This window comes from Aphelocoma coerulescens, chromosome 1A (assembly GCF_041296385.1).
Source record: "Aphelocoma coerulescens isolate FSJ_1873_10779 chromosome 1A, UR_Acoe_1.0, whole genome shotgun sequence".
NCBI classification, from domain to species: Eukaryota; Metazoa; Chordata; class Aves; order Passeriformes; family Corvidae; genus Aphelocoma; species Aphelocoma coerulescens.
Window position 1 is genome coordinate 14937902 of NC_091014.1, and position 121896 is coordinate 15059797.

Consider the following 121896-nt stretch of genomic DNA (forward strand, 5'->3'; position numbering starts at 1 on the left):
AATTACAGGAGCATTGCCATTTCCACTTTAAATGTTAGATCTGAGAATCTTCTGGCTGGGAAAAAAAGAGGAACCCTGAGGGCTCAGCAAACAGAAAGAGCATATATACTGTCACACTGGCTGTGTTTTATCCCATTCTTTTGAAATTTCTGCCACGAGTTTGTTGTTAGATGTATTTCTAACTGAGTGGGTCCAAGGATTGGTTTGCCTGACTCTATATCAACTTTCTGCCTTAAAATATATAGCCCCATAGTAGCTGATCTAAGTTTTGGGTACTGTAGTCTATTGCTGGCCAATATATTATCTGATTAGAGAATCTAATAGAGTGTACATGGAGGATATCCAGTTTACACCTTTTCTTTCTTTCTTCTTTTTTAAGTTGAACAGGCTTTCAGCATACACACGGTGAGAAAAAGCTCCAAACCCAGTCTGCCAGCAGCACATCCCTCACTCAGCACCAACTCCCCCCTGTGTGTTCAGGGCAGATATTTCATTTTGAGGGGGCCCCTTCCCAGGCAGGGAGCTGCTCAAGTGGCTCAGCACCCTGGGATGCTGCAGCCTAAGTCCCTTCAGGTGCTTCCTATTAAAGGATGCCTTTGCTTTGTCATCAAAACACCAGAGAGTCTGCTACATTTACGCAGTTCAGGAATACATTTCTTGTTCACTAGGTGATGACTGAGGGTGCTTCCCTTATCAAAATCCACATTTTGCACTGCAGGGTGAATTCCTTCCCACATTCCTTCCAGCTCTGATTTTCAAGGTTAGCCTTGTGCAGAAATGTGAGCTCCACCTTCCTATATGTGCAAAAATGCAAATCCCACAATCACTCATGTAACAGCTGCATTACAAATCTGTGCAGATGAGATTGCACCCAGCAGCCTCACAGTAAATATGGCTTATTAGAGATACCCCAGGATAGCCAGTCCCCTTGTGTAAACTCTGCCAAAGGATCCTAACTTTAAGGATGTTCAGCTGGAGTACTCTGCACACAGAGTCAGCCTGCTTTGGAAAGCTGGGAACACCCTTTCTATGTATGCTGGAGCAGGAAAAAGGGATGAACCCAGAGCTGCACAACGCAGTTTCCAACTTCATCAATTATGTTTTCTCTCTTGCCTATACATGTTTTTATCCAAGCCCATCTTTCTTCTTCCTTGATTCAAGGAACTTGAATATTCAGCCCTGTCTATGACCACGACTGAATATTCAGTCCTTGACCGTGCAGCCTGATTTGGGTTACTTTTAAGTTCAAGCATGTGAGAATTTGAAAATCTAACTCAGATCCATATCTGGTTAGAAACACTCCTAATATGAACAGATAGTAAAAAATATCTCAGTTCTTCTGATCTCCCTCCCAGAATAAATAATTATTCTGTGGGCAGATGGTCTTTTCCAGCGGCTGTGCCCAAACCACACTGAAAAGTCCTCCAGAGACCACCTCGAATAACACTCAACTCCCTAACAGGAACAAAAACTCCAGCAAATCAGGAAGCGTGAGCAATCAAAATTTCCCCCTCAACCCCACCAACCTGCAGCACCCTCAGTCCATGGTCCCCCTGAGAGCAGCATGCACAGCCTTAGCTGCAACATACTGCTCCTTAGCACAGTTCACATCCCTCAGACAGAGAACAAAGTTAGATCCAGCTCGAACCCATGCAAGGGATAAATTCGGATGTTGTTCTGTAAGGGCAAATTTACATCTGAATATATAGAATGGGGGACTAAAGTGGGCAGCTCAGGGACTGCTGGGTGCTGACCTTCTCCTTTGCTTCAGTGTTGCACCACCTGGTTGATAAGGATCGTATACTCTCAATTAAGCAATATGCTTTTTTTTTTTTTTCAGTTCTGGGGCCAAAGTCCTGGACACCAGCAAAAGAAACTACTCGAGGTTTTAGGAAGAATTAGTTTTTCTAACAGAACAATTTAACACTCAATGGCTATGAGGCCATCCAGCCCCGAAAGCTCTGTAAATTCATCAGGTACTTCCTGGACAATTTTCCTGCCTGCCCGCCCTGCTGAACTCAGCAGAGTGCCACAGCCCGTAATTACAGGGGGCAGGAGTCTCTGAGGTCAGACACTGGAGAAAGCCCAGCACAGCAGAGTCTGGGCTAGTGGTATGACCCATGTGTGTGGTTGAAGGCCACTCGACAGAGGGCATGCACAGAGAGCACAGATGTGCTTCTTTCAAGCACTTCCAGTTTTACATCATAACTTTAATAATGTTTTTAACCTGTTCCTAAGTTTTAAAATAAAAAACCCATCCTGAATTCCCATAAATATCATCATGGAGTTGGTATCAGATTGGCAGGGACAGCATCCATAGACAGTGCTTGCTGTCTACATGAGCCATCTAAACCCTTTAGAGCTTAGGTGGCTGTGCTGGGGGTTTTGTCCTCATTCAGTATTTCAGGGGTACAAATATGTTGACTTATTTTCACCGTGCTTTCCTTCAGGCTTGTCTCCTTCCAGCTCCTTCCTCTCTTCTGTCCCTTCCATACCACCTGTTTCTTTTCCTAGTCTGCATCTAGGAAACTCTATGTGCTTAAAATAAACCTCCACGATAAACCTAGGGTTTTACCTGCACCAAGTGTTTTAAAATAGACATGTCTGGCTGTTTTAAGTCTTGTGTATTGGCATAAGGTAAACAAAGCAATACTTACCCAACTGTAGTGGAGTTATATTGGATTTGGTCCAGTTAAATCCATATTATCATTTGCTCCTTTACCCTTAGTTTTGCAAGGCAATGCTGTCTCAGGAAACAATTGAAGCCAGCTGTGACGTTGGACAGCTGTTATCTCCCAGCCTTGAACTTGGACACTTTATATTTGGCATCTGTCCACACTCACAAGCTACATCCTAGTGCAATTTTCTCACTCTCCACACCAGTTCAGCTTCTAAAATGATTTAATAACACCTCACTGTGCACAGTTATAAACTGAGTTCAAAGTGGCTGGTATTGAGTCTGCTTTATATGAGAAGGTATGAACCAATGTGCTTCCTTATGAGAAAATTTTGTCGATTTACTGCAATCAATTTAGAAACTCAGCTTGTGTAATGGGTTGCACTTCTGTAGAGCTGTCCTCACACTGGAGAGGAAAAAATGTCACGTTTCAGGGAAGGATCAGCTGCTGGTCAGACTCACTCGTGCAAATGCAAGCAATCCCCAGCTGTGTTTCCATGCTCCAGCCTGGCTGGAAGCTGCTGAAGGGCTTCACCCTCCAATTTCTTCAAGACAAGGTGGCACATGTGTCTGTTGAGCCATGACTCAGCTGAAGCCTCTTAACACCCACATGGGGGAAGCAACTGGGTAAATTGGGCAAGGTCCTCTGGTGTCTGATTCAGTAGCTGCCAGGCCCTTCCACTGGGCTTACACCTTGCTGTTGTGGCCCACTGGCAAGGGACACAGCAGAATAAACTACTGTGCTTGAGGAAGTCTGGTCCTCCATGGTGGGAAGGGATCATTTCAGGGCCCTGGTTGCACTGTCCTGCACTGGGGCTTGTGTCTTGCTCCTATCAGTCCTGATAATCCTCAGAGCTTAAAAGCAGGGTGCCAGATATGTGAAGGAAATCCATGGGCAGCCTGTAGGAGCACATTCCTGCTTCCCATCAGAGCTGCTTCATAGGTTCACCACACATCTGCGTGTTAAGGTTTTGGCTAGTTTTACTTGTTCCTCCCTGTGAAATTTCATCACTTTGTTTAATTGTGGAAGTCAATCACTATATTCAAGAGATGAATTATTCTACTGCTGCAACAAAGTTTGACATTTAGTAGCTTAGAAGATATTTATGACCAAAGTAGTTGCTATTCTGAAATGCAACATCATTTGTAGGCATTCCCCATTGGGGAAAAAATAATCAATGACACATAGAAGGTGCTAAAGCTCCACCAAAATAACATTTTAACTGTTCCTTAAAGTGGTGACTTGTACACAAATCATGAAAAAGAACTCAGAAAGTTAACCAGTTTAGTCCTGGAGCAAAGTAAGCATTTAAAGACAGATTTACAGTGCACTGAAAATCTGATTATGTAAACTATCATAAATGGATTCAGTGTGTTAGAGGCCAACACTAAATCTTTGTCTGTTTACTGGAAAAAAAGGCAGTAGGGAGCTATACATTAAAATGAAGATTGATTTCAGAAAGCGTAGCAGAAATGAAATATGCTGACATAATGAGTAAGCAGAAAGAAAGAAAGCATAAAATTAACAATCGTCAGCTCTTGCTCCAGGATTACGACTATAAACTAGAGAACGACATTTATTGTACTGCTAGTCCTTGAGATGAACTGCAAAAGTTTTGATAAAGCTTGTCAAAACTTTTCAGGTTCCTGGTTCAAAATCTGTGCTGCAATTATGCCTGGTCATTAAAACTAATGGAGACATTCCTGAAAAATTCTATGCACAAGCTCCTGCCTTTCCTGTCAGGATGCAGCCCTGGAGGGCATCATTTCCGATGTCAGAAATAAAGATCTGAGGGCCTTCTGCACCACTCTGCTCTTACTTGACTCCTTGGTGTTTTTCTCTCACAGCCTTGGCCAGCTGAAGTACTTTGTCAGTCTCACCACATTGTAAAACATTATTTTGATGCTGTTGAACAGCGCATCATTAGCAGGCAGGGCTGCAGCTCTTGCGAGGCGCAGTGGAGTCAGGAGCAGGAAGGGCCTGGCACCAGCTGGAGCTGGCCCTAGGCACCAGCTGGAGCTGGGAACTTCCACTACCTTTGGGAGGCAAACTGCAGTTCATGGATGTCCTACTCTCTGGGACTGTATCAAAGAGTGAGGGAGACAAGAAGAAAGGTTTTCTTCCAGACCATGAAGGTGGATAACAATGTCGAGAAGGCTGGGTTATGGAAGGAACATCTTGTTCTGGATGTGGCTTTTAAAGGCCTAGAAGGAGTAAAGCCTACATAAATATGCTTGTGAAATGGTACTCAAAAAATTTCATCACAAGTATATATGATGTACAACCTCTTGCTCAAAACCAGCATGGCCATAAATTGGTGGGGTGGCACCTTTCAGAGGTGAAGGCCACTGAGTCTGAGTCTGGCTGTTCTCAGCACAACAGCATTGGGCTTCACCAAACTCAGGGCGCTTGTTCCCGAAATCGCATCACATGAGAGGCTTTTGGGTGTTCCTCAGTGAATATACCTATTGTTTGGTTTGGTCCAACGCTTCCCAGCAAAGTTACTGTGAATGCTGTGGAACTTTTAATCTCTCTTTTTTACATAACTATCTAGGCTGCACTTTTATAACTGTATTTAAGTTGCGATAATACTTCTTTAAATTTATTTTCACTGAAATTGATTATAATCCTGAAAAGGCTTATATGTGATTCCATAAATATTTGTTGTTAAAATTTTATGGCTTTTCAGTTGTTGCTAGGCTCTTCTTTTATTCTCTCTTCCTCCCAGAAGGATTGTCCAGCAAAGAGCTTAATGCTACAATTGTATTTAATAAGTAGCCAGTGGCATTAGAGTTGGGATTAGATACTATCCTTGTATTGGATGTATACATTAAAATATAGTGAAAAAAACCCCATGCAATGGTCCATTTCAGATCCTGAAAAGAATATATTATGCTGCCTCCTTTGAAACCAGGTCTCTTAAGCCATAGCTTGGTAAATCAGTAATTATTTTTTTGCAAGACCAAATCAGCGCTGGTGGGCACCCAGGTGCATTGCCTACAGTGCTGGGCTGTTGCACCAAAGTGGAAATCACAGCAAATCAAAAGGTCAGATTAGTCTCCAGTTGGTTTACAGGACAGTTTCTTAAGGTTTTCTGACACCTGAGTGTCAGTCTGAGTAGCTGGTGCTACCTCCTGCCACCACAGGGGACAGCAGACCCTGCCATCTGCAGAACGGATGTTCCACATCCCAGGGGAGTGCCAGGGTTTTATGTCCTTGGCACTCCTGGGATTTTCCCATTGCACACTGTAGTGGGAACCGCCTCGGCACTGGAGGACCGGCACAGCTGTATCAGTCCAGAGAGCCTTTCCAAGCTGACTTGAGGCTGAAGGGTGTCCCAGCTTATTCTGATACAAGTACAAAATTTTGGTTGTATATTACTTTAGACTAGAAGCCTGTTGATTCAAGGGTGGGGCAGAGGGAAAGGCCACCTAGGGCATTTTATCTCAACAGATGAGGTGTTCTTTTATATGGGCATAAAAGAACTTCATTTTGCCCCGTATTTGTCATGTCAATTAATCCAGTGGATCTGCCCAAATATTATCTATGCAACAAAAATATAATAAAAGAAAGAGCAATAAGTCATGTAGAGAGGGATGGGAGACAATGTCTGGATAACAGAGCAGGTTATTTTATCAGATCCCAAAATGCATGTTTCTGACTCACCTGGAGCAGGATGCATCACCATCACTGCAGATTTTCTGCAGCGTAGCCATCGATGCTAGAGCATGTCACACAGGCTGTCTCAGGAGTCAGCAAGGCAACCCACACTTTTACAACAGGAGTCATCTCATGCCAATGCTGATATTTAATCTAGTGAAGGTGAATCAGGCCTGATTTCCCTCCATTGGCTAAAGGGGAGCCCAGAGCAGCCAGCTCTGACACAAATGGGTGGACATTGGCACCTGCAGTGAGGTGAGACCCTCAACTGAGCCACTTAATCTGCCTTAAAATGTAATAATGGGATTGATTGTCTCAGATTTTCCTGTACATACAGAGCAAAATTCAAAGAGGAAGGAAACAAGAAGAAACAAGTGTGAAGAATCTGACCTGCTACCCCAGAGATGAGTCACTCCAGTCTTTCTCTGATAGCCAGGAGACAGGCAGATGGATAACTCACATCATTGTCAGCACACAGACACATCCATTATCTGAAGCAACAAAGTCATGAAACCTCCATTTCTGCTGTAGGTGTATAATTATAGTAAGAAAAAAATCTGAGTCACAGGTGTAATTCAGCCTCCCTTCAGGTATGTGATGAATAAGGCGTTAATCAGTTGAAGGACTGGAAAATACTGATCACTGTTCAGTACTGGTGAACCAGAAAAGGAAGTTTCCTGGATGTGGCATATACAGAATATGTGGTTTGAAAAGTGTGAGGGGCAGCATATTAGTGCTGGGTCTCTCACAGTGTCTTTTGCTGTAAGACAAGTGTGTCTTCTATTACATCCCTACACTTTTAACTGGATTCTTCCAGGCAATGTCTGCAGTTGTAGGTTTTCTTCTTTTAAATGTATATCAAAATATTTCAAGGTATGGAAGAATACATATATTATACCTGCACAACCTTTCCCAATCATATAATTACTTAGTGTACAAGTAGAGCACAGTTGTAATAAAGGAAATCTAATGTCTACATAAATCCAGTTTAGAATTAAACTGCTACTTAAAGATACTTTAAGGAGGGTACTTAATTTTCTTTCTTACTGTAGTGTAATTAGTGGAAAGATATTGGGTTTTTTTGTGGAAAAATGCAGGGGTTTTGGATACCTTATTTAAACATTTCTGTCTCCTCATACTGTGTTGTGATTTGAGTAAAACCCTTTTGGTGCTTATTGCAGTTGTGTAACAACTGATATTCTGCCAGTCAAGAACCAGGAGCAGTAAAATGACCCTTCATTTGCAAAAGGCTCATCAGAAAAGGTTACTGCTGACATGAATCAGTCAGCGCCAGGCAGAAGTTGCACCATCAAGCCACCTCATTTCCTAGGAAAGAGGGCTGCAATGAGGACCACCCAAGCACTGAGGTTGGTGACATCATCTCTGCATCTTTAGCAAATGCTGGAAAACACCCATAGCCAGGAGCAAGTCAAGCCACAGCCACAGGCAGGGCTGGATCAAAATGTAGAAATAAATTAACTTGTTTCAGTGTAACTTACGCTTGGCCGACCCCTGTGGGCTGCTACTTCGTATCTGAGTTTCTTCTCCCCATCACAGTGCAGCAGGCAATTTTTTATTCAGCCTTCTAATGCCTTTGATCTGACCCATACTAGGTCTTTTAATGTTTACCTCTTTTTCCAGTCTTCTGCAGCTTCACAAATCCTCCAAGATATCATCAGCTCCCCACTGGAGCGTCAGGAGTGCTGAGACAGTCTGGGTGATGGATACAAGGAACCATGCAGGTCTGTGAGAACACAGACCAGAGATGGTCCAAGGCTTTTTGCCAACAGCTTGGATCCAGTTAGACTTAGTTGGAACTCATGTTAGATGTGGCTTTTTAGATGGACCTAACAAGTCTGAAATTACCCAAACCACCTCTGTCACACTGTGCCTAAGCCTGTGATGAACTGTGATGATTCTTTAGGAGCTCAGCAGGTACAGGTGTACACAGTCAGCTCACATCCAGACGAGTTTTCAGAGAGAAGGTCTTAGCTTTGCCCTGAATGGAAGTGGTTGGACTATTTCCAGACCCAACCTGACTCTGGAATATGCAGCTCTTTATATATGTGGTGCTGGTGTTAATGAGCCATGTCAGACTCAGGCTAGCTCTTTATCTGTGGCACAGATAATCTACACACTGGGTAATTCAACCACAGATGCCTGAGAGCTGGTTTTAGCTGCAAACACCTCCATGATCATTTCAGTCATATCCCTAAATACTGTAGAGTGATTTCATTAGACCCAATCAAGCTGAAAAAATCTAATTGAAGGAGCATTCCCTAATATGTTCCTTCTCTTCTACTCTCAGTTCTTCCCCTTTCAAAAGTTCTGTTAATTGCATTAAATATCTGATAGCTGTTAATCTTTTTAGTGAAGGTGAATGGAGAAAAAAAAAAGCTACTAAGTAACCTGAGTGATCATTGAAGTCCTGATGGACTAGGGAGTTGCTTTCAAAGGGGTGGTTGCACTGGCCAGGTCTACCAATCTTATACAGGCAAAAGAAACTGATGTTGGCTGTGAAAACATCCTGCCTTCTGAGTGATTCCTTCTTGGAAAGAGGAAGCTTAAGCACTGCTTTGCCGAAAACAGTACAGGAGCATGGGACTATCTGCACAAACCATCACTGAAGAGAAGGAAGGAGAGCACAAAGAAAACAAACAATGGAACAGCTGTGAAAGCCTGAGCTCACTATCTCCTCAGATTATGCTTTCACCCACAGGTGGAGCAGGAAGCAAAAGCAGCAGGCTTTAGAAAGAGAGAGCAACTGTAAACTCAGTGCAAGCTCAATGTTTGCTACCTTCCGTACCTCCCATTCTCCATCTCTTGTGTCCTGTCTGCTGGTCTTCAGCCCATTCAGATGTGACAGCACAACAGTTTACAGGACTCTATTTTCAACTGGACTAGGGACCTGATACAATTAAAAAAAAAAAAAAAAATCCTGCCAAGAAATGTCAGCTATGTGATGGAAATGAGCAATTGTGAGAATAACTGAAATGAACATTGCCCCTGAACACGTTGTATTAAGAAACCACAGCCCAGCTCCATGGCCAGCCTGCTCCTCATTGTTTGGATTTACAAAAGGAGCTGCCATCAGAAGCAGGGAGTCATCTTTCCTAGGATTTGGGTTTTTTCAGTTTGTTTTGTTTTAAATAACTAAGCGCTGATGTCTTCCATCACAACAAATATTGTGGCTGTCTTATTCAGTGTTTATGTTTGCCATCTTTTGCCATGAAAATGAAATTCAAAGATGGAAAAGGGCTACGAGGTGAAAGTACATACATATCAGCAGTTGCAGAGTGCAGAACAATAAAGAAGCAAGTTACAGCAAAACAAAGCATTTCAAACCAAACAAAGTCATAGAAAAAGCTATACTTAGAAAAAAAATTTGGAAAAGCTGCTCTTTGGCAAAACGCGAAGCTATACTCCAGAGGAGGTGAGTGCCCACCCGTGGCATGAGGGCTGTGACTCCTGCCAGCAGGGCTTTCAGAGTAAAGTACACATCTTACAGGTCCTCATGCTCCCAACCAGGAACCTAAAAGGGTGGAGTTGCTCCTGTTCTTTCTAAGATTTTTCTTTTTGTCCATAACAGTGGTTGAAATTCTCAGGCTACCTCAATACCACCATATTTAACAGTACCAGGAACACCCTTCAGCACACCCTATCCTCCACACCACAGATTTTTAGCACAGATCTTGACACATTTTGACCAGTGCCAAATAGTTCTACCCCAACCAGTTCCTGGGTAGAGTTCAGTACCACCATGGGCCAGGGACTGCTTCCAGAACCAGTTTCCACGTGGCCACCCTGTTTTGGAGAGTAAGACAGTTTAATGTTATGGTTGCAGGCTTCTCCTTGCCAACTGGCCTCAGTGCCAGGGAATGGCCCCAGGCATGTTTAATTTGCTAGTGTAGACAGCTTCAGTTTCTTTGAGCTCTGGTTGCTCTCTCACTTACTTGTGTTTTAAGACCTTTTTGGTAATATTTTGCTTGTCAGCTGATAGGTATTTTAGACAGCAATTTCAAGGACTTTGCAGAATTCCTTGTTTAATTTTTCTAGAATTAGTCCATTGTAAATCTTCAGGTGTCCTGGGGCTTTGCAGGCACCTCCTGCAGAGCTGGAATAGCTGCTAGCAATGGGCACCCATGCTGAATATTTTGGTGATGGAAGAGACAAATCCTCTTTATTTTTTCACTTGCACGTGCTTGCAAATACTCTTTCTTTTTGTCATAGGTTAGCAGACTAAAAGTCCAGAGATTTACCTGAGCTGGCACGTTGAAGAAGAAACCAATCATTTCTTGGCAGCTCAAAGCACAGTGGCAAGCCATAATCCTAATTTGCTATTACTGTTCTGGTTTAGGGAGCTGCCCTTATGAAATTGTCATCTGGAGAGAAGCAGCAGTCAGCCCCTGGTGTCCTGTCATTTCTGTGCTTATGGGCTCTGCCTGCATTTTGTCCTCCATGTGTGTATAGCACAGTCAGACCCACTGTATGTTAGAGAGCCAGGCAAATACTAATGCCCAATTTAACATGCAGCTCATGTGCCTTTAAATAGCAGCGAGAGCCAAGCCAAGCCATCCACTGCAGCAATTTCTGGACATATGTGCAGAGCCCCCCTCCTCCCCTGAGCCCTCCCAGCCTGGAGCTGCAAGCACACACGAGCTGTGCAGAGGGGCCAGGGATTGGTGCTGCTGCCTGTCATTTCACAGTCACCCCACTGACGTCTCCTCCACGCTGTTGACTTGATCTCATTTCTAGCCAATATAATTACAACATGGAGAATCAACAACAGTTAACGATTTAGGTTAAATGTAATTTAATGCTCCAAGATTGCTGCACTTAGATGAGATTTTGCTTCACTTGAACCATGCAGAGAATGTGAAGAGCCTGCATACTTCTGCTAAAGTAATTCTGGACAAAGGAAAGATTGACACTGCCTTCTTCAGACTCTATTAAATGCTTGAGCGACTTTGGCAAGAGTTTCTAATCTGTCATTGCTCGTGGAATTCCACATGCGAGAATGGGACCTGTCAGAGAGCAGAGGTTCCAAATCCATCCTTCTTTGGGGGAGGGTGTCCATATATATGGATATATTTTCCTGAAAGAAGTAGAGCTCAAAATCCCTGATCATCTCTAAGGGTTTGCTTAGCCCCTTGAAGAGTGTATGCCTAATATTTTACTTACAGTGCCATTGTATCCATAAACCGTGGAAGATAGCGTGAAATGCTGCTGTTACAAGGTCTGAAAAATAGTCACACGAGCCGAGAAACTCAAAGAGCCCATCACAGAGTGCTCTTGTGCTACTGGGATGGCTGCCAAGCAAGGCATGCAGATTGCTGTCGCTGAGCTTTGAATGATGAGAAAATGAGGGGGACTGCTCAGCACAGCAGATGCTCCCCGGAGCACCCAGAGAGGTCAGCCGGCATGGCTGCTGCCTTCAGGAGCCAATGTCTAGGTGGATTGTGCTAGATCCTGGTCCCGGAAGTCAGGGCCAGATCCAGAACATACATTTTAATAGAGGTTTCCAGCTCTGTATATCAATCCAAGAGAAGGCTTCCTAAACAGGGATTATAGCTTTAGAGCTCATTTGCCTTCTCTGCAGATGCAGACCAGCCATCATTCTTCTAGGCTTCCAAGCTTCCACTGCCTGACTAGGAAGGCAAATATTTGTAAGTGAAATTGTCAGCTCTCCTCTAATTCCTAAGAAACTCAGCAAAAAATAGCCTCAGCAACCTTTTGTGATTTGGTGACAATGAGCTTTTGTTAATCTTTAGTACTGAAAGAAGAAGGTTATCATCTGACACGCTCATGTATTTTGATAAAGTTATTTATGAACTTGACTTTGTCAGGATCTATTAACTCATATCTCTGTGCTCCTGAGCAGCTGCTTTGATGACAGCATTTGGATTTACTGGCAGAAGTTTGTTGGCCTGTTGGTTCACAGCACATAACAAATGGAGAACCTTCCACATTCTCTTAGTGTCAAAAAGTCAATGCTTACCGTGGTCTTACTGACTTCTGTAGCTACACAAGGGCTTAGGGAGTAGGTGCATACTGTTCATAAAGCACTTGGCTCTTGGATGGCAGGAGACAACTGATTTCCAGGAGCCTGTTGCAAGGGCAGCAGCTCTCCACCATGCTCTCCAAGAGGCTTCAAGCCCACTTTGACTTGCACTAGCTGGGATCATTATGGCAATTTTCTTGATGGTGTCCTCACAGAAATCTCAGTCCTTGCATGGAGGTTTTCAGCAAAGGGCAGATGCCAACCTAAGAACAGCACCTGCAGCTGACAATCACAAAAAAGGGGTTCTGGCTATAAGTAAAAAGTAATGAACTAATCACACAAAGAAGAAAGCCATCATTATCCTGTGACTTGTGGTAAAGATCAGTTGTATAGAGTGCTTTCTAGCCTGCTCAAGCTTTTTTAGTTGTTTAGTATTTATAGTCTTCCAAAAGTGTCCACAGAAACTTCTCCCTCACTGTCAATACTTTTCATAGCTCATATAGTTTAATACCTATTAACACTGATCAGATAGGTTGTAGTGTTTTAATGTTAGTAAAACCAGAAATGAACATTCACTGGTACAAATGTCTATCACAGTAATACCACTTGTTTTATTCACAAAGGTATAAAATTGTATAAACTATATTGCTTGAATGGAGTTCCTGAGTTTGTATTTTACATGTATAACAGACATGTACTTCTGATGGTAGTTCACAAGCAAGAAGGCAAGGAAAAAGGTGACCTTTGATCAAGAGTCTTCTATGTGGCTCTCTGGAAGAATGAGAGTAGGAATACTTTTTACAATGTGAGCATTTCACATTTAGATCCATCTCTTTACTCTTTACTGCAGAATTTTTAGTGTAGTGACAGATTTAGTGATATGGTGTCATAGGCTATGGAAATGGGTCCTTTCCTGGTTAGAAGTGGTCACCCAGAGTCGACGGCTCAGTCATGCAGTAGGAAACATCACAGCAGTGTTGCCAACTTCTTCTCTTCAGATGAGATTTCTGTCTGGAAGGACTTGGAATTGCTTTTCAATCACATGGGCTGGACCTAGGGACCCATGAGAAGCGCATTCACAGATACAGCTGAGAATGTGTTGGGACTTTCCAAAGGAAGGAAGCAGCAGTGAATCACTGCGAGCACAAAACCACACAGGGCAATACAGGTTATTCCAACATGGATCAGGGACTACTTCTATTGTGTGCTAAATAGACCCCCAGCTGAAACAAGACTGAACCTGGCAATGTAAGTAAGGGAAAAGATCTGGATAATCACATGGATTACATAGGGTGAACTGGAAGCTTCCAGCAGCCAGCTACAGAGTTATAGACTGTCAACAAGAATAGGAAGTGTACATTCACTCTAACTGATATAAAGAATACAACTACAGCAGGGAACTAAAATTCGTCTCAAAGGAAAGGAAGAAATCTACCATGACAGGATTACATAAGAAATCAACTGGAGATAAATAATGCTCCTGCCCAATATGAGGCTTTGTACAATTATTCTGAAGACAAGGCACTAAGTAGAGCTAGCTGGTTTCCTTCCCAGTTCATTGTTCATGGACCATACTTTTACACTACATAATACTAATGAACAAAAAATTAGTAGCAAGTAGTACTCTTACACTTCAGAGATTGTAGGAAAGCATTTGACAACAATGCTGTTGTAGCACGACACTGAAAATTTACGGATTTCTTTGCAAAATCATTTCTATTTTGCAAAACCTTTCTCAGTACACAGGTAATTAAATCATTGCTTTGATGTCATTGCCAGCATAGGCAAAGCGACATCACCTCCCTGCAAAATCTCATACTGCTGTATAACAAATATCTGCACAGAGACTGGAGTCCCAGGGGTGTTCAGCAGTCTTGGTTTGCTGAGGATATCTATTCATCAGCAGATGAGATACAACAAAAGACAAACAGCTTAGTCAGAACAGCAAAACAAAAAGGTCTTATAATCAACAGGTCAGAAAACAAAGGCTATGAAAATAAATATGACCTTACGTGGCAGTGCTGTTCCAGAAGGAGTAACTGCAAGCATTGTTGTCACATTTATTTACCCAGGCAGTGTGTCTCACAGCCCCTGTGACTCTGTCTGTGGTGCAGGGCTCAGATGAGCAAGGGAAAGAGTCCTGGTGAGAATACAGTCTAACATAAAAAAAGTCTTCACTAAACTGTAGATGAGGGAGAGGCCAAAGGTTCTTCAAGCACTGTTTGAACAACTTTCAGTTGGAGATATGTATCAGATGTTCATAATAAAAGCATGAGATAAAGAACAATAACAATTTGAGGTGTTCACAATCACTGGTGGATGACCAAAAGTAGAGAAAAGAAGGTAGAATTTGTTGACTGTATCCTGACCATTATGAACAACAGACTTAGTGGTCTGAGGGCCAGAGAAGATTTTGACTTGAGGAATGCCTGCAGGATGAGAAAGACTGGAGAAGTGACCTTGAAGATTAGGAGATATTACCGCAGGCCTGGGCCCTAGGGTGTATCACTGTGTCCCACAGCCATAGGGAGGAGGAGGAGAGAAGATCCAACAGGCAGGAATTGTGCAGCAAGATTGATTTATTTAATTATTTTACAAACTCTTTTGTAGACTTTTTTCTTCATAGTCTAATTGGACAAAGGACCAGCCACCCCTTGGGGTGATTGGCTAAAATCCGAAAACATCCATTGTCAAAATATTTTTCTACTATACCATAAACAAGACTTTTCAAGGTTGCAGGTGGCTTGGTTGTTTACATACTCTGCTACCTCTTCTGTGAGAGACAAAAGTCTCTCACGGACTTAGAAAATAGCAAAAAAATCCTTGCTAGCAGCATTTTTGTATCTACAAGGAGATGGATAAAATTAAAAGTATTGCTCTACAATAGGATTCTTTAGGGGCAACTGACATCTGTGAGGGTTGGATTGCTTTGAAGCATCCTTGTATGCTGAAGTTTTCTTCATATAGAGACCAAGCATACAGTCTTCCCACATTGCCAAGACAATGGTTATATTCATGCTGTCTACTGTAGGCAGCCTGGAGTTTGCTGTCATGACCAGTTTTTCCTACTTTACACACTACAAGCCTGTAAACCTGACAGTGTTTACTTTGGATATCTCACTTCCAACACAACCATGGGTGGTGGTGGGCTGACTCTGGCTGGGTGCCAGGTGCCCACCAAACCAATCAATTACTCTCCTCCTCATCTGGGCAGGGGAGAGAAAATATAATGAAAGGTTTGGGGGTTGAGATAATGACAGGGAAAAATCTGTGACCAGTTACTGTCACAGTCAAAACAGACTCAACTTGGGAAATTATTACCAATGAAATCAGAGTAGGATAATGGGAAATAAAACCAGATCTTAAAACACCTTTCCTCTCAATCCCTTCCTTCTTCCTGGGCTTGACTTCTTTCCCAATTTCTCTATTTCCTCCTCCTCTCAGAAGTGCAGGGACTTGGGAAATGGGGGTTGGAGTCACTCCATCGTGTTCTCTCTGTTTTGTTCCTCATGCTCTTTCCCTGCTCCAGCATGGGGTCCATCCCATGAGACAATGAGGCACAGTCCTCCAACACAGGTCTTTCCCATGGGCTGCAGTTCTTCATGTAGTGCTCCAGCACTGCATCCCGTATGGGTCCCTCGTATGGGATGCAGTCCTTCAGGAACAGACTGCTCCAGCAGTTCATGTTTTAGCAACATAAAAAAATTTATTCCCCAAACATTTCAAGGAATTTTTGTCTCGTAGTACTGTAAACCAATGGAACCAATTTCCAACAAACAAGAAAGCTCTTTCTTAACTCATCAATTGTTTACATCGAACTATGTTAAAAGAGTGTTCATCATACAGGAATACAGTCATAGGACAGTAATAATTACACCAAGAAGTTTTGCAAGTTCAAGCATGGTTGTTTACATACCTATTTTTAAAAACAAATACCTACTGAAGGTGTGTACATGTTGAGGTATTTATTCCTTCATCTCCCAAGGAATATTAATGTATGCTTTTCTATAGGTACATTGAAGACCACAGGCAATTTTTGAAGAGCACATCACTCAAATATCTTCCACAACTCAGTAGATAGACACGTAAAGATAAGTCAAAAGGAAGGAAGAAGGATTAGATGGATTCAGGGAGATAGAGGAGAGAAATTTTCTCTTGTTTTGAGTCTAAAAGGGCATCCTTCACTGAAAGTTTTTAGCCACAGTGGAGAAAAGGTCTATCTTGGGTGAAGAGCAAAGACAACTTAATTGCCTTAGTACAGAAGTTTGGACTGGCCAATTTTTTAAATCCCTCCCATAAAACTTAGAACAATTTGGGATTCTGTCCTCTTTCTGATCACTTGACCCTGAGAAATTAATGTCCCCAACAGGAGGGAGAGCAAGAGCAGGCTGCCACCACCTCATCCAGGGTTTTGTTGTCAGTGGCTCACCCCAAAAGGCAGTGCTGAGAGGGCTTGGGGCCAGTTCTTTCTGGAGAAAAAATGGTTTGTTTCAAGCCAGATGAATTCCCAGAGCCGATTTATTGCCTGGCCACACAAGTGTGTGTGTTGGCAAAAGGGAGGAGGGGTGGCATGTGTGCAGGAGCTGGGGGAAGCAGGACATATCTCCACTAGGATGTGAATTTTCTCATGGATGTGACCATAAAACAAGAGCCTAAGTTGTCATTAAGGAAATGGAGTCATTGTAATTAAAGGTTTGTGTTTTCTTTGCAAATCTGGTTTGTCACTGGACTTCAGCACATAGTAACAATTATGTAGATGTCCCATTCAATTCAGTTTCAGAGGTAAATCATGGGTCTGGACCAAAGGGCAATGTACCAAATTTTGTCAGCCTGAGTTGAGTGTGTATTTGCACTACACCTTCCAGATACCTATTTCTTTCATTTCCCCAAGAAGAAACATTGCCATTTACATTCCCTCCTACAGCATTTTGGGTCTCTTCTGTTCACTTTGAGCCATGAAAGCAGCCAAACTTTATGATAGCAGATCTTGCCCAGAAGGGATACTCTGGTCATGAGGCTCTGATGGATGTGGCCCCTTAGGTTAATACCTTCCTTTTCCCTTCACCATGTGTCTGGAAACCTACTGGCATGGGCTGGCCTATAATAGAGTAGCTATTCTGTTTCTTCGACTGGTCTCCGTTCTTGCAGTCACATAGGAATTAAGCAACAGCTTTGTACACTTGTTTTTGGACTACAGCCCCATCCTCATTTACTTCAGACACTTCTACATTGCAGTCTGCATATATAATGCACAGTTAATTACTGTTTAAATTAAGCACACAAAAATCAAGATGTGATGATCTGTGTTGTCAAATCAGGTATAAGATTAACAGCTATTATAAAATAAATAGGATATATAGATAACTCTTACCATTTCGGTGGCTCATTTATAGAGCCATTAATTCTTGGGGTTGAAGTGAACATATGAATGGAGAACAAGTTGCTCATACTAAAAATCCAGTCCCATCCTTTGTCCTGTTTTCCATCAGGCTGCTGCCCAAGCACACCAAAAGCTGAAATTTCCCATAGTTTATTACAATCTGGTATTTTATATGTTTAGATTTGTCTTTTCTTTTGCTTACCTAAATACAATTTTTATTAAGTCTTTGCTAGAAAAAAAAAAATGAGGTCATACAACAATTTTGATTTTATTAACAATTCATATCTTGCTATAGTGTCTGTGTCCCTTTTTTCTATCCCTGAAGCAAAATAACAGCAAAATTAGTAAGGTTGTTGCCATATCCCATCCCCAGCATGTCTGCAGAAGAACTCCATGGTAGGCCCTTTTCCATAAATACCCCTCAAGCTGCTGTTGAGACCACTCTCTGGGGAACCAGGGTTCAGGTCCCACATGAAGAAATGAGATTACATGTATGTCTTCTACTGTCTAGATATTACTGACCAGAGAGTGTTGCATAGACTGTGGATATCTTCTCTCCAATAAAGTGCCAAAACTACTTGGTACACTTTTCTCATATATACAAATAGTTTGTGAGTAAGTAAAACAACATTTGAGGGCAAATTTGCTATTTGCAGTAAGAAAAGAAAAATTGCAATTAATGAGCTGCAGCTGTGTCATGTTTTGTATGGCATGCTTAGCGATGCATCTGAGAGGAAGTGAAGATGTTTTCTAAGAACAAAGTAATTATTCAGTAGCAGCTCTTAAAGTGATCAAAAAGAAAGGTGCAAGCGACTTTGGGTTTTTTTAATACAAAAGAGCTGTTCTTTGAGGTATTGATCAAAGTAAAGAGAAAAACAAATGAATTAGGGATTGGTTTCAATACTATGAATAGGCTTTTGCTGAGACATTTTCCCAAACAAAAGCAGTGCCCACCAAGGAAAATTATTTTATTAAAAACAACATCCACATTGCTTGTTTCACTATTCAGTATTTTTAACTTTGGACTAAGAAGTGAATATTCTTTGGGAAGACAAAAATCAAGTGGTATCTGAGTGGTTCTTTTATTTAAATGAAATAAGTGTAGCTGTAGCAATGAAGAAAAAATAAACAAAAAAAAAAAGAAAGACAAAAAGCAGGAAGTAAGGAAAGGCTTTAGTGGTATTAATATAATTTGTTTGCTTTGCATCCATGTTGAAGAGCACAAGCCATGAAGCAATATCCCATTTTATGAGGCACTGTGCAATCACAAAAGGAAAGGACAGGGTGTGCTCCAAGTAGTTCACTGTTTAAATATAGCACTGCAGACAACAGGCGAGTATTGACTAATGGAGGAGGACAAGGACAAGCAGTCCTGCACACCTAACGCCTGATGTGGCTGTATCAAAGGCAAGTGGTTTTGGGGAGCTCCCCTTGGCAGTGAGCTGACACTCTTAACGTTTTTGCTGGAAGATGTTACAAAAGGATGGTGGATGGTGAACATCTTTCGGGCCAGATGGGAGATGGGTTTTGAGGAAGAGCTTGTGTGTGAAGATAAGGTTTATGAAACAGAAAAGAAGGGGGCAATGGAGAAGTGCTAGAAACATGACTGTGAGAGCTGTAAATTATTTCTTTGCTCTTGGATGATGATTGAAGGGCTCTCCCAGTTCAGACATAACGTCCTCAGGTGAAAGAACACCCATTTTCTTGGCGGGATCAAACACAAATCTGACACGGAGGTGGAAGCTGAGTCAATGGAACTCCTACTTTGAATCCTATAGGCATCTAGTACAAAATTGAAATGGTCTGTTCCCCTGAACTGGGAAGGAAGAAGCACTCCAACCAACCTGGATCACCTGGAGGTAGAAACTACAGCAAAGGGTCAAACCAAAGGCAGGAGATAAGGATTTACAGGAAGCAGAGATGGGTCAAAGTACCACTCCCCAGCTCAGTTTAGATAGGATTTTATTTTTTATCACTTCCAGATCAGCAAAAAGGCAGGATGCGCTTACAGCATTATCAAGCTTTTCTTCAGCTAAAATGATATTTTTTAACAGGACAAAACCTACAAAAATTAAACATCAACACAATTTAGGTCAACTACAACAGAGGTCTAAAAATGAAGTTCCTGGAGCAAATTACAGTCCTGTGTAGCACTGAAGGAACAGTGCTGCGGTATTGTCCCACCATCTCTGGACAATATCAGTTTCTGTTATTACCACTCTCCCTAAAAATTTGCTGACCCCTTCCTTTAGCTAAGCAGGTTCACTGGTTCCTGACAAAACAGTGCCTTTGGCAGCACCTCTTGGCTGCCTGGCTGAGGTTCCTTCCAGGAGCCCAGTCTCCCTCCAGTCCTGCTGTTGGCAATGAGAGCAGGTAACTCGGGCGTTATTCAGGATGAATCACCCACCAGAAATGCTTCACTCATTCTCTTGGTTGATCCTGCATGGAGCCAGGTAGGCTTGCCATTTAAGTCTCTTGTTTAAGTCTCTAACATGGGATGAAAATAAGCATCTGTAAGACTCTCAGCTTGTAATAGCTTTTTTATTATCCTTCTATTTGTTTCTAAGCTTGTAGACCACACTTTTGTTTAAACCCTCAACACAGAAATTTTATCCCAAAGGTGTGAGAGGAAGTTCCATGTCACTGGGAGGGCACAGAACATCACCCTTCTGAGAATGTAAAAAAGGAACAAAACCCCATGATTCACCTTTGTGTGCTTAAACATCCAAGGGTAGAAACACCTCCTTTGAATGTGAAGAAAATTGCTGTTTATGAGGCAGTGTTGTCAGAAAAACCACTGAAAACTGATACAAAAGAGGCTACCTTTCAGGGAGAGGGAAAGAAAGACAATAAAGACACTGAGATAAGGCCGTAACAGAGCAGGAGAGGGGAGAGGGACAATACCAGCAGAAGAAATGCTTTATGCCTTTCAAAAGCATTTCTCTCCTCATCCACAAGTGAGACCATTGTCCATTGACCATTAATGTATACATTGGCTTCTGCTTGGCCTGAGACTGGTCCATAGGAAATCTATTCCATAAGGCCTTCAGGTCTAATCCTGGACCTCTGATAACTATCCTTTGAGCACAGCTTTCCAGCAGATTTACTGCCTATTTAGTCCATATTTGCTTAGCTTGCTCTTGAGAGAGTTTTGTGGAGCAGTACCAAAGCCTTGCTGATGTCACTGGTTGTTTCTCTGACTCACTGGTGTTTATCCAAGAATGCTGTACAAACGAATATCCAATCTCTGGATGGATACGCCTTGTAAGCAGCTGAGACAGAAAACTTTATCTGTATTATCAGTATCTACCAGGATACACCAATTCATGCCAAGATAAAGGCTTTTTCTATGTTCTTAATATTCACAGTATTTTTCTGAGAACTTGTCCTGGGGTGATGCTATGAAGTCGCTTTATTCCTTAACCATCTGCTCAATGCCCAAGGACGCTGTGCCTCTAAGATGGACCCGGGGTCGAGGCCACGGGGCCAAGTGTGGGGCAGTTTAACGGCTCAGCCCAACGGCTCGGGGGTCTTGGCAGGGCTTGGGAGGGAGTGCACCAGCAGCTGTGCTGCTTTTTGGGTTTCTTTTGTGTTCTGGATAGCTGGAAAAAGGTTTTTTTCTTGTTCTTTTTTCCTTTTCCTTCTTGCCTCACTGCCTCCCTTCCCTCCTCACCGGTCCAGGCAGCCTGCGGGTGGCCCCAGCTGGTCCGAGCCCACGTGTCTGTTCCCTCTCCAGAATTTGTTGTATTTTGAGTTTGTTGCTTTTTTTTTTATCCTGTTCTACCCTGTTTTGTTTGTGTGTTAATAAACAATTTGGTTTCTTTTTCCCACTTTCACTCCTTGTGACCCACTTGTCTCATTGATGGAGGAAAAGGGGAGGAGCACTCATTCCGGAGTGTTTCCTCCAGAAGTTTTGTCTCAAAAACTGAGACATAAATTTGGTGAGCCAAGATAAAGGCTAGGGTTTTTTCCTATGTTCTTAACATTTACAATATTTTTCTGAGAACTGAAGCTTGGCAGACTGGTCTGTAATTCCCTGAGAGTTTGTTTCTCTCCCTTTCTGAATATATTTATGTGTGGTATATCTTTTTCAGTCCTCTGAAACATCACCATTCTCCTTGATAATCTAAAGACACTGACTACTGGGTCTTCAGTTGCTTCTGCTGGTTTCTAACAACTCTAGGATGAATTGCAAGTCCAGGAGATTTGAAAACACATTCTCTTCCAGGTATTCTGAGACTTTTTTTTTTTGGCTGCTGAGGCTTCAGCATTTACTGTAGTCATCTGTATTAGCTGTGGTAGTGCTCAGAACACAGCTGAAAGCCCCAGTGAAGACAAAAGCAAAAAAACCCATTAGATATAATTGAGCCCTTTGTTCCAACCTGAACTCAATAAGAAAATCATGTGCATCAATAAAATGAGAAACAATTTATACAAGCAATAATAAAGGAAAGATAGGAAAGGTCTGATGTGGATGGAAGATTTGAACCTTGCACAGTGACAAACCTTTTAGAGAGCAGATAAAATTTGTTAATAAAGCCCCGACTGAATTACCAATAATTTCTTTTGCATAGTCATGAGGAATTCTTGAGCTATCAAGAATAAAACCAAAGCAAATTGAGAGCAATATAAGCTTTCAAAAGACACAGTAAGAGTGGTAGTAGTGCCTGTTGTGTTTCACTAATCTAATGACACTCAGGAGAAAAGCAGCAGAAAAGACACTGAAGAAAGGGTCTCTACGTGGAAGGCAGCCATGAACTTCAAAAGAGCACCTCATGTATGAAATCAATTGCATATTTTACAGTAGTATGAACATGGAGAGTACTGGCAGCATGGACATAATTCTCCTGGATTCGCAAGAGGGATGGATATCTGTTTGAAAAAAATGTGTTGGGCTTCAATGTTTTTAGAAGGTCAGCTGAAGAACTGTAAGTAATGACATCTTTCAGTTTCCCTCTTTCCTCTCTGGTTTTGTCTAACTGTTACACACCAGTGAGGGTTTCTTTCCTTTTGTCTTGTCTGTTATTTTCTCTGCAGCTCCCTCTGAACAACACCCCTCTCCTCCGCCACTTTGACTTGTTTGGCACCTTTCTTCTGCTTCCCTGTTGTGTTTCTGACCAGCTCTGGGTGGTTCTTTGCTGAGATCCTTCAAATTGGCAGAGCAAGCAGCTTACCTGAGAAGTGCAAGCCAAGTAGAGAGGAGTGCTTGGAAATTCTTGGTGTGAGGTGGCTCCCAACCACCTCCCATCTCAGATGTATCTCACTTCAGACCTCCTGAGCTCCTTCTCCCATGTCCCTTTTGGTTAAAAATAAGAATATAGCAGGGGGTCTTGCCTCTTTTCAGTGGCTTGGGACAAGTGCATTTGCCTAGGAAATGTGATGGCAGTCCCTAAGGGTCAAATCCTTGTCTAACAGTGAGGTGTCTCTCTCTGGACTAGTCTGACAAGTAGGAGAAGAGACAACCTCTGACCCGCCATGAAGGTGCAGCACTACCATATGGAGAAGCAGGCTGAGAAATGAGATCTCAGGAGGGTCATTAGTAGCTGAGTTGATGGCAACATGGAGAGTGGACAGCAGGGCAGGCTCACACCCACCTTCCTCCCTGGGCCAGTGCCCGGAGCGGCTGCCAACACACCACTGCTGCCTTTCTTGAAGCTTATTGAAAGGAAGCAAATGGCACAATAATGGCACAATGGCTTTCTTGCCAACATATTTGGTGTCTTTCATTCAGGGTAAAACCTGACATTTTCAATTACCATTCAGTGTATGAACCTGTTACACATGCAAAGATAAAAATAAAACCTGTGTTGAAACATGGGGCTAACAATGTGAAGCTCTGTTTTCCATCCAAACAATGTTTCCAGGATGAGGCAGCCTCTGGAGCAGTGTGGGGTGGCTCCCTTTTGGGACTCTCCACATACCCCACACTGCTCACAGGTCCAGGAGCTAGCTCATGTGCAAGGGCAGTAGGTTGTACTTAAATGTCTGCTAAAATGAACACCTTGAAGCTGAAGGCAAGACGTGGCCTGCAGGCTACCTGTTGGGCCTGATTACATATTCAGAAGTCCTATGTGTGGTGTCTTTCTCCATTAGGTCCAAAAGCTGTTTAGAAAAATTATCTTTACTCTTCTTACTTATATGGAAATGCAGAGGGCTAAAATTTAGGTAATGCGTACATGTCCACATAGGAATTGTTGGAAAAGCTGAGAAATAGCTCGGTGCTCCCTTGCACCCAGTCCCACCTCTAGAAAATGTCCACAGCTGGTGACCGCTTCCAAGGACTTAACTGAGCAGCTCTGCCCTGTCTTGCCTTCAAGTTAGATTTGGATCAGCATGGTTATGCCAAAAGAAATTGCTGTCTCTGAAGACATTCTTTGAAAGGAACATGAAGCAGATGCCTTTTACATAAAAATGGTCTAAGTAAATAAAATTACTCAACTGTCTATGTCTGCTTATCTCCCTTCAGCTGCAATGGAAAGAAGACCTCTACTGGTAACTGTTGAGTCCAAGAGAAGATCAAAGGAGTAGAGGAAAGGTATAACCACAGGACTGCTCTTCCTACTACCTGTGCTGACATTACTCACGGTTATGTTTGGCTTTGGCTGGTGTAGTACTGTCTCCTCTCTCTGTGAGATTTGAGGGGATCTGCTCCTTTGCAGTTCAGATGGGGCAGCCATCCCAAGTCCCATCTTACTGGCTGCCTCTGTGACTGCTGAGGTTTGGAAAGGAAGCATCTGCAGGGCACTAGCATTGCCCTGCTCCAGCTCACAGGTAGATCAACACGAGTGATCAATCCCCCACTGGTTTAACAGAAAAGTGGTTGCTTCATCTTTCCAGTGCTGTGGAAGTGTGTAGGAAGACACCTGTGCTCTGGCTGAATTGAGCCCAGGGAAGCAGGCAGGAAGGCAGGAAGGAAGCAAGGAAGGAAAGAAAGAACAGAAGATAACTGTGTTTGCAGCCGCCACGTGGGCTGACTTTATCTTACATTAATTTTGAGTTATTTTTAGTTGTATATGCATTCCTGGGATAGGGGTATTCCTAAAACATAACTTCACTAAGTATAAAAACAAGCCCAAACAGTGAGACGCATCAGAGCCCAATGTCTTCTGCTATGTTAGTTCCCTCTCAGCCTGTCCCTCTGTCCCCAACGCTCAAACCCCACAACAAAAGCCACTTCTGAGGCTCTGCAGTTTTCCCATGGACAAGGTGGCCCTGGTTTATGGCTCTGTGTTCACATTTCTTTACACACTCTTCACATGGCATTAACAACCTGGATTTATAATGCACACTGATAAGCAAAGGCTGAGCCAAGAGCTTCCCTTGGATCTAGCACCCCTCTGGGTTTGATGCCTGGAGTGAGGCTACATTCCACATTGCTTTTAAGGTTATCAGAAAATCTCAGGGCTTTCTTCTGCTGTGATTCGTTTAAACGTTGGCAGCATTTCCGAGTTTCAGTTGTACAAAAGCCACCCCCCAAGCTAAGACTGTTGTGAGGAGGTCACGTAGCATGTAGAGCGGGTAAAGGAAAGTCTAAAGCAGTGTATCCAAGAGCTAATTAAAGGGGACGTTGGCCATTAAGGAGATTGTTGTCAAAACAGCAGTACATGTATTCGTACTTTTATGAAGAATCACCTGTTTAAGTTCTCATTATAAATGATTATGTATCCCTGTTTACATAGCAATATTTTTTTCTTAAGAAGACAATCTGCCTTTGAGCAAACAGATAAAACTGTTTTCTTTGAGTAATCATAAATCACCCTTCCACCATCCTTCTTTCTCTTATTACAGAGATCCTAACTCTGTCCTCTTTGTTATTAATAGATTTTTGCTGGCTACTTCCAGTGCCACAGAAATCACAGAGATATAAAATCAACTGTAAATTACAAAGTCTCTCTGTCAGCCATAAATGGACAATAATCTATTCATGGTAACATCTGTGTAAAGTGCCTTTCAGGAGATTTTTTTTCATATTCCTCATAATATTTACACATTGAGTGCAGACAAGTATTAAACAGACCTTGCTTCATTAGTGAGAGCACGCCTTGCTCTAAGCCAGTGCCAGCTGAGTCCCACTGCGGGCAGGCTCAGTGTTTGCCGGGGCAGCGGGAGAGGTGACCCTGAGCTCCACTGAACAGGGATGGTGCTGAGAGCCAGGGAGCTCAAACCTCTATACCAACAAATGGAACCACTGGCCAAGAGCTTCTCCCTCTCCAGCCTCAGCCCTGGGTGTGGAGTTTGCAGCTGGGATAAGGGAAGCCTGCAGTGGACTCAGCAAATGGTGGGAAAGCTTTGGCACTGAGCACATGCACTTTACCCAGGCCAGAGAGGAACAGCAAAAACAAAGGCTACACACATGGTGAGGCGCTTGGCAGGTCTACAGAAACCTGCCCAAAGCAACCCATGGAATGCACCATGCTTGAAGAGAAATAGCTGTGTTGGGGAACATGTCTGGGGCTTGGAGGGGTGGTGTGAAATCCCTGGTTCTGGCCAGAGGGACTACTTGGCAAGCAGGGCTGCTGGTGAGCTCCTGGGTATAGGATCCAGCACCTCTGTGCTGCTGGGAGCCAACAGCCATGGAGAAGAATGAATCCTGTTTCGCTGCTGAGCAGACTGCCCACTCCTTGTACAAGGAGGTTCACAGTCTCAGTGCAGAGAGGAAGGCATGGCACAGAGCAAGATCTAGGATCTCCCTTAATTTCTTCTTTTCTGAGGACCACATTTATACTCAAGCATGTATGTTTGCTGCCCCAAAAGCCCCATGAGCTCAGCAAATCATAGAATCATAGAAGCGTTCAGGTTGAAAAAGATCTCTAAGATCATTGAGTCCAACTGTTTACCCAGCACTGCTAAGTCCACCACTAAACCATGTCCCTAAGTGCCATAACTACATTTCTTTCAAATAGCTCCAGTGATAGTGAGTCAACCACTTTTCTGGGCAGCCAGAACTTGACAACCCTTTTGGTGAAGAAACTTTTCCTAATATCCAACCTAAACCTCTCCTGGCACAACTTGAGGTGATGTCCTTTCATCCTGTCACTTGTTTTTTCTCCAGGCTGAACACCCCCAGCTCCCTGAACCGCTTCTCATCAGACTTGTGCCTTAGAACCAATGAACCAGTCCTTGCTCGTAAGAGTTTCTCAGAGGGAGACACCAAGCCCCACCAACCAAGTTTCCCTTAGGCAGTTTCAGCTCCTCCATCCATTGCTAACTGCGCTACTCCAGTCACCTTCCAGCATCCACTGGACTTGGTGTGAAAGCTGTGAGGGAGTCCTGTGCCTCTCTCAGGGTGCTGCTTATGTTTCATCATCCTAGATAATTATGCTTCTTTAAAAAAGATCAGCCCATATAAAAGAAATGTTACATGTTTCCCTGGTCTTCTAACATTACTCCAGGCTCAGGCCACAAAGCCATTCACCTGCTCCATTTCTGCCCCAGCAACTCTTCTGTGGACCACCTTTGGCTGCCAGCAGGGAGGGCAGATACCCCACCCTGCAGGGTCTGCTTGTGAAAGATGGAGGAATTTAATTAACAACCACAACCTGCACTGGGCAGCCAGTGGGTGTGAACCTGCCATGTCCCTCCAGAGAAGAGAACAGCCCAGGCAGGTGACACACACCAGTCCCGGCTGGTGACACTCTGTGCCTTGTACAAAGTGTGACGGGCAAAAGACTCATCAGCCCAGCCCTTAGCAAGTCACCAGAGAGAGGTGGAGTCAAATCCCTATTGAGAGGAGTGAAATGCAGCTGCTTGGAGTGTGGTCTGTACTCTCCCATGGGGGACAGCGAGGCTGCAGCTCCTGCAGTAGCAGCAGTAGAAAAAATTTGCCACTTTGTTCCTTGGGCATTCCTTATGAAGACAAGATATCAGATATTTCTCTTCACATCAGATGCAAAGAATTTTGTTTCTGCTCTTGTTTTTTCACCACCAAAAGGAAAACAAACCAAACAAACAAACAAACAAAAAAATAAAAAGGAAATGGGAAAAGATAGGCTTTGTTTGGGACCACATTGCTTGGGGTTTTTAGGGATTTTTTAAATTTTGGCCACTGACCCATAAATTGATTTTTCCTATAGGTTCTATGTACTCCTGAGGGCTATGCATCAGCACCCACCCATCACCTGGATAATGAGATCAACTGCTTAATTTAATCAAATTGACAGAAACACATTCAGACAAAATGGGAGGAGGCTTTGCGTGGGGATGCATTACTAAACCTCTCTCCTGCTTCGTTCCTGCTGCAATCCACTGCTCCATTTGTAATTCTGTAGCTCATGTCCCCACACCCGCCTTGCACTTCCTCTCAGCTTCTCACTAACCATTTTTTCCTTGGTTTCTTTCCTTCTCCCTGGGAGCCTAGGAGGCTTTAGCAGCCTGCCCAGCTCCACCTCCTTTTCTGCTTGCTGCTTGCTCTCCCTCCTCCCCCTCATCTCCAGGCTTCTCAAAAGCTCAAGGCTTCTGCTTCCAGCATTTAGATTTCCTTTTCTTCCTCTTACCAGCTTCTCTCTCCATTGGGCATTAAAGCAGGCCCTCCACCTCTTTCTTAAGAGCAAGAGCTGCTTTTTCATTTTTGCCTACATCTCCCTCACCTTTAACAGCCAGGTGTATCCTTTGCTCATTGAGATTTTCTTCCTGTTTTTTTCCTTTGTGTTCTTGTCTTTGGGGGAGGTGCTACCCTGCTTTCCTTTTACATCACCTTATTTACCTTCTTTTCTCCAATTAAAATTATCACATTTGCAACAACAACTGTGAGTAAGCACTCAGACCCACATTTTTTCCTTGCTCTCTTCTTCTGCAAGGTCCATTGATACCTCAAAAATTAATTAATACTTTTTCTCCTTCCCCTTTTCTCCACATCTATTACAATTACTCTAAAATCTCTGTCATTGCCAATTTTAACCTGGGTTTTATTTCTGGCTCCTCCACCGCCTTCTCCGTGCTCAAACAAAGGCCGTCCCATGATTGCAGTAATACTTCTGTAAATTCCTGGTAATTATCCTGTTTACTCATCCTTGCTGCTCAGGCAGTGTTTCCTTCTTGTTCAGAATAATTATACATCTTTCTCCCCAAATGCTCATCTCCCATCTTTGACCACAGCTTTTTGCCTTTCATGTCATGATCATAGCTGCTGCCCTCGTCTGCAGAGCAGTCCCCATTGCTCTGCGTGCTGCAGCTGCCTGCCAAAGCACTCAGCCCTGGCACAGAGATGTGCTCAGGGGTCCAAGGATCCCTTTTTGGTATTACGATGCATTTGTAGGCAATCTAGCATAAACACAGGGAAAACTGCTTATATTTGCAGAGAGGGATGTATAGTTAAATCTCTTTTATCATACCACCTTCTCTTCCATATGTAAATTCAGATAAATGCAGTTTATGGGTTCTTAATTAATACTGAGGTTGAATTTTTGTAGTTTCCCCTTTAGGAATTCATCTGGAATATAAATCTTCAGATATCAGAAAGGGAGTGTTAGTTTATATCTCACATCCTTTTATAAACATGGCTTTCACACTGCTTCCTCCAGCTCTCCCAAAGCAGGATACAATACACAGGCTCTGTAACACCAGCAGCCTTAAAGGAGAGCATGGTTGTTTTTAACCTTGGAAACCAGAGTCAGACTTGCTGCAGAGGAGGCAGGGTAGGAGTACCTCCAATGCTTCAGGAAGGGCTCCTTCCCATCTGTGGAGGTGCTCTGGCCTCATCCTGCATCCTTGGGGACCACAGGTCAAGGTGCAAAGGAAGAGCAGGTCTTGTACAGCCACAGCATCTGGACCCTTTAGGGAGAGTGAGCTGGCACAATCCACAGCCCAGGCTCCCCAAGAGCTCTGGGGGAAGCTGGAGACAAAACCTTCTTAGCTGCCATACAGTCTTGTGAAGAGAACACAGAAAAAACTGGCAATTACATATAAAAATTAATTTCTAACCTGGAAATACCAAAGCTAAGAACATTTTTTTATCTTCCACTAGTAGCAGATGCACCCAGACATGACAATGCTTCAAGAAACTAGCTGCCACCTCTGAGAGCCGTGGAAATACTAGTAGTAATTAAAAATGTATTTTAACTGTGTCTTTGCAATTTATAGCTGAATTGCTTTTGAAATGTGGAATGAACAACAATAAATGCAGGTTTCCCTGCTGGGAAAAGGTCTCTTCATCAAGGGATGATGAGCACATTTGATGTTTCAGATTTCTCCTTTTAAAATGCCCAGTTGGGAAATTTGTCCATATTGCTTTGTAAAACCAAAATAGTTCATCCACTTCAGGTAGAATTAAGCTAAACATGTACTTGAGTATGAGAATAAAATCTAATTTGGAACAAATATATCTCTCTAACCTTTACAGTAATTATAAAGAATGAAAATAGATGGTAATTAATCTTAATAGTTTAGCCTGCAAAACAGAATCATTACATATCAGAATTTTAAAATATGCATTTTGAAAGCTTATGCATATGCTTACAAAAGTACCCACTATCCTTGAGACGCTGACTATCCCCTCTCCCCTCTGGAGCTGCCTGAATACTCTGTGTGCCTTGCACCCACTTCACTAGGGTGCCAGTGTTTTTATCTCGACTGGAACAACGTATCAGTGCTCCTCCAGGGACCTCTTACAAGACAGAGGTCTTGATAACTCCCATAATTCACTATTTCCCAGCCTCTCTTTATGCTATTTTACTACCACTTCAGCATAGAAAATGAAGCCTGCTGACATCCTGTGTGAAGGAAACACTGCTGATCAACACGTCAAGAAAGACAAGAGCTACGCAGGTGCTTAAGGCAGCCTCTTGGGGTTTAAGTTATGCTGTATTGCTGGAATTAAAAAAAAATAAAAAAAGGCAAAAATAATCAACAAATCATGCAAATCTAATCTAGAGTGAAATGCAAACCAGTCTTAGATTTTGTGCATTTAAATTAGGAGGAGAGACCCCACTCCCCTACAATGGTTCTTGCATTTGAAAGTATTGCTGGAACACCTGCCTTGTGGCACAGTAAGCACCAGAGCCACAAAACCCTGCTGACTCCCAACAGCAAACATACACACTGGAGCTGTAAAACCAAAAGCCACAGCCCTAATGAGCCAGAGGAAGTGAGCACAAAGAAGAAAGGCATCACCAGCATCCCAGACCCCTGCAATGCCGAACAATGCTGTCTTTGTTATGAGTCGCTGTTTCATCCCTCCTTCCACTGAATTCAGAGGGATTTTCATCACTGATTTCAGGAGAAGAACAGAGTTCTGTGCAGAGCAGAACCAAAATTGTCCTCCTTCTTGCCCAGAGACCACTGCTGTGTTGTGGTTAAGATAACAATTAGAACCTGAAGACGATGAAATACTTGCAAAAGTGTGCTCAAATCTAGCTCTTGTCTCCAGAAGCAGACAATTTGCTTATGCAGGAGAAGCACAATATGCCAGGTGGAAAAAAAAAACAACCCAGATCCTGAAAATCTTGTGCTTGATTTAAAACATATAAAAACTAGTATTGTCTTCTATTTTAAGAGGCAGGAATTCACATGCTCCACAGTTGTAATGGCATGCACTTTCCCCCTCTCTTTTAATGAAGATTTAGTCTCAAGTAATAATAGAACTCTTGCTGCTACAATGTGAAAAGAAATATTTTGAAGTGCATGGTGGTATTATCAGAGGTAGCAACATGACAACCATCCACACAGACCTGCTCACTGAAGTTGCTCTGTGGTTCACCGAAAATTGATTTCCTTGGGTAACCAGAGTTCCTTGTGAGACTTCAAGGAAAGTCTTCCCTCTCTCACCAGTCCCTCACCACATTTTAGAGTTTGTCAGTATATCACAATTTGAGTTTTGAGTTTCTGAGCTGAACCAATAATAAAAAAATAACCCTCTATTTTTACTAAAATGAGCAAGAATTTCTCCTGGAAAGAAATGCAAGCCCTATTTCCAAGAATTGCACTCTTTTCCAGAAGAAGGAAAAGACTGATAGGGACTTGCTCCAAGGAGTCTTATCCTTTGCACATCTAATGAAAGGATAAAATACTAAAAATACTTCATACTAGAGCTGAATTCATGTGAGGTATTTGTTGCCAAGAATACTCAGACTGTGTGCATCCCTTTTATTGTTCTTGGCACAAAGGGCACTTCCATTCTATTTCTATTGTTATTTGAGCAGTCTGAAACAAGACATAAAGTAATACCAAGTCTATCTCTATGTTAATTCTCCCCAGCAATGCTGTTGCCATAGCAAGGTTATACATGGATTTCAGTGGGCACACACAAATTGGAATCTATTGGCTTTTTAAGTCAGTTCAGCATGTTTACAAGTCCCGTGTCTGCCTTCTGGATTCCCTGCAAACTTCAGGAATTTCACAATCTCATTTTTCTGCATAATCGGAATGTTTTTCTGATGGTATAAGAAAATAAGGTATTCATTCACTACTTACTTTCTAGTAGAGAAAAAATGAAAATTACAACACCTAACATGTTGTCAGATGTGCAAAAAAATCCCAAACCTGATTTTTTTTACCCATTTGTAGCATTAATTTCTTAAAACAGTATGTTATTTTCAGATACTAGGTGCCCCATGATTTGTAATTGAGATACTTGATTAAGGAAGTGCTACATTCACCACAAATCAAATCTGTCTTTATACACACACACATATATATCTACAGCTATTCATCACCAACTATTTGAGTCAAAACATTTCACACATTACAAGGATTCTACAATGCATTTTGTTTGTGTGCTGGTATGTGAAGTATATACTGAAGATTTTTAGGCTTTCAGTATGTGAAAAATTTCAACTTTAAAAATTTTTAGAGTGGGCTTTTATCCAGCTTGTAATGCTTTATAATTAAAAGCTGAAAATATCAAAATAGCAAATGGAAGAGTATACATGGTTAGATTTGAGATGACTGTATACTTAAAAATAAAATCTTGATAAGCTCCTAAAATACTTTTAGGCAATGTGTACTACTGATGTTTCAACTATAGTGGACTGTGAAAATCTTCATGAAGTAATATTTACTAAAAGGTGTTGGGGTTTGTACTCTAGTTCATAAAACAAGAAATTCATTCTCGTTCACCCTTGTGTCCAAGCCTCCCACAGCACAATGATTCATTTTCTCTGAAGTTAAGAAAACAGAAGAATTCTCTCGAGAACAAAACCAAACATAAATTCTGAAGAGAAATCCTGTTTCTTTGGAACCTAAGTCTGCAGAGAAAGAACACTATATATTAGAGGTGAGTGGGAGAGCAGTGGCTGGTCCCTTCTTCTCCAAGATTTATGGAGGATATAAACATGGACATGCCATAAATTAAACAAGGTGAGTTTTCACTCCCAGTTTCTGTCATTTTTTTTCTTTTAGATTGGAAACCCTTTTCTCATCTTGCTAAGGGATTCCTGAAATGCAGATCACCCCAGTGTCTGAGTGCCAAATACAATATTGTCTCATAGCATTTTCGTCACTGGAGCCTGCCTTTCACCACCCTGAGCACTGGCACATACTGTATTGCTGTGGTTGTTTCCCTGTGGATTTCTTTTCTTTGTTCCAAGTTATTGCATCTAAAACAATATCCTTGAAGGGTAAATGTGGCTTTGTCACACCTAGTAATGACTTCCCAGTAAGGCATTACACAGGCAAAGGCCAGCGACCAAGGACACCTTATCTCCGGTGCTGAGGAATTTGGCCTTGAACAGAGGGAGATGATGTGAAGCAGCAGCAGCAGCAGTGGGGATCAGACCGCAGAGATGGACAAGGACTGGGAATCAAAAGAGAAAAGAATTGTGTTCTTTGAGCCCACCATTGCATAAATCCATCATGTCTCTATTTTGTTTAAACTGTCTGAGAAATGCAGTCAAGTGTTTGCATGATAAATGGGGAAGCACTGCTGTAGCTGCAAACCCTTCCTCACCACCTCCTTGCCACACCCCCAAACCTCAGAGCTTGTGCAGTGACCACAGTGGCTTCCCCATGTTTAGCTCAGAGATGCAATCAGTACTCAATCAGGTGAACATCTCACACCTCCTTCCTGAGTCACTGTCACTTGTGTGCAGACAGAAGGCAGTGCATCTCACTGAGAGCCCCTGAATTATTGCAAGTGTGGAAAAGGAAAAGGCGTATACAGCACAAGAAACTGGGTAACTACAGACAACTAAGGAGGATGCAAGAGCAATGAATCATTCAGTGATACATCTTTTGAAGAAAGGTCTTTAGGAGTGTGGCAACACCCAGAAAACCTCCTGAACAAATACCAGTACTGCCTTGGCTGGAAGGAGTCTGGCAACTGAAGAACTCAAGACATAGAGACATAAGTGTCAAACCTTGTGGAAACAGACCCACAGGCTACATTTGATTTTCTCTTTCAGAACCTTTGGAAAGATGGCTCACCAAACTGCAGTTGCACACAATGAAATTGAAAAGGCCAAAATTTATGTATGGTACTGGACAGGATTTTAGGAGAAAAGGAATAGGATGTGGGATATGTTGTCTATATTGTATTATGCATCCTATCACCACTGTCCAGATGGGGGACAGACAAGAGGAAAATATATATCCCAACAGCTGTTTCTAAAATCCCAGACAAAGTAACAGCCTGGAAAAAAGTCTGGGATAGGAGGAAAAGCTGTTTTTCTGGGGGTGCTTTGTCACCCCAGTATAAACATGTTGGGTTTGGGTAATAAGCAAGGGAATAGATTTAAGGTGAAACCAAAGGGAACTGGAATTGGCAGTTTATATCAGGAGGGGCTTCGGAGTGGCCACCATCACGGAAGGCTCTGGGGAGCAGACAGGGGTGCTGGGTGGCAACCCAATAATCCAACTTTAAAGCAAATTCTGAGGGTTTGCCCTGCACAAGGCAGACAGAGCAATGATTGAACTGGAGCCTCCAGCTAAGAAAAAAGGATCCCAAGTGTGAGATACCAAACTACTAAAAATGTCCCTGGTTGTTAAGGGTTTGGGATTTAGAGTTGCATTTACTCAATAATTTTGCTTCCAATCTTGACGCTAGATGCCATGACTTCAGCTGACACTGAAAGTGAGGTCAGCAAAGATGCAAAATATTCAAGCCTGCTCTGTTAAGAAGTAATTTATCCTATAAAGCTGTGTATCCGTGCCATGAGGTACTTCAAGTTTGCTTGTCAAGTCTAGGGTGGGAGCACATTTGGTTGAGTTCAAAGGGGAAAATCCTTCAAGTATTCTGCACCCAGCACACTTCTGGATAGAGGCAGACAGCAGAGGCCCATGGCAATGGACAAAGAGCTGGGCAAATCCCTGAGCACCTCACCAGGCTACCTCTGAGTCCTCAGAGGATTTTTGTAGCAATGCCTCATACCTTCTGCACAAGACTGAGATGGGAAAAAGTTAATATCCAGAGATCAAAACATTTATGTATGAGTGCAAAATTTTGACAACTAAACTGAGTATATCCATAGCTCCCAGTATCTAACTTTGTAGGCCAGACTGGGAATTACGTCACTGCAATGTTTTTAAGTCCTGCTTTAGTTAAGGCTCTCCAGCAGTGCTCAGAAACTCAGCGTATTCCAACAACTATCTCCAAATCTTTTGGATTATTAGAAACTATACCTAAGCAACAGGGCTCCAGTTTTTCTTGTAGGAGATATTATGGGAGGCAAGAACTGAAAAGTCTGTGGGAAGCCACACATGAGCACATAATCTACTGATAACACAGCCTTCCAGCTGTTCTCACATCAGATTAGATGGCGGGTTTTGGTCTTTCTGGTCTGTGAACTATCAACGCATCAAAACTTCCTCACAGGATGCCCTACACCCAGTGCTTTATGGATGCAAGCCCAGAGAGGTGTGAGTCCTGAGGAAATACTTGCCTATTCTGCCAGAGGCAGAAAAACAACCAAACAAAAAGATGGACTGAGTAGAAAAGCAAAAATTGTTGCTCTTTATTTCTGATTGTTGTATCCTCAGACCATCTAGGTATATTCAAAGGTACTTGGTTTATTACGGAATTGTACTCCTTTGGTTATTTGTTCTGCTGCTCAGTGCTTTTCTCTTGAGAATGTCTTTCTAGAATCTGTCCCTAGAAAACAGTGAGCTATTTTTATCTCTGAGCTAGACAAAATAACTCTGCTGGGGGAAAATGAGGATGGCTGAGAGGCCACTTAACAGAAGGCAGGAGAGATGGGGCTCACATTGCACACTTGGACAGGCTGTGAGCTCTGTTGTGCTTACAGGTACCAGCCTGGGGAAAGACTGGGTTATGGCAGGCATCTTGAAAATACTCTGCACCAGTGGCTGCCGAGGGGATAATTCACTGGCCGTGACCGTGGTCTACAAAAACAGCAAAGGGGAGACTGACCTGGGCAGGGATGGGGACACTGGGGCTTCCCAAATAAACAAGAATTGCTATTTTATCCTTTCCCATTCTTTGAAAGCACAAAAATTAGACTAGCAGAAAATGGTTGCCACTAGTAACAAGGTGTTTTAACATGCTGGTGGTTTCAATAGCAGTGAGAGCTGTTTGAGCACAGTTTTATGGGGACATATATTCTGTTTGGAACACAGCCACAGCCCTAGCATCAGTTCTGTGGGATTTGGAAAGACAAAAGGAAAGCCCCTGCCTTCAATCACTTTGTGAGACCATTTACATTTATCACCTCCTCCCCCGTTGTGAGCTCTATCTCACCAGGAAGAGGAAGTGCGAAGGAAGGAAGGAAGAGGAGGCTGAAACAGCAAGGGGTGGATGGTCAAGGAATGGTGCTGTGGTCACTCACAGATATACAGCACCAGAGCTGGTCCCCAGCACACACCTGAGGCTGGAAGCTGGTCCACTGATGTTGTTTCCCTGATGCCGGGAAGAGGACCAAAGCCATGTCCCTTGATGTGTCCTTGCATGGCTCTTCAGTGAAGGCCAGGGGCCCCAAAGGAGTGCCAGCAAAAGTGTGTCCCTCCAAACTGTTCAGGTGCTAAACAGGCAGGGTGATTTGCTCCCACCAAAGATTGATTTGAGCTGTCTGCATTGGTGACACCTCAGCCATGCCAGCCTCAGGAATTTGCCTGGATCTTCAAGAGCAAGGCCATAACCTTCCCAGTTTAATGAGGCACCATTCAGCAGCTGGCAGCCTCCTGGTACCGCCACTGGGTGATGCTGCTTCTGGGTACACTGACAGCCCTCTTGAAGCGCAGTTAATGGGTTGCATTAGTTTCTCGGTTGCAAACCCACTGCTCTTCTGGGATGCTGATGTCCTCAGAAGAGAACAGTAAGAAAGGGAAAATAATAGAGAAGAATAGCAAAGGCTGGGGAAAGCAAGAGAAGTCAGGGTTTCCAAGAAAGAAGATGAGGTAGGTGACTGAGAAGGAACAAAATAGTCACAAGGAACTGAGTGCTGGCAGTTGCAAGGAAATCTGAAAATGCAGCAGGTCTCTTGTACAGCAGGAGACATATTTGGGATGTTGCAGTATTAGTAACCACATGCTGAAGTAGGTCACTACATGAACAGCAGTCACTGCCTTTGGGCCCAACTCTGCTATTTGCAGTAGCACAAGGAGCAGGCACCAGCGAATAAGAGGGTGCAACACACTGTCAAAACTATCACACCCTCAGATGCTGTCCTGATCTCCAAGATCAGCCAGCCCTTTCTCTGGCCTGCACTGTTCGTCTGTTCTGGGTCTGAGTTTGTGCTCAAGCCCAGCACCATCTACCACCCACGCTGGTTTGTGAATGCTGAACTCAAGACCTGCCTGGAGTGGTGAAAGCTTAAATACTTGCATTATGCTATCACATGCTTCTAAATTTTCCTTTACCTAGTCAAGACAGACTGACATCAGCGGGATTGAATTAGTGGTCCACCAGGAGATACCTTGAAACTTGGGTCTTCCTAAGCACAGCTCAGATGATTTAAGTCTAAACTGCAACTACCAAGATGAAAAGAAAATGGATGGATAATATGACTGAAACTCTTTAACATGTCCTCAAATTCATGTTTCAGCTAGCCCTAAAATAATCGTTGGTGTGTGTGATGGGATTTCTGTGCACAAGACGCCTAGAGCCAGGAATGGGATGTACTCTGGGCTTTGCAAACCCACACAGTTTACAATGAATTTTCATAAGCAATCCCAACTTTCATGGGAGTAGTAGAAGACTGCTTTGCTACCAAAGATCATCTGCACCTCCCCACAGGTTCTAACAACCTGGGGAATCCTGATCTGACCTCATTTCAGTTTTTCAAAACTGTGCATTAGAGAAAGGCAAATTGTGTCTCCCTACATTGTTCCTGTGTCCCCTACACATGTATCTGTTTCCTCTCCCTTTCCTATAGCCTTACTTCTCATCATTAAAAAAAAAACCAAACCACACACCCATTCTCAAACCCTATAACCATGTCAACAAGACCTCTAATATAGATGTTTTAATACATGCAGCAACTCCCTTCTGCTCATGTAATTCTATTCTGGGAAGCTGTCTAACTTTCATCTTCATGGGCAGGGTTTGCCAGTTGCAGTTCTAACAGGAACCCCCTTTAAGTGGAAACAAGCTCCGATGTTCGGCTCCCATAGCAGCAAAAAGCTGCTTCCCTGCATGACTCTCTCATCTCCTGGGGTGCCTGCTGCCCAGACAGATTCCAGACAGCTGTCTCCAGCCTGCTGCTCCTGTTCACAGGCAGGCTCTGGCTCACTCCCAAGCCTTGTCTTCTCTGACCCACGACTGCCAACTCTGGAATTTTATTGCCAGGATCATGGTATTTGTTGTTTTTCTTACTGTCCCCATTCCTAGACTGAGAAAACTTATTTATCATGCAAAATTAAAATGAGATTCTGTTCTTCCTGAAGGTAAAAAAAATCTTGAAAAGCATGATGTTTTGTGACTTGTAAAAGTTGTATATATATATGTATGTATGTAATTTTTAAATGTTACGATTTTTTGTAAGCCAATCTTATGATGGGGAAAAGTGAGCAAAATGATTTACATGTTAATTAGCAACACTGCTGACATGAAATATTACTTCCTTGTCTGACACTCCAGATATTCTGTAGCATTTCAGTGAGGCATAAGCCACAATTCTGATGTGGTGGTCTTTTACATTCTGTGCTCAAGAAAAAAATCCTACACAATGTAGGAGGGCAACAGCCTTGCAGATCCGGGTTTCAGGCCACCTTCTCTCAGGAAAGGAGTGCCTTGGGAGAGGGGGAATGCTAAGCATCAGTAGGAAGGACGCAGCAATCCTAATATCCTATCATGTGTACCAGAGCCGTGCCCAACACAAAGACCCTCCTGCCCAGATAGTGCCCGGCTGACCTGTTCACATGTTTCATGATTCCTTTAGGTAGGTACTTAGCCCTGCACTAGACACTGCTAGCAGGGAAACCATGGAGAAAATAATTGAAAATAAATTATTTCCAGAGCTCATTGATATATTGTTCTGCATTTAAAAGCACCAAGTTACTCAAATAATGCAAAAAAAATCTGAGTGGCTTTCACCTCCATTCTTTCCTACTTTTGCCAAAAAATGGAAGTTTTCAAACATTTAGTTTAATGAAAGACTGTTTGCAAAAATAAAAGATGTTTTGATAAAAATGTCAACAAAATAAATCATGCAAAAACAACTGGCTGCTTTGTGCTTTTCTTTTAAATGGGACATTTTTCATTAAGACAAACTTATTTTTCAAGATCATTTCAGGCAGCTCTCCAAATTCCATGAGGTTTTGTTTCATTCAAATTGTTTCAAGTAGCCCATGATCCCTGCAATTATGAATTTTTTTTTTTTTATAGGAAAGGGATTTTTACATACTGTGGAAATATGGAAGAGGAAGCTAGACATGAGTAAACAATGATAAAAGTATTCAGCCAAATCAGAAGGATGCAAACACCAGGGGATTATTAAGACACCTGGTTTGATAGAAAGGTTTCCATTAGATACTGGACAATGAGTTGAAATTTATGTGCAGATAGAAGTAATTTATGCACATTTGTTACACAAAAGATCATTATTTATTGCTAATAAATGAGCACATTTGATGTATCTAGTCAGTATTCAAATATTTAATGTGTTTTAAGAGCACCTAGGGTATAGTCTCTGTAGCACAACTCACTGCACTCAGGAATTCTGTCAAATTACATGGAGCTGCAAAGAAAGGTTGGCTCATAAAACAAGGCAGTGCTAAAGTAGATGGAACAATTTTTAAAAATTGACAAAAATTTCCTCTACTTTCTCCTCTACCTCTTTGCACTTGTCCAGAAATAAGTATTGGGATGTTTCTGTTCCGCAGCATTAATTTTACCATATGAGAGGATAAAAACCTCCAAATGACCTTATGGTCACAATGTACAGATTTTACAATATCAAATATTAGCACCTTCTTTTTTACATTGTGGATTTCATAGAGTTATAGGATTGCTTGGGTTGGTAGGGACCTTAAAGGTCATCTAGTTCCAATCCCCCTACTATGGACAGGGACACCTTCCACTAGACCAGGTTGCTCAAAGCCCCATCCAACCTGTTACTGACCACAGCTCTCTGGCCACATCCATCTGGCCAATTCCTTATTCACCAAACAGTCCACCCTTCAAATTCACATCTCTCCAATTAAGAGGTAAGGATGTCATGTGGTACTGTGTTGAAAGCATTACAGAATTCTAGGCAGATGGCATTGGTTGGTCTTTCCTTGACCACTGCAGTCACTCCACCATAGCAGTCACAAGACTGGTCAGTCATGATTTGCCCTTAGTGACCTCTTGGATCAGCTCTTTGTCTTGCATGTGCCTTAACATTGCTTCCATGAGGATCTGCTCCATGTTCTTCACAGGCACAGAGGTAAGGCTCACCAGTCTGCAGTTCCCTGGGTCTTCCTTTCTCCCCTTTTTGAAAATAGGAGTGATGTTTCCTTCTTTCCAGTCTCCAAGGACTTGGCCTGACTGCCATGACTTTTCAAATATGACAGAGTGGCTTGGCAATGACATCAGCCAGTTCCCTCAGGACCCTGGGATACATTTCAACACAGGAAAATTTGCCCCTAACCTTTTTTCTGATTAATTCTCTCCCTATTCCTTCTCTTTTTATAAGAAGTTAGGATGTCTTTAAAGGACCACTTTTTAAAATATCTTTTGTCTGTGCTTGCTTGTGGAGGATGCTGTTTGACCAGGTTAACCTCTGAGAGCCCCTTCCAACCTGAGTTATTTTGTGTTCCACAGGCACAACTTCCTGAGCAATTGATACATCTTTGGAAAGAAAAATAGTGTGGGCAACTCTTAAAAGATTTAAACTTTGAGTTTCTTGAAATATATAGGAATGAAAAGAAAAGCTGACTATTCCTTAGTATAACCTAAGCTACAAAGAGCTGAGAATTTCTATGAAAAACCACACCTGACATTTACAACCACATTAAACCCCACTCAGAATCAGCACTGCACTGTTTCTGTACATTCACAGGATAAGGTGCTCTGTGTTTTTTCCTGGGAAAAGCACTTAACTGGAAGGCATTTTCTTTCTGAGCTATGTGACCCTTCCTGCTGAGGGAACAGCAGCAGGAACTGCACTTCAGTGTTTCTCCTAAGAAAAAAGATCAGGTTTAAGATTTTCTGTCTCTGGTGCTTCCTCTATCAAACTATCACTGTAAAAGTAGAAGAAAAATCAGACACCCATTCTTCTGGAAGAGCTGAATTCTCCTTAAAACCACCTAAGACTGAAAGCACTAAGTGGAGATTATACCACAACATTTTAATATCAGTGGATTTAACATGAGGTGGAAGTCTACAGAAACCTTACTGGAAAGGGGTTTCTGGATGGGATAACCATTAGGAAGTACAAGGTAGATTCCAGGAGGGATTTCTGTGACCTTGGGACAGTTTTGTTGACCCTGCATAGCATGGAAATTTGGGACATTTTTAGAATATTTTTGGGACATTTTTAGAATATATATCCTAATGGCATTGGACAAATAAAAACTGCAACAGAAGCCTCTGTAGGAAAACTGCTTTGGGGTCTGAGTGCATGTGTGCACACGCTTTTATTAATTACAGGCTTTCATATTTATAGATACCATCTATAAAATTTAGTCTTTGCTATACATAATTATATTTGTATAATTAGGAAATCATTGCTATTTGGAACCTTACACTGGAGCTTGGGAAGAACGAAGGGTAAGCACAGGATAAGGGACCATGCCCTAACCCACATTTTCTGCTCTATTTCAAGAAAACTTGCATCGCTGGTCCCAAACTATGGCACTAATTCCCTTTAGCTGAGTAGACACATACCCTTAGAGGGGTTGAAATGTGTTGTGTCAGCTTCCTACACAATCTGACACTGCACAGTTAATTCAGAATTATATGCTCTTTTTTCACCAGTTACCTTACAGGACATGGGACAAGTTCAGTTATAAATTACTTTAACAGTTCTGGGATGTATAAAATGGATGGTTGTTATTTCAACCACTCAACTGGAAAGGAAAAATATAAAACATAATAACACAGTATCTTCATTTTAGAATTTTTAGGAATTCAAGGGAAGATGGAAAGAAACTTTCCTTCTTTTTCAAAAATACTTTGAAAAGGCATCTTGGATCACACGGACTCAAACATAAGAAACTGTCACATTGGGTTCTTTCAGTTTGGTTTCTTACCTGTCCTCCAGGAAATACCATCCATTTGGAAACAGCATCTAATATTTTGAATAATGTCCACTGCTGCCAAAATGTGAGGTTAGGGTAACACTTACTATGTGTATATTTGAACGTGTCCTCTCCATCTTCAGAGATCATCCTATAGCAAGGTGGTTTGGCATGGGCAACATGAGCTGATGAACAGGCTGCTCGGTTGCACAAGCAAAGTATCAGGAAATTAAAGATGGCTAATGGCAAGTAAAGGCAAAGCAAAGACTCTCTGAGGAGGTGGAAAGCAGCAGCCAGCTACATACAAGCCACACAGAGAAAAACAAAACAAAAACCCCAAACGAACACACAACCACCCAAATGACAAAAACCCTGTCTTTCAGAGGAAGAATTTCATCTCCCATCTATTCTAGAGTGATCAATTCTGTCTCTCTCCTCAATATCAGCCTAGGAAGGGAGGATGGGAGCAGGGGCAGGTGCAGGATGTCTGCATTCCTGAAGCAGCAATAGGGAGAGAAATCCAGAACAATGAGAGTAGTTCAAGGGATTGGGATTTCCTTTGACACTACTGTCTTTTAACTTCAACACTATCAATGCTAATATTCTGTAGTCTCAAACAAGGAGACTGAAAGAAAACCAAAATGGAAGCTTCCTTAAAGCCCAGCAGGGTGTACAGAGAACCACAGACTTTTCGGTTTGGCTGCACATCTGTTCAAGTAAAAATGAACTGCATGAATGAAGGCTCGCTTCTTCCATCTCCTATAATGTTGAGTACTACTTGGCAGTTTCATCAGGAGTTTTACAGTAAATAAATGCATGAACAAGACCCTATTCTTGGAATCAATCCTTTAAAACATTTTCAGGTCTCTTTACATTAAAAAATGGTGGCAATAATTTTTTTGTAATTCTATGAAGATATTTAACACTGAGGAGAGATATATATATGATTTATTTTTACAGTATGGAAAAATGGTTGTGCCTGATTAGGGATGTGTTCCCAAAATTCTCCTACGTAGTCCTACCACCACATATACCGGATGCCTCATTATAGTTTGGGAATAAACCATCAGGAGAACTCCAACATTTGGAGTCACTCTCTGAGCAGATTCCCTACCACGGAATACTGTGGGATGGGTTTGCCTCAGTCTTTTTGGTTAAGGCAGTTATGGTCACCTAAAATAAATAGCACATAAAGAAGTAAGGTGTTCCCTAAAAACTGTTACATCCAGGAATGTTTTCTAGCTCAGTAAGTATTTATTGTACAGTTAACTGTTTCAAATTCTTACAACATTGCCCTCATAACACAGAAATTCCAAGTTCATCCTTACAAGTGTGACAGAGGAGGGCACTGAAATTTGGGTCTTCAAAGTCTAGGATTTGTGATCGACCTTCTTTCTTGATATGGAATTGCCTCATTTCCATGAGGTATTTCCATTCACTCTTGTCAATCTACTCCTTTGCTTCTGGATTTCCTGTGTTTATAGACACAAGCAAAACCAGAGCATTTCAAATCAAACAAAACCTTCTGTTCAATGCCAAATCACTGGTTTTGACTCATATATACAAATCAAAATTTTTGTGTCAGTCCATTGGGCCAAAAGCAAATAGAGTTGCTTTCAGTATTACTAGCTTCATAGGCATGCAAACTTTGGCCTTGAAGTACAGCATCAAGTCATCACATATTACCATAAGTTAATTATTTTAAATAGCATGAAGAGCCCAGGACTCTGCCTTGCTGAAGAAGCAGTAAGTGCAAAATTGTTTGGGATCAATGCTGAAATCTTCAAACCAGATTCACTCTGTCTTTTGCTTCTCATAGGCAAGGAAATAGAGAAACACACAACATTCCCTACCCCTTCAATGCAAAATCCAAGTACCACAACTGCCTTCTGCAAATACAACGATGCTCTGCATGAGGTTTGGGCATACAAAGACTTTGTTGTTTTAAAGACCAGCAACAGAGGGTTTCAGGGACCAGTTGTACACTTTGATCCTTTTGATGCAAAAACTTCTATGTAACAATAGAATCCAGGAGAACTCTTGCAAGGCACTGCATTCTCCTTTTATTAGCTTAGTCCTGAACAATGCTTTTGTGCAATGACTCAGAGGAATGCCTGTCCCTTGAACGTAAAAACCACACCACGCAATATGTTAGACCAATGGTCACCTCAATTCTATCCCCGACATCTGGGGCCATCGTCCAACTCTTTTTGGCACTGCAGCATTTTGGAGTTCAGTAACCTTTGAGTGACTGGTTGAAAATTCAGATCTGGTAAAGGAAATAGCCCAACTTCCAGTACATGAAATCATTCTATAAAGAGAGCTCATAAGGGAAGGAACCAGCTACTACAAGAGAATTCCAGCAAAAGAGGCTACCACAAAATTCCTGTTTAATATGAGACCATCTGTGCTGACTGAAGTAGACTGGGCATTGTACACTGGATTTATTCTGGGCCTGCATTTTGTCAGTCTCAGAATTAGCCCCATGTGACAGGATGTTGAAACCACTGAGTTAAATCAAGCAAATCATACCTATCACCCTGCTCAGTGTGGGCACAGGAACAGCCACACAGAGTTAGACCAGAGGTCCATCTAATCCATTACACCATCTCCAACACCATATGTATAGGTAGAGTATAAAAATATTATTAGCCCTTTTGATAAAATAAACCTACTGCTATCATGTTTAAAATTATCTAACTCAATATTGTGGCAATACTGCACACCCCTTTCCAACCTTCCTCAGATCTGGTCTACAGCTAGAAGGTTGAACAGAAGTCAAACCTAAAATTCGAGTTTTCTGATTGCTTAGTTTCCTTAGATGAACACAGAGAGGTAGGTGTGAATAGCACCTTTGAGAAGGAAAAAGATGGGGGGAAGCTGAACCACAGACAATCCTGTCCTGGATTGGCAGAAACTTCCATGAATATGATCATGAAATAAGCTGGTTTAGTTTCCTTGTGACCTGATGGCTTTCACACCCCGTCCTGTACAGAGATCCTTTGCTGAGCTATTTCAGTGCACTAAATCACCAGAAAACCTGACTAAAGATTTTCCACTCTTAACTGACTTCACAAACTGAAATAGCTCAGTTAGGAATCTGTAAATGCAGCTGTCAGCGGAGCTAAGACTCCAGCGAAACTTCAACCCAACTTGCTAAGAGGGTATCACCAAAACACACTATACCCCAATAAAGCTCCCACTTCTAAACCAAGAAGTCAAAGCACAAGCAAGAGAAAAATAAGCAAGTCTTACTCATAGAGCCCCCACAGCAAGAGTCACTCAACAGAGTCATAATTTACTTCACTATATTTTGTTCTTACAAAGAACATTTCAGGATATGCCTCCAAACAAGGCAGCACAAATTTAATACAGTGTCTCTCATATCATACCTCTGGCAGCCTTAACTCTCGCCCTTGAAATCTGACCTAGCCTGTCCTGCGCCTGTTTAGGAGTTAAGAATCTGCACAAGCCAAATCCTTAATTTTATCATCTTTCTACACAGTTGAAAATAATACTAAAAAAGCCCTCAGCCTAACAGTAGGAGCACTGAAATCACCTATACACTTTAAGAACCAGTAACGCTATTCTTGTGCTTCTGAAGTAGAATTTCAAAATTTAAATACCTGGAGCCTCAGCATCTGGCCATGCTGCAGCTTGCCTTACTGGGTTTTAAATCAACCCAATTTTGCTTTTACATTCAAGCAGGTATTATATAGCCAGAGGAACAGCACAACAATTTGTGCCCTTGAACTTTCGTATAATTCACTTCTGAAATGCGACGTGGCACTACTGCAGCCATCAGCAGACAGTCTAATGTTATGTAAACAATTTCAAAAGCCAAATGGATGTAAAATAGATTAAGCATTAGTTCGGAAGAATAAGGAGTTCGCAGCTTCACTAAGTAAGAAAAAACTACAAAATATACATGTTTTTAGAAGAAACTGGCTGCTTTAGGTTAACACTAGCAAGCATTTACAAGCAGCCTCTACACCATCAAGATGTCTTACTGCCTTTGTGGAAGGCTGGCAACAAGGAGTTAAGAGACATCAGAAATTTTAAGTCAACAAATTATTCTATAAGCGAGTTGTGAGATTGTTCATTCCACCATGAAAACTAGTTAGTCCCATCTGCCAGAATAGCTGGAACATAAGCTGTGTATTGCCCAGCATTTCTTAATCCTCTTGCAAGCATAAAAAAATTAATGTAAGAAGAGAATAGTCAATCACTTTCTCCCTCACACACACCTTTGGTCCTCACACACCAATTGCAAGGCATAAGAGCTGAAAAAAAACCTTTAATAAATCAGTTTAAAGAGAGACTGCCTATTACATGGAATGACTACATGCTATTTTTCAGTCAAAATAATCAAGCTACATCATGAATTTTTCAGCAGTCTACTGTGAAACCCATGAAAGGTTTATAAAAATAATTATGTGCAAGTAATTATATTAAACACGATGATCCATCATTAACCATCTCACAACCACAGGACAACGAGTGCTAGTTTGTTATCAAGGGACCAGATATCAAGTCTTGCTCTTTTTGCAGAGAGAGGCACTTGAGTGTGATATTTGTGTCATGCAAGCAGCTGACTTCTGGCTGTCAGCACCAACACTGGATCATAGTTCACCTCCAGACACCTACACATTGCTTTGATGAGCAGTTACATTCTTTACAAAGCCAGAGCTCACTGACATACAGTGCCTCAGTGGTGGTGTACTTCACCAGGAACCCATCCCTGTGCAGTTTCATTGAACTGAAACACCATTTGTTCTTTGACTTTTATTAAGTTCACTTAGGTTGACCAAATGAGCTTCCCTAAAGTAAACAGGGTTATAAAATATCAGGATGATTCTATCTTTAGGTGCTCCATAGAAACAAATACTTAGTTCAACTAGAAAACTTTAAAAATTACTTTAGATACAAAAGTGTAACAATTATACTGCGCGATACATCTTTATATATCACTAAGCTCATGAAATTAAAATTTAAAAAGTTTTTGCACCATCAAGAACAGCCACAAGTCCTGAACCTCCATTCTTTACGCATCCTTTATCAGAGTAAACTGAAACTTGGGAATGCTTGGGATTCAAAATACCCTGAGCACATACTAGTGCAACACCACAAAGCATACATAATCCATCGGAAAAGGGGAAGGGGGGAAAGGGAAAAAAATAGCAAGAATCGGATGGTGCTTTATTATACAAGCATGAAAGTAAGTTCATTTGGAAAGTAACTTCTTGGGTGGACTTCTGGACCAGTGAGGTAGCCCAATGGGAGAGAAAAAAAGTGGAAGTGGAACTTGGTCCCCACGCGTGATACCTGCCAGGCGGTCCCACTCCAGGGCGAGGCCGGGGCCCGGCAGGCCGCCCCCCGTGCGGCGGGGGGCCCGGCGCCGCCCGAGCGGGCCATAAAGTGCAGCAGCAGAACACGATCCAGACAAAAGCAATGTAAACAGGTGACTGATACCGGTCTCTTTGTCCGCACCGCGGCCAAGGTGAGGCGCGGGGAGCGGGGCCCCGCAGGCTCAGGACGGTGCCACGGGGAAGCGGCGCACCCGCACCACGGGGGATAGGTCCACGCCGAGGATCCGCTGCGCCCGCCGCCGCGCTGCCGCCAGGCTCCGCCGGCTCCACATGCTGCCCCGCACACGGATGGTGGGGAACGTGGTGAGGCGGGGGGTGGCCGCCTTCCAGATCTCCTCCAGCGACTTGCCGCCAAACGGCTCCCAGGCGGCCGCCGCCGCCGCCGGGCTGCCCTGCTCGCTGTCTGCCTGCTCGCCCGGCGGCTCCGGCGCCGACGCCACCGCCTCCCCCTCCTGCGCACGGGGGCCACCGGCCGCGGGCCGCTGCCTGCCCCGCTCCCTCCTGCGGCGCCGCCGCCGCCGCCGCCGCTTGGCGCTGCCGCCCGCCGCCCCGGCCCCGCGCTTGGCGTCGGCAGCCGGGAGGCGCCGCTTGCCGGCGCGGCGGCGGGGCCGCTCCGAGGGCGGCGGCGGGTCGGGGACGACGGCGCGGCAGGAGGAGTATCCGTAGACGTCCTTGCTGCGGAGGATGACCGGGGAGAACTCGTGCTTGAGGCTGCAAAGGAAGTTCCACAGCTCCGAGTCGGAGCTCATGAACTCCGTGGACTTGGGCATGAAGAGCTTGAGGGCGTCACCCAGCGCCTTGGTGCCAGCGAAGGAGACCTGCGAGCGCGAGTACACAACTTTCTCCGCTTCCCCCTCCAGCCCCCAGGCGGCGGCCGCCGGTTCGCTGCCGGCTGCCCCTGCCCCTGCTGCCGCCGCCGTCGCCGCCCGGGCTCCCGCGGCCGCCGCCGCGGCGCTCCCCGCCTCTGTGTTCATCTTCCCGGCTCCTCTCTCCAGCGCCGCCTGCTTCCTACTGCGGGTCATGGAGGCAGCGGGACGGGGTGGCGGGACAGACGCCGAGAAGGCAGAGCAGAGGCAGCGCCGAAGGCAGGCTCCGGCTGCCGCCGGGCGCCCGCCGGGTGTGAGCAGCGATCGATGTCCTGCGCCCAGCACAAAATGGCGCTTTAAAGTCCCGGGCGGGGCCTGCGCACGCCCGCCCCCCCCGCGCCGCCCGTTGGCCCGTTCGAAACGCGTCGGTCGGGCCCGGCCCCGCCCCGCCGGGGGCGGTGGCCGTGAGGGCGGGCCCCCGGAGCCCCCGGAGCCCCCGGAGCCCGGACCATGGTCTGGCGGGGTCTGCCAACTCGGCTCCCGGCGCGATACCGAGCCGCGACCCCCGCGTCTCCAGCTGGGTGGCCCAGCGGGTGGCCCCTTCCCTCAGGGAAGGACGCCAGGCTCCCGCATGGCGGGGTGAGAGCTGAGCCGTGTGCCCGCATCGCGCCTCTCTGAGAGTTAAGGATCTTCACCAGGGCGGTGGACAAAGATGGCTTGTTGTGTGAAATATGTTTGAGTAAGGATTTGGTTGGACACTTTGATGGGCAAGCTCCCCAAAGGAGTAGCCATGAGGGAACAGAGTCAAACAACAAAAATGGGCCAACAGACATGGGCCAACGACAAGTGAAGTGCTTTACGTGATATTAAATACATCCATCCTGTTGTAGAGGGGGTTTTTAGCATGAACCTGCAGGCTGGTCATTCAATCTACCGTAAGTCATAGAATCGCAAAACAGTTGGCGTTGGAAGGAACCTCTGGAGGTATCTGGTCCAGCTCCTGTGCTCAAGCATAGCCAACTAAACCAGGTTGTCCAGGACTGTATCTGGATGGATTTTGTACATCTTAAAGGATGAAGGCTCCTCTCTCTGGAGCCTTCTTTGCGTTACTCCTAATTCTTATCTCACAGAAGGTAAACAGTAATGAGTATTTTAGCCCAAACCACTACACTAAATTGGTGTTTCTGCCCGGTTACAAACCCAACCCACGACAAGACCACTGATAGGACATGAGAAATCAGAATGAAACTGTGTGAGGGGAATTTCAGATTTGATATTAGGAAGAAGTTCTCTGAGAGGGTGGTCAGCCACTGGAACAGGCTCCCCACTGAAATGGTTACAGCCCCAACTCTGTCAGAGTTCAAGGAGTATCAAGGAGCATTGTGATATAGTTTATCACACAGATACATTTTAGATATTCCTGCGAGGAGCAGAGTGTTGGACTCGGTGATCTTATGGATGTTTCCAACCTCTCTGGGCAGCCTGTGCCAGTGTTCGGTCAGCCTGAGAGTGAAAAGGTGTTTCCTGATATTTGGAGGGAACCTGCTGTGTTTCAGTTTGTGCCCACTGCCTCTGATTCTGTCAGTGGGCACTGCTGAGAAGAGGCTGGCTCTGTCCTCTCTGCACCCTCCCTTCAGGTATCTGTATACACTGATGAGATTCCCCTGAGCCTTCTCTTCTCCGGGCTGAACAGTCCTAAGTCACTCAGCCTTTCCTTACAGGAGAGGTGCTCCAGCCTCTTCATCATCTTTGCGGCCCTTTATTGGACTCTCTCCAGTGTATCCATGTCTCTCTTGTACCGAGGAACCCGGAACTGGAGAGTGCTCCAGGTGTGGTCTCACCAGCACTGAATAAAGTGGGAGGATCCCTCTCTCAAGCTGTGGGCAAAATTTTGCCTAATGCAGCCCAGGATAATATTCGCCTTCCTTGTGGCAAGGGCATATTGCTGTCTCATGTTCAACCTGGTGTCCACCAAGACCCCAGATCCTTTTCTCCCAAGCTGCTTTCTGTCAACACTGAGATACTTACTGCATCATTGGGATTGGCTTGATATCCCAACAAACCGTATCCCAGATGAAGCAGTAAAAACTTGGGTTGACTGAGCCCTTTGTGAGAGTCACCACCTTGGTGAGTCCACAGCAAGGCATTTCCTGCACAGTACTGGTACACTTGCAGATTTTACAGCACAATTTTGTCAGCTGTTGTGAAGTCCCATGTCCCTCTGGATCATGCTTTCCAATACTTCAGATTGCTGTCACAGGGAGAGTGTCTTGTTAGATTCCTGTATTGCTGCAATTAAACCAGAGCTCTTTCCAGCACCCAGAACAGCAAGGTGCCAGCAAGGGCAGAGATGGTTTAACCTTCTGTACAAATCCTATTTGGAGTTTGATTAGACTCCTAACTAATTACTTTCTCTCAGCATGGGTAAAGGGAGAGGAATAACATTTTTCTTCATAGACAGTCTTTGTTCTGTAATTAGTCTTTCATCTTAGAATAGGGAAATCTTTTATTCTCAACTCATCAAGAACCTAAATAAGAATGTCTAGAAATCCAGTCAAGTAAGAGACAGAAATTCTGCATAAGAAATTGTTCCTTACTGCCAGTGGAAATAAATTAATTTTATTCACAGTATAATTCAACTTGTGTTCATGGGAAACTCAAGAATATTAATCCAAATAGCTATTTAAAGTGGATATTAACAAAGCTATTTTAAATCTTCATGGAGACAGTCTCGAGGTACAGCCACATTCAAAACCATAAATTATAAAATTTATAAATTACCCTTTTTTAAGAAAGAAACCTTTCCCAAAATGATGGCATTAGAGTAGTTTTTAATTGGATCCATTTCTCAGTGTACTTTAGAACGCAGTCATGTAGCCAGATTGATTTAACTGAGGGAGGGGTCCTATAAAGCAGAGGATAAGAGCTCGGAGCTGGAAGCACCAGGGACAGGCATCTCCTGAGCCGTGCTGCTCTTGGTCACACTCTGGCTATGTGGTCACCATGGCTTAGCAGAGGCTCATCACCCACTGGACCACAGAAGCTGCCCTGGGCTCACATTCTCGGTAGCGGCAGCTATCACAGTGCACAATTCAGCAGCTCAGCTGACAAATGGGCCCTCATTAAACTGCAGAAACCCAGTTGCCCATTGGCCATAACACTTTCCCAAAATTACAAACCCTTCTGGCATATGACTCAAAAATCACTGCGGCAGAATGGGGAATATTCTCAAGCAAGCAGTAAATCAGTCACTACAACTGCAAGCAAAAAGACAAATCACCACATTTTATTCATGTAGTATTTATTCATTATTTTTACTTTTTAGCTTAAAGGGTGGACAATACTCTTTTAAGGCATGGGATGTAATCTCACTTTTACAACTCCATTATGAGTTTTCTTCAGTGTAACACTCTTAATACCCTACAAAGTCATCTCAAGAAAATCCACAGTAATTGCCTATCTTTTAGTAATTTCCAATAGCTCAGTACAGTAATAACAATGATAATAAAATTAATAATCCTTTGGAAGTGCATAGCTCTTCATTTCAATCATACTACTTCTTGTAAGCATTAATTATCACTCACTCCTGAGTTACGTATGTAAATATTGCCTTTCCCTAATAGATGAATAAAATTAAGTGGATCAAAATGGCTTGACTAAGATGTATAGATGCACTTAATTTTCTGTACATCTTCTAACAATCATTATTCTAAAAATACAGGAAATGTCTACATTGGAACAGATAAGAGTAAAAAAACCCCAACCCTGTAATCTTTGTTTCCAATCATTTGTTAGAATTTCTTTTCTGTACTGAATTCTCGAGAAGGAAGAGCAAAGTACCAATTGAGAAAGTGGTACACTAATTGCTGCACAATAGAGACACTTTGTTTTCTTTAACATTGCCTGCCTAGCAGCAAAAACCCCCACTGGTAACTTCTAATTATTTTAAATGCTAACAATCTTATTTGTACAAATGATTACACAGTTTTGAGTCTTGGTGATGAGCCCTTAAATCATGGATATTGAGTCACATCATTGCTGCTGCCAGGACTTTTCCTTCAACATACTCAAGCTCATCTACCCAGGTTAGCAAGAGCAGTCTTACTGTCCCAAGTCTTTAAAGATAAACACTCTTTCGTAGTATTTTTACTTTTGCTGTTGAGAGGTTGCATTAACTGGCAGCCTGCTTCAGTTAATTTGATTCCCAAATGCCTTTAGCATATTTTCAGGAAAGCTTGCATGGTAATGCAAGCGTGACTCCACAGCCATTCACTACTTAACTTTGGATGTTACCCAATAGTCATCAAGTTCCTAGGCCTGAGAAGTGCCCAGGCAAGTATTGGCAAAATTCCTGAAAATACTTTCAAATAGAGACAAAAGCAAATAATTTACAAGAATTATTTCTCAATCAGTTATTAGGGAAAAAAATTGTGGAATTGCTGTGTGTAGAACTCACAGCTGCAGTGAAAAAGGAAAATAGGGTGTTAGGAATCACCATGGAAGGGATAGAAAGCAAAACAGAAGACAGCATTCTGCTGAATGCAAGTCCATTGTGCTTCCACAAATCTTGAATGCTGTGCATTTCTAGTCTTACCATCTCTAAAAGAAAACAGCAATGATACAAAGAAGGGCAACTAGCATGAGCAGAAATATGGAACAGCTTCTCTATGAAAAGAGATTAAATAGGCTAAGACTCTTCAGCTTGAAAAAAACAGATGGCTGAAAAAGAATATGATAAAGGTTTATAAAACTGTGATAGTACAAAGAAAGCAGATAAGAAATTATTATGTCTTAGTTTTCATAATCCAAGAATGACAGGGAAGCACATGAAGCTATAAAGCTGAAAACTTTAAACGACCAAAAAGACATGCTTTTTTTTTCCCTCCAGATGACTCATAATTAGTCTGTGGAACTCATTTTTCAGCAGATTTGTGGATCCCAAAATGAAAAATGTATCCCAGTACATTTGCAGTCATTACAGAGCACACTATTCAAATGTATTAAACATGATTGGAAGAAAAAAACCCTCATCAATAGCTCTTGTAGATGAAAACTGTGGGCTCAGAAAGGTTGTACGCCAAGGGCTAGGAAAGGAAGGAAGAGTACACCTGGAGAAGTAACTATCCGTGTTCGCACCGTTCTCACGCTCTTTCCCTAACCTTCCTCGTCTGGCCTCTAACAAAGACGCTGGACTGGGTGAACCCTGGAGCTGTCCGTCGAGGCAGGGTCTGCCCTGCAGACCTGTTAGAATACAGAAGAGGGCATCCACATCAATTAAACGTAGTATTACTTTCCCAGAGCTTTACTGTTGCATCAGCTTGCAACAACCAGAAGAACACATTCTTGCATTAAATGGTAACAAAGCATTTGCAGAGAAAGAAACACAGAGGTTACAGTATCCACCAGCAGCCACGAGCCACACTCATGTAGAAGGACAGCAAGGATGGAGCCTGAGGTGAAGTGTATTCCGCTGGCTCCAATCATTGCATACTCATTTTTTGCTTTGTTCACTGCCTTAATACACCCTCTTTCAAAATGGTGACTCACTACATGCAGAGGGGAAGAAAGGATTTTTTTTAAAATAAGCTTTTATTTTAATAGCACTCATTGACAATGTTTGAGAGAGGAAAATATCTCTACCAAATTTTAGAAGAAGACTGATACGTTCACAAAATCCCTGTAGCAATAGTAAAAACTGAAGTACACAAAGGAGCATGCTTTGTGTTACAGAAAGCTCTCCTGGAAGATACCTTAGCAGAGACTCTTTAACATTTTTTCCACATTCTGGGAAGTAATCTGTATGTGATGCACATAACCATGCAAACTGTACATCACTTATGCCGTCACTGCCCTGCTATCAATAAATACTCATAATAGCCATGGTGGTGGTTACTACAGTCTTGAGGGTTGAGGATGGTCTCTTGGTCTAAAACATTAACAAGTCCTTGCTTTTTATATCAAAAGTTAAAACTCCTCTTGCTAATCCTGTTTTTATTTCATTTTATTTATCTCATTCCTTTCAGTCCACCTAAGACATCTGTTTAACCACTTCTGTTGTGGTTGTGTGACTATATTATACTACCAAACCTTCAGTCCTTTCTATCCCTGGAGTAGTTCACACGGTGTTAACTTTACTGTAGACATAGTAACAGTGCTCTAACCACCGTGTCATCTTCGGAAAGCCAGTGCCAAGTGAGAGAACCATGCTGTATCTTCTTCACCAATTAAGCTGGTAAGGCAAGTAATCAAATGGTGGGACATAGTGTAGATAGGATGCAGGGTTTGGAAACTGCATAGGCTAGACCAGGGGAAAAAATCTCCAACATTCTTATAAAGTAAATGCTTCCACAAATTAGATTATTTCAGAATACCTATTCCAATTTCTTTTCTGTTCTTACCTATTTCATTCTAAGATAACTTTCAAAGTGAGCTTCGGAAGGAGGGTGGAGCTCTGCAGATCTGAGGCTGCAGGGAGTGCCTGGGACCTTTCACCGAGGTGGTCTCGTAGCCTGCAGGAGATGTGCCATTGCTGAGAAACTGTCACCGTGAGAAGATGTCACCAGGCTGTGTAGCAACATAAGAAAAAGAAGTTTTTAAGGGTGATTGTACATTCGACTGGGTTGCACAGATGTTGTAGAGTCTCCACCCTCAGAGATGTTCAGAAACCTACTGTACACAGTCCTGAGCAGCCTTCTGTAGCTGACCCTGCTTTGAAGAGCGGGGCCAGACTAGAGGATTGCAGAGATCCCTGCCAATCTCCACAATTCTGTGAATCTGTTATTCCACCGATTGCAAAAAGGCAACTCCTTTTTTTTTTTTTTTTTTTTTTTTTTTTTTTTTTTTTTAAATTCTGTTTTCTGCTGGCATAATTTCTGCTGGAACGTTCTCCTTCTTCTATTTCTTCAGTCACATTCTGTCTAAAATATGTTTCCTACGGTACAGCCTTCAAATTATAATCCTCATTTATAAACCAGAAGTAGAATATGCCCTGCTTTCCTGTACAGGACCAAGTGATATGCTTTCAGTATTATCAAAGGTGTAAAATGGGTCAGTACTGATTCTTGAATATAATTCCAGCATAAGGAATATTTTGCTCAAGACCATGGTTCCCACACATCACAGATCATGTCATCTTGTAGTATTGATCACATTGTTTCCTGAGGCACTCTATTTAAAATACCATCACTGTTCAAACAAGTGTGGATTTCATTCATTTTTCTCAAACCAGACAATTTTTAAAGCCTAGTACCAATTATTTTAAAACCTTTTTAATTAAATCTTATTTCTTGATACCATGCAGCTGAGCATGTCAGCTCAAGAATTTTTTTTGTGATACCCTCCAGCCTGTGCTGCCATTTTCCTTCCTACCAGATTTGTGCATTACCAGATGAACTGACAGGACAAATCCACTCCAGAACAGAGAGAGCCACAATTGATTTTTTTGTTGTTGTTGAACTTGCCACAGGATACAATGCAATGTTTATATTGGATTTATGTTTTATGCTGGCCTAGGGAGGACACAATACGTGATCCAGCATAAAGTCCATAGACAAAAGTTACCCTTCAAAATGCTTTGAATGAATTAGAGTGAGGGAGTTGATACTAACTCACCTTTGTATGTCATATGGATGTGGCTTTATTAAATAGATAGTTACAGCAGCTTTTACTGTGTCATTGGACCACGTCTTAGTCAGGCTCGTTCTTACTTGTTCTCTTTGTCGGAATGAATCTTGCAAAACCTACGGCCTGCTGTGTTTGTTTTAATGGAAAGTGACAGAAATCGGGTTTTTTTTCAGGTCGTCTTTGGCACTTTCACAGGGCAGAGGAAAGAGAGCTTTAGGTGGAAAAGGTCTTGATCTCTCTGCTTCAGTCAAAGTCGCAAGCAGCCAATTATTATGTAGATTCAGCTGTTAGCATTAACACCTCCTTTTGAATCTCTCTTTTGTTCTCCGAGTTAGGCATGGGCTTCAAAAGCCTGGAACGTTTATCTCCGCCCAGCTCCCTTGCTCCTGCCAAGGGCCCTCTGTCCCCGCCGCAGGGGGGTTTGGTGGCCCCTGGATGCAGCGCTGGCAGCCGTACAGGAGACCTGGCGTAGGGAGCATGGAGGTGCCGTCTCACCTCACATCACATGAGCTGAATATCGTTACTACACTGAGATCTTGCCCCGACTTACACATTTTAGAAGTCTGCCATATTATTTTTAGCTGTATAATTTTCTTTTCCTTGGAAGTATTTTTAATGTTATTCAACGTAGATACAGTTCAAAACGCCTCAAGTGTGATTTATATAATTTTTTCCAAATATTCTAATAATTTATAGTTCCGTAGCACTTGGTTCACAGTATTTCTTATAATAATTTTTAAATTCTTGTGAATTCATGCCAGCACACAATAAATATTAAAACTGGATAATTTGAACATAGAAATTATTTTGACCGTTTTCGATAACGTTGCTACAAAGAATGAATAAAAATAGATTGATAATATCTTGAGAACTGGGCTTTTAGATTGCACATTTTAAAATGAAAGATTCTCTGTAGCTATAGATACCCTTCATTTCAATACAGGCACAACGACAGATACTAGCTGAGGTTCTGACCCTACACATGATCTGCATTATTATAAAGGCTCTCCACAAAAGAGGCGGATTCATTCATCCTCGGTGAACCTGCAATGGCTCCAGGTGGGTGAGTAGTTTATTTACCAGTACTTTAAGATTATCTTTCAGAAATGGAGTGAATTTTTTAATGTGTTTGCTCTCAAAGAGACATATATGAACGTTATCAGCCAGCAATTAAATGAAATACTTTCCAAAATATACAAGTGACCCAAACTTCCATTGTAAAGTCAAAAAGTAGTCAAAGTTAACGAATCACCTATATTTGATCCCTATTCACCTTAGCTATCTTTGGAAGGCTCCTCCAAATAAGAAATGGTAGTGGTTTAATCTTTTACTGACTTAATTAAACCCATGGTAAGCCCTAGTGTGGTCACTTACTCCAGTCGGTTTGGTTTAGTTTATTTAGGCTACTATTCAGTTTAAGTTCAGTGAGCCGTTGTTGCTCACATTTAAGAGTATCTACATACCGGTCACTATTGGTTTAATTAATGCCATCTAATTAAGCCAGAATTTTCACTGTCCATTAGCATTCTCTTACATCTGCATTTTGAGTCCTAAGGTTTCAACACTGGGAACTCAAAGTTAAAGTCCCAATGCATTGTCTGGAAGGGGCTGCTTAGTGCTCGGCATTTGCAATTCATGGCCTGAGCCATTCATTTTTTCCTTGCAGGCAGTGAGAACTGCAAATGGCCCATCACTTTGGAAAAAGTGATCATTATTTAAAAGTGTAAATGAAGATGCCAGAGGCTAACCTCAGGTTTTGTCTGAAACAAAGACTGGTGTCTCTGGTCTGTAGCAATGGATTGGACATGTCATAACAGAGAAATACCACATTTATCCTCAACATTACATGTTACATGCACCAGAATCATCTTCCTTTTCATATTCTTCATATTCTCCATTCCTTTTCTAGCTTCTTCCCGATCCAGATTCTTCCTGGTTGTCCCTCCCTGACTGAAAGCTGAATCACTGAAATTCCTGCTCATTTGCTTCCTGCCAAAATGAGCTGGTATTTCCAAAAGCACCACTTCCTCCCACTGACTAATATAGTACAATATCCTACAATACAGGTTTGCTTTGCTTGCTGTGTGTTCTGTTTTATCCCACAATGTTTATAGAATTAAACAATTTAGTTACAAAGTGGATAAGATAATGTGTTGATCTTGATGTGTACAGGCCACATAGAGTAGCAAAGGAAAAATAAATTAGGAAGAAAACAATAGAGAAAACTGAAAGGCTGAGACTCCAGAACTGATGTAACAATTATTGATAATGAACCACTGCTGAAAATGGTTGCCAGACATAATCTCTATTTGCATAAAATTTGAACCAAAACAAAAACAACAAAAAATACCAGCTCACCAAAGCAGAGATTATAGAATGGCTTTCTCCAGTGGTAGGCATTTCCTAGCAGATCATTCTTGTGCCAGGGGAGGTTTAAACATGTGAAGATGGAGGGTTTTCCAGTTATACAGAAGTGGAAAGATTAGAAAGGGATTAAAATATTAACAGAGGAAGACAAGTGGATTGCAAGAAAATGCCTCACCTGATGGCAAACTAAATCACTGAAGTCTGATGTAGGCTAGCTCTCAGCATGGATATTGGCACTTCACCCATTTATCTCCATTGATTTCAGAAAAATGTTATGCTTACCTTAGATAGGAATCCTATTGTAATCCTGATTACAGTGAAATTAAATCTATCACAGTTGTAGATATATCTTAAGTCAAAAATGATAATTTCCTTACACCAATCTCTTCTTTAAATTAACCTACAGTTATGTGACATCCAGAGCAGAAGTGGAGAGATGTGACAAAAACAAATTGGTCATTGTTAAGTCAGTTCAGCTCCTATCCAGGTTCCTTTCCCTTCTCATGGGCTATCTTCCAGTATATTATCTTTCCTGTAAGTTACTCACCACTTCATATTTGGGATCAAATCCCTAGTTACTTCCACTTCAAACAGCATCTCCAGGTTCTGATCCAGAGATGCACCATTTAGCTATGGCTGGTGAAAAGGTATTATTTTCAGCAGTATGTCATGTGCTGATATTAAAGACGAATGAAGCTAGTGAAACTAGGTTAAAGATTTTTCACTGGGAAACCATTTGGATATATAGCTACTGTTTATCTGACACATCCATGCTTGACTTTAACTCTCTCACTATCACTCAACCCAGTTGTCTCAAACTATGGCTACTATAGTGTAGGATTCCTTTAGTATAATTCATTAGCACTACTGCTTTTTGTAGAGCTGACTAATCAAGCGCTGGTGGACAAACATGAGCCATGGTCTCCCAAAAGTGTTCTAAGCCCTGAGCTGTTGCTTGCTTTAAATTCATCACCAAGATAACTATTCTGAAAATTCTGACATCTATGGCAGGATAAAGTATTTTGGAATTTTTAAAATATCTTCAGGACAAACCCCTTTCCTGTCCAAGTTCAGTTGACATGGAGATATACTTCACCAAGTCTAACAGTTTCTGCATTTGAAATGCAGAGTTCTGTAAGGTGACAGGAACAGTTTTGGGGGCAGTACAGGCAGGCTGCTCCACCAGGGAAGGCACAGAGGCCGGGAGCTGAGGGTGACAACACAGGCAGGAGTACTGCCTCAGCCACGGGTGTCAGGAAGTTGTGTTGGTGAGTCTAGATGAGGAGCAGGTCTGAATGCAGTGATCAGGGTGAGCCTCAGGCCACTGATCTGCCAGGAGGTCTGTCATGATGAATCAAGCCTGAGGCCAAGTCAGGAAGTCAAGTCAAACCAGGGCAGCAAGGTCCAGGTCTGAATGAGAAGGTTTGACAGGAAATACAGACTCAGCTGCAGGCAGAAGAGCTTGAACTTAAAAGCAGTTCCCAAGGGAAGGAGGGGCAGGCCCCCTCTCTTCTTTGCAACAGCTCTTACCAGCAAAGAAGCTGAGCTGGACTCAGACAGACAAATGTTTTTGAGCTGGGAGAAGCACTGAATAGACTGCATAGAGTGAAAGTCCATCTGTGATAGTGCCAGCTGTAGAAACGGCTTCACGCTCTTGGTTTTCCCTTGTAGGCCAGGTACTCTGACTGAGCAAGAAGCTCTGCTCCTAGCTGTCTTCTGTATGTTCTTTTCCTCTAGCACTCAGGTAAAGAGAGGTAGAAAAAAGAAGAACCAGCACCACTATGGCTTCAGCACTTGGATTCTGCCCCTCTCCCCATCAACAGTATGAGAATTGACACCACTAACTTCAAAAGTTTCACCTCATTATTTTTGTGAAGAGAAAAGGACTGTAACTACTGCTGCACCCAACACCTTGGTACAGCAACCCCCACAAACCATCGCCTGAAGAAATAGCTCCCACCATTCCCAAATCTTCCTCTCCATTCCCAAGGGTTTTTGGGGTCATCCTTACTTCATTATGTGTATCATTACCCTTTTCATCTACTACTTCTCCTGTCTGTCAAGCTAATGCCTCATTTTTTAACACAAACAAACCCCATTCATCTTTAATTTCCTCTCTCTATAATGTTCCTCTTGCATGCAGTTCCTTCTGCTCTCAATCAATTTTCACTTTCTCTTTGTCCCCTTTTTCATTTTTCTTTCACCTGTCACCAAACCATGTCGTTGCTTTCCACCTAGACCTAGAAAAGTTGTGAGTATGAAATTTGACACGGTGAAGAAGCAATTGGATGGTTTCTGTACAAGGAATTAGTGCGTAGACTTCTAGCCTGTGAGAAACAGGCTTATGGGAAAGAAATATGGGGAATGGTTGTCTGCTGTTTCTGGTAATACAAGATCTAGAAGGCGAAAAATCAGATTCTCAGGTGGCAAACAAGAGGCACTTTACTATGCAGTGCATAATTGAGCTGTGGAAGTAATTACAAGATGCCATGGGTTTCAAAAGCTTACATGATCCAAAGAATAATTAGACAAATTCATGGCTGAAAATAATCTAACAAGCACTATTAAAAGAAATCCTACCACAGGATAAGGCCTTGGCCTGGATGTGCTAGAGAGAAGCTTGGTTCTCTCCCCAGGATTAAAGCCAGAGGATGGCCTGGAGATGCCAATCCTCCTCTAGGTACATAAGTGGCAGTTGCTGTGCTGGTGATGATGAAAATAATAATTAACTTTACAAGGCTAGATAAAATTATAGTTCTGAAGGATATTGCAACAAGGTGGCCTAGTTTGAGGGTGGGAAGCATGGTGGAGACACAGGCCCAGAGTTCCCCTCTAGCATGTGAAAACTAAACCCTATGAAGAAACTTGTGATTTTTGTTTACAAACTTTGCACTTATTAATTTTAAAAGGAATAAGTACTGGTAAAAGGCTCCTGTCATCACTTATTTAGCCCATAATCAGGCCTCAAAGACTATAATTAGAAGGGGAAAAAAAGGAAGAAAATTAGATTCTTACCAGTTTTAACAGGGAATATGTTAATATAAGGTAGTATCTGCTGAACAAAGTGGTTTACCATGAGAAAATAGAAACCTATAAGGCTGAGAAAAATATCCAACTTATCCTGTTCTAATGCACCAAGTGAAGAATGTAATCACATACTTATTTTAGGCATCTAAGTGAGATGCTGAAATGCCCATAGAAAATGCATGAATTTTCAGTTAAAGAAAAAAGTGGTCTTCTGGTTTCAGATGCTCTGAATTTGTGTTTAAAATACACTAAAGTAGACAGTGTGCATGCTCCAGGATTGCATTCTTGGATTTTTCCAGGCACTGATATACATATACTCTTCCATTCTCTAAGCATTAGGTGTACTGAGGTGACACAAAGGAATTCTTCTGTATCTACTACAAGCGGAAAAAATATTAACTGGCAGTAATGAGAGTCATCAGACTTCACCCAAGACAAATGGAGATCAGTATTAATATAAAGAAAAGGGAGAACAAGAGACCCACCACCCTGAAGAGACAGGTGTCTGTCACTTCCCTAAAGATTTTTTGAATGTGGGCCAACCAGGTGCTGTACAGATGTTTGCTCTGGTTACCTGTGGGAAACACGGGAAAATACTGAAATCAGGCATCCTGCATGCCAGGACAAGCAGATATGTTCCGGATCATCCATCTGTGCACAGTAAACCTCTCTACACTGAGAGTTGCTCTGAAAATAAGGCCACCCTTAGGGAAACCGTGCTTCAGTTAATGCCAAACAGCTGCAATCCAGTTTTGAGTTCAGTGTACCTATTTGTAGATAGCTGTTAGCAGCCAGATATCTGTCTGCCTGCAAAGACTCCAATAATGTCAAGGTTATCTTATTAATACTGAATAAGTTAATGAATGGATTTGGTTATATGACATGTGGCTGTATGTGCACATGCAAGAAAGCCAAGCCATTGAATCCAAACCATAAACAAGCTACCTCTTATAAAACAAATATCAGACAAACAGTAATAACACAGATGACTGAAAAGGAATGGGAATATGCCCTCTTCATTGCACAGTACTATATTCCTTCACCATAGTCTAAAATGTTCTCATCTGAATTCCTATCGTTTGTCACTGCAAGGCTGTGAGCACAAGACATTCCCTGTCTGTGTTACATCCTTGCCTAGTTCTTATGAGTCATTTAATTCCTAGATGCCTCTTCAACATCACTGATGCCTTAATCCCAGCTCTGTGCATAGATTTCCTCCTTCTCCTGATAGATACTTTGGAGGTCACTAAAAGGAGAAGCAACAGAGAAGTCATTGTCTTCACCAGTTTTGTAGGCACAACCCTCTTGCCTTTGGCCCAGCTCTATGGTCTCCCATCACTGCTGAATGGCTGAATACAGTAAAACATGTTCCCCCATGTGGGACCACTCAAGTGCCCGTGCTGTCCCCGTGTCTCGCAGGAACAGACTGAAGGCATGAGAATGCCCTTGTGGAAAGTCTCTGGCTGAACATGTCAGCAAGTTACACCCACTCCAACCAAACCAAGCCAAATGGCAGGCATTTTCTCTTTCCAAAGGGAAACAGGCAGCTTCTCTATTTTCCTCTCTCTTTCTTTTCTCTAGGAGAAAACAAACTTTGCAGCATGCTTTGCTTCATCTAAAGTCCACCGAGTGAGTGCCGAAGAAACACATTTCCTAACTGTTCCTTGCACTGGGGTTCCCAGTGAGTTCCAGCTCTCCCTGATAGAAATGTTATTGTGTCCTCAGGGGTATTTGGGGTTTCTTCCTAACCAATGAAGGGCCAAGAGCACTTGCAATTTAGCAAATACAGTCCATCTCCCATGGCCGTGACTGAGGATGGGAGGCAGGGAGGGCCATGGCACCACCAGCTTCAAAGGTGAACAGCTCATCCTTCTACCTATCCACACAGATTTTCTGAAAGTCTTTTAATCCAAGGAGGCTTTTTGGGGGGTTGGTATTATTCTAAATATATTTTAAACTTATTAATAGAGGTCAAACATTTTAAAATTTTATCTTTCAACTTAGAACTAGATGGTTCTTAAAACATTCCATTTGCTCCAGAAAAGCCTAGTATTGAAGTTAATTAGCATTGCTGACTGCATACTGTCTAACTTCATACTGTTCATCAGAAACTATGGCTTCTCCTTTTTAAAATATCATTTCCCATAAGTCAGCATGCAGTTCTTCTGGTATGCTTTTTGTTCTTTTCTTTGAATACAGTATAACTTGATCCTCTTCTCATGTTACTGGAAAAGTATTTATAATGGTTTTGTAACTCTTTGACTTCTTTTACTGAACTTGATAATATCTGCTGCATCCCTTTTGCTAATATCTTGACTAGGATCTTTACATCTGAATTTAATAATTTTTCCTGGACTCTGCTTTCCTGTGACAATAAATCCAGGGAAAAATATTATCTTAGGAGCTTGAATAGAAGCCAGATCACCAGCAATCTGCTGGTGCTCTGAGAGTACTGCGTTTTACCATGCTACATGGTGATATTCTGGCAGATAATATTCTGTCGTAGATAGCCCATTGTGTCCAATAACTGAAGTGACAGCAGATTTCATTTAAGAGTTTTGAAAGACTTTTACCTGAGAGGCTGTGAAGAGAAGGTGGCTGCACAAAAGCAGATGGTTTGAAGAAAAAAGCTAGGCTTCCATCTGATGCCCAGCATCACATATGGCTGGCTCAGTACTCCTGGTATCACTCAAGCAGACCTTTGTGCCTGTGATGGTTACCTGGTTCACACGGGAGGAGAAATAAAGTTGTTAAGTTCCTCAAATTTAGCCATCTGAGCTGAGAGAAGGGATAGCGCAGGGCTTACGGAAAGGTTTGACAAAAGCAAGCGTAGTGCTCATGCTCCTGCACACAAGGAAGGGAAACATTTTGCAGAAAATGACATCAGGAAGATGAAACAAATGGAAGTTAAAATGGAGTCAGGAAGATTCACATTGCTGGACGATTATAGAAGCCAGGGCACGTAAACCAGCCCCAGCATCAGCAGCCACCCTCTCAAGCAATGCATGTTCCTCAGTGACAATTTCAGACCAAGCTGGTGTGTAGGTGTTAGTATCCTTAAGATGTCAGAAGCCTCACTGGTCCATGTGGCACCCCTGGATAGGTGAGGTTTTCTGGGCACCCCCAGCTGTAACCCCCGGCAAAGGCAAGCTGAAAAGTGTTTGGAGACCCCAGCTCCCCATGTAAGCCCCTTAATCTGAGTTGTCTGCTCATCTCTGGCAAAGCCTCAGCTCAAAGCCTGGTGGGCAGCTGAAAGGTAGCCCTGGCACAGCACCTTGAGCTCTCCCATAAAGCCTGTCCTCAGCAAGAGAAGTCCTCCCTTTCCTGTCTTGCTCCTCTCTGCCAAGAACTGGATGTCCAGAACCGGATTTAGATGCTTACATTATACAATTTACCTGGTGAGTTGGTGGGATGTGAATGCTCTGCTAACGCTTATTTTGGATGACATATGTAGTTGAGGCATAGATGAGTCAAAATCATTGTCACCAACTCTCTTCCAGAAACGAAAATACTTTGCATTTCTCATACCCTATGGATTACTTAGACATTAATGACTGAAAACATAGAACTAACTACGGGTTAGGTTAGCTACGGGTTAACGTGAGTAGCGCTGGTGGCTGGCTTTTGGGTAACTCTGGCGAGTAACACTATCCACCACAACCCGTGAGTGAATCAGGGACAGGCGGAGACACAAATCCAGAGCCCTTCCCCGCTGTCACGCGGCCGGGACAAAGCCCCGGTGATGTTGCTGCCGGCCCAGCAGGTGTCACCACAGCCCCAGGCTCCTTCTGTCCCGGCGCATGACGCCATGCCGGCGCGGGCCGGGCCGTGACGTCACACCCGCGGCCGGTGACGCAGCCATGGCGAGCGGCCAAATGCCAGGGGTGGCTCCGGAGAGCAGGAGCTTGTAGGAGCCACTTGGCTTTGTGCCCTTTGGCCCGGCCACTCTTGCCGTAGCTTGTGCCACCGCAGCAGGGCAGGGATGGCTGGGGAGGGTCGGGCACAAGGCACCTGCCCAGGAAAGATCACGCGCTTAATTGCCTTGGCACAACACCGGGGGAAGGAGCATATCTCTGGGTGGGATGGCAGGTCAGAGGCGTTAGGTACCAAAGCTTGGCTACAGTGATGCCACAGAGGGTTTGTGGTCGGCTGAAACGTCTGGGTTCATGCCAGCCAGTGTACTCCTCGCAGATAAACCTCCAAAGGCTGGTCTAAATCCTCCTCCATGGGCTGAATCTGGACTTATGTTCAATTTCCTAGCAAGTTACACTGCCAGAAATTGCACATGTATCTCTCCTTGCATAAAATGCAAGACCTTCCTTTCTCCCTGGCTGCAGGACCTGTGATGGATTTGCTTATCTCAAACTCCACAGTGTTTCAACATACATAATTTGGTTAAATGAGATTATCAGACTAACTCAGATTCAAACAGCTGGTTTCTTCCCTAATCACCAGTGAAAAGAATCCTTGCTTTTTGTACTCTTCCTTTCATGGAATTAAGGCTGAAAAACAGGGTAATGCCAAGTTCCTTTGAAATTACTGCCAACACAAACCCTGCTACCATTGCACATGCACCCTCTGTGCACAAAAATCAGATCCTTTCTGGATCTTCAGTGTTCTTGGCTGCACACTTTTCATCCTTTAACTACATGGAATCCTAAAATATATTTTTTCCTGTGGCACCCCTTGATGGACCATGCATCACCTAAATAATTCTTTTGTTAAGAATGCCTTGTATAGTCCTTGGCCTCCATATATTTTTTCTACCATAAGTTTCAGTGAGGTTATTTCATGGTACTCACCTCACTGGTACCAGAGCATCTCACAAGCTAAATCTGGGATTTCAGATCAATCAGCTTTTGACGTGCCTTCACTGTTAGCAGATGGACACTGCTCTGAATATCTTGCTGTTATTCAGGTGAAACTGAGTTAACTCAGCCAACACAGTTCTTCCCTGAGCTTTTAACGTGCCCAGTTAATTTATGTATTGAATGGTCAAGTCATGGTCTTCTGGGTTGCTCCCCCTCATTAGCAACCTCCTGGGTGCAAACACTTAACTCCTAAACTCCCAGCAACACCTTTTCAAATACCTCTTTAATCTACAACCATTGTGATGCCAATTACTTGAAACAGAGGCAAAAGTAATGAAAAGTATGAATCAAAGTGTGATGGCCATCTCCAGTGCTCAGCCTGTCAAGACAAAGGAGTCATTACATTCTTCTGGGCTTCACTTTTTGATAGAAGTCTGAGACACTTCACAGGTGTTGGAGTCCGAGGGACCACGTACTCCTGCCAGCAGATCACCCTTCCTCAGGGAAGCTCTGTAGCACTCACCCTCATTCATAAGGACCAGCTTCCCATCACATCTACAGCCAGTCCTCAGGGGCAGGACCTGCAGTGCCTGCTATCCCAATATCAGCAAATTCTGTGCCTAAAATAAGCTCTGCTATGTAGCCTTTTGTAGTCACTCTTCTGGAGGCATTTTAAAAATGCTGTCTTCAAAGTCACTCATTCATTTGGATTTGTTACACATCCCTTAATATCGATAATTCCTTCATGGTGTGGTCTTGTCCTCTTCCTCTGGATATAGCAGGGATTCACCTTCTATGCATTTATTTTATTTTCTTCTCTTTAATGGAACCCAGAAGGGTCCAAAGCCAATCTAGATTATTTCAGATCATCTGAGACCAGAGAGGAATTACCATCCTGGGATCCTCCCACGTGTCCCTCATCTTTATAACCTTATTCATGACAACCTACCACACACTTTTTAGGGTACTGTTGTACTTTGGAAAGACTGCAGCATCTGTTCTATCCAGGACTAGGTCACCCTCTTCAAGAAGGAAAATCATACCATCTCAGCTAAAACATTTTGTTATTGGAGACACAAGGAAAAAATACTGGGAAAGAACATCAGCTTCCCAGAGAAGAACAATTGCTCCCTGCTGGGATGAAACACAAGGCTCCTGCATGTCTGCCTCATTATGTGAATTTAGGAAGACTTCCCATAGCTTCTGAAATGCATCAAAGAAACTCTGAATGTTGTTCATGAGATTATTATTCTGGGCTATGTCTGTTCAGTAGCTGACAGACAGCCAGATGAACAACTATAAAGAGATCCAGCTCAACACCCTGCCTGTTTTCAGCCACACGTGCTGCAGGCAAGCTGGCCTAACTTGACCAACATACTTGGGGCCGGTGTTCTACATGCCCTGGAAAACATGATCTGTCCAACTGACATATTTTAACTGCATAAATAGAAGACATTAAAGGTTTCTAAGTCATGTAGCAGGTATCTAGCTGATACTTGAGCTGGCATATTCTGAGTCATGGTGCAGAGACTGACATTGCTATATTCCCTTTGAGCTTTAGGGTGCAGAACTGCAACACAAAGTGTAGATCAAGGAAGAATAAGGCACAGCTTACTTTGTGGAGAGTGTAAAGAGCAGGCTCTGACCAGCACTTTGCAGCAGTCCTTTCCAGAAAGGACTGGGATAGTCCCACCCAAAGTGGGATTAGTTACCATGTCCTCCCATGCTCAACGGCTCAGGCTTCAAGCTGTGAAACACCGAAGAGGCTTTGCAAAACTTTGCTGGAGACAACCTGTCTTTCCACTGCTAGCAGGAAAGTATGGGGACATGCATTTTACAAATAATGCAATATTTGTAATGGTAACTTATGGGATACTAAAATACATGGGATGTTTGGCAATACCAGCTGTTTTATCTGGGCTATGTTTCCATGTTTGTCTTTAACCACCCCTGTCTGACACAGACAATGGACAGCCATCTATACCGACCAGACTGACACACGATGAAACATAATATCCACAGCATAATGCTGTCCTTATTTTGTGTGTAAGGGTTGATAGTTCCCATGTGGAAGTTTGGTTCACAGCTTTTCTCAGCTTCCATTTCTAGGAAGCAAATATACAAAGTTCCAGGTCTGAAAGTGGCTTTTACTCATCATGGTTGTGCTGGCTGGCAAGGCTTTGATTTGCCTGTAAAGACAGAAGCTCTATATTCCAATCTGAGGACAAGTGTTTATTTAGCAAAGCTACCACTATGATGAGGTACCACCTCCAGTGTATGGAGTGTTGTCACAGATGCAAACCCAGCATCCCAACAGGATTCCCAGCTCCCAGACAGGATCCCCAGTCTCCTCCTGAAACAGACCTGCCCGCAGGCTTCCTGTAGAATGGATTCAGCATTTTGAAATGAAATCCTGTTATTCAGTCCCCAAAACCCCCTCAGATGTGGTGATCTGGACACTCTGCTAAGGCCACCTCTTGAAGTTTAAAGCTCTCGGAGAAGATTAAGGGTGTGTTTCCAGAAAAGATCAGGCTGGGAAAGAGCTTTCTTTGGAGCCAAGTAGACTCTAGAAACAAAGACTCTCCAAACTAGACTCTCTGAAACTAGACTAGACTCTCTGAAACAAATAGATCTCCTTTAATGTCTTTTCAGTATTCCTAAGTATTATGACAGCAGATCAATTAGCCTGTGGGGTGCCTGAAACTCTGGTAAGAAACACTTTTCTGTCTAAAGGGTATGTTGCTTTAATATACAGAGAGAGGCAATGAGGTAATTTAAAGGGAAAGAATTTTATATTACTCATGTACAAGAACAAAAATACAGAAATCCTCTGATAAAAGTCTATCCTTACATAACTCCCAGGCAATGCAAATATATTTACCTCCTCACAGACTGAAGGTTGCACCAACAAATGAATATACAGCTGAGGAAATTTTCAAAGATTAAGAGCAATAAATATCAGGACAGGAAGATAGCACTGCAACACAGTTCAGAGATCTTGTCTAGAGAAACCTTATAACGTATCAAAAAATTAGACTCATTATTATCTGTGTCAGAAACTTTCAGAGAGTGAGGAATTCCTGTCCCTACGTTATATTAAAGAGCACTTAATATAATGCTATTAGACTAGAGGCCTTGCTGGAATTGTGAACTCCTTTTCTTTATATTTCTATTTCTGACCTCTTTCATTTCCTCTGTCATGTCCCAACACCACAAGATGATGCAATATTGCATCACCACCTAATACTGAGACCTCTCTGTCAGCAGCCATAAAACTTGAGTTTCTCCACCCCTTAAGAATAACCAATGATCTTAAAGATCTGTTTACATACACTCTGCTACAATGAGGAGTACATCTCTCTCTGACAAACTCATACACACATGAACAGACCAAAAAAGGCATTCAAGCCAGTAAGAGGTATTACGTGAGTTTTACGTCTCAGCTGATGTGTGTGTGTGTGTGTATGTATGTAGCACAGAGGAAACAGCTTGTACTCCCACCCTGTGCTTTAAATACCTATTCTGAAGTATAACAGCCTAAATCAGTAAAATGGGAGACAAAGTCTTCAGCAGATGTATCTCAGAAAGCTTCTGAACACCTGCTGTTTCCTGTTTGTGAGCTTAAGGTGTTTGAAGTGAGGGATTTTGTGCAAATTCTCAGCCACCAGGAGCACCAACCTATTAGGAGAAAAAGGAAAGAGTGGGTATTTCTTGAGGGAGATGGGAAAGAGATAGGAAAGACTCCTCTTTTCCTTGTTAGAGATTTCCTGACTCTGCTCTGCCTACAGAGGTTCACAAAGATCATTTCTGGATCTGGCCACAAGGCTTCTTTCATGCACAGCAGACCTTAAAACGTTCCCCTGGACCAAGCTTCTACTTGGGAACCAAGCTCACACAGGAGATGTCTCACAGAGGACTTAACTGCCTACACAGAGGTGCAGCAAGAGCCCACCCTTAATTTGCTCTTCTGGATCCCCCTATTCCCCCAAAGTCTCCTCCTGCTTCCCCAAGCAATGACCAGTATCAGTAGAGCTGTCTTTCCCATGACATAAATCTGTGAATGGAGGACAGATCTGCAGGCAACACTTATCTATCTGTTACATCCCTTTCACAAGCAGCTACCATACCTAGAACATGATGCAAAAGCCGAACTAAAATTCAGCTCACTCCTCCTCTGCTTGTTGGCAAGTTATAGCAAGAAGAGAAGCTTATTTTTGATACCAAAGTTGCCATATGATCGTGCATATGGACAAATCAATGACAGTAATGTTAATACAACTGATCACATACTTACATGATCAGTTTTCACAGCAGAGCTGCAAGATAAAAGGATTCTGTCAATTTATTTTAAATCCTCCACTGAATGCATCATAAAGAGTTTACAACCCAATTAGAAAATTCCAGCTTATAAATTCTCCAAGAAGGGAGAAGTCTACCTATCATTCCATCAGGATGCACAATGTATCCTACAATGGGGTTTTTCCATTTTCTTTACATAAAGAAGCAATTACAAAACTGAATGTAGCTATTGCTGGGTTTAGGCAAGCAGGCTTTGACTTTGCTGTTACAAGACCTACAAAGTTTCTGCATTTAATTTTTTTCTCTGCTGGCAATATAGATAATAAAAACCAACCCATACTATTAGATACTATTTCCTAAATTGCAATGAACCCAGTTTGTCAATGATAACAGAACATTTCTATCCAGCATATGTCAGTATATAAAGTTGTTGCTGAGAATTTAATGTGGCTGCTATTCTTTATCGCAGTTTCTCCACTAAATGACATAAAAACTGATATTTGACTGTGCAGAGGATACAAAAGATACCATCTTACATTTCTTCAACCTCCAAAACTCCCATTTAAGATCATTACAGCAATTCCTTGTCATATTTTTATTACAGCTGGTAGATAAAGAAAATAATTGCATTTTGACTGCACCCCACAAGATTATATTAGCAAAATGATTGCTTCTTTGCATGACTAATTGTGATTAAATCAGCTTCATTTAAATATCAAATTGTGTTCTTCACCTTTCTTCATTAAGCTATGGTATTCCTGACTGTTTCAAAGTTCCGTTTTTGATATGGTAAAATATGCATTTCAATTTATTGTGCAGGCTGTTCTTGACTAAAAAAAACCCAACAAACCAAATGATAATTGATGGGAAAGGGTTTAAGTCACATTTGGAAAAGAACAGGGAGAAAATAATGTTAAAATGTGTATTTCCAAAGAATATACAACCTATAAGGAGAGCATCCTTTCCTACAGGAAAGTTTGTATTACTTGATTTGCCAGAAAAGGCAATAAAGAAAATTGAGCTGTAAATAGACAGGCAGAAGATAAACTGCAAAAATGTAATATTTTATTAACATACTAAATCCTGAAGAGAGCAAGATTTTCAGTTTACCAACCTTTCTCAAATTTAATGCGTAAAATAATTTATTCTTTCATTGCAAATAACACTACGTTGACTTACAGCTATTTTAAAAATGTTACACAATTCTGGCTGAAATCAACATGAAACGTGTCATTTGCTCTGGCTGTAAATTATCCCTTCTATAACTGTCTTTTGACAAATGAGTCTTTTTATTCAGCTGCTCAAATCTCCATATGTTTGTGCATCCCCAAATAAAGTCCACGGATTTTAACAGGATTAGTCGCCAAACTGGCTACACTTGTGTTCCCGGAGTGATCCATCTGGGGATCCAGCCAACAACAACAAAAAAAGACTTCCTATTTTGATAAGGCTCTTAAATATCTTTTAAAGCATTCAGTAATGCTGTGCAAAGCTGAACTTCTTTGACAGATATTACCCATTGTATCAGGCAAAACCAAGCACGAAGTCAGTCTTCACCTTGTTTCCCCTATGCTGCACACACATCACAATAAATTGTTGAAGGTTTTTGCTTTGTTTTCATGTAAAGGGGAACTTGAGGCCAGTACAGAGCTTTTATGATTCCTTACAGACACAGTTCAGCGTAATGGATATTCATTTTGAAACAGAAGTTTCTCTTTTCTGCTTCTGGCTGGTATGATTCTTAACACCATGAATATGATTTTTTCAGTCAAAAGAATCCATCCATGCTATAACAACAATTATCCAACTTTTTGTAATAGCATCTGTATGTGTAACATACTAGTTATTTCCTTCTGATATTTTCTTTCTATGGAAGGTAAGAACATGTACCTAGAAAAATCATAATAATTTTTATAGTCTTTGGGGCAACTTATGGTCTTGTAGAGTGTTCCCTGAAGATGTAATCTTATGTCAGCCTAGCTTTCAGGGCACGTGTGCGCACTCTGAGCCATACAGAGCTCACCTGTGAATCTCATTGCAAGGTCTGGATCAAAAAAAAAAAAGTCTCAACATAATCATGGAAAGAGTTTTGCTGTTCACTCTGAACAAGAGCTGTGGAGACAGAAACACTCAGCTCCATTCAGAGCCAAACAGACAGCAGCCTGGATGGGGAAAGAGTGGTGAGGGGGAGTTGTTTGTTTGTTTGAATTGGATGTGGATGGTTATGCCTGAGCTGCATTTGGAGTCTGGCACCGTAAGGCTGACGAATTAATCCTCCTGCTGTGGGCAGCCTTGGCAAAGCCTTAGCTGGAATACCACTATGTCCAGTTTCGAGCAGTGCTTTCCAAAAACAATGTGGCCCAATTAGCAAGAACCTGAAGCGAGTAACAGGAATCGCAGCAGGTCTAACGAACATGACCTAAAAAGGGAGATCCAGGACTGCCCTGTCTGGAGATGGAAAAATAGTAGAAAACCAGTAACACAGCAAATTCAAACAAGAAAGTAGCTGGAGGGGAGGGAGGAAGAAAATCCCCAAACTGCATAAGAGGAATAAGACAAGCAAGATGCTTGATCGGTAGGAGAAGACATTTAATCAGACAGTACGAAAATCTTTCCTAAGCAGAAGACCACCACTCTGGAGTAAGCTGCCATCTCCAGGGTTTTTAAGGGCAGTTTAGACAAACTAATTTGTCGCTGCCCTGAGGTGTGGGGCTGAACAAGCTGTCAGGGCTGGCCGGGTAGGCGGGGGTCGCTGCTGGAGTGCCAAGGGCACGCCGGCTCTGGGTTCCTGGGCAAGGAACACCTCAGGAAGCTGCGCCCAGGGAAGTTTTGCTGCCTGTGCTGACACCAGGACAAGTCCTGCGGGCCTTGTGCTGGCGACTAAGCCTCACCGCAGCTGTAGTGCTTTCACCCCGCCAGAGGGTCTGTGTGCGCTCCGGCTGATGCGGCGGGGCCGGGGCCGGGGTCGGGGTCGGGGTCGCGGCCGGGTGCCCGGGGCCGCGGCGGGGCCGGGCGGGGCGGGGAGGCCCTGCAGCCGGTTCCCTTTTTGCCCGGCGTGTGATTGGCGGCGGCTTCGGAGCTGCCTCTGCCGCCGGCCATGGAGCCTCCCCGTCGGCCCCCGGCTCGCGCCGCTTCCTGCTGAGGGAAACACCTGTCCGGAGCCGGGGCCGGGTCTGGGGCCGGGGCCGCCGCTGCGGTGAGTAGCTCCGTGCTGGGGACCAGCGGGGGTCGCGGCGGATCCCGCCCCAGGCCGGTGCTGCCCGAGGCCCGGGCTCGCAAGTGGTGGCGCGGCTCCGCTCCCCGCGCCGGCCGCGGGCGTACCCGCCCCGGCCCCGTGCCTGCCGCAGGGCGGCCCCGGCCCCGGGAGCCCCGGTGGCGCGGGCGCGGCGAGGTTCGCCCTCCCGCGGGCGGCGCCGGCCGCCATCTCTGGGCCCGGGCGGTGGGCCGGGGGCAGGAGGAAAGGAGGGAGGGAGGCAGCCTCGGCCCGCTGCTCCCGCCGCCTCCTGTCTCCCGTGCGCGGAGCCCTTTCCCGCAGGGCTGCGCGGCTGGCCGGGGTCGCCCTGCGGTCCCCGCCGCAGCCGGCACTGCTGAGCCCCCGGTGCTGCCCGGTCCCTCGCGGCCTTGGTCCCGCCTCACGTCATTGCTCGAACAGGAGTTAACGAGTTTGATGCCAAACCCGCTAAGGCAGCTGTTGGAACGTTGAATGAAACCATGTGAAGGATCGCAGTAAACAGTGGTAGCAGTTCTCTCGAGTCTTAAGATCAGTGGGTCAGCTCTGCTACAACACCGCTTTTAAACAATAAGTAACTATTTTCTCATCCAACAAATTTCTTGTGTCTATCTGATACTTGTAGACCATAAAACCTTTTTACACCACAGACCCTCTGAAATAATAGCTGAGGGCATTCAGGAGCTGGTTGCTGGTGTAGATTAGGTCACGCAGCTAACAGTCAGTGTTGGAAAAGCGGGCGCAAGCTGACGGGACAGGCAGTGTCTAAATAACGAGTGTGTCCCGGCAGGAACAATAGCAGCGATCTCTGGGTTTTAAAACTCTGCAAAGTGTTGGTTCCAAGGTGGATTACTTCGAGATTACTACTGGATCTCTTGTGTAACCCCAGTTAACTGGAAGTTTGCCGAAATTCTTACCTGAATTTTCGGAACCAGCTAGAAGTTATTGTTTGTTCCAGAAAGAGCCCCAAATAGAAACTCATATAGAAACTAAAGGTGATGAAGGCAGGGGATCCTGAAAATGCTACAGCTGTAATAGCTGTCTGGTTGACTCCCCAGCCTCCCGACCAAGCTGTATCTGCTGATTCATACGCTTTTTGATGAGGAATGTGACTGTATTACCTGTGATGTTTACTTGCTAATGGGAACCTGCACTGATTTAATTCCCATGAGAGCTAGTAGCTGCTAGAGGATCTGACGAAGAAAGTGAGAAAAGTGGTTTTTTGTTGTGTTCATGCTTGAAATGTTAGTGCTGTGTCTTACCCGTGAAGTTTAGCACTGGATTACCGTAGTAGAGAAGATATACTCCTGTCCAGCAAGTGCAAAGTCATCTCCTGCTACACAACAGTGTGGGCAAGTAGATGTAGCATGCTGCTTGGAAAACTTTGAGTCTTGTCATGGTAGTTTTGAGATTTTTTTTTTAATTTATCTTTCAAGTGAACTTTGTCTAAAACTGTGACTGTAAACATTAGCGTTGTATTTACATGATGCATGCACGAGGTGATTTTTACTCTGGTAGAGAGTGCTTATTTTCTTGAAAATTTAGTTGTCTGGGAAGGAGTTCACACTAAAGTGAAAAGAATAATTTTAAAATAAGGTTTTCACATGATGGATTGAAACAGAAGCAGGAGCTAATACAAAATAAGCATGATAGTAACTGGTAGGATTCTAACATAGCCTTAACAGAGCAGTCAAGATTGACAGCTATCCTAAATTTTTTGTAGCTAAGTAAGTAATACATCATAATACCACTTTGTCTTTTTAAAGCACCTTTCAGGCAGTTTTTTCAAATCTTTTAATGACTTTACTCATTAGTTTATCTCTTAATCCTGCTGTGAGTCATGTTTCAGTCTCAGTTATGCTTAACTGTGCTATCTTCATTCCCTTTCCTTCTCTTCCCTTGCTGCCCTACCACTCCTGCAAGTGTTGAGTCAGATAAAGGAACAGATCCGTCTGAAAATTAACCTAATTTTTTGCTGGTTTTGTTATGATTAGATTGCTGACCTGAGTGATGAGATAGGAACACAACTGGAGACAAAGGCAAGACTGGTTGCTTAGTTACTTTTTATAGGTCTTAGTTACTTTTTACAGGCCCGTCTCTTCCTTCTCCATTGGACCCCATAAGGATTTTTGGACCAGTGTAGGGCAGTTCTTGTAATACAGGGATATTGAGGGTTGATGAAGCTCATTAGAATTAGAAATAAATAAGAGTGGGTTTTTTCCCCTTGTTTTGGGGTGTTGTTGCAGTAGACGTATTGAAATGTCAATACTGTAAGTAAAGCTTAGGCATGACAAAGGTTTTAGGAATTTAACGTGAAATCATTTTTCATTATAAACAGCAAAGTTTTATGATTCATGCGCATGAGGAAATATGGTTTTGCCAACACATGGATTAGCAGAAAATGGATACAATTTGGTGTCACCCTAAGAATGGGTCATTGAAGAGTCAGATTAGAGACAATTGTCGCTCCAAGCCAATTACTGCCTTCTGAAGCTGAGGAAAAGGGGTCAGAGCAGAACTGGAGATGGCGATTGGATTGGGCTGGTCTAGACATGACAGGCCACAGCCCAAATGGATGCAGGAGAAAAGACAGTCTTGTATGGGCAAGGCAGCTACAGAAGTGTCACACATTTTGTGTTGTGTCTGATGAAATTTGTGGGGAAATATCTGAACCCATGAAGGTGTTGCTCTACCTGCCTTTATAAGTGGATGAGTGTGAAACAATTGCATTAGCTGAGCAGTGTGCAGGGTAGTTCTCTGCTGCATGAGGGAGAGATGCTGCCTTTGCTTGTCTTGATCATCTTGAACTATGGAGTAGTGGTATAAGAGCTATTTGTATGTATATGTGTTTGAAGAATTAATCCTTAGGTGCATGACTCATAGGAGCAAGCTGAGGACATTTAAACCAGGAAGCTTTCCTAGATCTGCAGAACCCAATGAAACTGAAATGACTCCAGGTTTACTTAATGGGGCAGCACAATGACTTTTAGTGGAAGGACTCTTTGCAAAAGATCTACATAGCCTGTTGGCATGAAAAAACCCTTAATGCTAGTTTAAATGAAGAAAAATACGTGACTATATTGTATTTTAGAATTTACACAAGATGAGAGAGGAATGCAGTGTGTAGTGCTGAGATGCCACAGAGGCTGTGGCTGATGAAGGCTGACAGGCTGCATGTGGGTGGAGTATGACTTTTGGAGGTGTCTTGGCCAAGATGGGTAGTTTTTGTGTCAGCAACAAAATATTCAGGGTAACTTCACCACTACCTTGAGAAAATTCAAACACTGGCTTTAAAAGATAAAGGGAGCTGGGACAGAGTGTGTTTTCCCCAAACTGACTTCCTAAGAAAAATAGCCTCTAAAAAGAAAAGATCTTAGCTGACAAGCAGAATGATGCTCAGAGAGAGAAGAGTTGTGTCAGTGTTGGAGGGTATTTTCTGCTTTTTGACCTTGGCAGAGTGTTAGTCAACTTTGGCATTTTGGAGGTAGTAAGAGACTGTCAGATTCTTTCGCCAATACAGAGGGAGAGGTTATTTTTCACATTTTTATAAAAAATGTGTCTCATAAATAGGACACATGCATATATTTTTAAAAAAGGCACTTCACTGTTGGTGAACAACCTTTCAGTTGTTTCATATTTTTTTCCTCCTTTTCAAGAGTTACCATTTTTGCATGATATCTACCACTGTAGGATTTGTACTGCTTGTTTCCCTTCAAAATGGTCAATTTTCACTGGAAAAGTCATAAGGAAAAAGGATGAAATTAGAGGGTTTTCTGTCTTTTCTTTCTGTTTTGTTCATGTTATCCCAAATGTTTTTTTTTTCCTGTGGGGATCTTTTTTTAGTAAAAGAACAGCTCCTCAGGTTGTAGTTAACCACAAGAATTAGGGTGGAAAGTCTATGGTTTAATTTCTTCCTGAATCTAAAGTTGCCATTTCTAGTGGATTTCACTGTGTGTTTGTAATCATAAATGAATGAGTTAAAGATATTAGCTGTAAGGCTGCCCAGCAGTTCTGCTGCTGATTTTACCATGCAAGATCCATGGCATATACAGTGTTTATGTGATGCCTGTATGGAGACTGCCTTAAAAAACTCTAGTGAATTTAAGTTGGGAGTCCTCAAAGGGCTATCACCATGACAATAAAAATAATGAAACATTGCAGATTTAGTTGTCTTTTATCTAGTATTTATATTTAATTTTTTTAAAGGTAATATCTCAAAAATATATTTGGTTTAAATATTTTATTTGAATTCATTGAATTTATTACCCAGGTTGTTCTTTGCTATTTTTAAAAGGCTCTAAGCATGTCTTCTATACATATGTGTTAAATTGATGTACTGTTGATATATTTTTACTGTTGTAACAGGAAAAGCATTCTGACTTCTTTTAAAATGAGCAATCGTATGTATAATCAACTTGGTTAAAACTTCCTTCCTGGTAAGTGCAGCACTTCCTTTGCATCTGGATATGAGGCCGAGCAAGAAAAGCAGAACAGCTTAAACAAAGAAATTTTTTGTGTGAATGATCTTCCTTTAAAAAAATAGGAACTACAAAAATTAAACAAATGAATCATCTTCAGCAATTCAGCCTTTGTTTTATAAGCAGGTAATATTTCCTTGTACTTTGTCAGTTACAGAGGTGGTGTGTCCACAGTTGCTGCTTTCTGGAACTCAAAAGAAGAATTTTAGTTAGCATGCTATGTTGTTTGAGTTTAGCCTTTTATATTTTTATCTGCTTCTTTTATTATCTGCTAAGGCGTCATTACACTGGCTTTACTTTTCTCCAGCAGTTAAAAGATTTTATGTGTAGAAGGTGTTGCTTGGAAAAGAAGTTCAGTATGTTGCTGTAACTTGGCTTGTGTGAGTGCACTCGATCAGCACTGCCTTCCGCTTCTAAGCTCTTAGTGAATAATTTCCACTTTAATATTGGTCAATGGAGATTAACTGAGCAACAATATCTTTTGTTTACTGAATGCTGATAAGGTAGGCTACTCATGTTTAATATTGTTTCACTGGTGGTTTAGGTGTGATTTGATGTATAGGGTAATAAATCAGCATCAGCTTGGGAGATTTTTCTTCTGTAACAAACTAATAGTTCACACTGGCAGTGTGTACTTTGAAAATGGATGGATATTATCAGTCTGGTGAATTGATTTATTTAAAAGAAGCACATCTAAGGACACTAGCCTTGAATTTAGATGCACATTAAATATATCTTCAGAAATAGTCCCTGACTTTTGCATCCTGTGGGCTTTTTTTAGGTTGAAGTCCTGATTCCTCATCACTAAAAAGAGAGGCAGAGGAAACTGGGAATAGGCTCACGTCTGTCCAGACTGCAAAGAAATTGCTTATTTTGTTACTTTATGCCATTCCTGGAGCTCAGTGGGACTGCATTCTATTAATATACAGGAGTGTGTCTTTTGATTTCTATGAAAATCCACTTATGTTAACATCAGCAGCATCAAAACAGATGAGGCAGCAGAAGAATCAGTGCTTGATCAAATAGAAGCAAGAAGAGATCAATATGGAGGTTGCACATTCAAACTGCTTATCCCCAGTAAAATTGGGGCAGGATGTTTAAAATCTCTACATTAATTACTTAATCACTGGGAGTTGGTTGGAGGGTTTTTTATTTATATTAGGTATTGAATTGAATAGATTACATCTGAGGTGGTTTATGTGAATCAAGTATTTGTGACAAGAAATTAAGGGAAAACAGAAATATAAAAAGTGTATATGAAAAGTTAAAAAGTAAGAGTAAAGATAAATGTAAATGGGAAAGTGATTGAGTAATTGTATGTTTTGCTAGATTTCTTCTGGCATGGAGTTGGGGGATCATGAACAGCCCGTTGTTATGAGAGAGGAAAACAAACGAAGGAGAAGAAGAATGAAACCTCATTGTACATCGAGTAGTTTTTCATCAATGGAACTGATATCCATTGAGTTCATTTTACCTACAAGCAATAAACATACTAAAGCACCAGAAATTATGTTACTCGAAATAGCTGGCAACTGTACGGTTGAGCAAATGAAGGCACAGATTTGGATGCGTGCAATAGAGATGAGTCAAACCACAGACTTCTACCGTGCATTCACCCCGGACCAGTTTATTCTGCAGTATCAGAAGAAAGGACAGTGGTATGAAATTTATGATAAACATCAAGTATTACAGACATTGGACTGCATACTGTACTGGAAGGTGTTACAGAAAAAGGTAGGCAAGATCTATGTTGTCCAGAAGCAAAAACCATCAGAAGAAGTTCAGGAATTTCAGCGGCAACTTAACGATTTAATTGGTTATGATGTCACTGATGTAAGCAATGTGCATGATGATGAACTAGAATTTACCCGGCGCAGATTAGTCACTCCACGAATGATAGAGGTAGCCTGCAGAGATCCTAAATTATATGCAATGCACCCATGGACTACATCTAAGCCACTCCCAGAATATTTATTTAAAAAGATCACTAATAATAACATTTTCATAATCATACATAGAGGAACAACTAGTCAGAAAATTAAAGTGTCAATAGATGACACTCCGGATATGATTCTCCACAGCTTTTTCACAAAAATGGCAAAGAAAAAGTCTTTGATGGACATTCCTGAAGATCATAGTGAACTGGATTTTGTTCTCAGGATTTGTGGCAGAGATGAGTACATTACTGGAGAGACACCAATCAAAGATTTTCACTGGATAAGACAGTGCCTTAAGAATGGGGAAGAAATTCACCTTGTCCTAGACAATCCCCCTGACCCGAATGAGGACGAAGTTCAGAAGGAAGAATGGCCTTTGGTGGATGACTGTACGGGAGTTACAGGGTATCATGAACAATTGACAGTAGATGGAAAAGATCATGAGAGAGTCTTCACTATCTCTTTGTGGGATTGTAATAGGAAATTCAGAGTGAAAATAATTGGCATTGATATCCCAGTTTTACCAAGAAATACTGATCTTACTGTGTTTGTAGAGGCTAACATTCAACATGGGCAGCAGCTCCTTTCACAGAGAAGAACTTCATCAAAGCCTTTTACTGAGGAGGTTCTGTGGAATATTTGGTTGGAGTTTGACATCAAAATCAAGGATTTGCCTAAAGGAGCACTTCTGAATCTTCAGATATACTGCGGCAAAGCACAGGGACCATCTGCAAAGACAAACCTTCAGTCACACGAATCCTCCAACTCTGATGCAAAATGCAAAACCCAGCTTCTCTATTATGTAAATCTTTTGTTGATAGATCACCGTTTCTTGCTTCGAAGTGGGGAGTATGTGCTCCACATGTGGAAAATTCCAGGTAAGGGGGAAGAACAAGGGAGTATCAATGCAGACAAACTCACATCAGCAACTAACCCAGATAAAGAAAACTCAATGGCTGTCTCTATTGTGCTGGACAAATATTGTCACCCAATTGCCCTTCCCAAGCACAGGATATCATCAGATCCCCAGGGGGACAGGACCCGAGCTGAAATGCCCAACCAGCTTCGCAAGCAACTTGAAGAGATCATAGCAACTGACCCACTTAATCCACTTTCTCCTGAGGACAAAGAACTGTTGTGGCACTTTAGATATGAGAGCATAAAGCACCCCAAGGCATATCCTAAGCTGCTTAGCTCTGTGAAATGGGGACAACAAGACATAGTGGCCAAAACATACCAGTTGCTAGCTAAAAAAGAGGCTTGGGATCAGAGCACTTTAGATGTTGGACTCACAATGCAACTTCTGGACTGTAACTTTTCAGATGAAAATGTCCGAGCAATGGCAGTTCAAAAACTGGAAAGTTTAGAAGATGATGATGTTCTTCATTATCTTTTACAGCTTGTGCAGGTAAGGTGTATTTGCATTCTTGAACTCTGCCCTCCAGGGATATATTTGCGTTACCCCATCATTTGCATTTCCCATTTTTGTAGGTCTTGTTAGTATTCACTAGTTTTGAAGTCTTCAATATTTAGTCAAAGCAGTGGTAATAACCAGATTAATGCAAAATACACTTTTCTACTTTTTGTCTTTTGCCTTTGTTGTTGTTTTTATGGTACCATTGCCTTGTGTCTTACAATTTGCATCTTGTGTTTACAGTAGTAAGTTTTTCTGGAAATTGTTAATGCCAGCACATCTATGATGAGATTAAATCCTAACTGTGCTGTCTGTAATCCTGTTCATATCAGGTTTGAATCACACAGCACTGAAGAGTTGTTGACTGACTTTACTGATAGTTTAGAAAGACTGTAGACAGAAAGACAGCAAAGCAGATGTTGACGTGGGCAAGGCCTGAAGACAAACCTGGGGTTGGGTTTAGGTCAAGAACACCAGTGTAATTACATAGTATGTTGCAGTGACTTCAGTCTTTTACTGTTAAGGGGTGAAAATTTATCTAGAAGCTCCCCTGCTCCCCCCCCAAAAAAAAATTTGAAGGTAACTAAAGAGTTTCTAGGACTACATAATAAGGTTCAGTCCTTCTGGGAACTTGGGTAAAATATTGTGGTTCTGATGCCAAGGGATCACTGCTGTATTGATTTGAAGCACTATGTGTGCAGATCTGCCAGATCAAACGTTGGGAAGGTTTCTATCAGTTACACAAGAAAATTGGTTTGGTTGCTTTTCTCTCAGCATGGTGTCGTCAGTTGGCAGTGGCACAGTCTCCTCTGGTGGCTGACAAAAGCTGTAACCTGTGTTCTTCCTGGTAAACATGGCCCCTGGTGCCAGATGGTTCTGCAGGCCTTCTGCACCTGACAAGGCTGTTTTGCATGGAAAGGGTGTCATCCCTCAGAGCATGAAATATTTTTTTCAAAGAATCAGAGGACAACGTTCATGTTTAAAAAAGAACAAACCAATAAACAGAACTACTGCAGCTGGGGAAGCCGCTTTTTTATTTCTGCAGGTTCAGGGAGAGCCCAGATTTCCAGGAAAATGAAGCTAGTGTTTCAGATTTTGCTGCACATTTGGTAGTGCTTTAAACAAAGCCTTTCGAGCCTTGTCTTTGCTTGTCTGAAGATTAGGCAAAATTTATGCACTTCTGCATTAAGCAAAGGAGTCGCTACGGTTACCTCATTGGGCCTCCCACGTAGCTGCTGCTATATATATGCTTGGCTTGTGAGCTTTTGCTGTCTACATGTGGCTCAGCAATTTTATTTGCTTTTTTTGTATCCAAATTAGGAGTTTGGGATGATGGTGGCTATCAAAATGCCTGAGAAAATAGGGGAAATACTGGGGTTGTTTCCATTTTTTTAAAAATTGTTTGTTTTCAGGAAGTATGAATCTGGTGAGTTTTAAAAAGAATAAACCTTTCTAACAGTTAAATAAAATAATGTAGCATAAAATCATAGTGCCCTAACTTCACTGTGTCATTTTTAGTAAGAGGTGCTGGTGAGCTTACCATCCTTAAAAACGAAAAACAGGCTAGATTCCAACTTTCACCTCTCTGCTGCATTCCTTGTCTTTATTTCTTAGCTAACTGTGGAATATAAGCTGTCAGCATCCTGCAGCAAAGTTTTGGTATGACAGTGTATTTAAAATCTACGTTTTTCAGAGAATGGATGTTGGCCATTTGTCTGCTCCAGTGGACACATCTCTTGCAAATGGTCATCACTTTTCAGATGTACACCTCTATGAAAGCTCTATGGCTTATTTCACTCTGCACAGGATATTCCCATTTTATCCTCTGTAGAGCTAGAAATCAAGTATTTTATTTCCCCCTCCAGGTTTATTTCAAACAGAAACAGCCATACCATAAATCAACCTATTGAGCTTCCTGTGATTGTCTGTTGTTCTCTGTACAGTTGATAAACCATGGACAGGGTAGTTAAAATGCAACAAAATTCTTTGTAAGATAAACACCAATGGCTGTACTGCATGTATATGGCAGTGAGTAAAGGCCTTCTGCTGAACTGACGAGGCAAAGGTATACACAGGGACCTGATGAAGTGCCAGCACACATTTTTTAATGTCCAGCTTTTATTGTTGCTGTGCAAAAGTTGTTATTTCACTTTGTGAAGGAAAAAGAAAAATGGGCTGAACTTTTAAAAATAATTATTTCTGAAACATCAGCTCGGTAAGGATGGTCATAATACAATTTTTAATATTGTTTTATGTTAAAATATATTTGCAAGTTCAATAGAGACATTTTGTTTTGGTTGTTTGGCTGTATTTCAGTCTTAAATTGTTTTTCAAGGCTATGTGAACATTAAATATAGTATATACTAGAATGAGGTTTATAATAGGCTTTCTTGGAACTGTGAGAAATCCATTTGAATTTATGTGATAATTATTCCTTTTGGGCACCTTACTGCAGTGAAAATTAATTTTTATTAAAAACCCCTCATGCCTCATAATCTCATACATGAAGTAAAAGGATCCTTATATTGTTATATTTGTGAATTCTCGTTGTCTTTCCTAGATAAGACAATGTTGTTTGGGGAAATAAAACAGTACTGCACAGACAGTCAAGACAGTTCTTGCAGAATTATGATACATGGGAAGGGCAAGTCTGGTGCTTGGCTTTCTTGTCTGTCTCCCAGCTAGCAGCTAGGAAGAACGTGTCTTTGTGACATTTTTATAAGTTTGTTCATTCAGGAAGGCTGAGTGAAAAAGCTTGATTTTTTTTTTCTTTTGAATAAACTCACAGGACAATTTACATTTCAGAAATCATGTTGATATTTTAATAATAAAAATGCAACTGTGTGCCACAGTACTTGTAAGAGTTTATAAAACTATGATTTGTTTGATGAATTTAGCAGACCTTTGCTGATGGCTTGGTTGCTTCTTTGCAAACTGCAGACCACAGTGACCTTGAAAGAGCCATTATATTCTGTTGAATAACTATTGCTAGAGGTTTGCATACTTTGTTGCTTCTGAAAGCTGAGCATACTACATGCACCCAGCTCTCTGCGCATCCCTTTGTTTTCCCTTAATCTCCCTACAGGCTGCTTCCTGGCACTCTGTTTCCAGAACCTGAAGCCATTCACCGACCCCCTCAGTTCATGACAGGGATTTTGTGACTCTGATTCATAGACTGTATGCTTCTTATTTCTCTTTTATTGCCATGGGATAGAAATGCATACTTTTTTTCACCATTAGTCTTAATACAAACCTTCTATAAACTTGAGTTCCTCAAGGAACATGCAAGAAGCTGCTGGAAAAAGGAGTTAAAGTGGAAAAGTTCCCTAGCACAGCCCAGAACATGGAAGTGTGATACTTTTCTGGTAGACTGAGTCACTTGGTTATTGGAATGGAGGAGAGAATAACAGCAAAAGGATTCCAATGCTGAAACTTGAAAACGGTTGTTGACTTTCCCATCCTCCTCCCATCCCCCTTTTTTTGTCGGTAGCTTGGAAATGTCTGTGGACTTGGATGGAGGGGAGCAGCTTTTGGAAGAGAAAAAACACATCTTTTTTCACAGAGTCAGTAAAAAAAAAAGGTCTGGTGAAGTCTTCCTCTTAATTATACTTCATTAATATAGACTGTGTATTAGAGCTTTTATTCTGTCATTTGTTTATGGAATAAAGGCCAGATAACTGCTCTGAAAAGCTGCTCCTGTATCCTGTGCTTTCTGGGGAACCCAGCAGTAAATCCTGGTGCCCTAGTCCCAAAGTAGCAGATGTTGTCCAAAACCAGTATTTTATTATTGAAACATTTTATTTAAGAACTATTACAGATACATTATTCTATCTGTCAGTGATCATTTCAAGCATTTTCAGTGTCAATCATACTGCAGACTGGTTTCTGATCTTGCTGGTTTTAGCCAAGAATGACATTGCTTTGTGCATATGCTCAGCTTGGACTCCCTGGTTAGGTATTCCACACCTTGCATTGTCACATTAATAGTAAACCTGAAAAGAACCTGTTGCAAACAAAATGTGCTTCTTGAATCAGACAGAGAAGCCTCAAAAGACCCGCTTGTTAAACATTTTCTACTCCTGCAGCAGTGTGTTCTCTAGATGTCATTGGTTAAGTGTGAGTGCAGTGGGATCTTAAATGTGTTAACAACGTCTTCTATGTTTGTATTCCTCAGGCTGTGAAATTTGAGCCATATCATGACAGCGCATTAGCCAGATTTCTGCTAAAACGTGGTTTGAGAGTAAGTACTTCAAAATACAGCCAACTTGTGCTAAAGTTGCTGGCATTGTTAAAACCCTTTGTCAACAAATGAATGCTAATTGTAGTATTTTTCTTTACCTGTAGAATAAAAGAATTGGTCACTTCTTGTTTTGGTTCTTAAGAAGCGAAATTGCCCAGTCCATGCACTACCAACAGAGGTTTGCAGTCATCCTCGAAGCCTATCTTAGGGGCTGTGGAAAAGCAATGCTGCACGATTTCATGAAGCAGGTTCAAGTAATTGAATTGCTGCATAAAGTCACAATGGATATTAAATCAGTTTCTGCAGAAAAGTATGATGTTACTTCTCAAGGTATTTGCTAAAAGGCATTTCTTTGTTGTTAATACTGTTTTTTCTCTTTGGGTGTGAAAAACTAGGCAGCAAATTGTACTGTTCATTTAGAAATTTGTGGATAAATTACTGTCAAAGGGCATCCTTTTTACTTCCTTTAAAACGTGAGTGTAAATTAATAATGATTAAACCAGTAATAGATTTGTTTGCTCATTTCACCCCAAAAGGGGAAGAATATCAATGTTCTAGACACCCCGTACTTTCCCAAGCTTTGGCTTATCTTCTTGATAAGCCATGCCAACTGGGAAACAGACAAGTTCTTGTACATAACCCTTAGCTGAATGCCAGCACTGAAGAAAGACACAAATATTAACTGAAAATTAAAAGTGACACTTGCCAAAAAATGCAGCCTTCCCCTAAACTCTCTCTAGAAGATTTTTGGCAAGAAGATCAGGGAGGAGCCCAGTGGAGCCTCTGCTATGCCATGGAAGTAGCTGGTGGATCGGGGGCGAATATACAGGGCATGTCTTTTAGGAGTCTTGTGAGGCACAGATGTGGTATTGTTACTTCCAGTTCTTGTAAGCACTGCTTTGGAAGCCACAGTTGGGCTGTGCAATGCCTCTTTACCTCTACGTTTTGACTGCCTTTTTTTTCCCCCCCAACTTCCTTAAAAACTTGTTTATCCTCATTCCTGTTACTTGCTCGGTATTGGGAGTAAGTGCGAGAAGACATATGACAATATTAAAATTCTAAGAGCTGTAGAGAGACCCATCTCTTCCTGTATGGTCAGCCTGCTATGCTCCAGGCCAGGAAGTCCTTGGATTGGAAAGGCTCTGCACTCTGGCTATGCAGAAGTGGCTGTGGTGGTGTGTCAAAAGAGATTTGAAGGAAATGTGCATTTATTCTTCAATATATAGTGTAATATCTGTTATGTTACCACATAGTATGAGTTATGTGACTTACTGAAGCCCCATATAAAGCATTGTTTCTAAACAACTTCCTAAATTTATCTTAAAATACTCTATATCCTAAATGTATTTAGTCAGAATCCCGTATTTTGGAAAGAAACTATACAACCTTGCAGATGTATGTGTCTGTAAGAGCAGTGGATTCCATAATGCATTATCTTTGAAGGATATGTGGGCAAAGAAGAAAAGTTTCAAGAGAAAGCAATCACTAACACCCACTAGGTTTTGAAGTTAAAGAATCTTTGGATGTAATGTACAGCAGAACACTGAAAGAGGACTTATATAATTGACATTTTCACTAAATAAGGCTTCCTGAAACTGTGGAGTGTCCTACTAATGCTATATCTAATGTAATTTATCTCAGATTATTGAGGACATAATTTTTTCTACAGGCACCTTCGACTTCTTATATTTTTTAAAATGTATATCCTAAAATTTATTCTTTAAGCTATTGCTTCTTTTTTGCCCCAACATTTTTAATGTTCATTGTTGTTCATATTTTCAGTCTGAATGTTTTGTCCTGTTTCATTTCCTTCTGTCATGCAGTGTCATCTAATTCTTTTATATGTGTTTCTCCAGTGTTTGTGGATTTTCTATAAAGAATAAATTCCTTCCTCCTAGGTCCATACTATTCCAGTAGCAATCATGCTGTCAAACTGCTTCTTTCACTTTTCACTGTAATCTCTTTGCTTATATTTGAAGATAGCAAGTAATAATAAATAAATAAATCCTTAAGATCATAATATTATATCTTGCATGGGATTATCTGCTTTCATCACCCTCTGAGCTAGATGATTTTTCTCCCAGGAATGTGTCTGTGCAGCTGTTTCATCAGTTAAAATGCACAGCACCTTGTTCTTAGGACAGATCGACTTGAAAATTGTTTTAGCAAGTCCCTTTACTTGTGTTTTAAAATCAGCTATTCCTAGTGTTTTGTAGCTTCAGTTGGTTTGCATACAGTTTTCAGATTACGTTACATTACAATGAGGATACTTACTGAACTAACAGTAAACTGTAAACAGTAACTTTCCTAGACATTTGTCTAGGAAATACTATAGTTACATTATAGAAAGCTGTTTCATTATCCAAGTTACTACAACTTAGGTGCTTTTGGGGGGTGGAGGGGGGGAGTTGTTAGGGGGGTTTTTTGGTTGGTTGGTTTGTTTTTGTGTTATTGTGGGTTTGGGTTAGGGATTTTTGAGGTTTTTTTTTTGAAAAGTGTCTAATTTTGAAGTCCACTTATTGGCTCCTGTATATTGCTGTCAGATTTGTTTTTTACCAGAAGTGATACCCCGTTAGTTACTAGGCACTGCTAGGTAGTTCTTTAAAACCCTCTAGGATAGGTGTAACATTTGTATTGTGTGACTTGTTGGCCAATTCTTTTGGCTTGACTTTTAAAATTTGATAGCAGCATTTGAACTGTCCTCAGTTAGTCTAATGTGCACTAACAGCCCAAAAAGTCAGTGTCCTGGGCTGCATCAAAAGTAGCATAGGCAGCCGGTCGAGGGAGGTAATTGTGCCCCTCTCCTCTGCCCCTGGGACACTCCACATGGAATACTGCATCCAGCTCTGGGCCACTCAGGATGGGAAAGACATGGATCTGCTAGAGTGAGTCCAGACAAGAGTCACAAAATGAGAGGGCTGGAGCACCTCTCCTGTGAGGAAAAGTTGAGACTGTTGGGGTTGTTCAGCCTGGAGAAGAGCAGGCTCATGAGACTTAACATCAGCCTTCCAGTGCTTACAGGGAGTTTGTAAAAAAGGCTGGGCACAAACTTTTTAGTAGGGCCTGTAGTGATAGGACAAGAGTTAATGATTTTAAACTAAAGCAGGCCAAATTCTGACTATGCCTAAGGAAGGCATTTTTTTTATGATGAGGGTGTTGGCACACTGGAATAAGTTGCCCACAGTGGTGGAGATGCCCCATGCCTGGAAATATTCTAGGTCAGGCTGGACAGGGCTCTGAGCAAGTTGAATTGAAGATGTCGCTGCTCATTGCAGGGGGGTTGGACTAGATGGCCATTAAAGGTCCTGTCCAACCCAAACTAATCCATGATTCTGTGATTATGATTCTATTTTAAATATCCAGGTTCATGTTTAGCTTTCTCAGTACGATTTTTTTGCTCTTTATGTCCAGAATTAGTTAAGGATATATATACACATCCTCTGCTGTGTAGCTACAGTTTATTTTAGAACAGTGTTCAGGTCTTTGCCCTAGTGCAGGGTAATGCCAGTGTATTGCTTATGCTGCTGACACTCACTAGCTGAGATGAACAAAATACATCATGTGTTGTATAATCTGTACTCTTCTGGGTTGAAGATTCATTCAGAAGTTTGAGGTTATATTAAAGATTGCATTTAGATATTAACATTAAAATTCTTGTTCATACAAATATACAGCAAATTTTCTTCTTACTGGAATGTGAGATTATGAAGTCTGAACTATGAAACCAGTTTCAGGAGGATAGGAAATTCAGTGTCTCTGTAGTTTGTCTCCTTAGGGTTACAGAGTAATTAATTCCAAGAATTCAAAAGCCTTGAGTCTGTCTGTGTTTCTTGTCAGTTATGAGGGAAAATATTTTTTGGTGTGTTCTACTGTGTTTTGTTTTTTAAACAAAAGCTGACATTTTAATGTAAACTCTTTCTGTGCAGTGTTGCTAACACTGCAGAGAAGGCACATACTTCTGAGGTGTTTGAAGACTTTACCTTTAGTTATCTGAAACAGCCCTGACCATTAATAGTGCACGTTCAAGAGTTTTCCTCCATTCCTTGAATCAAGAGATGCAGGAGGAAAGCAATTTGAAAAATAGCTAAATGGAGCTTTTTAGCCAAGTTATGATGCTCAGCAAGTTTGATTATCTATAACCTTTTTGCCTTCCAACTTTTGATTTTGTTGTGTTTTCTTACTTGTAATTGCAGTTATTGCACAGCTGAGACAAAAGCTTGAAAAATTACAAGGCAGCAAACTTCCAGAAAGTTTTAGAGTTCCATATGATCCCGGACTAAGAGCAGGAGCACTAGTGGTAAATATATTCTGACTTCCTACAGATCCTTTTTAAAAAAAATCTATTTGCAAGTATGTGTCACTTGGTAAAAATTTTTGCTTATATGTCTAATGGTCTTATTTCAGTGTGAATACAATGACATCCCATGGACTCAGGAGGTTTTTGTTCCCAGAGCTATTATTATTTTTCTAAATGTAATGACATGCCACCATGTGCCAAAAAAATACCTGTGTGAAACTGTTTTATCTGATTCAGGGGCTTTGGGATATTCAGTTTCTATTCTTCCAGTTACTTTCTCTGTCTTAACCTGATTGATATCTGTCACTAAGGTTTGGGTCCAGACTTTGATCATACTGACAAAAATGTCTACCTCAGTTATTTCTGATTTTTCAGTATCTCTTTGTTATTTTTGTTACAAAATATGTTACGATTTGGTTAGAAATGCATTAAGAAACACTTTGGTTTTCAATATTGCTGCCTTCAGTTTTGTGGTGAGATTGCAATTGTGTGTGTTTGACTCAGAGTTTAAAAAAAAGATTCATAAATCAGCAGATGTGTAGTGAAAGGAAATTGGATCATGCATCTAAAATGCAATGTGAGGTCTGGGTGAAGAAGCACAGTCAGAATCCAGAAGATTCTTGGAGTTACTTGACGTGCAGTAAGGACCCTACAAGAAAAGAGTCCCTTAATTTTTCTCCTAGCTAAGGACAGACAAACCATCCAACTTAAGGAATTGCTGAATAGTCAGGTGTTGTCTAAATATAGCCATGTTTCTGTTAAATAAACCTGTGCCTTGGGAGACAGGCTATAAGCTGGTCTGTCTTCAAGCTGAGAGAATTAAACACCTCCCAGCTGAGCATGGCTGAAGCACTGTCAGCACAGAAGTCAATTCAGACATTTCATATTCAGAAATAATTTGTGACTTCTTAAATACTATTTTCTTGTTTGTATTTGTCTCTCTTTAGTCTTCTTTTTTTTGTACAGAAATAATCACCTGCTTGCCAGAAATTAGATTATAAAATAAAAGCTTTCTCTGGATTTTCTAGTTTTCCTTCACTTAGGAAGTATTCAGTCCTACCAGGACCTTTGTAGATGAATGAAGCAATAGATTTACAAAAATTGATGGGTTAGCTTTTCTTTTTCCAAACTATATGAATAAAAATGTTTGGTAAAAAGCTTTCATTTCATGTTCATTTTAACAAGTCCTATTTGTCCATAATCTTTGTGAAATGTGAATATACTAAAATACTCCTACGTCATGGATTCCATCAGCTCTCAAACACTGATGTGCGCTTGCAGGTTTTTTAAATTTTAGGTGGCTTTATTGTACATAGTAATGTTCAACAATGACTCAGGAATTCCAGAATAGAAAGTAAGGCATACTACAGTTGTATTAGCCATAATTACTGGAGAAAACATTTGAAATACTGCAGTTTCAGTGCTGAATTTATCGATATTATGAATGTAATAAAAGTAATAGGGAATTAATTTTCTTATTTTATGAATGATTACATTAAATTAGTTTCAAAAATGCCATCTCCCCCATGAATGTGAACAATTTACTAAGAGAATTGAATCAAGCAGTCTGGAATGTAGTTTCTAGGAGTCACAAGGGTAGATGATGTGCTAAATTGCATTGGACAATGATTATGTTCTGGTTTTGCAAAGCACCTGTCGAACTGCTGTTGTGAGGGTCCATAATTTCCTGTTTTGTCAAAATGTCTATTCCTGTTTTAAATCTGTCTGAAGCAGATTTACAAGATAAATCCAGTTTTGGAGAGTCAAGATACACTTGTTCCTTTATCATGGACAGTAGTTAAAAGTTGTGCAGGTTTGGGGAGGCTTTGTGTGGCAACTGAACACCCTTCTTTACATGTGCTTTCAGTGTGTTGCTTGTGGTATAACTGAGTGGAAGTTGGTACACTATTCTGTAGCTGCTGTTAAAAACGTTTCTTGGGTTGATGTTGTTATACAATAGCTAGCAAGCAATAAACATGTCTTTCACAGATAGAAAAATGTAAAGTAATGGCATCTAAGAAGAAGCCTCTCTGGCTTGAATTTAAATGTGCAGATCCAACAGCTCTGTCAAATGAAACCATAGGCATCATCTTCAAACATGGAGATGACCTCCGTCAGGATATGCTGATTTTACAGGTATGGGAGCTAAAACTTATAAAAAGAGTAACATGAATATTTTAAAATATATCTTTGTCTTCACTGTCTGTATGAAATATGAGGTTGTCTTTTGTGTTTTAAACTCTGTATGGCAAGGCTGATGTCAACACTGGATCATCTTCATTGTACTACAGTTTTTTATGTTACTTTGTTATGGATTAACCCTGGTGGTATGGGGAAAGAGGAGAGGAAAAGTAAGAGCCAGAAAACTTGTGAGTTGAGCTAAAAAAGATTTTAAAAGATTGTTCAATAAGCAAAGGAGAAGTGGAAGAAGAGAGGAAGAAAACAAAACAAGTGGTTTAAGGCAGTCACTCACCACATCCCATGGGTACACCAGTTCCCAGCCGGTTCCTGCACAGATGGTTAACCTACATAACCCCTTCCTCCCTGTTTTATTGCTGGGCATGACATTGTTCAGCATGGAGTATTTCTTTGGTTGGTTCAGGTCATCTGCCTGGTTGTGTCCCCTCCCAATCTCTTGTGCACCCCAATCTAGTCACTGTCAGGCAAGGTGAGAAACAGGCAGCCTTGACACTCAGCAGACACTGTTCAGCTGGGACACTGGGACATCAGTGTGTTTCCAGCACTGCTTTGGTCACCCCATAAACCACAGCACAGTACAAGCTGCTCTGAAGAAAAGGAGTTTCATCCCAACCAGACACAGTACATGCCATTAGCCTTGCTTTTCCTGCCATATGCCATACATACCTCACACTTTGGTGTTCTAGAGACAGAATCTTAGTGCAAGATGGCCTGTTTCTCTGATGAAGAATTTTTATCATTTATTTATGCAGTGGGTGAAGTTAACAAATGAAAAATCAGTAGCTAGCATCACTCTAGTTTCTGACAACTGGTTTGTTAAGGCTTTTGGGGATATTTATGGGAAAAAATGGACATGCTTGCTAAGGCATTCAATCTCACCTTATGTAGAAATCATACAATATATTTATTAATATTTTATAGAAAAGTAGAGATTGCCTGGTTGCAGGACAGATGAAGAAATATAAACCCTGATTCTGTAACTGATTGTCTTGAATAGCTGCACACTTACTGTATTTATCTCTTAATTGAATAGCAAAGTAAGTTTAGCCCCATCTCAGAGGTCTGGGTAGAGTTATTCATATGAGTAATCTGTAATGTTCAAATAATTTGAAGTAACTTAGCATATACATTTGTTTTTACTAGATTCTTCGAATTATGGAATCCATTTGGGAAGCAGAATCCTTGGACCTCTGTTTGTTGCCATATGGTTGCATTTCTACAGGGAACAAAATAGGTATGTGTTCACACTTACTGTGATTTGAAATTCGAAATACCATATTTACAGAAGATGTGTATGGGAGAACTATTCTAATAGGTGCTGTAGTCCTGAGGTAAATAGCACTTTATTACACTTTCTGTGAGCAGCCTTCAGTTGCATCTTGGCAGTGGTTTCTGCCCTTCCTTGAGCAGCAGCACCAGCTTTACTGGCTGTGATTCCTGTGCAAGTCCAACTACTTGGGTTGTGCTCCAAGTTTCTCTTTAATAACAATATTTAGTATGAAACAGCAGCGAAAGTGAGTGACTTATTCAAGATGTGTTTTAATGTGTTGATAGGAATAAAACAGAGAAAAGAGCAAAACTTTTTTTTTCCTGACCTAAAGCTTTATACCACGTAGAAGCAACAACATTACTTAACAGGAAACTCAGGCAATATTTCTCACAGGGCATTAGTTCCTGCAGCACAGATGATCAATTTTTCACTACTTGTGGTGAAAGAAAACCCAGTAAAATTAAGAACTCTTTAATATACTTTTGTAATGTACTTTCTCTCTAAAATCCATCGCCACATAAAATTTTTTTAACATCCTCTTGATTTCAGGATATCTCAGCAATGCAGGAAAAATGCACCTGGTAGCGTGACATAAGACAGTTTCTCTTCTCCTAATATAAATTGAATATATGTATTGATATATAAAATTGAATAATATGTATTGATAAAATTTTAATAATAAAGGAAATGGAACACTGTACATCAAAACACTAACTAACTATAAATATAAGGGAAGTTGAGGGGGTTTCCTCTCCTTTAGATGTGTTAAAACTCATTTTTTAGAGAGCTTTTTAGGGTCTGATTTAATTTTGTTTAAAATTGTCTCAAGACAATGTAATGTATTGAAAAAATGGAGGAAGAAGGAGGAATTCTGCCAGCGATTCTGGCATTTTCATACTTGAGTCAGGATTTTTGTTATTCTTTCATGAATTGCTAATTGATTCCCCATTCTTCTGTCTCAATAAAATAATATTTGATTTTCCTTTATGCATGGGAGAGATGTAAAAATTTAGCATCCTTTTAGCACCCCAGTAGGGGCATGGTTAATCATATTGACACTCCTGCTTGGTTTGCTGAGAGTACCTGCAGCCTAAATTAGTAATACCCAATGTGGCACACTTTGATGTAGAGCTTATGCTTGTTTGGAACAGAACCAAAGAGTAGTGGCATGCAAATGTTGTTTCACAATATTCACACATGGTCGTCTTCCAGGCTGCTTCTTCCCTCCCTCTTAATACTTCCATGGAACTTGGGCAGTTTCTGTGTCTTGATTCAAGGACAGTACCCCTCTCTACACTGAGCACGAGAAACAGGTGTCTTAGACCTGGGGCTGGCATCTCCTGTGCAGAGCTTTCTCATTCTGTGAAAGACGTTGCATTCAGTGCAGTTTGTAATTCTGGGAGCATCTGTCCTCTCCACTGCTTCTGCCAAGCAGACCTCTGTAGGAGGAATTTTCTGTTCTCTACATCAGTGGTAAAAGATCATACCCTGCTCTCTTTCCCTTTGACATGTCTGTATGTTCCTGGCTCTGTGAGGCAATTTTCACTACTTACTGTGCTGCATCACTGCTGAAAGTAAGAAGTTCAAGCTGGCTCGTAGAAGAGTCACCTGCCTTAGTAACACAGAGCCCCAGAAACACATTGCATGGTGCCTTTCCTGCTGCACTCCCTCTCAGCTGAATGCAGCCCAGCTGAGAACTGCTATCCTCGTCACGCCTCCTGAGCCAGCTCTTCTCCCCCACAATCGAGGAGCTGTTGGCCAGTAGAGGGACGTTAGTGAGCACAGGCAGGGAAAGCTTTTTCAACAGCTGGAATGAGAGCTGGAGCTCACACTCCGGAGAAAAACAGCAGCTTGACAAGCACAGACCAAAATGCAAAGCTTTTTAATTTGGTGGTCTTGGTGGTGGGTTTTGGAGGTCATATTTCCACAATAGTTTTATGGCAAATGTATCAGGCCACTGTAAAGACAGAAGGGGGTATCCAGCCATGAATTCAGCCATGCATGGAAGGCAGGAAGAGATTGCTGTGTTTTTACTCTGTTACTGAAAAATTCCACATAATTCAGTAATTGAAAAGGGTGGGATTGTGAACAGAAAGAAATTGATGTGTTTCCAAGAGAGTCAAATTGAAACTAAATCAGAAACTGCTTTGGATCGCTTTGGAGAAAAAGGGGTATTTTTGTTTGCTTGCTTATCTCTGAGCTGGAGCTGAAGCTAGAAGACACTGTTGAACTTGAACCAGGGAAAGAAGATAAAATATTTCCAGTTACCAAATAAATTCAACTAAAACCTGACTTTCCCCCATACAGGCATGCCCAGTCTGGACTGCATTTGCTAGTCTTGGCTACAGTGCAGCGTTGTGTTGCAGCCTCTGTTTCTGCATTTCCCTCTAGCTTCCCCTCCATCACATGCCATGCTGGTGTGAACAGGACAAGGCCTTGTTTCTGCACCATATTGCTGTGATGTGCCAGTTTGCTTTGGCAAGGGTCTGTTCAGTTTAGGGACAGACCCCATGGCTCTGACAACCAGAGCTTTTTACCAGCAATCCTACTGCTGTACCTTGCTATGTACTGGTATTTCTGAGCTTTCTGTGTTATGCATACTTAAGCTTAAATTGGATTCACTGCAGGAGGGCCAGCTCTGTCCTCTGCCACAGCCCTGGCAACACTTGCATCCCTAGAGTGCGGCAAAACTGAAGCTTTTCTTCATCTCTTCATTTTTGTGAAGCTGGAGAGAAGCTGGGGAAAAATGTGAATTGGGATCAGGACAGGAATAGTTCCTCCCCTTGGGAAAAGCCTTACGCAGAGGGTCCTCACTCACCTTGTGATACATCCATTTTAAAAGGAGTTTGGATGCCAGGCTCTTTATGAGCTCTGGCTGGTTTCAGCTAGGAATGAAAAAGAACTGTTGCTTCTTGTCAAATAAATTTCTTCTCACAACCGTTGAAGATCTGCAGCTGATTTTTAAGCACAGTTTAAAATTTAATTTTGCATATTTTTAATATGCTCTGATAACAATTTAATAACTTCTAATCTTTTCCTTATTTTCTTTAGGAATGATTGAAATTGTGAAAGATGCTACAACAATTGCCAAAATTCAGCAGAGTACAGTTGGGAACACTGGTGCATTTAAGGATGAAATACTAAACCAGTGGCTCAAGGAGAGATGTATGATTGAAGAGAAGGTGAGTTCTTTGAATTTTTAGGTAGGATTTTCGATTGCACCTTACTAATTTAGGAGCACAGAGCCCATATGTTTGTGTTTGTTACTTATGGGAGTTTGAAAAATCCATTCATTTTCCCTGCACTCAGCTGCGGGTGTCTGTGAATGAGCCTTTAGCACCCAGCTGGCAGCCAAATTCCTGAGACACAAGATGCTTCTGAAATTACTCCTTTATCAATGGAAGTTAGAAGTGGTACATAAAGAGTGGGTTGAGAGGACATCTAAGAGCACTGAAAGGCAATGTGGTTTTAGGGGATTTAGGTACAGGTTTGGGTGCTCACAACTCCTTTGCTTGTGTACGTCCACTGACAGCTTTCTGCCACCTGTTTTTCCTCAGAATGTGTGAGCAGCTCTATGCTGCTTTTCTGTGTGCTGAGGGATAGAGCCAGCACAAGGAGTGCAGTGCAGGGCTGTGGTCTGGATCTCTGCTGTGCTGTGGTGTATTTTATAAGACAGTTTGCCTAACTGTTGATAGATATGTGTCAACAGAAAGGTACATAATTTTGAGAATGGTTGCATTTAGTGTCTATCATTGAAGCATTTAACATCTCTAAGATTTATTTTTAGTTTCAGGCAGCTGTGGAAAGATTTGTTTATTCTTGTGCTGGATACTGTGTGGCAACCTTTGTACTTGGAATAGGAGACAGGCACAATGACAACATTATGATTACAGAAACAGGTGGGTTATTTTTTGAGAATTTCATAGATGTGCAGACTGTGTATACTTCACTAGATTTATCTTTCCTTTTAATAAATAATGCATTTAACTATGAATGAAGAGAGGCAAACCAGTTCTGTCAGTGATGCTTACAAGGTCAGGTCCTCCTGTGACATTGAAATGTATTGTCACCCCTGTTGGCCTTCATACAGGCTGTAGATATTTATCATTAATAATGCCATTTTTTTTCCAAGGAGCAGTTTGATACAAACTAAGTCATAAGAAATGTAAACCAGATTTTTTTTACTGTCTACATCTAAGGTCTGAACACCAAAAAAACTTAAAAAGCAGATAGCTGTTCACCTATCTGATGTGTGGATGTGGTTCTGACAATGTTTAGTGGAACTGAATTCTATCAGAATTCATATGCTGCTGGACTGTTTTCACTTCTGAGGAGTGTAATTGTTTTGTGTACTGATGTAAAAAATCTTAAGTGGAAATAAGAAAGGAAAATAAGTATACATGGAGTGTATTTGTTTTGCTACTAAAATCTGTGGGATGGCTATATCCTCCTGAAGAAACTCACAGGTTTTTTTGTACTATAAACTTCGGGAGTTACTTCCATAGCTGCACATTGTTTCATCCTTAATTTTACTTACCTATGGAAAGAATCCCAGAACAATCAGTACATATAGTGGAGTTTTATTTAGGCTAAGGAATTCACTTTTAGTTTCATGATCCTCTCGCTTCATAATTAGTCTCTGATAAGAGAAGGATATTTAATATTGATAATATTAAAGTTTTATCAGTTGAAGGCTAGAGGGAATAAGTACCCTGAAGGCAGAAATTAGCTGATTGAAGACTATAGTAAAGAAGTTCAGCAGAAGCCCTTGAGGAAAAAATGACAAATAAATGCTTTAATGTCAACATTATATATAATATAATGTGGTGTTCGTTCCCATTGGCAGAAAAGGAGGCACAGGTCAGTAGACAGAAAAACAGAGAAAAGTGTTATTTTGTTGTGGTCTTGAGCAGGTTTGCCTCAGAGTCTTTAACAGGAGGCGTCCTGAGCCTCAGGAGTCAGAAGGATCTCAGTCTGAGAGGTCTGCAGAGAGTCACATTTGGTAGGCTGGGGGAACTTGAAAGCTGGCTTAAGATCAGGAACATCTAAGGATGTTCCACCTACAGATCACTGTTAAGTATCATCTTACATAATTTGATGTTTTATATTTTTGTACATGTGCCACTACTACAAATCTGTGGTTTTAAGTAACCATACTCTTGTATCTGTACCCTGGCTGCCAGTGAAAGTAATAAAGTATTGTGAAGAGGAGCAGCACACTCCAGTCCTGTAGGTGTAGTGACCCTTAAAAGGAGAGGTTTTCATTGCTTTTGTGGGAACTGATGCCTACGACTCTCTCAAAGCTATCCAAAGGGTGACAATGCAGACTTTGAACATACAGAGTGGTTTAGAATGAAGGTCTAATGAAGGTCTGTGAGGAGAAAGTGTGTTCTAGTCAATGGCATTTGCCAAGGAGATGGGTAATGCCAGAATCCCATGGGTATTTGAAACATAACCCTGCAGCCTTTTCCGTGTAGTGATGCTCTGATTGTTATGGGTATGATGCACAAGCTTTCCTTGGTTTTTGAAAAGCTTTGAGTGTATGTTTAGATAATACAGCAGTTCTGCCAGACTTCTAACAACTGCCAAAGATAAATAAAAAGTAATTTTGCCAAGAGGACAGAATTATGTATTTCCCCAAAAAAGAAAGAAAGTAGTCTTTTCTGCTGAACTTAAGACTGATCATAAATATGGACAAAAAGGGGTTGGAAGTACAGTGAATACACATAAGTGTTCTTAGAAGTTTATTGTTTTTGTCTGTGATTTCTTCTTCTCTTTATGAAGGTAACCTTTTTCATATTGATTTTGGCCATATTCTTGGGAATTATAAAAGCTTCCTTGGAATTAATAAGGAGAGAGTTCCTTTTGTGCTGACTCCAGATTTTCTGTATGTCATGGGAACTTCCGGAAAGAAGACAAGTCTCCATTTCCATAAATTTCAGGTAATAGAATGGGTATCTAGCTGCAAATCAATTAAGTAATGTTTTTTTGCCCTCTGAAATGAACGTTAGTGCCTTGGTTTTCAAAGGTCTAGGTTCCTATTATTATTATTATTATTATCTTAATAAAATACACTGAATCATAATACAATTCTGGGATATTTTAGGCCCAACTAAGAGAAAAAATTATCTGTACAATTATGGGAACTAGAATTCAAACATTCACAAAGGCACATTGAAAAGCTCGTTAGCAGCAGACCAGATAAGCAGTTCTTTCTTTGTTTCTTGTTTTGACTGAAAATACTTTGCAGAGGGCTTCAGTGTTTGTGCAATTAGAGGAAACTCACGGCACTAAGCAGAGCCTCTGTGGAGTAAGAGCAGGTGTGAGGCATTCATCAGCTGGCTTTGCCAGTGTTATTCCCTCCTGATTCTTCGCATTCTGGGGCTCGAACTGCTGCATCTGAGTAAAAATCAGTGACCCTAAGCTATCTCAGGTGCTGTTTTGTGAAGTGGATGGATAGATTTAACTCTGAAAGAAACGAATGGTGTTAAAAATCTGTTCTATTGCTTCTGTTTGAAATTGAGCGCTTCCAAACCAGTTGTGATTATTTGAGCTAGTGTAGGACCTCGTCAAAGAGGGAGTTCAGTAGGCAGTTCCTACTTCTAAGGAAATGATTGGGAATGTGGCTGGTCAGAAGTACTTATTTGTCTGAAGTGTTATTCCTGTGGTCATCTCTAGAGACTTTGAGTAAAGTGTCTAATTTAGAAAGCACATTCCTTATAATATCAAAGCAAAAATTCTTCTGTAGAGTGAGTCAAAGCCAAAGCCTAACTTTCATGTTGTGGATTCCTTGTGGGTGAACCAGTCGCAGTAAGGAGTCTGGTTTTCTAACCTGAGTACCTAATTAAGGTTCTTACTGGTGGATGATGACTGTGTCCCTTTGAGCATATACACAGTTGTATAGCAAATCTGTGTCCTACACACCCCCATCTCCCTTGTGATTGTCTGTGATGGGCAATGGAAATTATCCTAAGATGGTAACACCAAGTGGGTCCCCTATGTAGTTACTTCAGCATTTTGTCTCCATTTGTGGCCATATCTCAGTGCTTTTACTCACTCATCCAAAAATGAGTATTCTCCATCTTCGGGCTGGACACATCCTGCAGGCCTCCCTGCCAGCGATGGGATCCACTTGGATCCTCTTGCAATTCCCACCTTATGGTATTCTTGTGTTACGACAAATCACATTGTCCACCAGAGACAATCAAAAGGGAGAGGATGTGTGGAGATGACTCATGCAAAGAAGAACCAACTATTTTTGGTTGAAGTCACTGCCCAAACTTCTGAAAATAACTAAAGAACCAGGTACAATCTTTGAGTCTTCATTTTGCCAGGACTGCCTTTATCACAGTGGAGGTGTTTTGAAGGGGGCTTGTAGCTCAAAAGATGTTAGGGTGGGGTTTGCCTTGGGAAGGGAATGCTGAGCCTGTGCTCTCAGGGAAGCCTGTGAGCTGGGCTGTGTACAGTGATGATGCTGTCACTGCAGCTGTAAGTCATATGCAGGTGTGGGACTGAAACACCAGTCTGGGGTATGTCATTTCAAAGAAGACTTCTGTTCTGGAAGCAGAAAATAGTTAAAAGAGTTAAAATGTGGTAATGGAGGATTGAAAGACCTGTTGGTGTCTGTGGTGAGGTAAAGTTGTTTACATATATATGGATCATCCAGCTCTTTAGAGAGTATCTGACCTTTACTTCAGCAGCCCAAATACCAAAATCAATCAGAGGTGATTTTGGTCATAGCCTCTCTTCAATACATCATGCCTCCATCCTGGAGTCCTGGGTTTGACTAAATACACATTTTGTTACTCTGGTACTAATTTCTAAGTAATTTTACCATCCCACTAATGCAGACAGTCTAGGAATGCTGTAATAGCACCAGTGTCATTTCCACTAGTGTCCTGAGCCAAATACAAGGTGATTAATGTGCTTTACTGTTGTGAACTGGGATGGTGGTATGTGACTCAGGCATTTTAAGTGAGATGATTTAGGCACAGACAACAATAAACTGACCAAAAAATGTAAGTTCATGTATAGTTCTGCTGCAATAGCTACTGTTTATATACTGCTATTGCAGTAGTACTCAAAGACCAGTAAAAAGAAAGTTAAAATACTTCTATACAAGTAAAAGAGTAACACAGGGCAAGATTTGCATCACATATTTTGCTATGAAAAATGTATGTTTTAATTAGCTGACCAGAGGAAAAAAATAAAATTGTACTTTCACTTTCCAGTTGACTTGTTTCATCGTATTTCCTAATATTGAAGGATTCATTCAGTATGTCATACATGAAATCCCTATTTGTGCTTGGTCTTTGCATATTAAGTGCTTTAATTAATTTTGAGTTAAATATTTTTAAATTGAATGTTAAAATTAACCCATCAGCCCAGGTACACAAATCAAGTTTTATTATTATGGTTTTCACTTGTTCAAAGCAGTTTATTTGCACCCTTCCCAGTAAAAAAATCCCCAGTTAAAAGTTCCCCAGTTAAAATCCCTTTTCAAGCATTAATCACTTGTACACCATAAGAGTTATCTTTCCTGTGTTTACTGTATACTTTTACAAGTGTTTTAAGATGTGTTGGATGTATTTTTTTATGTTTTTACTTGTACTTTGGTTCCAGAGAAAACTTCAAAACCCCAGTTCCAACAAACAGCCCAGCCCCCACAGCCATTACCCTGTAAGCACCATGGCAACCTGAATTTTAATGACCCTTATTTCAACTAGTACCACCCCTCTGACAAGGGTGAGCCATTGGTGGACAGAGATAATCTGTCAAAGGGAAAACACCAATCACCTTAAACCAAAGGGGCGGGCTGTGGGCGGACTGTGGGCGGAGCAAAGGCTATAAAACGGGGAGCAGAAGAAAGACACGCTCTTCTTTCCCTTCCTCTCCAGTTGAGTTCAGTGCTGGAGAAACCTACTCCTTTCCAGGAGCCTTTTAGAAATATATTTCTTTTTGACCAGCCTAGCACTGCAAGCCCTTTTTTTCTCTACCTGAGGTCCAGTGCTGTCTAAGCCTGAAGATCTCGAATCCCTGTGTTCCTGGGGCATACCTCCTGAGCCACTAGGATCCCAAATTTTTATATTTTGCTAATTTTTGCAATTTTTCAATTTTTCTGTTTTAATAAATTGTTTTAATTTCTACTAAGAGGTGTCTCATTCCTCACAGTATGCCTAATGACTCTTTTAGGTATTAATGGAAAAGTCTCAGCATTTATCCTTCATTAATTTTTAAGAGCGTCTCTCATTATTTCGTACTTAACTACATTAAAACAGTTTGTGCTTCAGAAGACTCCTTTGTTTTTTACAGTTTTTGCTGGTTTTGATAACTTAATAACCTACTTGTATAAGATTTTATTTCTTTTTATCCACTGGACATATTCCAGTGTGTTTGCCAGAGCTCGTATTGCAGATTCTGGAGGAGGTTAAAATGACAACTCTGACTGAAGTTCACTGCAGAAGAGTATAGTTCATTATTAGTGAACTTCTGAGGCTGTCAGTGGCCTGGCAACTTTTCTGAACTAGCAATGAAGTTCCTTTCTATTAGTTCTTAATCTAAATTTTGGCTCCCTTTTTGTTTGCATTTGTTATGATGGTTTAATGAAAATGAGAGGCCAGAGGTTATTAGTGACATCACAGACATGCTTAGAAGGAAGCAGTATTTGATGGGCTTTTTCCTCATCACAAACATGTATTTAATCATGACTTAACCTGAGAAGACAAGTATTTTTCTGTTCCACCTATGAATTTCTCAGCTGCCCTAGTACTGCACAGATTTCTCTTGCTGTAAGTGTCATATGTGGTGGCATTTTCTTTACAGCCTTTGGCTGAAACCAATCAACTTTCATACTCCTATGCACACACAACTTTTTCACTTCTTACTTGTAGAAACCTTTGAGAAAGCCTCATCTAAGATCTTCATAGTCCTTTTTGAGCTTTGTCCACCTACCTATTATTAATTTGCCTAAAATTGTCTTTGATAGTTCGTGCATTAAATTATGAACTCATTTTTGTTCATTAAATTTAATTTACCTAATTCATTATTTTTTCGTTATTCTGCTGACTTGATAATACAGACATCTGTATTTTCAGTGCTAACCAAATTCTTCTAAACTATTTCTTTACAAAATCTTATGTATTTGATTGTCAAACAAAGGTGACAGAAGGGTACACAATTCATCATTGAGAAATACTTATTTGCAGTAAACCGTACAGGGAAGGGATGGCCTATGTAACAGAACTTGGACACTTTATTTTATAAATATGCCTCGATTTTAGGATAATAATATTTAAGACCGTTTCAAGCTTTCAAAATGATTATTCTTTTTTTCCTATTGGGCAATGGGATTTTGGTTTCTCCTCCGCTCTTCTCATTTTGCCTATAGCTTTAGATGAGTTAGCAGCTTTATTCTTAATCCCACAGTAAACATGTACATATCCTTGACACATACCTGTCGTCTGGGTTATTTTTGGTTCTCACTGCCTCTCTCAGAAGTGTAAAAATTCATTTTCTTGGAAGATACTAATGCAAAACTAGATTCAGTTCCTGTCTGAATAAATAAATGTAACGGGCAGATGCAGATATTAAAAATCTTTTGAATTCCTGGAAGGACTGCCTTTGAGATGAAGTGATACCAGGTTTTTCTTGACTGCATAATTGTTTTTCTGTCTCACACACCCGAAGCAGTGGAATTCATCATCCATACAGAAATGTAAAGCTCTCTTTGATAATAACTATAAAGACCTTTCATCTCTTTCAAGGGGAACAAAACACAGACTAACTCTTGTGACAAGATTTCTCTGTTTGAAGTTGATAATACATAAGTGAAATTTCTTTTTTTATTATTTTTTTATTTTTTCTCCTGATATAATGGAGAGAAACTATTCCCTGTGATGGTGTTTTCTATTGTAAATTGTGCTTTGAACATTTCATTTTATCTTTTGTTATGCTAGAACTAAACTAACACTGGAGTTTGTAAGTATGATCTTATTTCAGAACAGAATTTATTTGGGAACAGATTAAAAGATTTCAGTTCCCAGGCAATACTAAAGAAAGAAAATGTACAGACAGATCTTCAGTATATCATCTTCCTTCCTTATATTTTCCTAACCTGTCTAGTTGGGTGTCCTGGTGTTGCTGATGAGAACAGTGATAGATGTTAAGAATATTTGTGCACTTCTTCCTGTCTCAGAGGAAGAAAGAAAACATATATCTTGTAAAAGTCAAAGCCTTGTGTTCTAGAGGGCTGATGGGATTTGTTAGAAGTTTACATTAAAGTATTTGGATTTTCCAAATATTATTCAAAACATGAATATACAGTTGTGGAAAGGTTAAATTGAATATTTAATTGGGTAAAAATTAGCATTGCTTCAGCTTTGGTTTGAATAATAACAACCTTCTTGGAAATATTTTTCATATTTTTACATTACTGCATTGCAAGCCTAATTTCTAGTTGATTGATGTCTTCATTGCATTGTTCTTATTTCTACTAGCAAATGAGTTATAAATTTAATATAAGAAATAATAATTTCAGTTTATATATTAGTTGCTTAGCAGGGAATATTATTTTTAAAAGCATTGCATTTTTTTCTAAGCTGCAGAAATTTCATTCTTCTAAAAGTTCTGTTGTTAAGCAGAGATTATTTATACATGGAAATGAAAAGGCTATAAAAGAAGTCTATGGAATCCAGAATGACAGTACATAGTCATAGAAATCCTACAGCAAGGCAGAGTGCCTGAAGACTAGAGCTGTCAGCTAGCAGAATTCCTTAGAACACCAAGCCTGAAAAATCTTCCCTGTTAAATAATCTGTCACCACTGTGAAGTTAATAGGCATCTATAGAAAAAGAAGAGCAATCCCCTGGAGGTGCTGCTTTGTTCAGTATCACTTCCCAGCCACAGTCTTTAAACGGGAACATCCCAACAGGAAAGGAAGACAGTGAATTATTGCTGTCTCTTTTAACAGCTACAGAAAGAGGTTATATGGTGGGGAAATTAATTTGAAATTCTGGTGAGACTAAGGTTTTATGCTTTAGTAATCAATGTAGGATTAAGAGCCATTAGTTGTACACCCAAACAGTTCTTGTTGCCCCAACCTGTGGTGAATGAAGTTACCCTGAGCAGCAGGTGCAGAAATTTGTGTCACGTTTCTGCTCGGTTGAATCGCTCTGTTGGGTCTCCTGTCTCTGGCATACTCGAGTGATTGAATAGCATTGGTTAATGAGAGTCCTGTGAAATTCCTACATCATCCCTGTCAATTCATCTCCTCAATTAACAAAAAACTCTTCTCTCTCACAGGACGTATGTGTGAAGGCTTATTTAGCTCTCCGACACCACACAAACCTGCTGATCATCCTGTTCTCCATGATGCTAATGACTGGAATGCCCCAATTAGCCAGCAAAGAAGATATTGAATATATCAGGGATGCACTGACAGTAGGGAAAAGTGAAGAAGATGCCAAAAAGCATTTTCTTGATCAGATAGAAGTTTGCAGAGATAAGGGCTGGACCGTGCAGTTTAACTGGTTTTTACATCTTGTGCTTGGAATCAAACAAGGAGTAGAAAAGCATTCTGCTTAATATTTTATGTAAATTAACTGTGGGTGTGAATAGGAGGTTAGTGAATCTACTTGTTATTTATGAATTCTGAATAAATGAACAGTCCAAATTGCCTTTACTCTTCTGGCAGCTTAAATGGATCTTATGAAAAGGCAAGGACTTTTGCTCTGCCCCTCCAGGAGATCTTCCTGCAGACAAGATTTTTTTTTTTTTAATTTCTAATGACACTTCAAGTTGCTGGATTCTTTTCACTAGATGCTTTGCTAATGTGGCTTGGATTTTTTTTTGCTTTATTAGCAATAATTTCAGATAAATAAAAGGAGGAGGTTGAGTAAGATGATAGCCTACAAACCCCCTATGACCTTACCTTAATTGTTCACGAGGGTCGAGTCCTTCAAAACCAGAAGATTTTATGTAAAATATATGGTTATAGTGATATCTCTGTAGGTAATCCACATCTGTCTCAGGATGGTTTACACACGAGTGTTCTTCACCCACATCCTTTTCTTTTGTCCCTTCCTCAACATTTTGTCCTTTCTGGATTTTTAGTATGTTGTCAGTAGAAAAGAGCTTTGGCTCTGCCATGGGAGGAAATTGCCTTACTGTTACTGCAACCTCCTGACACAGCCAGCCAGTCTTGACTGCCAGGAGAACTTCACAGTTAACCTGGAAGTTCCTCAGATATGAACATGAAATTCTGAAGGTTTAGTTTTGAAAGATTTTTTACTGTACTTTTTAGTGGGGAAGGTCTGCATTATGTTACAGATTATGTTCTAACTGTAAAGTTATTAAAATTCCACCTGTATAGCAAAAGCTCTGTAGAAAAAGCAATGGTACTTCCTTATCCCTCAGAGAAAACTCCTTATGTAATTGACATTTTACCAAATATCTGAGAAACCCAAAGTTATTTATTCCTTGGTGATATATTTTCAGGATATAACTAGAAGGAATTAAGTGTAGTCTTTGAAGTTGTGTATATTTTGATATTTATTTTTAAATTCCTGATGAAACAATACTACTGGAAAGCTATTTATGAAAGAAAAAGAAATCCTTATCTTTAATTTCAATATTTAACTTAAAAGATGAAAAAATGGGCAGTGTTAAGTAGAATTTTAACTTCCCTACTGTAGATTGCTTGCAATCAAGTCTGCCTATGGTAGGAAAGGAAAAAACATACAGCCCGAATTAGTCTTTGACTTGAATTATTATAGTATACTTCCTGCTAATTGATTTTTACCAAAGAGATGGCTTACAATATTGCTTTTTTGCACTTGTGCCCATGTAATTTATTCCTTTATTGTAGTGTTACATGGGCTTTACATTATGTATAAATGATTAACTGAATTTTAAAATTCTGTTATCATTTGCTTTGATCATTTCACAGAGCTGTTATGATTTTAACTAGTGTTACTACTGAGTGCACTCTTGAAGGATTTTTAATAAATGTACTGTAATTGGTGTCTCAGTTATGAGATGTAGCCAATCTATTCTTGAAATGTAGATGTTTTAATTGGTTATTGTGCACAAGTATTTTTGATGTAAATGGTAGACTCCAGTTAAGGAAATCTCTAAGGTTAAAATGTAGACTATTTTGTTATTCTGTTACATTATTATTCTGTGCAAGATAGGCTTTAGATAATACTAAAATAAAAACTAAATGGTGAATATTGTCTGTAAAATGATATTTTTAGATTTGTATTTTATAGATCTGAAATAAAATGACATGTTCTATTCATTTGATTATTATTCATGAATAAGCAGCTTAGCCCAAAATACCTGTAAATATTTTTTATCCAGTTTCTTAAAGACTTATCTCAGTAAGAAATCATATTCAAAGTCCCACTCAGAGGAATTGTTTTAGTTCCATATTAATAATTCTGTATGATGTCAGATATCTTAAATTTTAATAGTTATAGTATTAGAATTGCAATTATTGTAATTGTTAAATGTGAATAGAATATTGCCACTTTCTAAGAGCACCTTATTCATTCCTGGTATGTTTTATGAAGAAAAATCTGAAGATTTTAGTAAGTTCCTAGTTTTAAAAAATAAGAAGATCTACTGCTAAATTTAACTCTAGCATGGGGAAATAAATGCTAATCACAACTTCAAGGGAAATGGCACTCTTGAAGCAGCCTCCATTTGCAGGAAATGGTCTACAAGAGATCTGTACCCAGAGGAAAGTAGTTCAGTCCTGCACTGAACTTAGGCTGATGATTTTTATCAGCAATTTACTTGCTATATTGAATTGTGTTTGTTGCAGACACCTAAAACACCTCAGTGCTGAGCAAATTCCCAGACCTGTCATTGCTTTCCTTGCCCATGCAGCCTGTGCTTGGGCTGCCTGGGCAGTGCTAGGCTGCCTTGTGTCTTCTGGGTGTGGGTATTTGACTCCTGGGAGATCAAAAATCTCCTCTTTACCTACGGAGCAAGCTGTGGGCACCGGCATCTCCTTATAAATGGCTGTGCAATCGTGGCTGATCACCGGCTGGATTTTGTGTCCCTCTGGAAACCTCCACCCACCACTGACCTTGTTTTCTGGCAAGCCCTGGCACAAGGAGTGTCTTGGGGTGACCTTATGATGTGTATCCCACATCGCTGCCTATGCCCAGAAATTAATTTTTGTGCCTTTCTATGCCTCTAAACTGAGCCTGAGAGGGGGAAGGAAAAAAACTGAGCAAAACTTTTTCAAAGCAGTTTGCAGCTTGTTCAAGGTCACATAAAGATAGCAGGTTTTTTTTCCCCAGCTGCGGCAGGGGAGCGAGGAAGCACCCGGCTTGCGGCTTTCCAGTCAGCTTTTGGCCAGTTGTTTCAGTTTCTTGTTCTCCGGAGCGAGAGACTGAGAGTTGGACTTTTCCTTCTCTGGAATTTCGGATTTTCTCCCTTTTCTACTGGACTGCTTGATTGCTGTAACATCAGGACACATTGGGAGGACTTTCCACCGGGCACAGAGGGCCTGGCCCTGGGCCAAGCCCCAGCTCCGAGGAGACCAAAGGGAGGACTCTTAACACTTTCCCAGGTTTTTTCTCCACAGCGAAAGATTTTACCATTTAACATTATTTTCCTTTTCCTGTGTGTTTGTTAAATAAATAGTTTTATCTTCTTCACTTTCCTTCAAGGAAAATTTATTTTTTCCCGAACCTGGTGGGGAAGGGTGGTTGTGCCTTCTCTCAGAGGATATATTTCTAAATTTGGCCAAACCGGAACAAGGAGAAACAAGGCAGAGATGTGGTTCGAGGCAATCCAGCCTCAGGGGGCAGAGCAACTGCCTTTCAGGTGAGGAGGGGGCACAAGGGCACGTCTGCTCATCCCAGACAGAGCGCAGCGTTCTACAGCGGCAGCTGCCTTCCCAAGGCCTGGAGAGCTGGAGCTGTAGCACAGATGCCACTACTGGAGCAGGAGGCTGAACCACAATTTCCTGAGTCTCACAGTGCATAAACTCACTGACCCTTTAGAATAACTGGTTTTTAAGGGTTATAAACCAGGAAATGTAAAGTAGTCACTAATCACTAACCTTTTTCAGAAGCTCTAACACAGCACGCAGAAAAAGAAAATTACTAAATTTTCTATGTAGGTCTCAATTATTATCACTGTCTCCTGTTAGCCTTAAGATTATTTCTTGGAAATTATTTTAAGGGTGACTTTGTCTTTGAGGTCTATCATATTTTCTTGGTAGTCTCATTCACATTACGACTGCACCTAACAGTGGAAATTCAAATCTATTCTTAAGAGTTAGTGCCTCAGACTCAGTTGTGACTTGACATCTCTTTTTCCCCAGCAAGGTCATTGAGATGTTGGTTAGCAGTGGGTGTGTCCCCAAGGCTCCATCCTAATTATATTCCAAGACAGGAAGAGAAGTTGAAATGGAGCTAAGGTGTACAATGTGATTATATTTAGATCTTCATTGAATACACTGGTTGCACTTGTTAGAAGTGTTTATCGTTAAGAGTATTGAGATTTAACCTGTTTAGCAGATTTTTTTCTAAAATGTGACCAATGATATATAAATACAGGTATGAACAAATGACTTCAGAAAAATATCAATGAAAATTGCAACTGATGTATTTTTATTATAAACCTTTTTCCTGACTACCAGCAGCATTCTGCAAGGCCACGTCCCAAGGTTTATATAGATTTCAGACTCTGTGCTAATGCCTTTATAATGTAGTTTGTGTAAAGTAGTCTTGAAAAAAAAAATTAATAAAATCTGGGATACCATCTGCAGTCTCGTGGGCTCTTTGGGCATCCCACCAACTCTGAAGTTTCTGAGAAACACTGATGTGCTTTCATGAATCTTCTCATTGCAACTTACTCAATATATGTTAGAAACAACACTCCAGAAATCATGAATTCTCTAGAGAGAAGTCAACAGGAAGAGATTCCTTCTGTGCTTACCCCACTCTGCATTTGGAAGCCAGAATTTGCCCAAAGAGGTACTAATACAATTGAAATCTTGTGGCATACTGACAGAAAGCAAGATTTGTGCTGGAGAAAACAGAGAGAAAGAGGAACTGTTTTTCTGCAGTTACACAGTTAATAACAAGAACTGACCAAAGATACAAATGCCATGGTTATACCCACGTGAGATGTGCACATCATTATTTCTTTAGAGAAAAGGGGCACTGGTGACCTCTTCTAGTCTGCTGATACAAGGAGACAGAAGGCCACAGCTTCTCCTGGCTTTTTGTGCATCAGTGGGTGTCGTAGCTAGCAAGAGAGAGGCTGATGACCTGCCTGTTGATAATGAGCAAGTGAACACTGGACAGGATAAATTCCTTCCTACCCCTAAGAATGGAGCTTTGTTGTTTCAGAGGGTGCCTGGCAACACTTGACATGGCAAGAGCCCTCTGCAGCCTGGGGAAGGCAGGTAGGCAGTGTTTAGAAGATGTGCCATTTCTCAGGTATTCTCCTGGGGATGCAAAAGAAGAGGCTGTCACTTTGGAAACAGCAGCAGCACTGCCAGAAACACGTGCCAGTTAATTTTAGCTAACAAAAGATTCCTGTGCATGGCAGAAGTGCTGTATCTCCTAAGTGCGAGCACATCCCACACCTGGGTGCAGTCACTTGGTGTTCAGCATTAGGAGTTACTGCGTGCCAGTGCTGGTCACGCTCTCAAAGCTGTCTTTGGTCTGGTGCCTATGGTCAGAGTTTACCACTGATCCATTTATTAGTCCATGAAGGAAAAAAAGGAAAATATTACACTGTAGATAGCAGCATTTCTTTATAAGATCAACAATGAGTAGGTACATAAGAAAGTCAAATCTAATGTAATGAAGAATACCCAGAAATGATCCCTGAAAGGAGAAATCGAAAGAAAATAGAAATGTTAATGACCCATAGTACAAAACAGTTTTAAGACTACAGAATTTGTACCAGATCCTCCTTTGTGTTTGGATATATCTTTCTTTATCAAAACTAATTATCCTGTAAAAGGCTATGAGGGCTATGACTATTTAATAGCCCAAGAAATATGCTGCCACAATGCAGTTAATTATAAAAAATTCATTAGAAGTTCAAGATACGGCCAGAACTGAATTTGGTCTGTGTAGATACTATTTAACAACCTGGGATTAACAACAACAACAAAACAAACAAACAAACAAAACACCAAAAAAGGTAGTCTAGTGCTGCTTCCCCAAATCAACCAGCAAGTGTCTGAGACTGGCATTAAACTCATCACATGAGGAAGTTATTTCCCATCATGATTGAAATGCATTTTTCTCTGAAGCATTAGGAGCTGGTCCCTGTCAGGGACAGGATACTGGCCTGGACAGACTCTGTCTCTGATGCAGGATGGCAGATCCTCTGCTCAGCTGTCAGATGTCTGCATGAAAGCATCTTGGTGAATTAAACAGGTCTCCTCAGGATATGCTTTCCCTCCAGCCAAAGTTATCCTTCATTTTGATGACGTTCATGACAGCATCTCTGTTTCACAAACCTGTTTCCTTCTCACAGGATATGATGTATTTTGCAAACCTTGTGAAACAGTAATTCTGTCTACCTGGAGAGAAAAATACCCAGAGATCTCAGTAACTTTAAAGTAGTCTGAAACCAAAACACTCCAGGCAGGGACCTTTCAATTCAAGGTGGTAGTTCATGCAAAGGCAGGCAATTACAGGGAGATGCTCATTAGCTACCTATTAGTATTTCAGAGAAGTTCTTGGGATTCTGTCATTGCAGCAACACACCAAAATGAGGGTGAAGAGTGGCCTCTAACTAAAGACCAGAGACTTGAAGGTCCTGTGGAGATTGATTCCAACTCTGCGGGAAAGAGGTGGCTGCTGGGTACAGCTGCAGCCCTCCCAGGGGAACAGGGACCCAGTGGCAGCAGCTCTGGCAAAAACGGGTGTAGAGTCAGGGTGTAAGTGCCAGGATGAACTGTGTACTCTGCAGAGTTTAGACCTCAGCAGATGGAGTATGTTACTGAAAGGCCCTTTCATGGCATTCATGCCACAAAAGTAGCAGTGTTATTAGGACTATCCAATGAGAGTAAATACAGTTTATAAAACATAAACTTTGCTCTTTTTTAAAAATCAGTAGGTAAACACATAGTATGAATGACTATTTTCTGCTGCTGCTGCTCCTGCTGCTGCTGCTCTAGATCTTCACCCTAATTCCTCATTTCTATTCTCTTGTTGCTGTTTCTCGGACCTCAAAACCTAAAACCAGGATAAACTGCCTACATTTTACAGCCAGGAAATGCACAGCTGAATGTCAGCAAAAGAACCACTTGTCAAAAGTACTGGTAGCTGGAGATGCTGTCAACACCTGTACTGGGAGAAGCTTGCTAAAAGTTCTCATGACTCTGAAAAGGAAACAAATGGCAAGAGAAATGAGGAAATGCTCTGTGTATATGCTTCAAGGTGCAAAGCACTGGAAGACCAAGCTTTCCCAGGTTTAATGCTCTGTGTTCACCCTCCCAGCTACTCTTACCAATGGGCTCAAGGTAGAAAAGTGAAAACTTTATAGTGAGTACACACTGGACTGGAAAAGTGGATAAACCTTAATGCAGTTAAGTGCAATAATAAGAGAAATACAGCCCTTTTTCAGAATGTCCAAGACTCAAAAAAAAAAAAAATTGTATGGGGCCACCACAGTCTAGTTCTCCCACCTGGTATCGTGTGCATGCTGTCCAACTCCATGGTCAATCTAGCTAGTGGCATCAGCATCTGCACTTCCTTTCAGTATTCCCTGTAAAGCAGTGTTTCAGAGAACACCTTTTAGAATACCATCTTTGCAAGGGATAGGTGAATAAAAAGGACATAGGGAAAAGTCTTTGTCATACTTGCAAGATCCTAATTTAAAGCAGCATCAAATATAAACTACAAGAAATATTTATTAGTGTTAGTTAGAATATCAAGAAATTATAACCTGAAACTGAATCAAGGAAAACAACGAAATGCACCATTTTGTCAAAAAGGCTTAGAAACAACAGTATAGCTGGTAACAGCTTACCAGGATTTGTTCACAGCAAGACCTCCAAAAAAGGATGCCACAACCCCTGAAACACAATTCAAACACCCTTAGAAGTGGACAACTTGCTGGCACTGTTACAGGGAGAAGCTCCATGAGTGTACATGAGGGAACAAACACCCATGTGGCAACATTTCCATTCAAACAGGGAAAAGAAATATTTCTGGATGTCACAAATCTCACAAATCCACAAAGGGAATGATTTAAAAGACATAAAAGTATGGCATGAAAACACAGAAGCCCATAGGAAAAAAAATCATGACAAAAGGCTGAAAAAAAAACCCCCAAAATTTGGAGAAACTGGTAATTCCCCCAAACTGCTCAGTGCCTACTAGAAGACAAAATGAGACCAATGAGATATTGAATCTTTAAGGCAAATCAGTCCTTGAGGAGGATTTAGTAATTCTGGTTAGCTTGTGGAACAATGAAGTATTCTTGGCTACCAAAGCATTGTGGAAGGCAGAGACATAGTTCTGGAGTAGGGACTACAGAAACAGTACCTGGTCATTACAACTAGCACACCTCAATTGCTCAGAGAAAGATACTCGGGAGACCTCTCAAAAGATACACGCAGGGGGAGTGGGCTGTGCACTACTTTCCCTGAAAGAATGATCAGAAATAGCTAGAGACTGCTTCCTTTCCTTTGTTCAAAACCCCAGAACCAGAACCAATGAGCTTGGCAGCAGTGCCCGGTGCCCCCAACAGAGCACAGCAGAAGCTGGCGGCTGCTCTTTCTAAACTCAGAGGAAACCATTACCTGTGACAGCTGATTACTATGGTAGTTTCTCAAACTCAATCAAACAACCTGGGAGCTGACAATACAGCAAATCAGGCTGTGACAGAGCCCCACAAAGCTCACAGGCTGTGAGGGGAGCGGTGTGCTGTGAAGAAACATCAATCTTCAGTGCATTTTCATGTCTATGTATGCCATTTAGACTCTACAGATTGCCAGGAGTAATATGTTTCTTGTTAATTCACCATGTACTTTTTCCTAAAATCTATGGTTTATGAAGCCTCATACCAAGCTAAAAGTAGGAGTGTGTATTGCCCTCCAACAACTGGTTTGTGTCTTGCACTTGTCTTAATGCTACTTCATTCACGGAGAAAGGGCTCCATTGGAAGATGCAGGCAAATACCTTCCTGGCAGACAAATCAACTGGAGGGAGTTCATGACCTGAAGAATGTTCATAGCTCTGAGTTACCATGTGGTGGTGCTTGCTACCTAAGGGACCTGCAGTGAATTTATTAAAACAATAGTCAGCAACAAACATCTGAGGGATTTAACAGGTCTGTACACAGTGGATGTCCCAGACATGCACAACCTGCTCTCCAGATTTTTCTTGGCCCAGTGGACAGAAAGCTGAGAAATATACAAAAATAGCCACTAAGCACAGCAAATTAGGGTTGTCAAGGCCTTCCCCTAGTTCCTTGAACTACTGAAAATAAGCAAAAGCTGTGATTTGTTTCTAGTGCCAAGAATTATTAACCAACATTTGTTCACCGGAAGACAAGCTAGCAATTGTACTATGATAAGAAGTGTCAAATCACTTAAAACTTCCACAAGAAATGTCAGTATTGTGACAAGATGCCTAAGAAGATGCTCTCACAGTAATTAAATCAGCAGAACAACCTAATTTTTATGCACACAGAAGGGACATACAGGGAAAAAGGACAACACCGTGCTCTTCATTGTCCAATATCCTGCCAGCAATACCGACACTGCAAATGAAGAGAAAACATGTGCAGTATTAGCTGGCCCTGAGAACCTCCTGCCTAGCATGTAGAAGAGAAAATTCCAATATAGCCAACCCAAGCACAGATGATTTTTCATGTTTTGGCTGTATCTACAACAGCCAAAAGCAACATTTATTTCAGATGGAAAAGAAGATTTAAATGCCCAAGCAAAGGATTATGGTACATTTTGGGAATATTTTTAAGAATAACTCCAAAATTCCTTTGCTTATGAGAATGTATGTCAAGACACAAGTAAAAATGTCATATGGATCTTTTTAGGAAGGGATATGAAATCAGAGAATTAGAGTCCTCCTTAATCTTTTTTTCATATATCTTGAGCTGAGTTGTGAGCAGAGCATGTGTTTGAAAAGTTTTTGTTAATAAAAAGCCTATTTAGTTTAGCTTTTCCCCTATGAATCTCCATTCCCTCACACAGCTTAAATAAAAGCAATAAAATCATGTTTACATTGGGATATTTGCCTTTTTTTTCCCTCAAGAGGTAATTTCTTTCACCCTCTTTCTAGCACTGCTATGTATGCAAAGCCTAAGTATAGAGTAAATTACCAGTTGAAAATGTAACTTCAACTTAATACAAACAGCCGATAACTGAGACCTTCCCACAGGCATGGCCTTTCAGGAAAAGGATCTTCAGATGCTCTTGTTGAACAGTGAATGTGCCTGTGGCCAGTTTGGGGTGGAAAAAAGACAAATAAAATGAATAAGAAATAAGCTAACCCCATGGTGTTGCTCCAGTTCTTTGGGAGGTTCCTGATGTTGTTATTTCACAACAGAAAGGAGCAGAGGAGGTGAAATTCTCGCAGTGAGTGTCAGGGCTCACACTGCCTTCCTTCAGTCTCATGAGCTTTTTGAATTCTAGGTAAGCCACGTGCCCAGTGCAGATGAGAGGCAAAGAGGGTTCTGATGGGAACAGTTGCTGCCACTCTCTGGATCTCTGCTCTCAGCACACCTGAACCATGTGTGCTTCAGGCAGCCAAGACAGCACGTGTCACTGGGGGAGCGGGAACAGTGACAGCTGCAGCCAGGATTCAACAGAACATGGAGAGCAGAATTTTGGGTACCAAGATGTATATCAAAATAGCCAGCTTTGTAGGAATCCCACCAATGCCAAAGTGGAGTAAATGAGCTCAGTTCAAGCTGCAACACCACAGGCCTGGGCTTGGGAGCAGGAGGTACTGTACCCAGAGAAAATAGGAGCAGCAAGATTCAAAGCTGGAAATTCAAAGCTCACTTCAACCATGTCTTCTTCAGCTCTTGGAAAACAGCCTTGGTAAATCTCTAGTCACATCATCATGACAATTTTCCCAGCTTGTTGGCTAAACAGTACCAGTACTAAATATAGGCCTCTTTGGCATGCCAGCAGGAGCTTGCCAAAGATGAAGGAGAGCAATTTGTCCTTCCTGAGAAGACACATGCCACCCTCAGGCATATGGTACCGAGCCAGAAACAATTCACCCAGAATGGCAAACAGCCCGCTACCGGCTTTGGCCTGATGTGTTCCCACACTGCCATAGAATCATACTGGATACTGGAGCATGGAGCATAACTGGGACATTCCAGGGTGGTATTTTTCCCAGGTAAGAGTCACTGTTGTAAGACAATGCACTGAAGCACAAATTTAAAAAGTAATGTCATCATTAAAAAAACAAACAAACAAAACCAGGGAGTAATCTGATGAATCTTCACACAATGTTTTAAGGTTCTAAACCCACCTATGAGACTGCTCCACCTCCAGCTACTTTTAATGTATAAATTGGTATGTACCAGTAGCTCTGTGACAAACAGACTGTCACAGCTGTCAAAGTGAGTCAGAGAAATCAACTGCATTTGAGAGGAAGTTGGCTTATCCTTTAAAGAACAGGCCTGCAAATAAACAATGGTGGGAGACGTATTTAATGTAATATATGAGTTTACGTTGCTCAGAAAATTAACAAATCTAAAGAAAAAAGAAAAAACCCAGTTTATTTGTGAATCTCTTCTGATGGATTATATTCTTGTAAGGTCAGACAGGCCAGTTCAGTTTTTAGTAGCTTAGTCACCAACAGGGTCCAAGAACAGCCTTTGAACTAACACAAAAATATGACATTTCCATTTCTTTGTGACCTCTGACCTTTCCCCCCAGAAAGAAACTAATCTGTTGCAGTCTTACACTGGAAATGCATTATTTACAAAAATGCTTCTGAGCAATAAAATGTTAGACCTTCATCCAACAGTGAAAGCTGGCCAAGCACAAAGGTCTATAGGCACACAACTGCTTACAAAAACACAACCAAGAACAACAGAGGAAACCACTGAGATCTGGAGATGGTAAATGCTCTGTTATTCCAAATACAACCATTAAGCTCAGAGACAACCAAAAGTTAGGAAGGAAACCAGCATTGATTAAAAGTAGACCTACCCATATACAGATAAGAAAACTCTCTACAGAACTTCCTATTTAAGAAGCTATATTAGATCTGTTCAAAGAACCATTTTTTTCCAGTTGAAAAGGTGGAGAAGAAGGAGAATCTAGTGCACTGAGACAACAGAAAGCATTTCTGCATTGTCCATTACTTTCTCCATGAGAGAACCACCAAGATGTGCTAAGCAAAGAACCTTGCACTGGAGAAGTGTTTTCATTTCCAACGTACAGCTGGGGAGTATCTGCCACAAACAACTGAGAAGAAGCAAGTTAGGAAGTGGTCAATTTCTCATGGGATCATCATCTCTCAGAGGGAAAATCAGAAAGGTCTTAAAAGGAGAAAAGGGCGATGGGACCAGCAATTGAAAAGTTTAGGTGCCTGTTTGCAGGCTGAGAACTCCTAGATGAAATTACATTAGTTGAGATGTTTTGAAGAATCAAGAATTATGGACCTTCCACCATGGAAAATGCCTTTTGCTGCAAATGACTTTGAAACTGTCCAGGTGTGGCAGAGACCTCATACAGGGTCTGGTCACACCAACTGGACCATTCCAGAACCCTGGAAGTGGGCTGCTGCCATTTCTGACAAATTTCAGTTGAAGATCAGCATAGAGGTGCTCAGAATCAGAGGAGATGGTGGTCCAGGTAGAAAAGGGCTAGAGAATAGAAGATTTATAGATTTGGGGAATTTTTTCGCCTTTACTTGTTGTAGTGAAAGAAGAGATAGGGTTCTGTGGCCTATTTAATATTTTTTAACCACTCCTGAGCTGTGAGTAATGTTCCCCTTTAAAACCTCCTTGACATGGTCCCTGGTTCTTAACTGAGTGCTCTTTGTTTGGAAAACAGCCATTAGGCACTCACCCTTATCTCAAGAGTCAGAGAATCCATATTGTACTGCCATGATGTGTTCAGTCTCTTTAGGTTTCATATGGACAAGCTGGATTCCTTGGAATAAAAGTGGCTTTTCTGTCCTGCTGTGTCAGAAAATAAAGATATTTCTGACATATAATACTATTTTTCTAAGGATAAGGTCATCTTACTGTGCCAAGGAGACTCTTTTTAAGGCCATAGAATGAAGTAACTCCAAAAATGCACTGTTGTATATTTATGTAAACAAATAGTTTTCAAGCTTTCTGTCTAGCCCAAGGCATTATTAATAATGACATGAATACATAGTTGGCTTCCAAATAGGCCTGAAATCCCTGTAGCTCATCTATGTTCAATATAAAAACCCTAAAAAATCCCAATTGTTGAAACATCCCTGCAGTCTAACAGCTTAGCAGGAGGTTCTCATCTGTTTTCAAGACAGATTTCCAGTGAGTTTCAACCCTGGTTGGTTCTTTAAAACTCACAGATTTGTACAGCCAGGCTCCTTTTGTTTCATTGGACAGTGAATAATCTTTTCCATGTTTGACTTATTACCATTTTAGTAGCAGAGCTCAGCTTCATTTTGTAATTTCTGCTGGGTAATTCCTCCTCACCCAAGTAGTGCCATTGAGTTTTCATGTGAGCAAGAACTTGCAAGATCAGGACCTTTCACCCTCAGCACTGTCCCTTTTTTAGAGTGTAACTATTTTTATTCTCCAGCTTCCAGGCATAGAAATGTTGACATCTAAAATGAGGAATGCCAATGGTTGAGACACAGAAAGAAAATAAAAGCCATCAATTAATTTATTTAGAATATTTTCAAGAGATTGCACTATTAAGCAAGGACTTGTTTACACAATGGAGTTATTTAAAAATATCTACATGTTCTAAAAGTCCAAGTCTTAAATGCTGCACGTTTAAAATGAAATGATGTTTCATGCTCTACTAAGTAGTAGATATTTTTAAATAATAGACATTTCAAAATAAATTCTAACACATTAGTCTGTCTCCAATAAAGTATGTTCTTCCATAAACCTTTAAAAGAACTCTTCTTATACATCCATATATTGACCTGCAGAAATTAAAGCCTTCCAGGCACAAAATCCTTACCTGTTCCTGTTCCTTGGGTACTGTCACCAGTGACATATCCCAGGGGTCATCCTGTGTTAGGATGCAGCTGTGTTAATGGTCTGGGTGGTGGGACAGAGAGAAGCCTCAGCAGGTTTGCAGAAGATACAAAACTGGGAGGAGTGGTTGACACAGCAGATGGCTGTGCTGCCTTTCGGTGGCACCCTGGCAGGATGGAGGCTCTCCAGTTGTACTGGACATGCACATACCACAGTGAGTCCAGTCAAGGGCCGTTGGTTAAGGGCTTGTAACGTCTGGCATACAAGGGGAGGCTTAGAGAGCTGGGACTGCTCATCCTGGAGCCAGGGCCAGACTGTTTAGTGGTGGCCAGTGACAGGGCAAGAGGCAACAACAGTCAGGACTTGAAACACAATCATCAGACGTCCCTGCCAGCCTCAGCTGCTCCATGATTCTGTGGTTTTCTCTGTATTTTAAAGACTATGAGACACAGTCTTTTAGACTATAGACAGACATTTCTCAACTCTCATTAACTTACCACTTCACAGGAGGACATAATTTGAATCCAGTAGGGCCTGACCCCAACACCATCTGTAGTGGGCAGCAGCTTTCTACCATCTTAAGTGAGCTCTGTACTGGTTCTGTACATGATGCACTGAAACACTGGCAGGACATGAAAGGTTTTCACTGCTTGTAAAATGTAGGCATAATCAAAGCCTACTGTTTTCTGTGAATGCAAATCTTTTTTACTCTGATACAGTCAGTATTGGGTCCACACTGTCCTCCATCACTAAGGAGTGTTGTGCCATTTCCATGGCATGAAGGAGTGTGCCCATCTCTGTACCAAAGCTTCCGCTCACAAAGGGAGGGATGTGGCGGCTGAAGGTTTCCTTGCCAGCTTTCACTGAGACCATCTCCATGGCAGAAAGTTCACTGCTTTCTGGCTCTCAAATATGAAAAATTTCAGTTACTAAGAAACTGAAATTTCCTTTGCGTCTGGGCACATTAGAGCCCAGGGTATGATTAGTTACAGTTCTCCAGGATGGCCTCTGCTCAGATATGATGTCTTTTTGTCTCAGGAGAGCCAGCACACTGCTGACTGCTTGCCCTTCTCTGCCCTCCCTCCCCATTCCTGTCCTCCTGACCTGCCATCCAGCTGGGCCGATATCAAGCAGGGACACAGTGCTGCCCACACCAGATATGTGGTATGGTGCAGGCAAAGAAAAGGTCTGCAAGGAGTCAGCCCTTCTTCCTGGAGTGTTATGGTGCTCCCTTTTCTCTCCATTTGTGTTGAAAGAGCAAGAAATGGTAGAGATTCACAAAGAGCTCTCTCATTTCTGTAAGCACACACCAGATTTGCAGATGACCCTGATCTGGACATTCCCAGGACAGGCAAGGAGACCAGTGCAACCCCAGCCCAGGTTCCTTCCCTAGCTGCAGTGATGACTGGGCTCCTCCATGTATCTTAATCCATGTGGAATTGATTCCATGGAGAGGACCATAAAATTAGGCTAGCAGTTTATGGATTAAGTAAAAGATCTCAGCCTGGTGAGTATCTCTCTGGAAACTGGCCAGGGCAGTGGTGTGGCACCAATCACACACTGAGAATCTCTCTGTGTTCCCCATAATCATTATCCTATTTTACAAAAAGGGTAAGATCAGCTGGACCTTGTTGCCAGTTCCCACAGGACAATCTGGCTGTGTAATGTTAGTAAAGGAGGCTATCTGCTGTCTGCATCTTTCTCTTCTATTTCTGTTCAGGGACTCTCTGAAGTATCCATATTGCAGTCTTTCCAGACGCATCTTGGCATTTTTGAGAAGGATAAAAATTTGAGGACTTACTTTGAAAGATGACTGGTCCTGTCAGGAAAAGGATTGGTCAAGGAGAATTTTCTCACCCCAAAATCCCCCTACTTCTGTGTCTGCATTCCTGCTGCATTATTTCATCATCACCTTTCAAAAAAGAACATCAAAACAAGGACCTAGTTTTCACAGACAGCCAGATGGATGCTTCATGAGTGACTCTTACCTTTCAGAGTGACTGCTCTAGGGCAATTACACTTCCCTTTCTTTCTTATGGAAAGGGCAGATCTGCTGTTTTGAAGTTCTGCTACTATTTCTACCC

At 41.5% G+C, this 121896-nt stretch overlaps 2 protein-coding genes across 4 annotated transcripts; one reads left to right on the top strand and one right to left on the bottom strand.

Annotated features, from left to right (window-relative positions):
* Positions 1-46542: 46542 nt before the first annotated feature.
* CCDC71L (coiled-coil domain containing 71 like) lies at positions 46543-48808 on the bottom strand. The gene has a single exon (XM_068994748.1). It carries the CDS (start codon positions 48654-48656, stop codon positions 47796-47798), a length of 861 nt encoding a protein of 286 aa, XP_068850849.1. The 5' UTR covers positions 48657-48808; the 3' UTR covers positions 46543-47795.
* Positions 48809-73601: 24793 nt separating this feature from the next.
* PIK3CG (phosphatidylinositol-4,5-bisphosphate 3-kinase catalytic subunit gamma) lies at positions 73602-109299 on the top strand. Of its 3 annotated transcripts, XM_068994775.1 has the most exons (12): positions 73602-73763; positions 79604-81089; positions 81534-81619; positions 85800-85865; positions 85970-86195; positions 90059-90162; positions 92152-92298; positions 93505-93595; positions 96683-96813; positions 97419-97530; positions 99416-99573; positions 105932-109299. In XM_068994775.1, exons 2-12 carry the CDS (start codon positions 79616-79618, stop codon positions 106211-106213), a joined length of 2877 nt encoding a protein of 958 aa, XP_068850876.1. In that variant the 5' UTR covers positions 73602-73763; positions 79604-79615; the 3' UTR covers positions 106214-109299. The 3 variants fall into 3 exon arrangements, with proteins under 3 accessions (XP_068850876.1, XP_068850859.1, XP_068850868.1); XM_068994758.1 differs by having other exon boundaries at positions 79604-81619; XM_068994767.1 differs by lacking the exon at positions 73602-73763 and having other exon boundaries at positions 78713-81619.
* Positions 109300-121896: the final 12597 nt, after the last annotated feature.

Bases quoted from the DNA above. Each gene is read 5' to 3' on its own strand.
- PIK3CG (XM_068994758.1), top strand. From the start codon at position 79,616: ATGGAGTTGGGGGATCATGAACAGCCCGTTGTTATGAGAGAGGAAAAC. The intron at 90,163-92,151 runs GTAAATATATTC...TGTCTTTCACAG, and splicing joins TAAGAGCAGGAGCACTAGTG to ATAGAAAAATGTAAAGTAAT. The intron at 96,814-97,418 runs GTGAGTTCTTTG...ATTTATTTTTAG, and splicing joins GATGTATGATTGAAGAGAAG to TTTCAGGCAGCTGTGGAAAG.
- CCDC71L (XM_068994748.1), bottom strand. From the start codon at position 48,656: ATGACCCGCAGTAGGAAGCAGGCGGCGCTGGAGAGAGGAGCCGGGAAG.